Source organism: Phyllostomus discolor, chromosome 10 (genome assembly GCF_004126475.2).
Source record: "Phyllostomus discolor isolate MPI-MPIP mPhyDis1 chromosome 10, mPhyDis1.pri.v3, whole genome shotgun sequence".
NCBI lineage: Eukaryota > Metazoa > Chordata > Mammalia > Chiroptera > Phyllostomidae > Phyllostomus > Phyllostomus discolor.
The window spans coordinates 58,879,706-59,001,601 of record NC_040912.2 but is presented as its reverse complement, the minus strand read 5'-3'; the positions used below and the strand labels follow the sequence as shown (position 1 = coordinate 59,001,601).

Sequence of the window (121,896 nt, the reverse complement as noted above, 5' to 3'; positions counted from 1 at the left end):
CCAGAGGTTAGCTGCAAAGCTGTTGCTATACAAAACAGCTCTCAATGGCCCTGCTCCTTATGTCCCTTCCCCCAACCCACACCTGGGGGAGGTGAGGACATCCTAATACTTCCTGAACACCTTGAGTTCTGGACCCCATTCCAAATTCCTATTTGGGTCCCCCCTCTTGGCTGCACCCTGTTACACCAGTTCCAGGTGCTTCATGGATAGGATCGGTAAGATTCTTAGTGGTCTTCTTGCTCCCTATTTTCTGCTGCTGATTTCAGGTATGTGGAGGCAGGCAAAAGAGGTAACGCTTAGCCCTAGATGGGGAATGCTCGCACAGGGCCAGGCTCACCACAAATCCCCGCAGGGTGAGGAGGTTTTGCAGGAAAGGGGGGGGTGGTCCTTGGGGTGGGGGCGGGGCGGAGGGGCGGGGCGGGGCGGGGCGGAGGGCGGGGCGGGGGAGGCTGAGTGGCGGAAAGGAGGCAGGCTGCTTAGTTTGACCCCCAAGGCGTTCCGTAAGGCGGGTTCTGTTGTGGGAACATGGCGGCTGTCGCGGGCCCGGTTGCGGAGTAAGTTTCGGAAAGAGACTGGCCTGTTCTAGTGTGTGCGCCTGGGGCACTCGACTCTTCCCTCGCTCCCGTTCCATGTCGTAGGCACAGCTTACTGTGTTGCCCTCAGAGATGACTTCGAAGGTTGAGAGAGCTTTGGTGACAGCGGCCGAGTCAGGTAGGGGGTGAGAGGGTGAACAGCTGGGCGGCGAGACCAGGGTACAGACACCTCACAGGGCTCTGCGTAGTGCCGACCCCAAGCACCGCCCAGGCGTCTTCCCAAGGCTGGAGCTGGGGTACCAGCGGGAGAGTACTTGATGGTGGGGTGGGGGACGAGGGGAAGGGGCGGGGTGCAGCATGAAAAGTATAATAGTATCACCCAGCTTTTTCTCACTCATCTGGGCGTCCAGTTGTGGTCACCTTCTCCCAAAGTAGAGCGGTGGTTGAGAACTGCCAGGCTCCTCCGACCTCCCATATCTTGCTAGAAGGAGGTGGAATACAAGAAGAATGACTACTGCTGCCCTGTTGCTGAGGGATGTATATTCGAGGCACCATTCTCTTTTTATGAAGTAGGCCCAGAAAGTTTATAAAGCCCATGAATTTATAGAACCGAAGCACTGGAATTCCCCGACCCTAGCTGCTCAGTATGGTTTTTTAAGTTTTTGACACTTCCCCTAGATGGGGCGGAAATACAGTATCTCGGTTGAAGGACGGTACACGTGTTAGGTGTGTCCAGGACTCTCTAGTGAGCCATTCCCTAGAAGGCAGGGCATGGAAGATAACTTATTGACTGATTTAGACGAATGAATTAAATGAAGGCTGGAGGAAGGCTGGAGTAAGGCAGAAAGAGAAACAATCCAGAAGTTCATGAAATCCCTTAGCTCCTCTAACTAGCTGTGGGATATTAGACAGCTTGTTTATTGTTTTTGTGTATTAATAAGTGTTCAGTAACTAATTGATATTGTTATTAAATATAGTTATTTCTGGATTAGTCTTTATTTCTTCAACAAGTATTTAAATACCTACTTGGTGTCAGACTGCTAGACTCTGGGTATATAGTATTGACAAATTTTCAGAGACATTGTGATCTAGTGGGAAATGGAGACAAGTGATAATCCGTATTTGCCTATTGTAGAGGAAGTACAGGGATCATGTACATGGGTCAGGGATGGTCTTCCTAAGAAAATAATTTAAGACCCAGAGAGTAGGCGTGAGTCAGGTGTGAGGACTGCTGTGGGCCAGGGAGGAGGGGAGTGCACCTGAAGAGGGAATAGCGCTCAAGGAATTGAAAGGTCAGTGTGGCTGAAATACAGACTTCAGGAGGAAGGTGATGAGGCAGGAGAGTTTATTCACGTCCAATGCAGAGAGCCTTATAAGGCATTTGAAGGAGTTTAGACTTTATTACCAAGGGTGATGGGAAGTCTTTGGAGAGTTTTACACAGTAGAGTGATAAGAAAAATTTTAGTTTACAAAAGGACATTTCTTGGAGAGGTCAAGCATGAAATGCCTGTGACCAAAATTGGGATTACGACCTTGGAAAGTAGAAACATTTAAGAGGTGTATAGGAAGAAGAGTGGTCAGTACTTGGTGAAGATTAATCTAGGTGGTGGGGAGGAGAATTATACAGTTTTTAAAAAGCAAATTCTGGCAGTTACTAAGTTTTCCTATGTGCACATTAACTTTTTTGTGCTCCATTTTTATCTGCCTCAAGTAATTTTCCAATGATGGCTGACTGATTGAAAATGATTGTAGTGTTTTGTTGTTTTACTCTCTGATTTAGGCCAATTGTTGTTTGAAGAACGTCATAATGGGTGAAAGACTTTTGTAAATTAGCACCTAAAAGTAATATTCTCCCGTGTTGATTTTGGCTGGTAAGAGTGGCTGCATATATTCCATTATATTGATGTGCTGTACTGTTTTAAATCTGGATTTTTTACTTCTGTTAACAACATAGAACCATGGCAGTGCTTTTATTTCTACCAGGTAGATTAATGTGTATGTATATTTTGGGGGCAGATAATAATTGAAGGCATGGAAATAGATGAGATTGCTTATAGAAAATATATAGTAGAAGAAGAGCCTAAGCTTAGGGTTGAAAGTCCAAAGTTTGTATTGGGAATGAACAGCCTGCAAGGAGACTGAGAAGGAGAAATCAGTAAGTAAGGAAGTAAATCTGGAGACTGCTGTTTGGAAACTAAAGGAAAGACAGGTTTTAGAACGAAAGAGTCAACAATGTCAAAGGTTGTTCAAAGAATGTACAGTATAATGAGTGAAAAGTACCCATTGGATTTAGGAATTTACAGGCCATTTCAGAACTTGGCAGAACATTTATTCTTGTGGGGTGGAAATCACAGTTGTGTGATAAAGGTGTGAAAAGTAAAGCAATCAAATATCAGCTGTTAAAAGTGCAGAAGATTGAACTTGGAAGAGGAGATGGGATGACCGAGATTGTTTTTGTTTTTGTTGTTTCTGGGTTAGTTTTGGGGGGGTGTATTGTTTTTGAAAAGAGCTTTGCACATATTTAAGTTATGGATAAGAGAAGAGTGGGAGTTTGAAGAGAGGAGGGAGTGTTCACTGGAAAAGCAGAGGGGAATGGATTCCTAGTATGTCTGAAAATTTTACCTCCAATGGGAAAGGGACGCTCTTTCCTTGTATCAGGAGAGGTAGGAAGAGGTGGGTTTGTGGTGTTGGAAACTTAAGTGAACTCCCCTTCTGATTATTTTGTTGGAGGCAAAGTCATCTGGTGAGAATGCAGTGGGAAGCGGGTGTCAGAGATTGAGGATAGGGAAGAGAGGTTTGGATGATAATGGAAGAGAGTATTGATCAGGGAAACATAGAAGGATGTCTGTGGTTGAATGGCAACCATTTAGCCTAGTGTATGATTTATTTTTCCTCCAGCAGTGTTCAGCCACTAGAGCCCAGACTGTACCCATTGACTCTTTGAGGATATATATATTTCAACTTATTTGCTGAATGAGTATATAACACACAAAAGTGATATTAAAAAATGCAGTACTCTTTGTTTTATCAGTTTCTCATACTTATTGAAAAAGATAAAGCAAAAATATATCAATGGAGGATATTTTCTGTAGAGGTATTTGGTATCTTAAGAAAGAAATTATTGAATGAAAATATAATTGAGGAGAATCAGTTAAAATACTTAATTAAATAGAATTAGCTATAAAAATATGCTTGCTGAATATGTAGAAGTAGAATTAGTAATAATGCTTGGAACCTTTTAGAAACCCTAAGGTTGTCACCCAGTGACATTCTTCTCCAGTCAAATGGATAGTTACAGGTTTATTCCATAGTAATATATTTTCATTGGGTCTTTCTTTGTAGGGTCCTGCTACTAAGAAAGCATACATAAGGTGATCACAAACTAGTTACTTTTTGGATTTTTATCTGGTTGAGTTCTCCATGGATATTGAGTGAGACCATGAATCATTGCATGGATCACTTCTTCGGAAACAGTATACTAGAAAAATTGAAGAATTACCTAGTAGGTAGTTAAGCCATTTTTGTTTTTGGCAATTGTCATGCTTTCAGTGCAACTTGTGGGGCACTTAAGATTGAAATAATTATCTGCTCCTTTAACAAAGAATTGTTGTGGTAACTTTAAAAAGTAAAATTGTTTAATTTACAATAACTTGGTCAACATTCCCACTTTTCACTTTTGACTAGGAAGGTCAGGAATTGGTTTGCTACATAAGTGGTACCTAGATTTGGAAAGTAGGTTTGATAAAATAATTTTGTAGAGTTAAAGTACATGGAGAATTATGGGTCAACTTTAAAGGACCAAGTAACTTTAATACAGTTAAACTTTGCTTTAGAACATTTATTAGTTAAACAATGTAAAGACTAAGGTTTTATAGCATTTTAGAGTTGCCATGTATGCAGGGGTGTCCAACCTTTTGGCGTCTCTGTGCCACACTGGAAGAAGAGTTGTCTCCGGCTGCATGTTAAATACATTGTCACATGCAGTCACAAAAATGTTTTAAGTAAATTTACAGTCTTGTATTGGGCCACCATCACAGCCATTCTGGGCTGCATGTGGCCCACAGGTTGGAGAACCCCTGATGGGTTTTAGGCAGGTAGTAATGATTGCTATTATTGGATACTGGTGCTTTTCAGAGTAGAGGTAATGATGAAGTCCCTCATTCTACTTAAGATCTGAATAGCATTACATTATGCTAAACCCATCTGCTACGATCTAAGTTGAATATCTCATATTTGCATGTTGTTGAAAAACCAGATATTAGAGTAAGAATGAATTGGGCAAATTCCTTACTACCTCTGGAAAAATAGTTTCATTATTGATCATTTAGTCATATAGTCCTTGCATATGATGAGCAGAAAGCACAGCCTTTTTAGTTTGGATAAACTGAATTTTTAAGCCAGAGACACTTACCATTAAGGAACTTTATTTCTCACTTATTTATTATTATTTTGTATGAAGAAGCTACATGTTAAAGGTAAATTATATAAAATTAACATTGAAATATGTTTTCTTCTTTTTAGATCACTAAACAAAAATTCTACCAAAGAAAATGCTGAAATAGGAGTTACGGATACATGGCATTTGCTGGATGAAATATAAGGAGTTAATTTTTGTAACGTGGGGAGAAAGCCCAAATTGCCAGATTACATGTGTAAATCACTGCGTTATTGCTTTAGTCATTGTCTCTATTTAGCAATGACAAGACTGGAAGAAGTAAACCGAGAAGTGAACATGCATTCTTCAGTGCGTTATCTTGGCTATTTAGCCAGAATCAATTTACTGGTTGCTATATGCTTAGGTCTTTATGTAAGATGGGAAAAAACAGCAAATTCTTTACTTTTGGTCATTTTTATTCTTGGTCTTTTTGTTCTTGGAATTGCCAGTATACTCTATTATTATTTTTCAATGGAAGCAGCAAGTTTAAGTCTCTCCAATCTTTGGTTTGGATTCTTGCTTGGCCTCCTATGCTTTCTTGATAATTCATTCTTTAAAAATGATGTGAAAGAAGAATCAACCAAATATTTGCTTCTAACTTCTATAGTATTAAGGATATTATGTGCTTTGGTGGAGAGAATTTCTGGTTATGTCCGCCATCGACCCATTTTACTAACCACAGTTGAATTTTTGGAACTTGTTGGATTTGCCATTGCCAGCACAACTATGTTGGTGGAGAAGTCGCTCAGTGTCATTTTACTTGTTATAGCTTTGGCCATGCTGATTATTGATCTGAGAATGAAGTCTTTCCTAGCCATTTCGAACTTAGTTATTTTTGTAGTCTTATTATTTTTCTCTTCATTGGAAACTCCCCAAAATCCAGTTGCTTTTGCATGTTTTTTTATTTGCCTGATAACTGATCCTTTCCTTGACATTTATTTTAGTGGACTTTCAGTTACTGAGAGGTGGAAACCTGTTTTGTACCGTGGAAGAATTTGCAGAAGACTTTCAGTCATTTTTACTGGAATGATTGAGCTTACATTTTTTATTCTTTCAGCATTTAAACTTAAAGACACTCATCTCTGGTATTTTGTAATACCAGGCTTTTCCATTTTTGGAATTTTCTGGGTGATTTGCCATATTATATTTCTTTTAACTCTTTGGGGATTCCATACTAAATTAAATGACTGCCATAAGGTGTATTTTACCCACAGGGTAGATAACAACAGCCTCGACAGAATCATGGCATCCAAAGGGATGCGCCATTTTTGCTTAATTTCAGAGCAGTTAGTTTTTTTTAGTCTTCTAGCAACAGCTATTTTGGGAGCAGTTTCCTGGCAGGTAAGCTTATAGTTTATTTATTATATCAGTGCCTGTGCTGTGTGATTAAATGCTTGCTTCAAGTGTTCAGTTATTAGAATTGAAAAGTCAACTTCCTGACTTCAAAAAGAGATTCTTTTTTTCTATGCTTATCTAATTTTGTTCATAAAGTTGAAGTACTGAATAAATGTTGATAGGATAAGTTAGTAGTTAGTTTGACCTTTAGCAAAGAGGTACCAAAATGTTAGGAATACCCAGCATGTGACATGTCTCCCACCTTTTGCTTGTTCATTAATGAAGAAATCTTCATAGATTAAACATTTCTATAATATTGAACATTTGAAGGATGCTTAGTGATTGTACTTTAATTCTTTCATTTTTATACATGAGGAAACTGAAAGCCAGAGAAGGCTTATCTCCAGAATCACTGGTAATATCCAGAATGAGGTTACCTAGGTTCTGTGTAGTCCACTGGTCTACTAGAGCACATTATTTTTTACATAGCCATTTCCCTAAAGATTTTATATAAAAGGTGATTAGATGTATAATAGCATATCAGGTATTTAATTACAGATTAACACTTCTCCTAAGAAAGAAAAAATGGGTTTTATAATATATTTAGTCTACAGAATGGTAAAAAAAAAAAGGATCTTTTGCAGACAAAGGCATTTAAACTCTATGGTTGGAATTTATATAGAGAATATTAATCCAGTCTTCCATTCTTTGAACATTTATTGACTACAATATGTCAGGTACTGTACTGTGTCTGATCTCAAGATGACTAAGACATGCCTCTGTTCTTAAAGAAGGCACCGTCTCTAATGAGGTGGGGAATAGGCAGACATGTAAAGAAACAATTATTACAGTGACAAATGCTGTAATTTGAGTATATCAGGTTGGAATGTAAGGCATAAAGGAAGGTCAGCTCTAGTTGGTGCGATTCTCTGCTTTGCAGTAGTTAGTTCCTGCAGAATGATTTCTGGATGTGACTATTTCAAGGGAGATGTGGAGACTTTCCTGTGTATGGTGCTTTTTAGTCAGTGTGACCTAGGTAGGGAGCCTGTGTGGGTGTAAACCAAATGATGTAAACACTGTGGGTGTAGCCTCAGTGTATATTCCCCACTTTACTTGCCAGTGCTAGGGACTATCAGGATGATGATGACAATGATGGTGATGAAGGAGTTTGGTGTGGGAAACTAATAAGAGTTATCTTTCCTCTTCCTCTCCTCAAAGAGCTTACTACCTGTGTTTTCTTCTAGGAGGTTAATGGTCGCAGGTATTGTATTTAAGTCTATTTTGAGTTTATTTTTGTATATGGTACAATAAAGTGATCCAGCTTTATTTTTTTTTTTGCATTCATCTATACAGTTTTGCCAACACCATTTATTAAAGATTCTGTCTTTTCCCCCACTGTATATTGCTGCCTTTCTTGTTGTAGACTAATTGGCCATGTATGTATGCATTAATTTCTAGGCTATTCTGTTCCATTGTACCAGTATCATACTGTTTTGTAGTAGATCTTGAAATCAAGGAAAGTTGTATCTTCAGTATTCTTCTCTCTCAGGATTACTTTGGGGACTTTGTGGTTTCATATAAATTTTATGATTATTTATGATGATTCTGTAGATTTCTTGGGTAGTATGGATATTTGAATGCTATTTATTCTTCCACTCTGTGAGCCTGGTATGCCCTTTCATTTGTGTTGTCTTCATTTTCTTTCTTCAGTGACTTACAGTTTTCAGAGTATAGGTCTTTTCCTCCTTGGTTAAATTTATTCCAAGGTTGTTTTTTTAAAAATGAAATTGTAAATAGAGTTTTTTCTTAATTTTTGTTTCTGATAATTCATTATTAATGTATAGAAGTGCCACTGATTTCTGTTTGTTAATTTTGTATGCTGCAACTTTACTGAATTCATTTACTGTGATAGTTTTTTGGGGAGGCTTTTGAATTTTTTACATATAGTATCATGTCATCTTGACAGTTTTCCCTGTTCCTTTCCAATTTAGATGCATTTTATTTTCTTTTGTTTTCTGATTGTTGTGGCTAGGACTTTCAGTAATAGCTGTATGTTTAATAAAAGTGGTGAGAGTGGGCATCCTTATCTTATTCCTGATTTTAGGGGAAACATTTTTAGCTTTTCACCATTGAAGTGGTGCTGGCTGTGGGCTTGTCGTTATATGACTTTTATTATGTTTGAGATATGTTCCCTCTATTTCCACTATGTTGAATTTTAATCATTAAATAGATGCTGAATTTTGTCAAATGCTTTTCCTGCATCTACTAAAATGATCACATGATTTTCATCCTTTCTTTTATTAATGTGTTGTATTACATTGATTGATATGCAGATATGGTTGGTATTGCAGATATTGACTCATTTTTGCATTCCTGGAATAAATCCCATTTGGTCATAGTGTATGATCCTTTTACTATGTTGTTGAATTTGATTTGCTAATATTTGAGAATTTTTGCATTTGTGTTCATCAGGGATACTTGCCTGTGATTTTGCTTTTTTGTGGTCTTTGTTTTGATACTAGAGTAATGCTGGCCTCATAGAATGAGTTGGAAATATTTCATCTTCAGTTTTCTGGAATATTTTGAGAAGGATAGTTATTAATTTTTTAAAAAATATTTGGGCCCTGACCAGGTTGGGCTTTGTCCTGAAAAGCAAAAGGTTGCTGGTTCTATTCCCAGTCAGGGCACTAGCCTGGGCCAGGTCCCTGATGGGGCATGTAGAAAAAGAAACTGATCGATGTTTCTCACATCAATGTTTCTCTCCCTTTCTTCCTCCCTCCCCCTGTCTCTAGAAATAAATAAAATATTTTTAAAACATAAAAATGAAAAGAAATATTTGGTATAATTCACCTGTGAAGCCATCTGGTCCTGGACTTTTGTTTGTTAGAAGATTTTGATTGCTGATTAAATTTTGTTACAGTAACCTGGCTGGCATAGCTCAGTGGATTGAGCGTGGGCTGTGAACCAGGCATTGCAGGTTCGATTCCCAGTCAGGGCAAATGCCTAGGTTGCAGGCCACGGCCCCCAGCAATGGCACATTGATGTTTCTCTCCCTCTCCCCCGCTCTCTCTCTCTCTCTCTCTCTTTCTCTCTCTCTCTCTCTCTCTTTCTCTCTCTTTTTCTCCTTCCCTTCCCTCTCTAAAAATAAATAAATAAAATCTTAAAAAAATTTGTTACAGTAATTGGTCTGCTCAGATTGTTGTTTCTTCCTGATTTGGCCTTGGAAAATTGTATGTTTTTAGTAATTTATCTGTATCTTCTAGGTTGTCTAATTTGTTGGTATATAGTTCTTAGTATTCACTTAATGATACTATGTATCTTTGTGATGTTGGTTGTAATTTCTGATTTTACTTATTTTGTTCCTTTTTTGATGAGTTAATAGAAGGTTTACACATTTTTTTATATTTAAAAAGAAGCAGTTCTTAGTGTCATTGATCTTTTAATTTTTACTGTATATCTTCATTTTATTTATTTTCATCCTGATCTTTCCTTAATTTATTTCCTTCTACTAACTTTGAGCTGTCCTTGTTCTTCTTTTTCTAGTTCCTTACTGATGAAAGATAAGATTGTTTATTCAGATATTTCTTGTTTCTTGAGGTAGCCCTGTATTGCTCTGAATTTTCCTCTCAGAACTGCTTTTTCTGTGTTCCATAGACTTCTGGATCATTATATTTTCATTTTCATTTTCATTTATTGGTAGATATTTGTTGATTTCCTCCTTAACCCATTGGTTATTTAGGAACATATTGTTTAGCATACAACTGTTTGGTTTTTTCTAGTTTTTCTATGTAATTGATTTTATATCATTTTGGTTGGATTATACCTTAAAATTTTGTAATTGGGTTTAAATCATTTTGGTTGGATTATACCTTAAAATTTTATTTTAATTTTTCATTATAGTTGACGTACAATAGTATGTTAGTTTTAGGTGTACAACATAGTGATTAGACATTTATATAACTTACAAGGTGATTACCCCAATAAATCTGGTACAAATCTGACACAGTACATAGTTATTACAGTGTTACTGACTGTATATTCTATTCTGTACTTTATATCCCTGTCTGTTCTGTAACTACCAATTTCTGCTTTTTAACCCCTTCACCTTTTTCACCCAGCTCCCTAACCCTCCTCCACTCTGTCAGCCGTCAAATTTATTCTCTATATCTATGTGTCTGTCTGTATTCTGCTTTTTAATTTTGTTTTATAGATTCCACATATAAATGAAATCATGTGACATTTGTCTTTTCTGTCTCACTTACTTAGTATAATACCCTCTAGGTCCATTCACATTGTGGCAGATGGCAAGTTTTCCTTTTTTTTTTTTGTAGGTATTCATTGTATTGTGTGTATGTATCACTTCTTTATCCATTCACCTATAATGGACACTTAGGTTGCTTCCACATCATAGCTATTGTAAATAATGCTGCAGTGAATGCAATGAATGTTAACGTGCATATATTTTTTGATTTTAGTGTTTTGCATTTCTTCAGATAAATATCCAGAAGTAAAATTGCTGGGTCATTCTTCGTCTCTTGTTAGCCTTTGTTTTAAAGTCTGTTTCATTTGGTGTAAGTATTGTTTTTTTTGGTTTCATATTCATGAAATATCTTTTTTATTCCCTTCACTCTGTATGTGTCTTTTGATCTGAAGTGTGTCTGACCTAGGCAGTATATATAAGTGTCTTGTTTTATTTTTTGCTTGGCCACCATATGTCTTTTGAATGGCACATTTAATCCATTTGCATTTAAAGTAATTATTGATAGATAGGTATTCATTGACATTTTGTTCCTATGTTTGATCTTTCTTCTCCTTAAAGAAGATCCTTTAACAGTTCTTATAAGACTGTTTTGGTGGTGATGCCTTTCCTTTTTTCTGTGAGCTCTCGATATCACCTTCAGTTCTAAATGATAGCTTTGCTGCTAGAAAATTCTTGGTTGTAGGTTTTTGCTTTACATCAATTTGAATACTTCTTGACAATCCCTTCTGGCTTGCAAAGTTTCTGTTGAGAAGTCAGCTGACAATGTAATGGGAGCTCCTTCACAGGTAACTAACTCCTTTTCTGTTGCTACTTTAAGATACTCTCTTTGTCTTTAATCTTTGGCATTTTAAGTACAGACTGTCTTGGTGTATACTTCTTTGGGTTCATCTTGTTTGGAAGACTATGCACTTCCTGGTCTTGTATGTCTGTTTCCTTCACCAGGTTAGAAAACTTTTCTGCTAGTATTTAAAAATTTTTTTAAGATTATTTATTTATTTATTTATTTATTTTTAGACAAGGGAAGAGAGGAAGAGGGAGAGAAACATCAGTGTGTGGTTGCCTCTCATGTGCCCCCTACTGGAGACCTGGCCTGCAACACAAGCATGTGCCCTGACTAGGAATTGAACTGGCTACCCTTTGGTTTGCAGGCTGGCATTCAGTCCATTGAGCCACACCAGCGAGGGATCTGTTGATATTTTTTGATGTAGATTTTCAGTTTCTTACTCTCTCTCTTCCTCTTCTGTTAACCCCATGATGTAAATATTGGTATGCTTGAAGTCCCAGAGGCTTCTTATACTATCCTCATTTTAAGGGATTCTTTCTTCATTTTGCTGTTCTTTTTAAGTATTTTTTATTGATTATGCTATTACAGTTTTTCCAATTTTTCCCCCTTTACCCCTGTCCACCTTGCCCCCCAACCCTCTAGCATTCCCTCCCCAATCCCCCAGCATTCCCCCCTTAATTCATGTCCATAGGCTGTACATAAAAGTTCTTTGAGTCCTCTGTTCCTTATACTATTTTTTATCTCTCCCCGTCTATTTTATGCCTACTAATTATGCTTCTTCTTCCCTTTACCTTATCCCCCCTATTCCTCCCCTCTCCCTCCCCACTGAAAACTGTCCATGTGCTGTTCATTCCTTTGATTCTGTTCCTATTCTATTTGTTTGCTTAGTTTTTGTTGTTTTTCTTTTAGGTTCATTTGTTGATACTTGTGAGTTTGTTATTTTATTGTTCATATTTATGATCTTTTTCTTAGATAATAAAGGCTTGGTGATGATAAACTCCTTTAACTTGATCTTATCTGGGAAGCACTTTATCTGCCCTTCCACTCTAAATGATAGCTTTACCAGATAGAGTAATTTTGGATGTAGGTCCTTGCCTTTCATGACTTGGAATACTTCTTTCCAGCTCCTTCTCGCCTATAAGGTTTCTTTTGAGAAATCAGCTGATAGTCTTATGGGCACTCCTTTGTAGGTAATTGTCTCCTTTCCCCTTGCTTCTTTTAGGATTTTCTCTTTGTCTTCAGTCATGGGTAACTTAATGATGATGTGCCTTGGTGTGTTCCTCTTTGGGTCCAACTTCTTTGGGACTCTCTGGGCTTCCTGGGATTCCTGGAAGTCTGCTTCCTTCACCAGATTAGGGAAGTTTTCCTTCATTATTTGTTCAAATAACTTTTCAATTTCTTGCTCTTGTTCTTCTCCTTCTGGCACTCCTATAATTCAGATATTGGAACATTTAAAGTTGTCCCAGAGGTTCCTAAGTCTTTCTTCATTTTTTTTTTTTTTTGATTCTTTTTTCTTCCTTTTCTTCTGGATAGATATTTCTTTCTTTCTTTTGTTCCAAATTGTTGCTTTGAGTCCTGGTTTCCTTCCCGTCACTGCTGGTTTCCTGAATATTTTGCTTTATTTCACTTTGGGTATCCTTCATTGTTTTTTTTTTTTTTTTTTTTTTTTTTCATTTTTCAACCCAGCTCAATCAGATCTGAGAGCATTTTGATTACCAGGGCTTTAAATTCTCTATCAGATAGGCTGGCAATCTCCTCATTGCTTAGTTCTGATGTCATGCTCTGTTCTTTCATTTGGGCCCTATTTCTTTGTCTTGTTGCAGCTGATAGGTTGTAAGGGGTGGGGCCTTAGATATTCACCCAGGCAGGGCAGCCCTCCTTGCAGGGAACCCTCCTTGCTATGCTGAGGTGCTGCCTGTGGGAGAGGGACCAGAGAGGGAACACTGTGGCTGGCCTGCTTGTCTCTGGCGCACTTTTTAACTCTCGTGTGAGGCTGGGAGTGTCTCACCACGGCAACGCCAGCCGTAGCCCACAGTCAGCTCTGAGTCTCAGTTTTCCCTTTAAGTGAGCCCCTCCCGCATAGCCCACCAAACTCAGCACCCAGCCCTGACCCAGAGGTCTGTTTTGTCTCTATGGTTTTTCTGAGTCTATGGCCTTACCTGTCTGGTTGTTCTGGTTGATTTTTTTCTTGAATTCCTTGGTTGTCAGAGTTCCATGCAGTTTGATTTTCTGGTGCTTTTGGTGGTTTATTGATTTTAGATTGGTTGTTATTCTCCTTTTGCTTATATGAGGAAGCCAAGGGTTTCTACGTAGGTTCATGAGATTTCTCTTATAGGTGAGGGAGGTCATATGGTACTTGTCTGTTGTCAACTGTCTTACTACATTTAGCATAACAGTCTCCTTTTCTATCCAGGCTGTTGCAAAAGGTAGGACTTCGTTCTTTCTGCTGCATGGTATTCCACTGTGTAAATGTACCACATTTTCTTAATCCACTTACCTACTGAAGGCCACTTCGGCTAGTTCCATCACTTAGCTATTGTAAATAGCACCGTTGTGAACATCAGTATGCATAAGTTTTCAAATGGTGTTTCAGGATTCTTAGGGCATATTCCCAGCAGTGGAATCACTGGTTCATAAGGCAGTTCCATTTTTAGTTTTCTGAGAAAATTCCAAACTTTTTTCCACAGTGGCTGCACTAGTCTGCATTCCCACCAAATGGCAGTAAGGTTCCCTTTTATCTACCACCTTGCCAGCACATTTTTGTTGCTTTATCAATAATTGCCATTCTGACAGGTGTGAGATATTATTTCATTGCAGTTTTAATTTGGATCTTTCTGATGGCTAGTGATGTTGAGCATCTTTTCATATGTCTGTGGGCCATCTATATGTCCTCCTTGGAGAAGTGCCTGTTCAGGTCCTTTGCCCATTTTTAAATTGGATTGTTTGTCTTCCTGGTATTGAGTCATATGAGTTCTTCATATATTTTGGATATCGAACCTTTGTCTGATATACCATTGGCAAATATGTTTTCCCCTAAGTCAGTTCCCTTTTCATTTTGATGAAGGTTTCTTTAGCCATGCAGAAACTTTTTAATTTGATGTATTCCTATTTGTTTATTTTTCCTTTCCCTAAGAGATATATTGGCTAAAATATGACTATGTGGAATGCCTGAAATTTTACTGCATATGTTTTCTGTTAGGACTTTTATGCTTTCAAGATTTATATTTAAGTCCTTTATCCATTTTGAGTTTATTCTGGTGTGTGGTATAAGTTGGTAGACTAGTTTCATTTTTTCCATGTACCAGTCCAGTCTTCCCAAAACACTGTTTATTGAAGACTGTTTTTACTCTATTGTCTGCTCGTGCGTACCCCCTTTGTCAAACATTAATTGACCGTAGACACATGAATTTATTTCTGGGCTCTGTCTTCTGTTAACATCGATCTCTGCATTTGTTCTTATGCCAGTACCAGACTGTGTTGATTACATTGGCTTTGTAATATTGTTTGATATCAGGTATTGATTCCTTCCAACTTTGTTCTTCTTTATCAGGATTGCTGAGGCTATTCGGGGTCTTTTTGGGTTCCATATAAATGTTTGGAATCTTGGTTCTAGACCTGTGAAATATTCCCATTGGTATTTTACTAGGAATTGCATTGAATTTATAGATTGCTTTGGGTAGTATGGACATTTTAATGATGTGTTGGTAATTCTTCCAATCCATGAACATGATATGCTTTCATTTATTTGTTTCTTTCTTCAGTGTTGTATAGTTTTCCGAGTATAGGTTTTTTACATCTTTAGTTAAATGTATTTCTAAGTACTTTACTTTTTTCATTGCTGTAAGTAAATGGGATTTTTTTCTTAGTTTTCTCTTTCTGATAATTCATTGTTGGTGTACAAGAATGCCATCAATTTCTGAATATTGCTAAATTCACTTACATGGTCTGGCATTTTTTGGTCAAGAATATAGGGTAGTCTCTGTACACCCTCATGTCTGCTGCAAATAATAACAGTTTTACTTCCTCCTTTCCAATTTGGATGCCTTTTATTTCTTTTTCTTTTCTTCTTACTGTGGCTAGAACTTCCAGTAATGTGTTGAATAAGAGTGTGAAAGTGGGCATCTTTGTTTGTTCCTGATCTTAAGGGAGGCTTTCAGCTTTTGCCCATTGAGTATGATATGGTCTCTTGCAGTAGGTCTGCTCAGCAGCAGGTCTCTTGTATATGGCCTTTGTTACATTGAGGTATGCTCCCTCTGTTCCTACTTTGCTGAGTGTTTTTATCAAAAGTTGATACCGGATTTTGTCATATGTTTTTCAGCATCTATTGATATGATACTGTGATTTCTGTCTTTCATTATGTTAATGCAATGAATTACATTTATTGATTGGTGAATGTTATACCATCATTGCATCCTGGGGTAAATCCCACTTAATCATGTTTTATATGATCTGTTTAATTTCTTGCTGGATCTGGATTGCCAATGTTTTGTTGAGGATTTTAGCATGTACATTCAGCAGAGATATTGGCATGTGGTTTTGTTTCTTTATTGTGTTTTTACCTGGTTTTGGAATTAGGATAATACTGTCCTGTGAAAAGAGTTTGGGAGTCTTCCCTCTTTTTCAGTTTTTTTGGAATAGTTTGAGAAGGATAGGTATTCTTTGAATATTTGGTAAAATTCACCTATGAAGCCATCCATTCCAGGGCTTTTGTGTACCAGGAGTTTTTTGATTACTGCTTCAATTTTGCTAGTTGTTATTGATATTCTCAGGCTTTCTACTTCTTCTTGATTCATTTTTGGGAAATTGTATGTTTCCAGAAATTTGTCCATTTTGTCTAGGTCATCCAGTTTCTTGGCATATAGTTGTTCACCATATATTCTTAAAATCCTTTGTTTTTCTGTGATTTTTTTCTCATGTTCTGATTTTATTTATTTGGTTCCTCTCTTTTATTTTCTAGGTGTGTCTGGGTAAAGTTTGTCAATATTGTTTATCTTTTCAAAGAACTAGCTCCTGGATTTATTGATTCTTTGAATTGTATTTTTCGGCTCTTATTTAATTCTGCTCTAATCTTGATTATTTTCTTCCTTCTACTCACTCTGACCTTTGTTTGTTTTTGTTCCTCTAGTTTTTGTAGATGTACGGTTAGGTTGTTTATTTCAGATTTTTCTGTGTTCTTTAGGTAGGCATGTAATGCTATGAACTTCCCTCTCCAGACTGCCTTTGTTGTGTCCCATAGGTTTTGGGTTGTTGTGTGTTCATATTCATTTGTTTCCCACTACTTTTTGATTTCTTCCTTGATCTCATTGTTGACCCATTCATTATTCAATAACATGTTATTCAGTCACCATATATTTGAATATTTTGAGTTTTTTTCCTTGCGGTTCATTTCTAGTTTCAAGCCATTGTAATCTGAGAAGATGCTTGATATGATTTCAGTTTTCTTGAATTTGCTAAGTCTTATTTTGAGTCCTACCTTGTGGTCAATCATTGAAAATGATCCATGTGCATTTGAAAAGGATGGATATTTTGCTTCTTTGTGGTGAAATGTTCTGTAAATACCAATTAAGTTATGCCAACTTGATCCAGAGTATTGTTCAATGCCACAATATCCTTGTTGATTCTTTGTAGGAAGATGTGTCCATTGTTAACAGTGGGGTGTTAAAATCCCCCCTGATGACTATGTTGCTGTTGATCTCCTTAAAGTTCTACAAGATTTTCCTTATGTATGTAAGTGCTCCTGTGTTGGGTACATATATGTTTACAAGGGTTATATCTTCTTGTTGACAAGTCCCTTAAGTATTATGTAGTGACATTCTTTCTCTCTTGTTACAGGCTTTGTTTCAAAGTGTATTTTGTCTGATAGAGGTATTTTTTTCATTCCTATTTGCCTGGAATATGTTTTTTTTCATCACTTCACTTTTAGCCTGTGTAGATCTTTTGTTTTGAGGTGAGTCTCTTGTAAATAGCATTTTTGTGGATTGTGTTTTCTTATCTACTGAGGTACTCTATGGATTTTGTTGGAGCATTTAATCTAGTTACATTTAAGGTTATTATTGACAGGTACTTGTTCATTGCCATTTTTTCCCTTCATACATCTATCCCTCCTCCCTCACCCCTGTCCCTCTCTCTCTCTGTCTCTCTAAATTTCTTCTTCTTAAAGCAGTCCCTTTATCATCTCTTGCATTGCTTGCTTAGTGGAGATGCACTCTTTTAGCTTTCTTTTGTCTGGAAAGCTTAATTTTTGCCTTCCATTTTAAGTGAGAGCCTTGCTGGATAGAGTGGAGTAGTCTTGGTTTTAGGTCCTTCCTTTTCATTATTTGGAATATTTCTTGCCACTCACTCTGACTTGTAGTGTTTCTGTTGAGAAATTAGCTGATAGCCTTATTGGAGCTCCCTCATTTGTTACTAGCTGTTTCTCCCTTGCTGCCTTTAAGATTCGCTCTTTCTCTTTAAATTTTGCCATTTTAATTATGATATGTTTTAGAATTGGCCTCTTAGGGTTCATCTTGATTGGGACCCTCTGCTTCCTGAACTTGTGTGGGTTTTTTTCCCTTACCAGTTTAGAGAAGTTTTCTGTCATTATTTTTTCACACAGGTTTGCTATCCCTTGATCTTTTTCTTCTCTTTCTGGTATTCCTATGATTTGAATGTTCTTATGTTGTATGTGGTCCTGAATCTCCCTTAAACTCTCCTTGTTATTTTTGTGTCTTTTTTTGCTTTGTTGCTCTGTCTGGGTATTTCTACTTGTTTTCCAGCTCCATGATTCAGTCCTCTGCTTCATCTATCCTGCTTTTAATTCTTTCTAGTGTATTCATTTCAGATATTATATTTGTCATTTCCTTCTGGTTCTCATTCATAGTTTCTATGTCCGTTTTCATGCTGCTTTACTTCCCATTATAGTCCTTGTAACTTCCATAGTTCCTTGTAGTTTTCACTGAGTTCCTTGAACATCCTTATAACCATTATTTTGAATTCTGTATCTGAGAAATTGCTTGCTTCAATTTCATTTAGCTGTTTTTGGGATGATTCTTCTATTCCTTTCAATTGGAGTTGTCTCTTTGTCTCCCCATTTAGGTTACTCTTTTTGTTTGCTTCTGCATCTCAGATTGCTCTGCTTTGCTTGCCTGTTTTTGTAGGGTGGCCTTCTCTGGTAGGAGTTCTGTGGGACTCAGTAGTGCAGTCTCTTTGATTGCCTGCTCTAGATGATTAGGAATGGCATTTATTCAGTTTATGTGGGCTGTCTTGTTGTACTTGGGCTTTGATTATTGAAGCTCATTCATTGATGGGTTCTTCCTCTGGCTGATGGATTGAGAGTCACAACCCCTACCATGTTTTGTATGCTGTTGTACAGATGCTGGCAGAACAAAGCAAAACTACCCTGAAAACCTAATCCATGCCAGCAAAAATTACCCCCTACCACATCAGCAGTATGAACAGCAAATGAGCAAAAATTAATAAAGGTGAAAGAGATTAAGAATATTATAAGATAGTAAAAAAGAATATGAGATGACTAAAGGTGAGAAAAATGATTTTAAGAGGGAAGGGTGAGGAGAAATAGTAAGAGTAGGGAATTGAAACAAGGCAAAGAAAGGGAGAAAATAAAATTTACTATGTAAGTAAAAAAGAGAAGGGTGATAGCAAAATGGAGTAAGAAGAACGAATTATATGAGGTTTGAAATAAAATATAAAAAGTAGCGAACCATTGGTAACAAACTTGCAGGAAAACCACAACAGGGTCAATAGCAATGATTGATAAAGGTGGAAAGAAAATAAGATTATTATATGAAAGAAATAATGAGTGTCTACTACACTGCATGTGGTATATGTCTACAGTAAAGTATATAATTTGAGAGAACAGAGGGAGGAGAAATAATTTGAGTAAGGAACAGAATCCAGGCTAAGAAGGGGAACAATGATATTCCATACTCAAGTAACCAAAAACAGGAGGAAGGCAAAATGGAGTAAGACAGGGGGTGAGTAACCTGAGATTTGAAATGAAATAATAGTGAACAAATAGGAATAAAATTGAAGAAAAACAGCAATATCTGCAATATCCATGCCAAACAAGCAATACTCAGTGAAGGTAGAAAGACAGTAAGAATATTATAAGAAAGGGAAAAAGAATGTGAGCTGACCAAAGTAAAGTGATTTTGAGAGGATAGGGAAAAGAGAAATAGTAAATGTAAAGAATATGAACAAGGTGTAAATAGGGAGAAAATAAAATTTAAAATGAAAATAAGAAAGGGCAGGAAGAAGGCATAAGCCAAAGGAGTGGAAGAAGGGAGTAAGCCAAAAGAAGGGTACTAGGTGATTTTTGAAATGAAAATAAGTAATATAAAACTATAAAAGGAATAAAAAATGAAAGACAAAAATAGTAAATTAGTGGGAATACTATTGAATAAAAAGGAGAAATGTTACAAGGCTGTGCAAGACAAAAGAAGAATGCAAATTCTGAAGAATGAGGTAGAATTTGTCTCAGTAAGTTTGTTGTTTATCTTCTGGACCCACCTCTGGCTTTTTATCAGCTCAAGGCCCAGGGATGGGTCACCCAACATCTGGCAGCACTGCATGTACCACCTTCACCTTTCTCCAGAGGGGGCTTCTGTTGTGATTGGGAGAGTAGAACTCCTGGGGCTCCCTTGGGAAATGCTGTTCAGTCTTCTGGGAAAATTGTGGTTGTGTTACCCTGCCCCTCCAACACCCATCTTGGTCTGTCCCAGCCTATTTCCAATAATGTATAGTTTCTTATAGACTAGCTGTCTGCTTCAAGGGTGGGGCCAATGTGTTTAAGAGGGTCAGCTCTTTCCTGTGTGGTGCTGTTCTCAGGCGCTGCTGGACAGAGTCCGCATCATCTGGCGCCCAGGAACAGGGCGGTTCCCAACAGCGGTTGGCAGCTCTTTGTGAGAGCAAAGGCTGGTAGGGCTCTGATTACTCCTTGCTGCATTGCTTTCTGATCTCTGTGCGTTTGTGGGCTTAGTGGAATTGGACCCACAGAACCAGTGTATTTTGTCTCCCTGAGAGAAGTTTAAAATGAGCCCTTTGGGAGTTTCTCTTCCTGTCTTTTCCTACAGATACACACCCTGCAGAGGGTTCTTGAGCTTCTCCTGCCTGTTCTGCCCAGCTTCCCCTTTGGATGCAGTGCTTGCAATCTTGCAGGAGGTCTGTGCTATGTATGTCCTTCCCTTCCCAGAAATTAGAACTCTGCCAGGGAATGTAGTTCTGCCTGGCTGTAAGTAATCTCAGGTGCTCAACTCTTATCTGTCTAATTCCCAGCTCACTGCCCCTGCAGTAGACACAGTCCCAAATTCTCCATTTTGTGTAGCCCCTGGCTTGCCAGCCATGCTGGGTTGGGGCCCAGAAATCCTTTTGCTGTGCAATTTTATGATCTCACTGCCCAGCTGTATTCAGTGGGAGCAAACTGCACTTTTAGTCTTGTCCGTTTGCTGGCAGGGCAGCTGCATACAGGGTCCCAGCCCAACACATTTCAGCTCCCCTTTTAAAAAGTCTCTCTGGTACACCCACTGCAGTATCAAGTCACTGTCCAATTTTCTGCACACACCACCACCTTCAACTTATAAAATATCTTTACTGTCCATTCTGAGGTGTCTTCTGTAGTTCTTGGCTCAAAACTTCATATTGGTTGAGATTCTGTTGATAGTTCAGGTTATTTGTTGGAAGATCAGCCAAGAAATCTGAGTGGGTACAAGAGCAAGTGGACTCAGCTTCTACCTACCTGGCCACCGTCTTCTCCCCTAAGCCATAATTTTTTGCTTTTTGCTGTTCTGATTGTTTTCTGCTTCCTTATCTGCCATATCTTACTTGATCAACTCTGCTTCATCTACTCAACTGTTAATTCTTTGTAATGTATTTTTCATTTTGGTTAATGTATTTTTGACTGGTTCTTTTTACATTTCATATCTCTTTGTTGACATTCTGACTGATATTATTGAGCTTCCTTGTAACCAATGTTTTGAACTCTGCATGTGGTAGATTGCTTTTCTTCATTTTGTTTATTTCTCTTTCTGGGGTCTTGTTCTGTTCATTCATTTGGGATCTGTTTCTTTGTCTCCTCATTTTGGCTACCTCTCTGTATTTGTTTCTGTGAATTAGATAGAGCTGTTACATCTCTAGGGCTTGGTTGAGTAGTAACCTTATGTAGTAGGTGTCATGTAGGGCTCTGTGGTACAGCCCTGTCACCAAGTCTACATTCCAGGTTGACCTCATGTGGGCCCTGTACACCCTCATTTTGTAGTTGAGCCTTGATTGCTGTTGGAATGTCAGTGGAAGGGATTTACCATAAGAGCAGTTGGTCTCAATGACTGGTTGCAACCACAGCAGAGGAGCTCCTGTCAGGGGCTGACTCCACGGAGCATGTCAACAGGTCTCTGGTGCCCACTGAGACTGACCCTTGAGTGTGTTGCTGGTGGAGGTGGTTGGGGGTGCTCCAGTGTGGTCTGAAGCTGGGCACCTTGTTCTCTGACTCTGCAGCTTTCCAAGAAGTGCTGACCAAGATCAGCTGTTGCCTGTGCCATGCCAGGGGCCACCCAGCATGAGCTAAAAAGCGACCTGCAGATGGCTGCTACTTGTGCTAGACTTGGAGGTGTCCAGGAGAGGCCAAGGTATGAAGTGAGGTTGGCTACCACTAGTACCAGGTCTGGGGCCACTTGGCAGGGCACACCAAGTCCAGACGCTACTTCTGTGGGGTTTGTGAACTTCTGAGAGGTTTTAGGAAAGTCAGCAGCATGACCTGTGGGGAGGCTCTACCTGCAGAGCTCCCCTGGACCATCGCCGGTGAGAATAAATCTACCAAGACATGATCTGCTTGGGGAGGAAAGGTGACCAATCTCTCAAAGGAGAAGGGTCCTGAACATTTCCTTTCTTATGTTTTTATTGAGTTCAGGTCACACAGAGATACATAGTATGCACTTAAAGCTCGTCAACCAATGTCCAAAAAGCTACAGTCATGAAAAACTGACATCATTTGTGGATAATAGTTGAAGAAATACAAGGATTGTCTCTGGTCAGGGTGGCTTTAGCTCAAGTGTCTGTGTCATAGCAACAGGGCAGAGCAAGCCTCAAAGGAAACAATGCATATTTTTTCTCTGGCCTGATTTGGCCTGCAGGAGCTGTCTGTTCTAGTACAAGGTCTCAGCTGCCTCTGGCATAGTTCCTAGGCTAAATCAGGCAGGGAGAACAAAGCAGCCAAGAGAGTAGGAGACTTTTACAGAAAGACTAAGGACTCGGGCTATGACAAAGCCAAGGGGTAAGGGTCTTTCTGACCCTTCTCTGAAGATTCCTAAGTCCTTCCCTGGTGGCTCATCACAACTGTGCCTGTCTTAGGTTGTGTTGCCCCTCCCTTGGGGAACTTAATCATCATGTATTGGCTAGCTAGTCATCCACCCAGGCCAAGCAGGGGGGAAAGTGAGGAAGGCAGGGGCTGTACTCCTGCCAGGAGGAAATGTTCTGTCTCCTTAGTGGCTCATGTCCCCAAGGCCTTTTCACTCAGCCCTAGTTGTGGGACATTTTTGTTCATTAATGAGGCTACAGTCCCCAAAACCAGAAAAATGGCTCTCAACAATAAGCCAAGACTGGTTTATGGTAAAGTCACTGGAAATGGCTTGGGTGGCTCAAATTTGGGTGAGGGGCAGGGTCTCAGGGAATCACCAGGGTGAGGCAAACAGTGTTAGCCAGATTGATGGATATTTAGTCATAGTGCCCATCCTCAGACTGTTTTAGGTAGGGCTCGGCAAAGGAACAGTGGATTCTGCCAGCACTCTGTCTGGGAGAAAACTGGCCTGTCATCCCTCATCCTGAAGTCAGACAATTCAGTTCCTTCCCATATGTCCCTGACTTGCCTTTTGAGCTTGCCTTGCCTTTTGAGTGCCGGACCTGAGAGGGAGTCTGAGTATTTCTGTGTAGGCGCCTTAAGAGGGATACCTGGAACTCCAGAGACACCATCTCAGCCACAATCTCCGCTGATTTCCATGGTCAGAAGTTAATGGGGACTCTCTCCTGGCCCTAGAGCCATGGGCTGGGGCCCTGATGTGGGATTGGGATTCTTTGCTCCTTTTGGGGGACCCATGCAGCTGAGATATTTCGCCACAGATTTTTAACTGCTACACATGGGTTTAGGACCAGTCTGTTCCATGTCTCCACCTCTCCTCCCAGTCTTTGTGTGGCTTCTCTATATCTTTAGTTACAGGACTGCTGTTTAGCTATATTTTAGGTGGTTCTCAGAGATGGTTCTTCTGAAGTTTAGTTGTAATTTAATGTGGTTGTGTGAGTTTCCAAGTACTGTGTTTACCTATGACGCTAAAGTTGGCTGGAAATACGAAAAGATACTGTATATGATTTGAATCTTCTTAATTTATTTGGACTTGTTTTGTGGCCTCACACGTGGTCTATCCTATAGAATGCTTTGTGTACACTTGAAAGAATGTATGGTGCTGTTTTAGGTGGGATGTTCTGAAAATATCAGTTAAGTTCATCTGATCTGCATCATTTAAGGCCATTCTTTGTTGATTTTCTGTCTGGATGTTCTATCTATTGATGTAAGCAGGGTTTTAAAGTTCCCTCCTGTTATTGTTATACAGTCAATCTCTTCCATTATACCTGTTAATACTACTTTATGTGTATAGGTGTTCCTGTGTTGGATGTATTGACGCTTATAAGTGTTATATTCCCTTGTGAACTGATGCCTTTTTCATTACATAGTGCCTTTTTTTTGTCTCTTGTTACAGTCTTTGTTTTAATGTTTATTTCGTCTGAGTATTTCTACCCTAGCTTTCCTTCCTTTCAATATAAGCATTTACTATAGTTTACCACTTAGTATTAAGATTTTTAAAAAAGCTTTTTTCAGTTACACTTGACATACAATATATACAATCTAGTGATTAGATATTTATATAACTTTCAAAGTGAACACCCCAATATGTCTAGTAGTCCACCATCACCAATACATAGTTATTACAATATTACCGACTATATTCTCTGTGCTATACATCCCCATAACCTTCTGTTACTTCCAGTTTGTACTTTTTAATCCCTTCATCTTTCTGATCCCCTTAACTCCCCTCCCATCTGCAGCCATCAACATATTCTTTGTATCTGAGCCTGTTTCTGTTTGTTCATTTATTTTGTTTTGTAGAGTCTACATAAGTGAAATCATATGACATTTGTCTTTTTGTGTTTGACTTCCACTCAGCACAATACCTTCTAGGTCCACCCATGTTGTTGTAGGTGGCAAGATTTCATTCTTTGATGGCTGATTAATTTTCCATTGTATATATGCACCACTTCTTTATCCATTCACTTTTTGATGAGCACTTAGGTTACTTCCATATCTTGGCTATTGTAAATAATACTGCAGCATACATGGATGCTTATATTTTTCTGATTTAGTGTTTTGGGTTTCTTTGGATAAATATCCTGAAGTGAAATTGCTGGGTCATTCTTTATTTCTTGTTATATAGCCTTTGTTTAAAAGTCCATTTTTGTCTGGTATAAATATTGAGACTCCAGGTTTTTTGTTTCTTTGTTTGTTTTCATTTCGATTAAATATCTTTTCCAGCCCTTTCCTTTCAGTCCGTGTGTCTTTCAATCTGAAATGTGTCTCTTATATATAGCAAATGTAAGGGTCTTGTTTTCTTTTCTATTTGTCCACTTGTGTCTTTTGATTGGACCAATTAATCCATTTGCATTTAAAGTAATTATTGATAGATATGTATTTATTGCCATTTTATTTTTCATATTTTTAATCTTTTTTTTCCTTTTTAAAGAAGACTAACATTTCTGGTAATACTGATTTGGTGATGATGAACTCTTGTGCATTAATGACTTTCTGTAGTGATGTATTTGAATTCATTTTTAACATATTTTTTTTATTTTTGTGTGCTAGTATAGATTTTTTGTTTCTGTTACTATAGCCCAGATGTCCCTTAAACTATGCTCATTAAAAGTTTTTTTTGTTTTAATTAGCTCATTTCTATGTTCTCTTCCAGATTTGTTCTTTTCCGTAATCTAATCTGCTGTTGATTTTTTCTAGTGTATTATACATTTTGATTACTGTATTCTTCAGTTCTGAATTTTTTCCAGTATTTTTCTATCTTTGTTGAAGTTCTCATTGAGTTCACCTGTTCTTCTCCCATGTTCGTTAACCAGCTTTATAACCATTGCTTTGAACTCTTTAGTTGTTAGATAGCCTGTCTCCATTTTGTTTAGTTTTATGTTTTCTGGGGTTGTCTCCCATTCTTTTGTTTGGAACATATTCCTTTGTCTCCTTATTTTGTCTTGGGGAAGGCTGCATTGTGAGCCAAGTCCAGGTACATTGTGTGGAGCGTGTGGAGCTGTTTCAGAGGGGCTCCAACCTGGGCTGGTGAGTTGAGTGGGGTAGGGTGGGATCTTACTGTAATGAGGAGGGCAGGTGATGGTGTTAGGCCAATGAAGAGTGATAGATTTGGCACCAGGCAGATGGAGAGTACAACAGAAGAAACAATATAGTGGCACCTGCCAGCAGTTCCATCTACAGAGTTCCCATTGATCCTCACTCCTTTAGTACTATCCTTAAAGTAAGTCAGTTTAATTTCTCCACGTGTGACCTAGGCACTTCTCAAACTGCTGCCTCCACGTGGAAGCTTGGACCAAGTGAGCTGTGGTGTGAGCCCTTTAAGAGCAACATCTTAGTCTCCCACAGCCCTTCATTTTCTCAGAATTAATCCCTGCTGCTTTTCAAAGCCAGATATTGTGTTGTCTACTCTTCCCAGCACATGTTCTTTGGGCCAGAAAGCCCAGTGCAGGCCTCAGAATCCTGACTCCTCAGGGGGATCGTGTGGCTAATTTACTTCATGTTTGTGAATTATCACACCATGGGTATGAGACCTGACAAGACCATGACTGTGTCCTTCCTACCTGTCTCAATATGTTTTTTTCCTATATCCTTAGTTATAGGTATTCTGTTTGGCTAGTCTTCAGGTGGTTCTCATTGATGGTTACTCTATATTTGTAATTGGGTGGTATTTGCTGGAGGAGGTGAGCTCCAGATTTTCCTGTTCAGCCATCTTGACTGGAAATCAGTTTGGTGCTAGTTTTAGTGCTCACCTATAGGCTTTTATGAAATCAGCATAATTTATAATTCTGATGAAGATAAAAAGAGAGGGAAGTGTCCAGATGCCCAAGGAAACAACCTCATGGCTTGCTCTTAAGTTTAGAGATTTTTCTCTAATCTATCACATGAGATTTTATATACCTTTCATTACCAACTATTATTATTTGCAGATTGGGGGTTTGCTATAACTTTGTAGACGCCCTTTTTACCAAACCAGAAAAACTATAACCACAGTCAATGTAGGGGAAGCAATGGCAATCATAGGTGTGACAGATGTAACAAGATCAGCCTCACATATAAGGCACAGATATAATCCACACTGTGGCAGTTTTATTTCCAGCAAGAGAGCAGATTCAGCCATATTATTACTTCACTTGGATTGGATATAGGTAGTTTTAAAATCTGCTCAAAACTAGAAATGCATATGTTTTATATTTTTGTTCTATTGTGTTTCTCTTCTAAAATTTAGAGCTGATTTCGTCTATATGTGAGAGAGGACAGTAATTCTTTTTACCTTGAGGGTATACTTTTCCCCCCAGATTTAAAAATTGCTATATATCTAAGATAGGAAAAAGAAAAAAAAAACAAGACAGAATACAAACCAAAAAAGAATCCCCTGATCCTTAATTTGGCAGAGGAAGAAACCTTGTAGTTGTGTAGGAATATTATATCTATTCATTATTGCAAAATAAAATGAGTTTTTTGGAAAAAATAAATTGTTTATAAAGACTTGACAATCCTATTGCTGTTTATTAAAACAGCCTGAATCTTTAGTGTGAAATTTAATTTTAATTTTTTTTCTGTTTTGTTGTTTATTTTGTTCATTAGGTCCCACATATACATGAAATCATATGGTACTTATCCTTCTGTGATTGACTTGTTTCACTTAGCACAATACTTTCCAGGTCTGTCTGTGTTATCACAAGCTGAGATTTTTTTATGGCCAAGTCATATTCCATTGTGCAAATGTACCACAACTTTTTATCAACTCATATACTAATGGACACTTGGGCTGTTTACAGACCTTGGCTATTGTAAATAATGCTGGAATGAACATAGGTGTGTATATATTCTTTCAACTGATTGTTCTGGGTTTCTCATGTTATAGTCCCAGAAGTGGGATCCCTAGGTCATAAGGCAGTTCCATTTTTAATTATCAGAGGTTACTCCATACTGCTTTCGACAGTGGCTACATTATGTGCATTCCCACCAACAGTGTGTGAGGGTTCACTTTTCCCCACGTCCTCACTAATGCTTGTTGTTGATAGATTGATAGTAGCATACTGTTAATTTGATTATTTTTTCTCTTTTTCCGGAACACTGTGAAACAGGGATATATCCTTTGGTTTTTCTAAAACAGCAATACAGTGGCCTGAATATTTTTTAATGTATCTTATTGATCATGCTATTACAGTTGTCCCAATTTTTGCTCCTTTGCCCTCCCTCCACCTGGTATCCCCATTCTCGCCAGCAGTCCTCCCTCTTAGTTTATGTCCGTGGGTCATACATATAAGTTCTTTGGCTACTTCGTTACCTGCACTATTCTAACACCACCCTGTGTATTTTGTACCTACCAATTTGTGCTCCTTAATCCCTGCACTTTTAACCCCATTACCCCCCTTGCTCCTCTCAACTAATAACCCCCCAAATGATCTCCATATGTTGATTCTGTTCCTGTTCTGCTTGTTTGCTTAGTTCATTGTTTGGATTCATTTATTGATAGTTGTGAATTTATTGCCATTTTAATGTTCATCATTTTGATCTTCTTTTTCTTATGTAATTCCTTTTAGTATTTCATATAATAATGGCTTGGTGATTAAGAACTCCTTTAGTTTTACCTTGTTGGGAAATCTCTCTATCTGTCCTTTAATTCTAAATGATAGCTTTGCTGGGTAGAATAATCTAGGTTATAGGTCCTTGCTTTTCATCACTTTGAACTTCTTGCCAGTCCCTTCTTGCCTGCAAAGTTTCTTTTGAGAAATCAGCTGACAGTCTTATGGGAATTCCTTTGTGGATAACTATTAGCTATTAGCTTTTCTTTTGCTGCTTTTAAGATTCTCTATCTTTTACCTTTGGCATTTTAATTATGATGTGTTTTGGTGTGATCCTCTCTGGGTCCATCTTGTTTGGACTCTCTGTGCTTCCTGGACTTCTATGTCTATTTCCTTTGCCAAATTAGGGAAGTTTTGTTCTTTTTTCATTATCTTCTCAAATATATTTTCAGTTTCTTGCTCTTCCTCTTCTCCTTCTGGCACCCCTATGATTCAGATGTTGGTATGTTTAAAGTTGTCCCAGGGGTTTCTAAACCTGTCCTTGTTTTTTTTTTTTTAATTCTTTTTTCTTCTTGCTGTTATGATTGAATGCTTTTACCTTCCTTGTGTTCCAAATTGTAGATTTGATTCTCGGCTTCATCCCCTCTACTGTTGGTTTCCTGTAGATTTTTCTTTATTTCATTTAATGCAACCTTCATTTCTGCCTGGGTCTTATTTATGCTGTGGAAGTACTCATTGAGTTCCTGGAGCATCCTGATAACCATTGTTTCGAATTGTGCATCTGGTAAGTTGCTTATCTCTGTTTCTTTTTGTTCTTTTTCTGGAGTTTTGTTCTGTTCTTTCTTTTGGTCCCTATTTCTTTGTCTTCTCAATTTGGCAGCCTCCCTGTTTGTTTCTGTTTATTAGGCAGAGCTGCTTTGACTGCCTGTTTTATTAGCATGGCCTACTGTAGAAAAGCATACCTGTTAAGTTGTATGGGGTGGATTTTTAGGCATTAGCCAGGGAAGGGCACTTGGTGTCACTGCTCTGTTGCTCTCTGTGTGGGAGGGCTCAGCAAAAGGACAGTGCCACTCCCTGGCCTCTGGAATTTTGCCCATGAGGAAGCTGTTTTCTGGCACTTGCCCTATGCTGGACACTTCACTTTCTCCCCAAAATGCTACTAGTGCCTGTCCAGCTGTTGCCCAGGTGCTGAGTCCCAGAGGGGGTAGGTCTCCTTGAGTCCTACGTCAGTTGTGGGCCCTTTCAAAGGAATTGCTTGAGAGTCCTGCTGTTACTTCAGCCACCCCTAACCACACTGGTTTTTACAGCCACAAGTTATGGGGACTTACCTTCTTGGTGCTGGAACCCTGGGCTGGGTGGTCTGGTCTGGGGCTGGGATCCCTTGCTCCTGAGATACCCCTCTGGAATTTTATCTATCACATGTGGATGTGGGACCACCCATTCCCATCTTCAGCATCTCTGTACTTCTCTGCATCTCTATACCTCTCCGCTTTTTGGTGCATCGCTGAGCCTCCTCCACTCCTGCCCATTTGAATGAATGTAACTTCTTTAAGTTCTTGGTTGTCAGATTTCCACACAGCTCAATTTTTCTGACATGTCTGGGTGATACCTATTTTGTAGTCTAGTTTTAATTTTTGCTATAGTTGTGCATGTAGCAAGGCGTATTTACCTGCACCTCCATCTGACTGGAAGTCCTTCCCATTCTGAATATTGTTTTATTCTTGAAGTAAGACATTTTTTCTTTCCCCGAACTGATTTTTCAACTTTTAATATTCTTTTCTAAATTTTAATGACTGGAATACTCTGGTTTCTCCTAAGATCATAGAAATCTTTCACCTTTTACTAAATTTTAATGACTGGAGATAATTTTTTACACTGTAATAATAAGATTTAACCATTTATTACCTCCTTTATACATGTTATCCACCATCCTCTGCTCTTTATGCTTATTTTTTAATTTTCATGGCACTTTGAGATAGTTACTATTATACTATTTTATATATGAGACATGCTGTGATATTAGGAAACTTGCTCGAGACCACATAGCTAGTAGGAATCCAGGTAATTTGCCTTCACAACCTTTACTCTTAACCACTTAGTGTCATGTGATTATAGAGTTGAAAATGAGCATAGAGGTTATTCAGTGTAACCTGTTTATTTTGCTCATGGGAAAAAGTAAGATAGAGTAGACTGCCTGAGTTTTATTCCATACCAGTTCTGTTTCACTTTTATCTAGATTGTGGTCCCCCCAAATTTCTACTTTTGCTGTCTCTTTTAAGGCTATTAAAAAATTATAATGCATTTGCTATGGTCTTAACTCTACACCAAGATTTCATAAGTAACAAAAATCATTTACACAGGGAAGTAACAGTCATTCTTTTGTTTTGTTCATAGTGATCTCTTTCAACTTAAATGCATTATTGCAGATTACAGCTACCATTTTGTGCCAAACATATTTTATATATTTCTAATGTGTAGAGTAAGCTAATAAAATAAATAGCCCCCCTTTATAAATTTGGACTCAAAAGGTCAATTTGGTCATGTATACACAAGTGAGTAAGTGGTTGAGCTAGGACTGGACCAGCATCTTAACTCTAGAGCTTGAGTCCTTTTCCAGTATGTCCTATTGCATCTCTACAGAAAAATCACTTTAAAACTATAAAGTAGCTTTCCTAATATTCTTAAATTTATTGAACTAACCAGAATTTTGGAAGTTGTTTGTTGTTTCTTAAATAAATATTTCTCACACTGAAAAGCATGGTACTTCCATTAGTATATTGCTTTGTAAAATACATTTATATATTTTGTTTTTTAAGTGAGTTTCATTTTCTTAGGACTTCTGTGTGTAATATTTCCCAAATCTGGCTTACTTGAGGTGACTCACACAAAAAAAATTATAAACAAATAATGATTATATCTCTTATGAAATGCCAGATTTTTAAAAGTGAAATTCTGACATTGGTCTCTGTGTATTGCATAGAGATTTTGTTCCTATTACCTGAGAAATTTTAGGGTATGAAAGTGTTGAATATTTTGATGATGACTTGGAAGCCCAGCTGAAATTACTTTTTTTACAAAGGACATTATTTATAGTTTTTTACTTGTCTGTTATTATGTTTAGTTTATATTTGCATTGAGATTTGAACCATGTTTTAAAATCTGATAGTGAGTGTAGGATGATTTGAGATGCAAAGGAACACTTTGTTATCTACACTTGTTTTGATTAAATAAATTGATCATATTTGTCAAAGGGAATTGTTTAAAATGAAAAGAGTACTCCTAAATCACAAATGACTTTAAAGTTGAAACTATAAAATAAAAATTTGCATGCCAGTAAAATTTAAGCTTTCTGAAAGTGCTGAGTAGATAAAACATCCTAAATTTATTTTGTCTTTCCCTAGACATATTTGCTAGTATGGGGTATACTATCCTAGACTCCCTAGAATGGACATCTGTTGATTTAAGACTGTTGCGCGTGGGTCACCGGCCAGCAGTGACCACGGAACGCTGTGGATGGCTCGCCGAAAAACACGCGAGAAACAAACATACACAGAGACAACCAGGTCCTTTGGGGAAGTAGGGACAGAATGGCCACCCCCCCTAGTGGGGAGGGCCCTGATTTACCATCCATACATGCTTTTATTGGGCTCATTTTGCATAATAATTTAGGTAAAGTACAGTACTCATTAGGGGGAAGTGAGGACATACAGAAAACAAGGAACTCTGCTGGTCTATTGAGTCGGGGTCAAAGAGCTGTAAGACTTTGAGGAACAAACTTCCTCCTTGGACCCCTCTCATTCAACTGAGAGCATTCTAAACAAAGCAGGTTTCACAGCAATTTACATGTTCTTTCTTAGGCCTGATCACCCAGGGAATCTGCCCTTTCAGCACAGAGCTGCACCACCCTGTCATTGTTTCAGGCTTAGTTGGGGACTAAGGCAATAAGGAGATTTTCTCCCAGACAGGAGAACTCAGGCTATGTCAAAGCCGAGGAGTGAGGGTCCGTCACCCTCTTTGGCTGCAGCCCCCCAAGTCCTTCTTTTGGGGGGGCCTCCCAAAGTGATCGTGCCTGCCTTAGGTCGTTACCCGCGTGGGGAATCTTACCTGTCTTTGGCTAACCGACCAAGCTTTTTGGGGTTCAGCAGCAGAAGCAGCATTTCTGCCAGGGAGACAAGCCCTTGCCTCCTTGCTGGTTTACGGTTCCAAGGGCGTTCCCTTAGCCTTAGCCTAGGCGGGGGTTTCAGCTTCTGATACCAGTCAGGGCGGTTCCCAACATAAGACTGCAAATTTTTTGTGTGCTAAACTATTTACTTTCATTTGTATGTTATCTTGATAACATATTGACTATTTCTTTTCCTGTTTTTTTCAAGTTTAATAGAATATTTTATTGAACCCAATATATTAAAAACATTATTTTAATATGTAATCAATGTAAATAATTATTAATGACATATTATTTCACATTCTTCTAAAATACTAAGTCATTTAACCCTACTATGTATTTTACATTTATAGTGCATCTCAGTTTGAATTAGATACATTTCAAGAGCTTAAGAGCCACATGTTTCTAGCATCCACTGTATTTGTGAGTACAGATCCAGGCCATGGGAGCCGTTGAAGGAATTTAAGTGAGGGGTGCCATAATCTGATGTGTGCCCCAGAGTAAGAATTTTGGTGATGATGAAAAGGGTGGATTAGGACACGAGCTACTCAGGATTTTTGTGTATAGTTGTACAGATTGTGTGGTACAATGACATGAATAAGGACTGAAATCCAGCCCATATTTCACCTAGCAAGTCAGGCTCTGAACAGAGAGTCTATTCCTAATTGGTCAGCCCAATGGCAGCGACTGTTTTTTAATTTTCACAAAGATGCCACATTTGCCTGCCCAGGGGACTAGCAGGTCACTGTTGAAGGTTCTCATGGATAAGAAATATCCCATCTCTTTATAAATCTGAGTTAATTCCATTTTGAATTCCCAGTCCCATAAATCCAGAGGGAAACTCAGCCTTACTTATTCTTGGGACACCTCACTCAGTTGTGCCTGAATTCTGATACTTTGTATGCACCAAGGCATGGGGCTTTAGACCTCTAGTCATCTGGTCATGCTAGTTACTGTTGGGCTATCCATTGATGCCTCTGTAGGGTCTTTTAGGTCTGGCAGCATTCTGATGTTTTGTGAAAACATTTTCACGATGACCCCAATTGCTATATTTCTTACCTCACAAACCTCACAACTTTGTTCTGTCACCTTTTGCACACTCTGCCCAGAATCCAGGCCAGGCTCTGCTACTCTGAAATTCACACAGCTGTTTATCTTCTAGTTTATCTTCTTTCCTTATAGTAGGAGAATGTTTCAATTTGTAGAAATCATTTTCCTTTTCTGTTTCTTACTAATTTTATTTCGTTTTTTAAAAATCTTTATTGAATTTATTGGGATGACATTGGTTAATAAAATTATATAGGTTTCAGTTGTAAATTTCTATAATACATAAGCTGTGTATTGTACTGTGTGCTTACCACCCAAAGTCAAGTCTCCTTCCATCACCCTTTATCCGTCTTTTACCTCCCCCACATGCCTTTCCTCTGATAATCCCTTTACTGTGGTCTATGAGGTTTGTTTTTCCTTTTGCTTAATCCATTCATCATATTCTCCCAGCCTCCCAACCCTCTTCCTTATAACATATGCCAGTCTGTTCTCTGTATCTATGAATCTCTATTTTATTAGCTTCTTTTGTTGATTAGATTCCACACATGCATGAAATCACATGCTATTTTCTTTTAGTGACTGGCTTATTTCACTTAGCATAATACTCCCTGGGTCTGTACATGCTGTTGCAAAAGATAAGTATTCCTTCTTTTTTATAGCTCAGGAGTATTCCATTGTGTTAATGTACCACAACTTTTTTATCTACTCATATAGTGATGGGGACTTGGCTTTCTTCCAGATGTTGGCTATTGTAAATAACATTGCAGTGAAGACAGAGGTGCATATATGATGTGGACTCTGTGCAGTGGGGTCTGTGGTGTTGTGGATGAGACGAACAAATTCACACAGATTACAGAAGTCCTGTGGAGTAAAAGGGACAGCATGGCCACTCCCTGAGAGAAAAAGAGAGAGAGAGTGCCTTGACCCTTGCCTGGACAGGCTTTTATTGGTTTCCACTAGCATTACATCAAAGAAGGTTCTCATTCATAATGTTCGTGTTTACTTTTTACAGATAACAAAGGAAAGGATGTTACTGATACTTCCTACAGATTAACAAGGAAAAAAATGTTGCAAATGCAAGAGAACCATAAGAGTGATTGGTCTGGTTATACTCTGGGAGAATTAGCACAGACTTCAGGAAGTTACTTTAAAGATATGCAGTAAACATTTGCTGCTTCAACTCAGGGTGAGGGAGTTTTAGCAAGAGCAAGTCACAAAGCAACCTAGGTATGATGCAGGCCTGGTTTCCCAGGAAAGCCGATCAGTGAGTTTGGCTCCTGTGTGCCAACTTGCGCCTGCTGGTTTTCTGATAGGGCTGGGCTACACTCGCCACACCAATCAGATAGGTTCCCTATACATATATTCTTTCAAATGGTTGCTTCAGGATTCTTAGGACATATTCCAAGAAGTGGAATTGCTGGGCTTTAGTAAGGCAGTTCCATTTTCAAATTTTTGAGGTAACTCCACTGATTTCTAACAGTGTCTGACCAGTCTATTCCCACCAGCAATACATGAGGGTTCCCTTTTTTCTATATCTTGACAATACTTGGTGTTTGTGGATTTATTGATGATAGCCATTCATTCTGACAGGAGTGGTGTGATAACTCATTGTGGTTTTAATTTGCATTTCTCTGATGACAGTGACACTGAGCATTTTTTCACATGTGTATTTGGCCTTCTGTATGTCATCTGTGGAGAAATGTCTTTTCAGGTTTTTTGCCCATTTTTAAATTGGATTTTTTTGATGTTTAGTTTTATTTTTTTTAATTTATTTAATTATTTATTTTCATTAACATCTGTCTACCATAACCTTTTCCACTTCCACCCATCCTCCACCTCCTAATCACCACATTGTTGTCTGTGTCCAGGATTACTTTTTCTTTTTTTCTTAAGCTCAGTTTTGCCACCCCACTATATGACTCCCCTGCAAACTGTCCACCTATTCTCTATCTAAGAGTCCATCTATGTTTTGCTTGTTTGTTCATTAGATTCCACATATGAGGGAAATCATATGGTATTTGTCTTTTTCTCACCGGCTTATTTCACTTAGCATAATGTTCTCCAAGTTCATCCATGTTGTAGCAGAAGTTAAAAGTTTCTTTTTTTTTTTTGTGGCCGAGTCGTATTCCATTGTGTAAATGTGCCATTACTTTTATCCAATGACCTGCTGATGGACATTTGGACTGCTTCCAGATCTTGGCTATTATAAATAACGCTGCAATGAACCTAGGTGTGCATATTCTTTTGAACTAGTGATTAGGGTTTCTTCAGATAAATTATGAGAAGTGGAATTGTTTGGTTATAAGACAGTTCCATTTTTAATTTTTTTTGAGGAATTTTATACTGCTTTCTGTAGTGGTTGCAAAATCTGCATTCCCACCAACAGTATACTACCCTTTTTCCACATCCTTGCCAACACTTGTTTGTTGATTTATTGATGATGATAGCAGATTTGACAGGTGTGAGGTTATATCTCATCATGGTTTTAATTTGCATTTCTCTGATAATTAGTGATGTGAACATCTTTTCATATGTCTATTGGCCATATATATGTTCTCTTTGGAGAAGTGTCTATTCAGGTTCTTTGCCTATTTTTAATTGAATTGTTTGGTTTTTTTCGTGTTGTTTTAAAACTTTTTTAAAAAATAAATTTTGGCTCTTAACCCCTTATCAGATGTATGAGATGTATTTGGTGGTAACAGACTCCTTTAGCTTTTTCTTATTTGGGAAGCTTTTTATTTCTCCTTCAATTTCAAACAGTAGCCCTGCTGGTAATGTAGCTCCTTGCTTTTCATCATTTTGAGTGTTTCATGCCAATCCCTCTTGGCCTGAAGTATTTCATTGAGAAATCAGATGACTGTCTTCTAGGAGCTCCCTTGTAGGTAAGTAACTGTCTTTCTGTTGTGGCTTTTGAGATTTGCTCCTTGTCTTTATACTTTGCCCCTTTAATTATGATGTTTCTTGATGTGGGCCTCTTTGAGTTCATCTTGTGTAGGGCTCTCCGTGCATCCTGGACTTACATGTTTCTTTCCCTCACCAAGTTAGGGAAGTTTTCGATCATTATTTCTTCAAATATCTCTTGCTTGCTCTCTTCTCCATATGGTACACCTATGATGCAAATGTGTTATGATTCATATACCAGTGGTCCATTCAATTATCCTATTTTTTCATTTGTTTTCCTTTTCTTACACTGATTTGATGTTTTTTTTTCTATCTTAACTTCCACATCGCTGATTCTGTCCTCTACTTCATCTAACCTACTGTTTATTCCTTTCAGAGTATTATTTATTTTAGATATTGCATTATTTCTGACTGATCCTGTTTTATGGTTTCTGTGTCACTTTCCGTGCTATCGAGATCTTTATAACCCTTACTTTGAACTCTATATCTGATAAATTGCTTGCCTCCATTTCATTTAGCTCTTCTTTTGGAGAGTTCTCTTGTTCTTTCATTTGTGGCCTGTTTCTTTGTCTCCCATTTTGTCTGCCTTCTGTGTTTGTTGCTGTGTATTAGGTATATATGCAAAGACTCTGGTGCAAACCTATGGTAGATGCTGCCTGTGATGGGCCTTGGCAATTTGTTTTGAATTCTCAACCACAGCTTGTGGTTTCCTCTGCTGGCTTTTACCGGCCCTGGTCCTGGGGACAGGTCAGCAAAATTCTCAAAGGACCAAGAGATCTGCCTCTGCCTACAGGCTGCCTGTTAGAGTGAGTCACTGAAAGAGCTTCTGGCTATACTCCTCAGCAGAGCTTTAGCTCCATGGGGTAGTAAAAGTGGGATTCCTGTGGATAGGACTAATACTTTCCCTTACGCTGATGCCATGTGGATGGAAGTCCTCTGCCAGAGAAATGGCTTCCACAGAATGAGGTGATAACTGAGTGCAGGGATTCTTATGGTTGAACCTTCAGCTTTCTCTGAGAGCCACCAGCCTCAGATTGTCCTCACAATGGCTCTAATCCACTCTGACTTCCCTCCTCTGAAGCCCAGGGTAAGTGGGGAAGCAAACAAAATTTTGTGTATTGGCCCTTTATGAGGGTGACTGCATCTTTAGCCATCTCTTTCTGGTGGACAGAAACCCCACTGCTTTACACAGCCAGATATTATGTGACTGCCTTTTCCAGTTCTGGTGCTCTAGGCTTGGGAGTCCAGTTAGGGGTTTAAACCGCATACTTCTCAGAGGGAACCCTACCCCCTGCAGCCACTGGAACTTCCATCCAATGACCATGGGAGCCCACCAGGCCTCTTGTTCCTCCTAATGTCTTGTCAGTCTTTACATGACTTTTCTGTAAGTCTTTGGTTATAAGCCTTTTCCCCAGCCAGTCTTTAATTGGTTATACAGGATAATTTTTCTATAATTTAGTTGTGATTCCCGTTCCATTCTGGGAGGAGACTAATGTAATAGTTTCCACCCAATCTGCCATCATCTTAGAGCAGATTCTAAAGGGTATCTTTAGGTTTTCTTGGAATCTGGCATATTTATGCCACCTACTTCTCACAGGTCCCAGGAAGAAAAGGTCTAGTTTTATATATTCTTTATAGATTTTGGATATTAACTAACCTATTATCATATGTATCAGTGAATATGTTTTACCATTCATTGTGTTGGGTAGTCTTTTCATTTTGTTGAAGGTTTCCTTTGCTGTGCAAAACATTTTAGTTTGATGTAGCCCCATCCCGAGGATATATATCATAAAAAATATTGTTATGAGAAATGTCCACGATTTTACTGTTTTCATCAAGGGTTTCTATTATTTCGAGTCTAACATTTAAGTTGTTAATTTTTAGTTTATTCTTGTATGGTATAAGAAGGTGGTACAGTTTCAATTTTTTGTACATAGCTGTCCAGTAGTCTCAACATCATTTAATAAATGGGCTCTCTTTACCTCATTGTATGACTTTGCCTTCTTTGTCAAATATTAATTGACTATAAAGGCATGGTTCTATTTCTGGGCTGTTTTCTGTTTAATTTCTTAACATGTCTGTTTTTATGCCAGGACTATGATTGATTACTGTGGTCTTGTTTCTTGAGATAGCTGTGGCTAGTTGAAGTCTCTTGTTCCATATAAATTTTTGGATTATTTGTCCTGGTTCTGTGAAATAATCCATTGATATCTTGACAGGAATTGCTTTGAATTTAGAGATTGCTTTGGGTAGGGTGGACATTTTAAAGATGTTAATTCTTTCTCTCTGAACATGTATATGCTTTCAATTATTTTTATCATCTTCACTTTCTTCAGTGTCTTACACTTTTTTGAGTACAAGTCTTTCACATCCTTTGTTAAATTTATTCCCTAAGTATTGTTTTTGAAGGAGTTGTGAATGGCAGTGTTTTCTTATTTCCCTTTCTGGTAGTTTATTATTGGTGTATAAAAATGCAACTGATTCCTGGAAATGTATTTTGTATCTAGCTACTTTACTTAATTCATTGATCAGTTCTAGTAGTTTTTTGGTGGAATCTTTAGGTTTCTTTGTATATAGTATCATGTCATCTGCAAATAATGTCAGTTTTATTTGTCTCATTGCTGTGTCTAGGACTTCTAGTACCATGATGAATTAAGAGTGGGGAAAATGGACATCCTTGTCTTCTTCCCATTCTTTTTTTTTTTTTAAGATTTTTGTTTATTTATTTATTTTTAGAGAGGGAAGGGAGGGAGGGAGGGGGAGAGAGAGAGAGAGGGAGAAACATTAATGTGCGGTTGCTGGGGGTTCTGGCCTGCAACCCAGGAATGTACCCTGGCTGGGAATCGAACCTGGGACACTTTGGTTCCCAGCCCGCTCTCAATCCACTGAGCTACGCCAGCCAGGGCCCATTCTTAAGGTGAATACTTGTAGTTTTTACATATGGCTATCCAGTTTTTTCAGTACCATTTATTGTAGAGACTTTCCTTTCTCCATTCTGTATTGTTGGTTCTGTTGTAAAATAGTTGTCCATATGTGTTTGGCATTTCTGGGGGCTCTCAGCTTCAGTCTATTGGTCTGTGTGTCTTTTTTTCTGGCAATACCATAATATACACTTGTGTGTGTATGTATATATATATATTTAACTTTATTTTTGTTGTTGACGCTATACATATATCCCTGTTCTTTCCCCTTTGCCCCCCTCCACTCAGCCCTTTATCCCCTTTTCCTCTGGCCATCACCACATGGTTGTCTGTGTCTATGGGTGTTTCAGTTCCTTTAGTTTGGTAGTGTAGTTTCTTTCTTTCTTTTTAATTAAAGATTTTATTCATTTATTTTTTAGAGAGGGGAGAGAGAGACAGAGAGAGAGACATCAATGTGCTGTTGCTGGGGACCGTGGCCTGCAACCCAGGCACGTGCCCTGACTGGGAATCGAACCTGTGATGCTTTGGTTCGCAGCCTGCGCTCAATCAACTGAGCTATGCCAGCCAGGGCGGTAGTATAGTTTCAAATTGGGGAGTGTGATACATTTGGTTTTTGTTTGTTCTTCTCTGGATTGCTTTGGTAGTTCAGGGTCTTTTTTGGTTCTGTACAAAATTGAGGACTTTTTTTGTTCTATTTCTTTGAAAAATGTCCTTCAGATTTTGATAGGTATTACATTAAATCTGTAGCTTAGTTTTTAACATTGTCAGTCCTTCAGGTTGATGATCATGGAATGTCTTTCCATTTCTGTATGTCTCTTCAGTTTCTTTTACCATGCTTAGTAGTTTTCAGTGTATAGGTCCTTTAATTCCTTTAAGTTATTTCTAGGTGTTTTTTTTTGTGATTATACGTGGAATTTTTATTTCTCTTTCTAAAATTTTGTTGTTAGTATATGCAGATGCATCATATTTTTGTATATTGACTTTGTATGCTGTGACATTAATGTACTCATTTATTATTTCTAACAGTTTTCTGGTGGAGTCTTTAATAATTTTTCTCTCTATAAAAAATCATGTTATCTGTAAATAGTGACTGGTTTACTTTTTCTTTCCCAGTTTGGATATATTTTATTTCTCTTTCTTGCCTAGTTGCTTTGGCTAAGATTTCCAGTGCTATGTCAAATAACAGTGTCAAGAGTGGGCATCCTTGTGTTTCTCTTGTTCCTTATCTTAGAGGAAATGCTTCCAGGTTTTTACCATTGAATATGTTGTTAGATGAGTGATTTGTCTTATAAGGCCTTAATTATGTTGAAGTTAATTCTATACTCTTTTTATTCAAAGTAATTATCATGAATGATGTAGCTTGTCAAATACTTTTTTTTTTCTAGTGAGATGATTGTATGATTTGTATTTCTTATTTTGTTAATGTGGTAAGCCATGTTGATTGATTTGCAGATGTTGAACCATATTTGCATCACTGGAATTAATTGTGTTTGATTGTGGTATATGATCCTTTTAATGTATGGTACTATTCCACTTACTAGTAATGTATTGAGGATTTTCATGTGTATTTCAGCATAAATATTGGCCTGTAGTTTTTTGTTTTTGTGATGTCCTTGCCAGGTTCTGGTAGCAACATAATGTTGGCCTTGTAAAATGCATTAGAAAGCATTCACTCCTCTTAAGGTTTTTGGAAGAATTTGAAAAGGGTGGGTATTTAGTGTTTGTTGAACGTTTGGTAGAATTCACCAGTGAAGCCATTTAGTCCTGGGCTTTTGTTTAAGAAGGTTTTTGCTTAGTCTTTTTTCAGTAGTCTTACTAGTAGTAATTCATCTGTTCAAGTTTTCAAATTCTTCATGATTCACTGCAGGAAGTTTCTGAGAATTTGTCCATTTCTTCTGGATTGTCAATTTGATGGCATATAGCCTTTCTTAGTTGTATTAAATAATTCTTTTTATTCTGTGATATCTTTTGTAACTTTTTTTCCCATTTCTCATTTATTTGAATTATTTCTCTGGTACTTAATGAGTCTAGTTAGAAGTTTGTCAATTTTTTTATCTTTTCAAAAACCAGCTCTTTTCAATATTTTTTAAAGTCTTTTTAATAAAATTCTCTCTCTTTTTTTTTTTTTTAAATTCTCTTTATTTTTCTCTCTGATTTTTGTATTCCCCTTCTACTGACTTTGAGCTCATTTGTTTTTCTTTTTTCTTGTTCCTTAAAGTATACTCTTAGACTGTTTATTTGAGATATTTCTTGTTTCTTAAGGTAACCTATGTTACTATAAACATCCCTCTTAGTACTGCTTTTGCTGCATTCCAAAATTGTTGGTATATGTAGTATTTTTATTTTTATTTGTCTCTGCAAAGCTTTTGATTTCTTCTTTTATTTCTTCTTTGACCCAGTAGTTCAGTAGAATGTTTAATCTGCAAATATTTGTGATTTTTCCATCTTTCTTCTTGGGATGATTTCTATTTTCATAGTTATTGGAATAGATGCTGGATATGATTTCAGTCTTCTTAAGTTTATTGAGACTTGTTTTGTATGCCAACATAATTGTTTGCCCTTCAGAATGTTCCATGTACACTTAAAAAGAATGCATATTCTGCTATATGTTAAAAAAGGAAAGTTCTATTTATATCTATTAATGTTATATCATGTGATGTGTCATTTAAGGCCAGCATTTCCCAGGTGACTGTGTCTGGATGATTTTACCCATTAATGTACAATAAGTAGGGTATTAAAGTCCCTTACTGTTATTAAACTGTCAATTTCTCCCTTTACATATGTTTATAATTTCTTTATCTGTTTTGGTGCTCCTAGGTTGAGTATATGTACATTAAAGTGTCATGTCTTCTTGATGGATTATCCCCTTCATCCATTAAAATGTCCATTTTTGTATCTTATTGCCTTTGTGTCTTGAAATCTATTTTATATAAGTATGGCTACACCTATATTTTTATGGTTACCATTTACACAAAGTATTATGTAAATGGTACATAATACCATTTACCCCTTCACTTTGAGGTTGTATTTGTCTTTGGAACTACGATGGTTCTCCTGAAGGCAGCATATAGTCGTCTTTTTTTAAAAAATATATTTTATTGATTATGCTATTACAGTTGTCCCATTAGCCCCCATTCATTCCCCTCCACCCAGCACACTCTCTTCCACCCACATTCCCCTCTTTAGTTGATGCCCATGTGTCCTAAGTTCTTTAGCTTCTACATTTCCCATACTACTCTTGCCCTCCTGCTATTTTCTATCTACAATCTATGCTACTGATTCTCTGTATCTTCTCTCCCTCTTTCCTCCTCCCACTCCCCTATTGCTGACCCTCCATATGATCTCCTTTTATGTGGTTTTGTTCCTGTCCTAGTTGTTTGCTTAGTTTGTTTTTGTTTCAGGTGTGGTGGTTAATAATTGTGAGTTTGCTGTCATTATACTGTTCATAGTTTTCTATTTTCTTCAATTTCTTAGGTAAATCCCTTTAACATATTGTATGCGGGAAACGTATTTATACGTTTTACGTTGACTGGTAGTAGAGCGCGCAATAAAAACTACCCGCAAACAATGTGTTAACATTTCAAATAATAAGAGCTTGGTGATGAACTCCTTTAACTTGACCTTATCTGGGAAGCACTCTATCTGCCCTTCCATTCTAAATGAAAGCTTTGTTGGATAAAGCAATCCTAGATGTAGGTCCTTGCTTTTCATGCTTTGGAATACTTCTTTCCAGCCCCTTCTTACCTGCAAAGTCTCCTTTGAGAAATCAGCTGACAGTCTGATGGGCACTCCTTTGTAGGTAACTGTCTCCTTATCTCTTGCTGCTTCTAGGATTCTCTCCTTCATTTTTGCCTTGGCTAATGTAATTATGATGTGCCTTGGTGTGTTCCTCCTTGGGTCCAACTTCTTTGGGATTCTCTGAGCTTCCTGGACTTCCTGGAAGTCCATTTCTTTTGCCAAATTGGGAAAGTTCTCTTTTATTATTTGTTCAAATAACTTTTCCACTTCCTCTTCTCCTTTGCTCTTCCTCTTCTCCTTCTGGTTCCCCTATAATTCTGACGTTGGAACATTTCAAGATGTCCTGGAGGTTCCTAAGCCTCTCCTCATTTTTTTGAATTCTTGTTTCTTCATTTTTTTTTCTGGTTGGATGTTTGTTTCTTCCTTCTGGCCCACACCACTGGTTTGAGTCCCAGTTTCCTTCCCATCACTATTGGTTCCCTGTACATTTTCCTTTATTTCACTTAGCGTAGCCTTCATTTTTTCATCTAATTTGAGACCAAATTCAGCCAATTCTGTGAGCAGCCTGATCACCAGTGCTTTGAAGTGTGCATCTGATAGGCTGACTATGTCTTGGTTGCCTAGTGGTATTTGCTGTGGAGTTTTGAGCTGTTCTTCCATTTGGGCCATTTTTGGGCGGGGAGGAGGGTCATGTCGGGCCTGTTATGCATGAGGGGCAGAGCCTCAGGTATTCACTAGGGCTGGGCAACGCAGTCACTGGGTTGTGACACTGTATGTGGGGGCAGGGTCCGAGAGGGAACAATGGTGCTTGCTCAGCTCTCTGTAGGACTTCAGTCCCTTCTGCCACTTCCCCCAAGCAAACTGGGCCTTTCTGGTGCTGATTCCCTGTGGGTGGGCTTGTGCACATTCTAGGACCCCATGGGTCTCTCCAACAAACTCTCCTGTGAAGGTGGGAGTCTCTCCCTGAACCTCAACCCCCACAGGCATTTTCAATTGGTGGTTTGAGGCTCTATTTTGTTGCACGTGGGTCACCGGCCAGCAGTGACCACGGAACGCTGTGGATGGCTCTCCGAAAAACACTCGAGAAACAAAACACATATGCACAGAGACAAGACTAGTTTCTTTGGGAAGCAGGGACGAAATGGCCACCCCCCCTAGTGGGGAGGGCCCTGATTTACCGTCCATACATGCTTTTATTGGGCTCATTTTGCATAATAATTCAGGTAAAGTACAGCACTTATCAGGGGGAAGTAAGGAACTATAGAAAACAAGGAACTCTGCTGGTCTATTGAGTCGGGGTCAAAGAGCTGTAAGACTTTGAGGAACAAACTTCCTCCTTGGGCCCCTCTCATTCAGCTGAGAGCATTCTTAAACAAAGAAGGTTTCACAGTAATTTACATGTTCTTTCTTAGGCCTGATCACCCAGGGAATCTGCCCTTTCAGCACAGAGCTATATCACCCTGTCATTGTTTCAGGCTTAGCACGGGAACTGAGGCAACCAAGAGATAAGGAGATTTTCTCCCAGACTATGAGAACTCAGGCTATGTCAAGCCGAGGAGTGGGGGTCCATCACCCCCTTTCGCTGCAGCCCCCCAAATCCTTCTTTTGGGGGGCCTCCCAAAGTGATCGTGCCTGCCTTAGGTCGTTACCCCCGTGGGGAATCTTACCTGTCTTTGGCTAACCGACCAAGCTTTTGGGGGTTCAGTTATGAATAAAGCAGCAGAAGCAGCATTCCTGCCAGGGAGACAAGCCCTTGTCTCCTTGCTGGCTTACGGTTCCAGGTGCGTTCCCTTAGCCTTAGCCTAGGCGGGGGTTTCAGCTTCTGATACCAGTCAGGGCAGTTCCCAACACTATTTCCCGGCACTGGGACCCTGGGTTGTGTGCAGTACCTCACTTAACAATTGCAGCCTTGCTGGGTCTGCTGGTTGCCACCGCTCGCCTGGGGTCTTCCAGCCTCCACCTGCATGCCCAGGGTCCGCCCGCTGCAGTCTTGAGCACTCAGGATGTGTTATGCGCTCGGTGCCACCGCTTTTTGTGCCGTTACCCCTTTCCGCCCCTCCTACTGGTCTGAATGAACGAGTTTATTTTAACTCTTCGGTTGTCCGACTTCCATACAGTTCAATTTTCTGTCAGTTCTGGTTGTTACTCTGTTCCTGAATTGTTGTGCCTATCTTGGTTGTGGGAGGAGGCACAGTATGTCTACCTACGCCTCCATCTGGCAGGAAGTCTTTTTTTTTTTTTTTTTTTTTTTGCCTTCTAAATCCATCTACCTACTGTTTGCCTTTCAGTTGGTGAGGACATTCTCTTTTCATTTAGGGTTGTTATTGATATGTGAGAACTTCAGCCATTTCATCTGTTGTTTTCTGGTTGCTCTGTATCTCCATTGTTTTTCTGTATGTTTATCTCTGCTACTTTAGATTGGTGGTTTTTCTGTTTCCCTGCCTTTTAAAAAATTTGTGTCTCAGCTCTGGATTTTTGTTTTGTGGTTGCTATGAGGTTTATATAAAATGTCTCATAGATAAAGTAGTTTTTTCTTCTGATAGCATCTTCATACACCTATACAAGTTCAGTTTTTTCTTCTTCCCCTTTTATTGTCACAGATTATCCCCTTTTTATGTTGTGTGTTTGTTACTAAATTGTAATAGTTATAGTTATTTTTAATGTTTTTAAAACATTTGTGTTATAATTTTTTAATACCCTATTCTGAAATAGAGTTGCAGTTTTTTGCTTTTGTCTGTCACACCATACTTAAGAGTTTTGTATACTTGTAACCTTTTGTTTCAGGTAGTGGAGCTACTGTCAACATTTCTTGTTAGTTCAGGTCTTGTGTTGGTAAATTTTATCACTTTTGCCTGTCTTGGAAAGCCTTTATTTGTCCTTCATATGTAAAGAATAACTTTGCTGGGTATATTATTCTTGGCTGATGGCTTTCTCTCTTTCCACATTTTAAATGTATCATTTCACTCTCTCCTGGCCCTGTAGGGTTTTCCTGAGAAATCTGATAATAATCTAATTGGGTTTTGTTTTTGCATTGAGATAATAAGGTGTTAGATTCTTATATTCAAATGTCCAGCTTACTTTCTAAGATTGGAATGTTCTCATCAACTATTGCTTTGAATAGACTCCGTTCACTTTTTTTCCTGGGATATCTATTATCCTTAATGTTTCTCTTCTAATGGAGTCAGAAAATTCTGGTAGAGGTTTTTTGTTGTTGTTGTTGTTTATTTATTTATTTTTTACTCTTAGTTCTCTCTCTTCTTCCATCTGAATCATTTCTAGATTTCTATTTTTGAACTCACTAATTCTCTCTTCCATCTTGGTCTGTTCTTTTTTCCAGTGCTTCCTAATACATTCTTCTTGTCATTTATTTGAGTTTTTCAGTACCAGAATTTGTGTTTGGTTCCTTTTTTTATAGATTCACTCTTGATAATCTATTCCTTTTGTTCATTGATTTTATTCCTGAGCTTATTGAACTACCTTTCTGGTTGTTCTTATAGCCCATTGCATTTCTTCATAACTATAGTCTTAAATTCTCTGTCATTTTAATTAGTCTTCCATGACTGAGTTTGGTCTCTGGAAATTGTCATTTATTATGTGTGCATTACCATTTTACCTTGTTTTTTCATGGTATTTAATGCATTGATCCTCTGCCTTTGCATTTGAGTTAGTGAAGTTTTTATTTATTTTTACTTTTTTTTTATTTTTAATCCTCATTGATTTTAGATAACGGGAGAAAAACATTGATGTAAGAAACCTTGATCGATTGCCTCTCGCATGTGCCCCAACTGGGGATCATCCCTTAATGTAGATGTGTAACCTGACCAGGAATTGAACCTGTGACCTTTATTTGTACAGGATGACAATCCAATCAACTAAGCAACACTGGCTAGGAGGAGGTAATGAACTTTTTTGTTGTGAGGATACAATGTTGATCTTAAATCAGCAGTTTTTTTTGTTAGAAGTCTTTCTTTTGTTTTCCAGTAGATGGTGCTATAGCGCAAGTTTTTGTTCTCGCTTACCTCCACAACTTTTGCCTCTGAGGTTCTAGGCGGGGCAAGGGCACAACTGCAGTGATGAAAATTGACACCTGGGTGACCAGGTTGATAGGTGTACCTACTGTGTTCTGGTCCATTAGGTCTTGTGGCATCATAGCTATTGTAGGATTAGGTTGGTGATGGGGAGCAGGGTTCATGAACCCTCAGCACTGCTCCCTTATTTCTTACGGCTGCTGACACAGCTGTGTTGTAGCCTGGGGAATTTACCTACTTCATCGCTGCTCCTACTGGATATCACTCTAATGATGGGGAAGCTCGCCAGATTTCCAGCGCTGATGCTACGTCTGGCTCTTTTACCCTCAGCCTTGTATAATGTGGGTCTGAAGCCAAACTCTCCATCACTGCTTATTAGCTGGTGCCACGGCAGGCATTCTGTCTGTGGACATCATCTGTGTCTTTCCCCTTATTCTGGCTCCTCAACATGTTCCATGATACCTGTCTTCAGATGTACCAATTAGTGAATCACTCAGGTATGTTTGTGTGTTGAACGAAGGAAACTTTGTTGGATTATAGACCTCCAACTTGTAAATTTAAGAGTACATCCAAACACATCATCTCACTTTGCCATTTTGCTGACATAACTCTTTGAAAATATATTTTTAATAACACTTAGGTGGCAAATGATAACATGTAAATATATAAAAATCCATATCCTGTAAATCAATAATCAGAAAATATAACAAAAATTACTTCATTTATAGAAAGCACTTCATTCATAGAATAGAAACACATAATGCCTAGAAATAAGGTTTAAAGAAACTCATGAAATTTTTATAAGTAAAATCCTATATTTTATTATATATAAAACTGTACTTATACATAAAACTCCACTGAAGGTTGTAAAAGAAGACATGAAAGAATGGACAAGTATACTATACTTTCTGGAAGAGAAAAACTCGAGACTGCCTGAAGACATTTTTAATATAGAGGAAACAGTTTTCAAAGCTAAGCTGCACTTTTGGTGCTGTCAAGAGGAGCAAAAACCAAAGTCCAAAGCCATTAGAGGAGGGATCTCTGGTAAATTACCTCTTATATTAAGAAGACACACCAATGGAAAATTGTAGAGCCATATATATTATAGTCCTCTGATGAACTTGCATCCTGACCTTGTGTCAGTTATGATTTAATCTGGATTAAGTGCTTAAACCTGGATTAAGCTATGTAGAGTAGTAATGCCTTCAGCTCCCCGAAACACAAAAGTCCTGTTGGAGAAGGTATCATTATACTAGGCCTACAGTTATTCATGTAATAATTTTTTTTAACATACGGTGTTTAGCTCATAAATATCAATGTAACCAGGTATACATACACACATAGCATCCAGAACAAGAAGCAGCAGAACCAACAGAAAAGAGAGATTAAAAAGTGTTGTGATATTGGAATTATCAAACACAGAGAGAAAACTATTATATTTACTAAGCTGATAAAAATAAAAGCAAAGATAATATATAATGGTAGAAAGTTGAAAACTATAAAAATGTGACAAGGCAGACTTGAAAAAGAACCAAACAGAAGTTTTAGAATCAGAAAAAAAAGTGCCTGAAGTTAATATAGTGTGCAAAGCTTAGTAGATCAGGTAAAGCTGAAGTGAGCATTAGTGATCTGGAAAATATAATTCAAAAGAAGCTATACAAGAAGGAGCACAGAAGAGGAAAGAAATCGGGAAAATACTATACAGAAGAAAAGGGGTAAGACTCAAAGAGGATACACTGAGAAGATCTCATCTGTGTTTTATTGGAATCCTGGGAAAAAGACTAAAGAAATAGCACACACAAATAGACCAGTGGAACAGAAGAAAGTCCAAACCTGACAAAGTAATGTGGAATGGTTGATACTTTTAATAATTGGGAATTGGGTGTCATAAAAAAATAAAATTGGGTCATTATAAAAATCAGTTTCATTTGGGTTATAGATCTAAATGTGAAGAATAAAACTTTAAGTCCTTTAGAGGGTAATGTAAAATAATCCTACTAATCTTTATGTGGAGGGAAATTTCTTTTTTTTAATATATTTTATTGATTATGCTATTACAGTTGTCCCATTTTCCCCCTTTCACTTCCCTCTACCCTATATACCCTCTCCCACCCATATCACCCCCTTTAGTTATGTCCATGTGTCATACATATGATTTCTTTAGCTTCTACATTTCCCATACTATTCTTACCCTCCCCCTATCTATTTTCAACCTACATTCTATGCTACTTATTCTCTGTACCTTTTCCCCCTCTCTCCTCCTCCCACTCCCCTGTTGCTAACCCTCCATGTGATCTCCATTTCTGTGGTTCTGTTCCTGTTTTAGTTGTTTGCTTAGTTTCTTTTGGTTTTGCTTTAGGTGTGGTTGTTAATAATTATGAGTTTGTTGTCCTTTTTCTATACACGTTTTTTCTTTATCTTCTTTTCTTAGATAAGTCCCTTTAACATTTCATAAAATAAGGGCTTGGTGATGATGAAGTCCTTGAACTTGACCTTATCTGAGAAGTACTTTATCTGCCCTTCCATTCTAAATGAGAGCTTTGATGGATAGAGCAATCTGGGATGTAGGTCCTTATCTTTCATGACTTGGAATATTTCTTTCCAGCCCCTTCCTGCCTGTAAGTTCTGTTTTGAGAAATCAGCGGACAGTCTGATGGGAACTCCTTTGTAGGTAACTGTCCCCTTATCTCTTGCTGCTTCTAGGATTCTCTCCTTCATTTTTACCTTGGCTAATGTAATTATGATGTGCCTTGGTATGTTTCTTCTTGGGTCCAACTTCTTTGGGGCCCTCTGAGCTTCCTGGATTTCTTGGAAGTCTATTTCCTTTGCCAGAGTGGGGAAGTTCTCCTTCATTATTTGTTCAGATATGTGCTCAATCTGTTGCTTTTCCCCTTTCCCTTCTGGTACCCCTATAATTTGGATGTTGGAACGTTTAAAGATGTCCTGGAGGTTCCTAAGCTTCTCCTCATTTTTTTGAACTCTTATTTCTTCATTCTTTCCTGCTTGATTGTTTTATTCTTCTTTCTGGTCCACTCTATTGTTTTGAGTCCCAGTTTCCTTCCCTTCACTTTTGGTTCTTCGTGCATCTTCCTTCATCTCTTTTATGGTAACCTGCATTTGTTCATCTAATTTGCACCCCAAATCAACCAGTTCTGTGAGCTTCCTGATCACCAGTGTTTTGAACTGTGCATCTGATAGATTGGCTATTTTTTGGTTGCTCAAAAGGATGAGTCCTGGGGGACTGATCTGTTCTTCTGTTGGACACATGTCTCTTTCTCTCTCTCCTTTTTTTAATATTTTTATTTTTCTTTCCGGGTCTGGTCGCTCCTGTTCCAGTGAGGGGCGGAGCCTTAGGTGTTCCCCTGGGCTGGGCACCCCAGTCGCTAGATTGTGATGTTGTAGGTGGGGGCGGGGGCGGGCGCAGGGGCGGGAGGGAACAATGGTGGTAGTTCTGTTCTCCTGGCATCTCAGTCCCTTCTCTGGGATCCTGGCTTGCGCACTCTCCTCTGGTCCACAATGCTGCCTCACTGGGTCTGCCAGCTGCCGCTTGCGTATTCAGGGTCCACTGCTGCGTCCCAGAAGGCTTACGTGCTCCTGGTTGCCTTATGTGCCCAGTTCTCCCCGATCTCCGAGCACTGTGCCCCGTGCCCGCCTCCTCCTCTCCACCCTTCCTACCGGTCTGGATGAATGGGTCTACTTCAACTTCTTGGCTGTCTGACTTCCATTCAGATAAATTCTCTGTCAGTTCTGGCTGTTATTCTGGGTCTAAATTGTTGTTCTAATCTCGGTTGTGCTGTGGAGGTACAGTGCGTCCTCCTATGCCTCCATCTTGCCAGAAGTCCGGAAATTTCTTTAATAAGACACAAAATACTACATTACATTTAGGAACTTACATTAAGCAAAAACAGCATCACAGGAGTCACAGAGGGGAAAGGTACAGGCAGGCCTACCTTGGAGATACCATAGGTTTACTTCCAGACTACTGCAATGAAATGAGTATCACAGTAAAGTGAGTCACACAAATTTTTTGGTTTCCCAGTGCATATAAAAGTTATGTTTACACTATAATGTAGTCTATTGAGTGTGCAATAGGATTATATCATGAAAAACAATGTATGTCCCTTAGGTAAAAATAATTTATTGCTAAAAATGCTATCATCTGAGCCTTAAGCAAGTTATACATTTTTTGCAGGTGGAGGGTCTTACCTTGATGTTGATGTCTGATCAGAGGGGTGGTTGCTGAAGGTTGGGTGGTGGCTATTTCTTAAAATATGACAATAATTAAGTTTGCCACATTGATTGACTTCCTTTCACAAATGATTTCTTTGTAGCATACAGTGCTCTTTTTATAGCATCTTACCTACAGTGGAACTTCTTTCAAAATTGGAGTCAGCCCTCTGAAATCCTGCCACCTCTTTATAATTAAGTTTATGTAATATTCTAATCTTTTGTTGTTATTTCAACAGTCTTCACTGCATCTTCACCAGTAAGTAGATTCCATATCAAGGAACCACTTTCTTTGTTTATCTGTAAGAGGGAATACCTCATCCATTCAAGTTTATCATGAGATTGCAGCAGTTGAGTCACATTGTTGGGCTCCACTTTTCTTGTTTGGTTCCATAACTTCAGTTACTTCCACCACTGATGTCATTTTTTCTAATTTTATTTTTCAATTACAATTTATATTCAGATTATTTTGTATTAGTTTCAAGTGTACAGCATATTGGTTAGACAATTTAATATTTTTACAAAGCATTCACTGATATTTCAAGTACCTACCTGGCATTAGACATAGTTATTACAATATTATTGTTATTATTTGTATTTTGTCTTTTTCAATTACAGTTTACTTATAATTTTATATTAGTTTCAGGTATATAGCATAGTGATTAGGAATCATATACTTTACAAAATGTTCCCCTCGATATTTCCAGTACCCACCTGGCAATATACACAGCTATCACAACATTATTGATGATGAGATTCCTTATGCTGTACCTTACATCTTTGTGACTATTTTGTAACTGCCAATTTGTTCTTGGTAATTCCTTGACCTCCTTTCCCAATCCCCTAACCTCTCGCCCCTCTGCCAGCCACCCATCCACATTCTGTATCTATGAGTCTATTTTGTTTGTTCATTTATTTTGTTCTTTAGATTCCACAAGTAACTGAAATCATATTGTATTTGTCCTTCTTTGTCCTACTTATTTCACTTAGCATAATACCTTCTAGATCCACCCATGCAGTCACAAATGGAAAGATTTCATTTGTTTTTATGACTGAGTAATACTTCATTGTAACCACCACTTTTTCATCCATTGGTCTATTTGTGGTCATGAGAGTTGCCTCCATATCTTGGGTCTCGTGAATAATGCTTCAGTGAACATAAAAGGTGCATATATACTGTTGAATTAGTGTTTGGAATTTCTTTAGCTATATAACCAGAAGTAGAATCGTTAGGTCATAAGGCTGTTCCATTTTTTTGGGCGGGGGCAGGGGGGGAACCTCCATACTGTTTCCCATAGTGACTGCATCAATTTGCATTCCCACCAACAGTGCATTAGGGTTTCCTTTTCCTTATATCCTCCCAACACTTTGGGTTTGTTGATTTTTTTTGTGTAGCCATTTTGACACCTGTAAGGTGATATATCATTGAGGTTTCAATTTGTATTTCTCTGATTATTAGTGATTTGGGGCATCTTTTCATACGTTTATTGCCCATGTGTATGTTATGTTTTAGAGAAGTATCTGTTAAGGTCCTCTACCCATTTTTCTCTTGTGTCTGTGTGGAGTCATGTGAGGTCTTTATCAATTTTGGAGATTAACCCCTTATTAGATTTCTCACTATCAAATACATTTTTCCTTTCAGTAAGTCATTTTTTTTGTTTTGTTGATGGTTTCCTCTGATGTCCACAACCCTTTTAATTTGGTGTAATCCTATTTGTTTATAGAACATTATATATCCCACTTTGGAAAAAAATATAAACATATATATATTTGTGAACATACATCGTATGAAGCCTGTAAATATTTTAAGAAGGTAGTACCTGTGTGTGGATGATGGTACCTTGCATAATTTGAATGACATATCTTCTTTACTTACTTGTATTTTTTAATGTTTCTAAATTGGTGATGTACTGTATTATTTATGTAGTTGATTACAGAATGTGCCAGATATAGGACCTTAAATCCATTTTTCTATTATGGGAATCCGTTTTCTGTTTTTTTATTAAATTCTAATCAAATAAATCTCCTTATTGTGGCTATAAAATATGTCTTGATGCACATTGGCACATGACTATAATATGTGCAGTAACAACACAGAATATAGGATAGTATCACTATTGCAAAGATATAAATCAGGACTGAATAACTATCATCCTTCTATTTTCTTTACACTGAATGGGTCCTTTTTTTCTGATCCTTTATTGTAGTTACTACCTAATCTTGCCTCCTCTTTTTAATATTTCTAGTGCTTCTTTTTCTCTAATCTGCTTTTGGATGTTTAAGTTTTCTTCCTTTATTTCATATAGTCTTAAAGTATATTTTATTGATTATGCTATTACAGTTTATTGATTATGCTATTACAGTTTTATTGATTATGCTATTACAATTTTTTCACCTTTACCCCCCTTCACCCTGCACCCCCAACCCTCCAGCATTACTCCCCCTTAGTTTATGTCCAGGGGTTATACATGTGAGTTCTCTGTTTCCTATCCTATTTTTGACCTCTTCCTGTCTATTACTGCCTACCCCCCTCCTTGCTGCCTACCAGTTATGCTGCTTCTTCCCTGAACCTTTTCCCCTGTATTCCTCTCCCTCCCCACTGAAAACCCTCTATGTGATACCCATTTCTCTGATTTTGTTTCTGTTCTAGTTGTTTGCTTAGTTTCTGTTTTCATTGTTTTTTTAAATTTTTATTTTAATTATTGTTCAAGTACAATTTTCTATCTTTTACTCCCGTCCCAGCCCACCCACCCAGCCCTCCCCACAACCCTCCTATTTCCACCGCCCACCCCCCCGCAGTTTTTGTCCATGTGCCCTTTATACTTGTTCCTGTAAACCCTTCCCCTTTTCCCCTTAAATTCCCCTGAAATTCCCTCCCCTCTGCCCTCTGGACACTGTCAGCCTGTTCTCTATTTCTGTGTCTTTGGTTATATTTTGCTTGTTTCTTTGTTTTGTTGATTAGGTTCCTGTTAAAGGTGCGATCATATGGTATTTGTCTTTCACCTCCTGGTTTATTTCAATTAGCATAATGTTTTCCAGTTCTATCCATGCTGTCCCAAAGGGTAGGAGCTCCTTTTTTCTTTTTGCTGCATAGAATTCCATTGTATAAATGTACCATAGGTTTTTGATCCGCTCATTTACTGATGGGCACCTAGGTTGCTTCTAACACTTGACTATGGTAAATTGTGCTGCTATGAACTTTGGGGTGCATAGGTTCTTTTGGATTGGTGTTTCAGGGTTCATAGGATATAATCCTAGCAGTGGAATTGCTGGGTCAAAAGGCAGAACCATTTTTAGTTTACTTAGAAAATTCCATACTGTTTTCCATAGTGGTTGTACCAGTCTGCAATCCCACCAACAGTGCAGTAGGGTCCTCTTCTCCACAACCCCTCCAACACTTCCTGCTTGTTGCTTTGTTTATGATGGCCATTTTGACCTGTGCGAAGTGATATCTCATTCTCTCTGTTAAAATTTTCATCTCTCTGATAGCTAGCAATATTGAGCATCTTTTCATGTGTCTCTGGATCCTCTGTATGTCCTCCTTGGAGAAGTGTCTGTTTAAGTCCTTTGCCCATTTTTTTAATTGGGTTGCTTGTCTTCTTAGAGTGGAATCATTTAAGTTCTTTGTATATTTTGGGGATTAAACCCTTGTTTGAGGTGTCATTGGCAAATATGTTTTCCCATACAGTTGATTCTCTTTTTATTTTAATACTGTTTTCTTTAGCTGTGCATAAGCCCTTTATTCTTATGAGATCCCATTTGTTTATTCTTTCCTTTATGTCCCTTGTTCTAGGGGACATGTCAGTAAAGATGTTGCTGCATGAAATATCTGAGATTTTCCTGCCTATGTTCTCCTCTAGGACTTTAATGGTGTCATGGCTTATATTTAAATCTTTTATCCACCATGAATTTATTCTTGAGTATGGTGTAAGTTGCTGCTCGAGTTTCATTTTTTTGCATATAGCTGTCCAGTTCTCCCAACACCATTTGTTGAAGAGGCTATTGTTACTCCATTTTATGTTGCTGCCCCCTTTGTTGAATATTAATTGCCTGTAGATACTTGGGATTATCTCTGGGCTTTCTGTTTTGTTCCATTGGTCTATGTGCCTGTTTTTATGCCAGTACCAAGCTGTTTTGATTACAGTGGCCTTGTAGTATAGTTTAGTATCAGGTATTGTGATCCCTCCTACTTTGCTCTTCTTTCTCAAAATTGCAGCAGTTATTTAGAGTGGTTTACGGTTTCATATAAATTTTTGAAGTGTTTGTTTTATGTCTGTGAATTACGCCATTGATACTTTAATAGGTATTGCATCGAATCTGTAAATTCCTTTGGGTAGTATGGACATTTTTGTGATGTTAATTCTTCCCATCCATGAACACAGTATATGTTTCCATTTGTTTGTGTCTTGATTTCTTTCTTCAGTATTGTGAGTTTTCTGCATACAGGTCTTTTACCTCTTCGGTTAGGTTTATTCCGAGGTATTTTATTTTTCTTTTTGGTATATTGAATGGGATATTTTTTGTTTTGATTTCTGCTTCTGCTGTTTCATTGTTGATATACAAAAATGCCTTTGATTTCTGGATATTGACTTTGTATCCCGCTGTTTTGCCAAATTCATTTATTAGGTCAAGCAGTTTTTTGTTGCAGTCTATAGGATTTTCTCTGTACACTATCATGTCATCTGCAAATAGTGACAGTTTTGTTTCCTCCTTTCTGATTTGGATGCCTTTTATTTCTTTTTCTTGTCTGATTGCTGTGGCTAAAACTTTCAATACTATATTGAATACAAGTGGTGAAAGTGGGCAGCCTTGTGCTCTTCCTGATCTTAGTGGAAGAGATTTTAGGTTTTGCCCATTGAGTATGATGTTGGCTGTAGGTCTCTCATATATGGCCTTTATTATGTTGAGGAATGCTCCCTCTATTCCCACTTTGCTGACTGTTTTCATCATACGTGGGTGCTGTACCTTATCAGATGCTTTTTCTGCATCTATTGATATGACCACGTGATTTTTGTCCTTGTTTTTGTTTATGTGATGTATTACATTTACTGATTTGTAAATATTGAACCATCTTTCCATCCCTGGGATGAATCCAAAATTGTTCATGGTTTCTGATCTTTTTAATGTATTGCTGGATGTGGTTTACCAAAATTTTGTTGAGGATTTTAGCATGTATGTTCATCAGTCATATTGGCTTGAAGTTTTCTTTCTTTGTTGTGTCTTTATCTGGTTTTGGGATTAGGATGCTGCTGGCTTTATAAAAAGAGTTTGGGAGTCTTCCATCATTTTGGATTTTTTGAAATAGTCTGTGAGGGATAGGGGTTAGCTCTTCCTTAAATGCTTTGTAGAATTCTCCTGTGAAACCATCTGTACCTGGGCTTTTGTGTGTTGGGAGTTTTTTGATTACTGCTGCAATTTCATCTGTTGTTATTTGTCTGTTCAGGCTTTCTGTTTCTTCATTGAGTTTTGGAAGATTATATTTTTCTAGAAATTTGTTAATTTCTCCTAGGTTTTCCAATTTCTTGGCATACAATTCTTTGTAGTAATTTCTTACCCTCCTTTGTATTTCTGTGGTATCAGTTGTAATCTCTCCTCTTTCATTTCTGATTGTGTTTATTTGGGTCTTCTCTCTTTTTTTCTTGATGAGCCTTTTTAAAGACTTGTGGATTTTGTTTATCTTTTCAAAGAACCAGCTCCTGGATTCATTGATCCTTAGAATTGTGCTTTTAGTCTCTATGTCATTTAATTCTGCTCTTGATTATTTCCTTCCTTCTACTTGCTCTGGGCTTTGTTGTTGTTCCTCAAGTTCTTGTAGGTATGGGGTTAGTTTGTTTGTTTGAAACATTTCTATTTGTTTTAGGTAGGCCTGTAACTCTATGAACTTCCCTTTCAGGTCTGCTTTCACTGTGTCCCATAAGTTTTGGGTTATTGTGAGTTCATTTTTGTTTGTTTCCAGGAACTTATTGATTTCTTCCCTAATTTCATTCTTGGCCCATTCATTCTTTAGTAGCATGCAGTTCGATCTCCATGATTTTGAGTGTTTTGGGTTTTTTCCCTTGGTGTTGGTTTCTAGTTTCAGTCCCTTGTGGCTGGAGAAAATGTTTGGTATGATTTCAGTGTTCTTGAAGTTGTTGAAGCTTGTTTTGTGTCCTATCATGTGATCTGTCTTTGAAAATGTTCCATGTGCATTTCAAAATAATGTGTATTTAGCTTCTTTGGGATGAAGGACTCTATATATAATCAGTTAAGTTCATTTCATCTAGGGCATTGTTCAGTGCCACAGTGTCTTTGTTGATACTTTGTTTGGAAGATCTTTCCATTTTTGACATCCCCTACTATAATTATATCGCTATCAATATCTTTTCTTGAAGTCCTCTAAGATTTTCTTTATGTACTTGGGTGCCCCTATGTTGGATGCATATATATTTACAATGTTTATGTCTTCTTGATGGATTCTTCCCTTGAGTATTATGAAGTGACCTTCTCGGTCTCTCTTTATGACCCTGTTTTTTTTGTTTTTTTTTTTTAATCTATTTTGTATGATACAAGTATTCTACCCTGGCTTTTTTTTCCTGTCTGATTGCTTGGAATATTTGTTTCCAGCCCTTCACTTTCAGTCTGTGTATGTCTTGTATCCTGAGGTGGGTCTCTTGTAGGCAGCATATATGTGGTCCTACCTTCTTATTCATTAAGCTATTGTATGTGTTTTAATTGGAGTATTTAATCCATTTATGTTTAAGGTTATTTTCGATAGGTACTTAATTCATTTCCATTTTCATACTTGTGTTCCTCCCTCCCTTCCTCCCTCCCTCCCTCCCTCTCTCCCTCCCTCTCTCTCTCCCTCTCTCTCTCTCTCTCTCTCCCTCTCTCTCCCTTTCCCTTACTGTCCTTACTTATTCATTGCCATTTTTCATACCTGTGTTCCTCTCTCTCTCTCTCTCTCTTTTCCTTTGTTTCCTTAAAGCAGACTTGTTAGCATCTCTTGCAGAGCTAGTTTGGTGGAAGTGTATTCTTTTAGACTTCTTTCGTCTGGGAAGCTCCTTATTTGGCCTTTATTCTTTACTGAGAGCCTTGCTGGGTAGAGTAGCCTTGGTTGCAGGCCTCTGGTTCACATTACTTGAAATATTTCTTGCCATTCTCTTCTGGCTTGGAGCGTTTCCATTGAGATGTCAGCTGCTAACCTTATCGGGGTTCCCTAATATGTTACTTCCTGTTTCTCCCTTGCTGCCTTTAAGATTCTCTTTGTCTTGGTATTTTGCGATTTTAATAATGATGTGTCTTGAGGTGGGCCTCCTTGGGTTCCTCTTGATTGGGACTGTCTGCATTTCCTGGATTTATGTGACTTTTTCTCTCATCAAATTAGGGAAGTTTTCCATCATTACTTTTTCAAATAGGTTTTCTATCCCTTGCTTTTCTTCTCCTTCTGGTATTCGTATTATATGGATATTACTACGTTTCATATTGTTCTGCATTTCTCTTAACCCCTCTTTATTCTTTCTGAGCCTCCTTTCCTTTCCTTGCTCTTTCTAGTTTTTTTTCTACTTTGTCCCCCAGCTCACTGATTCAATCTTCTGCTTCATCGATCCTGCTTTTTATTCCTTCTACTGTGTTCTTCAGTTCAGAAATTGTGTTCTTCATTTCCTCTTGGCCCTTGTTGATAGTTTCTATTTCTTTTTTCATGTTGATATAGTTTGCAGTGAGTTCACTGTAGCTTCCCTGTAGTTTCTGGCAATTCTCTGTGAGCTCATTGAGCTTCCTGATAATCATTGCTTTGAACTGAATATCTGATAGTTGAGTTGCCTCTATTTCATTTAGCGTTATTTCTGAGGCTTCCTCCTTTCCTTTCATTTGGGGATTGTTTCTTTGTCTTCCCATTGTTTTTGAGACTCTTTTCGTTAGCCTCAGCTTCTTAAATTGATCTGTTCTGGCTCCCTGTCTTTATGGTGTGAACTTCTGTGGTAGAAAACCTGTGAGATTCAGTGGTGTAGTCTCCTTAATCTCACAAGCTCACTGGTCTTGGGCTGTCATTTCAGTTGGCTCTGTGTTTGTCTTTGGGTTTTGATTGTTGTTGGGTCTCTGATGGGTCCTTCCCACCTGCTGGTTAACTGAGGGTCACTCTGTCCACCATCTCTTGTATTTTGTTGTCCTGGTGAAGGCAGGTTGTGTTGAAGCTGGTTCTTCTGTGTGTACAAGGTTTTTAGCATTCTCTCTTGCTCTTGTTCAGTTGTTTGTACTGGGTATTTTCTCCACTATTTAGTTGTATTTCCAGATAGGTCCTGGATTGAGGTTTGTGTGGTTTCCACTCCCTCCTTCATCTTCTTCTGTTGTTATCTGTTGGTGGTTCCTTTGTTGTTGTTGGGTTTCCTGTTCTAGTGGGTATCGTGGTGTTCACTGCTTCCACCTACTCTTTTGTGATCAGTTAAAGTGGGGAGGCAAAATGGTTTAAGAGAGCAAGAGAGTATTCTATGATATTTACAGTAGTAGTCTGTACAGAAGAGACAGGAGATCCTTTGGCTATGTATAGTGTTAACCATGGTATTCCACCCAACTAGCAGATTTTTAGAAAGGATGGGAGGAAGATACGATTCTTTTTGGGGTGGGAAGGATTGTGAATTGGATCTAGAAAGCAGTGAGTTTGTGAGAGGTCAGATTCTGAGGTAAGGTGAGAGTAAAGGATAGTAAATAGGTGTGTAGTGTATGAGAGAATAGAGTTAACCACTAAAGTAGTATAGTTCAGGAAACGAAGTGGGCTAAGATCTGGGAGGGGTCTTGTGAAGTATTTACAAGTGTATGAAATAGCTATTATTTACAAAAATGTTAGAGCAAGAATCATAGGACAGAATCTATGTGATCTAGATAACAAGAATAGGGAGTATAGGACATTAAGTTGTGTGCTAATGGGACACAAGTGGAGTGAAGGACAGTAAATTAGCAATACACTATGAAAGAGAGATCGGGGAAACCTGTGAAGTGATACAATATAGCCAGCCAAGCAAAACAGAGTATACAGAAGGAAGAGGAATACAAAAATACTATTAAAATAAAAGATGTAAGAATAATGAAAAAATAATAATACAAATATGCAATAACTTGCAGGTTCTCTGTGATAGCAAAGTGAAATTTGTCTCACTGTCTCAGCTGTTAGGAAGCCCCTTCTTTGGGTCCAACTCTGGTCCTTTCACAGTTCCAGGTTTTCATGTGTTTTGGTGCGTTTTTGGGTTTTTTTGTCTCACTTGTAGGCATTTACCAAAAAAAAAGGCAGTAGAAGGAAGGAAGAAGAGATAAAATTGGAAAGAAAGGAAGCAGGAATGAAACAAGAAAGAAGGAAGGAGAGGAAAAAGGAATTGAAAGAAAAAAAAATAATAAAAATTCAAAAATAAAAAATTTAAAAAAAATAAAAATAGAGTAAAATAAAAAACCCCCTTGGTTTCAAAATAGCCAAACTGGTTTTTCTGGTCTTGCTGGTTGCATCAGGTTGAGGGGCAATTGTTATGGCTTTTCTTCCTTCTGGATCTGCACTCAGTCAGCCTCTCAAGTACTCTCCCAGGAGCTATCCTGCCACCTCTCCCCTGTGCCTTGGATATGGGACTGAGGCCTTTCCCTGCGGTTACCGCTGTGGACTGGGGTGTGGGCATGCGCAGGATTGGCCAGGCTACCTCGGTCCCTCAGTTGCACACCCTTCCCAGTGCTGTGGGGGTGCTCAAGGTCTTCCCCAACAACATTCTGTCCAACCTCAGGATTGCTGCCCAGCTGGGTGGTGGGGAGGCTGGAGCTATTCCTACAGGAGTATTCCCCAAACAGTGTCTGTCTTTTCACTTTTTCTTTTTGAGAAATTCCTCCTACCCAAGCCTGCCATTTCATACAGTGGCCTGGCCTCTGCCACAGCCCAATTCTCCAGCCAGACAGGTTACTATCATGGTCAGAGCCCATCACTGCATGACTCTCAACTCTGCCGACCTCCAAAACTCCGCGCACAGGTGCTCACAGCCCCTCTATATTTGCTACTTAGTCCTTATTCCCCTCTCTGCAACTTTAAGCAACCAGGTTTCTCTCGCTGCTGCTCAGACCTTGTTTGGCTGGGGAGGGAACAGTTGCTCCGGCTTTCTCCCAAGGACTCTAAGGCAGACCTGGCATGCTGGGCCTGGGGCTGTAGCCACCCTGGACCCCGTGTGTGTCCCTGGTACCTTATTGTCCTGAGGCACTCACCTTACTGTCTGGTTTTCGGTTCTGTTACAATTTTTGGTCTCTTATTTTCATTTATGCTGTGGTACTGTTGGCTGTTTGCTCTTTTACTCTGTTGATCGGCTAGGATTTTTTCCCATGTGCAGGGGGAAGTTGAATCTGCTCCCTCCTACCCTGACGCCATCTTCCTCTCTCCTCATCATTGTTTTTTTTTTTTAGATTCAGTTATTGATAGTTATGAGTTTGTTGTCATTTGACTGCTCATAGTTTTTTATTTTCTTCAGTTTCTTAGATAAGTCCCTTTAATATTTTATATAATAAGGGCTTGGTGATGATGAACTCCTTTAACTTGACCTTATCTGGGAAGCACTCTATCTGCCCTTCCATTCTAAATGAAAGCTTTGCTGTATAGAGTAATCTTGAATGTAGATGCTTGCCTTTCATGAATTTGAATACTTCTTTCCAGCCCCTTCTTGCCTATAAGATTTCTTTTGTGAAATCAGCTGATAGCCTTATGGGCACTCCTTTGTAGGTAACTCTCGTTCATTCTTGCTGCTTTTAAGATTCTATCTTTGTCTTTCTTTAACCATGCATAACTTAATGATGATATGCCTTAGTGTGTTCCTCTTTGGGTACAACCTTTTTGGGACTTTCTGAGCTTCCTAGAAGTTTCTTTCCTTTGCCAAATTGGGGTAGTTTTCCTTCATTATTTCTTCAAATATGTTTTCAGTTTTTTGCTTTGTTCTTCACCTTCTGGCACCCCTACAATTTGTATATTTTGATGTTTAAAGTTGTTCCAAATAAGGACTTCCGGCCAAGATGGAGGCATAGGTAGACACAGTGTGCCTCCTTGCACAACCAAAAGAAGGGCAACAACAATTTAAAAAACAAAAACCCCCCAGAATTGACAGAAAATCGAAATGCATGGAAGTCTATCAAACAAGGTGTTAAAGAAGACACACTCATCCACACCAGTAGGCGGTATGGAGACAGGCAGTGGGGTGGAGAAGACTCGGGGCAAGGCAGCTGCTGGTGGACCCAGAAAGGCAGCAGACTGTGGAGTGGGGTGCACAAGGCAGCAGCTGGCCACCAAGGTGGCAGCTGGTGGAGTGGGCATTCCCACATTTGTGTGCAGATAAACTGGGAAAAACAACTGGGGAGCGGGATGGACTGTACAGCCCAGGCCTCCAGCTCTGGGAAATAGAGCCTCAAACCACCGATTGAAAACACCTGTGGGGGTTGAGGTTCGGGGAGAGACTCCCACCTTCACAGGAGAGTTTGTTGGAGAGACCCATGGGGTCCTAGAATGTGCACAAGCCCACCCACAGGGAATCAGCACCAGAAAGGCCCAGTTTGCTTGGGGGAAGTGGCAGAAGGGACTGAAGTCCTACAGAGAGCTGAGCAAGCACCATTGTTCCCTCTCGGACCCTGCCCCCACATACAGTGTCACAACCCAGTGACTGCGTTGCCCAGCCCTAGTGAATACCTGAGGCTCTGCCCCTCATGCATAACAGGCCCGACATGACCCTCCTCCCCGCCCAAAAATGGCCCAAATGGAAGAACAGCTCAAAACTCCACAGCAAATACCACTAGGCAACCAAGACATAGTCAGCCTATCAGATGCACACTTCAAAGCACTGGTGATCAGGCTGCTCACAGAATTGGCTGAATTTGGTCTCAAATTAGATGAAAAAATGAAGGCTACGCTAAGTGAAATAAAGGAAAATGTACAGGGAACCAATAGTGATGGGAAGGAAACTGGGACTCAAACCAGTGGTGTGGGCCAGAAGGAAGAAACAAACATCCAACCAGAAAAAAAAATGAAGAAACAAGAATTCAAAAAAATGAGGAGAGGCTTAGGAACCTCCAGGACATCTTGAAATGTTCCAACGTCAGAATTATAGGGGAACCAGAAGGAGAAGAGGAAGAGCAAAGGAGAAGAGGAAGTGGAAAAGTTATTTGAACAAATAATAAAAGAGAACTTTCCCAATTTGGCAAAAGAAATGGACTTCCAGGAAGTCCAGGAAGCTCAGAGAATCCCAAAGAAGTTGGACCCAAGGAGGAACACACCAAGGCACATCATAATTACATTAGCCAAGGCAAAAATGAAGGAGAGAATCCTAGAAGCAGCAAGAGATAAGGAGACAGTTACCTACAAAGGAGTGCCCATCAGACTGTCAGCTGATTTCTCAAAGGAGACTTTGCAGGTAAGAAGGGGCTGGAAAGAAGTATTCCAAAGCATGAAAAGCAAGGACCTACATCCAGGATTGCTTTATCCAACAAAGCTTTCATTTAGAATGGAAGGGCAGATAGAGTGCTTCCCAGATAAGGTCAAGTTAAAGGAGTTCATCACCAAGCTCTTATTATTTGAAATGTTAACACATTGTTTGCGGGTAGTTTTTATTGCGCGCTCTACTACCAGTCAACGTAAAACGTATAAATACGTTTCCCGCATACAATATGTTAAAGGGATTTACCTAAGAAATTGAAGAGAATAGAAAACTATGAACAGTATAATGACAGCAAACTCACAATTATTAACCACCACACCTAAAACACAAACAAAAGCAAACTAAGGAAACAACTAGACCAGGAACAGAACCACAGAAATGGAGATCACATGGAAGGTTATCAATAGGTGAGTGGGAGGGAGAGAGAGGGGGAAAAGTTACAGAGAATAAGTAGCATAGATGGTAGACAGGGGAAGGGTAAGAATAGTATAGGAAATGTAGAACTCAAAGAACTTTTAAGTAGGATCCATGGACATGAACCGAAGAGGGGGAAGGTGGGTGGGAGGGGGAGTATAGGGCAGAGGGAAGTGAAGGGGGGAAAATGGGACCACTGTGATAGCATAATCAATAAAATGTATTTTAAAAAATTAAAGAAAAAAAGTTGTTCCATTGGTTCCTAAGCTTCTCTTCATTTTTTTTTTTTTTTTTTTTAATTCTTGTTTCTTCATTCTGTTCTGGTCAGATGATTATTTCTTCCTTTTGTTTCAAATCATTGCTTTGAGTCCTGGTTTCCTTCCTGTCACTGGGTTCCCTGAATATTTTGCTTTATTTCATTTTGGGTATCTTTCATTCGTTCTTTCATGTTTGACCAAGCTCATTCAGATCTGTGAGCATTTTGATTACCAGGGCTTTAAACTCTCCCATCAGTTAGGTTGGCTACATCCTCTTCTCTTAGCTCTCTTTCTGAGTTTTTGCTCTGTTCTTTCATTTTGGCCCTATTTCTTTGCTTCAGGCTTCTGTTAAGTTGTAAGGGGGTGGGGCCTTCGATATTCACCTAGGCAGAGCAACCCTCCTTGCTGCAATGCAGCAGTGCTGTGGGGAGGGGCCAGAGAGGAAACAATGCAGCTCACCTGCTTAGCTCTAGCCCCACTTTTCAATGAACCCTTGTTTGAGTGTGGGAGTTTCTTTCACTGTGCCAACCGCTGTACTCCACAGAGAGCTCCGAGTCTCAGTTTCCTGTTCAGGCAGCCCTGTGCTCACAGTCTGCCCCCTTGCCAGGAGTTCTCTCAGCCAGGCCCCCGCCTAGCCCCACATGGCTTGCTGTGGGTTCTTTCCGTCCATGCATCTTACTGGTCTAGTTGGTCTGGTTGACTATTTATTTAATTCCTTGGTTGTCAGAGTTCCATGCAGTTTGAATTTCTGGCACTTCTGGTTGTTTATTGATTTTAGATTGACTGTTATCCTCCTTTTGGTTGTGTGAGGAAGCAAAGGGTTTCTACCTATGCCTCCATCTTGCCCAGAACCAGTTTTTTGTTTTATATTTTTGCAATTTTAAATTTAGTCTATACAGAGTCTAAAGCTTTTCAAAGGAAAACTATTTATAAGTTCAATTAAATATAAGAATGGAATTCATTTTGATAGTTTTAGGATCTTTAGTTTCTTTAAGATTTTATTCTCTTAATTTGTGGACTTTTCAGAGGATTAAAAAAGATCACTCTCTAAAGTATCTTTTCTGATAAAGTGAATAAGTGTGTGATTTGAAAAATGATTTAGAGCATGTGGGTTTTAACAGGAAAGATTTGTTTTCTGGCTTTTACTCAGTTAAGTAGCTATGTTTTTGTTTTGTATTTCTTTTTACTTTGAGTGAGATGTTTCTTAGAAATTAGAGAAATATGTGCCGTATTTGTTTTGTCCCAACTTCTAAGGACCTGAGAAATAAATTTAGGGTTCATTGCCCATGCATATATTCTTGTCTGATTCAACACACAATTGTTTTTAGATCATTAATTGTCCTTTTTATTCTTTCTGGGAGTAGTAGCCAAAAATGTAGGGTAAATATTCATGTACGTACATCTATATATGTATGCACACGTAAACCAGACACACTATGTAAACATGATTTTTCAAATTTCTTTTAGCCAGCAAATGGAATCTTCTTGAGCATGTTTTTAATTGTTTTGCCATTGGAATCCATGGCTCATGGGCTCTTCCATGAATTGGGTAATTGTTTAGGAGGAACATCTGTTGGATATGCTATTGTGATTCCTACCAACTTCTGCAGGTACAGTATTCTAGAATGTAGTAATTAGTAATAACTACTTGACTCTTAACATTTTCTTAATATGATAAATACAAATTATAGATGAGTTTTTCAAAACTATAATATTTTTAAAATACAATACTATTGCATTTTTTTACTTATCCCAAGTTTAAAAAGCATTTACTCTCAGTAAGAATATAATCTTCAGGGTTCAATTTAATTGTCTTTTGGATAAATGTGATTAGCTTATATTTTGCTAGAAATGAGGAAATATTAATGGATTTTCTAAGTAAACATCCTACCCTTTCTTTAGAAAGGGATAATCTTGTTGGGAAAATGTCCTGTGAAACAATATGGTAAAATGTAATACAATGTACGCTGGACTTGAGAGTCCTAAGTCCAGATTCTGTGTTACCTTAGGCAAATCATAACTTCTTTGAACTTCATTGTCTTTATTTAAAATATAAATTATGGCACCTATTCTTCCCATCTCAGAAGAATATTATGAAGAGCTAATGAGAATATGAGTATAAAAATACCCTGCCCCCTGAATAATGTCATACAGATACCAGGAATTCAGAAAATTGGAAATAAGTATGTGTGTATAGTGTGTGTCTGTGTATGTAAATATTGTTTGTGTATGTGCATAAACATATATTTGACTTCAGTTTCACTTCAGAATGATTTTTGATTATGTGGTATATCTCTCTGAACCTATAATTGTTGACAAATTTTAATTATTTTTTTAACATTGTTAAGTACCTTTGAAATAGGAAAAAATGAGTTCTTTGCCATTAATTAATTCTGATGGGCAAGTATTCATCATACTTTCCTTGGGGTGAGGGGAACTTGAAACCAAAAGTTTTTATCTGATTTTTAAGTATGTGACATAAAAACCTCAGATAGACTGGTTTGTATTATTTTTCTCCATGTTAAAGCTTCATAAAAATTTGAAGATTCTCATGAAAAATAAAATATAGATTTAGAAGGGTTCCATAAAGAAATATGTAATAACTCTGCAGGAAGAATATGTGGAAAAAGTAATTTGCATTTTAGTTTTATATTCTTAAAATTTTTATTTATACAGTCCTTTTTTGTGATTATTAAATGAGTATGGAACAAAATGTTGTATTGTTGTAATGAAAGCTAAAGTCTTATGTGAATGTAGTTTTTTAAATTCCTGGTAGAAATTACTTGGCTAGATAGGATTGATGAGTCTCCCCTTCCAGCTCAATATCGATAGTGTTTTGATTTTAATTACTTTATTGTTGTTCAGTTACAGTTGTCTGCATTTTCTCCCCACCACTCCCCACCCACCCCAGCCAAACCCACCTCTCTCCCTTGATTCCACCCTCCCCCTTAGTTTTGTCCATGTGTCCTTTATAGTTTTTCCTGAAAACTCTTCTCCCCACTGTCTCCTCCCCCTCCCCTCTGGCTGTTGTTAGATTGTTCTTAATTTCAATGTCTCTGGTTATACCTTGTTTGCTTTTTTCTTTTGTTGATTACTAGAGTATCACTTCACAGTTGTTTGAGGAGTAGACGTAGGTCTTCAATTAGTGTTCAGTAAGATATGGCAGTTGGATGTAAATTTTAATAATTTATTAAAATGCCATTTACTAATAGGTAATATCTCATAATTTATGTACCTTTGGTTAGTAAAACTTGAGCACAACTTTATAAAGACTCCTTTTCAATATAGAAATTAAATAAATATACAATTTAAAATATTGCTTTCATACTTTATTAATTTTTTTCTCAAGAAAGAAAAGTTTTCATGATGGTCCCCACCCTTGTTCTCAAAATACATTGGGGGTAGAGTTAGTATAATTTTGTTTTTAAAATGCCTAATACCAATCATTTGGTGAAAAGATAGGAAGAAAGGACAAAGAACAGTAGTACTGTCTACATTTGGAGATCTTTTTATCCTAACTTTCAGTTTGGTTATTGCTTTATCGATAAGAAATATATATATATTTATTATAAGAAATATAATTTTTAGAAACTAGAGTTCCACTTTTAACACTTAATCTTAGCACTAGGAATTTTAGAAAGGATATTTTTTAAAATCCTGCCATTTAGTTAGTAACTATTATGATTCTTAGATAATTAATTATAAATGAAGGATAAAAATATGGTACAGAAGGAATACTCCTTAAACACCAAAATAACCTTTTTTTTTCTTTCTTCAGTCCTGATGGACAACCAACACTTCTTCCACCCGAACATGTACAGGAGTTAAATTTGAGATCTACTGGCATGCTCAATGCTATTCAAAGATTTTTTGCATATCATATGATTGAAACCTATGGATGTGACTATTCTACAAGTGGACTGTCTTTTGATACTCTACATTCCAACTGAAAGCTTTTCTTGAACTTCGGACTGTGGATGGACCTAGACACGATACATATGTTTTGTATTACAGTGGGCACACTCATGGTACAGGAGAGTGGGCTCTTGCAGGTAAAGTCACCTTTGGCAATTTCACTTTTGTGAAAATATACCAATTGTGGAAATCTATCCTTTACACTGAAACATTAAATTTTCAGAATTCTCATTTTTTTCGCTTTACAGTTTACCAAGTATAACATATGACTGTTTTTTCTTTCTCTAGCATAACTATATAGCATAATTTTAGCAATCTCCAAAGGTTTTGAAAATTATGGCTTATATTTGTGGGAAGAAAAAATCTGTTTGATTTTCGACTTACAGTCACTTTCCCTTCAAAGTATTTTCAGAATTATTAAATATAGTAACACTTTTCAGAAGATGATTAACTAATTTGATTAGTGCTTTTAAGTCTCTAAATGTTATAGATGCTGACTCTAATAGTCTTTCACATGCATGGTTTTATTTATGTTAGAAAGCTCACAAAATTTTAAACAGCAGGCAATGTGTGGTAATGGGAAAAGCACTAAGGTTAGGAGACCTTGATTTTGGTGCTAATTTGCCACAGTAGTGTTATTTTAGGGAAGTTGCTTAACTTCTGTTAGCTTCACTTCTCTCATCTATAAAATAAAAGGGGTAGTTTAGAAATGAGATCTCTCTATATTATATGTAAATTTGTTTTGTTGCTCTCACCAACTAGAATAGTCACCCTGTAGGTTTTGTGAATCATTTGCCTAGCACCTAGAATATAGCCTGGCATGTAGTTGGGGATCCTTAAATAATTGGTAGATGGATAAAATCATTGAATGAATTGTGAAAAAGAACAATTTTTTTATTTTAAATTAGAATAGTTCTTTTAGGGATAATTATATCCTTTTTTCATAAATATTTACATTATACCAAGAACATATACAAAAAACTATCATAAAATGTAAGTAGAAATAGATACTCAGATCAAAGAAAATATAAACAAAATATTATAGAAGGGGCAGAGGCAGAACTGCCAATACATGAACTCCAGAAGTAAGGAAATAAACTTGATGTTAAAGTAGAGATGACTTTAAACATCATGGTCTCAATAATTTCATGCCAGACTTGTAACCAGGGCTTTATCATAAAGAAAATTATTTTTGTAATTTTTTGTGTCTGTAAATAAATATTGACCACTTGATGGCTGTCTAGGAGTAATAACAAACATTTATTGGGCACATTTGAAGCACAGCTCCTATGGTTTGTACTTTGTACACATTAGATTAATCCTCACTTGACATCCTTCAGGTAAATAGTAACACCTCTATCATTTACATTTTTCAAACATGAAATGAAAGGTAAAAGTGGTTATATAACATATATTGCTTATACTACTAATAAGTGAAGAACCCTGATTCAATCTCAGATCTGCCTGGCTCCTAAAGTATATTTTTCCCTATTGTACCAAGTTCCTGCCAAAGGCAAAAAACATGAAGATAGAGAAATGGCATATTCTGGTAAGTAGATGTTTTTGTTAGCATGGTTCAACTATTAAAACTACTTGAATATAGCCCTGGCTGGTGTGGCTCAGTGGATTGAGCACTGGCCTGCAAACCAAAGGGTTGTTTGTTCGATTCCCAGTCAGGGCACATGCCTGGGTAGCAGACCAGGTCCCCAGTGAGGGGCGCATGAGAAGCAACCACACATTGATGTTTCCCTCTCTTATCCCTCCCTTCCCCTCTGTCTAAAAATAAATAAAAATAAAATCTTTTAAAAACTACTTGAATATAATTTATAAGATTACTTTCTTGACCTGAACTTTTTAATAACTTAAAATAGAAAACAACTCTTTAACCTTTATTACTTTATTCTAGGTAAGTGTAGCATTCCATGTACTTCAGAACACAAGAAAAATGTTGTAGTAACATTTTTAATGTTACTTTAAAAATCTTTAGAGAAAGTAGAATTTCAGATCTAAAAACAGCATTGTTTTGTTGAAAATTTACCGTAATACTTATGATAATAAACTTTTCAAATGAAATAGAAAATAAAGGCATAATTTTAGTGGTCATGCGCATATCCTTAGTTATTTTTAAGTGTTATACAAAAGTAATCTTATTTTTTTCCTTTAATTTTATTTTTATTTTCATTGATTTTAGAAAGAGAGAAGGGAGAGAGAGAGCAACATTGATTTGTTGTTCCACCCATTCATGCATTCATTGGTTGGCTCTTGCATGTGCCCTCACCATGTATCAAACTTTCAACCTTGTCATATGTGACCATGCTCTCACCAACTGAGCTACCCCGCCAGGGCCATAAGAAAGTCTTCTTACTTTAAAAGTAGCTTATTGTATTTTTTAGGAAAAGGGTTTATTAATATAAGTTTTCAAAAGTATGCATTTTTCTTAAATATTACAATTTATTTCAAGTATTTTTAAAAAATGGCTTTGGAGTAAATTCTAGATGGACAGTTTACTAATATTTGTGTCAGCTTTTTCTTTCTTAGGAATAATAGACACCAGGATAGTGTGTGTGTATGTGTGTGTGTGTGTGTGTGTGTGTGTATATAAATCTTGTTAAATTTTATTCACTATCAATTAGGAGTAATTTGTGAAGACTCAAAAACTCTAAAGTAATGGTGTATTTAGGTAAATGTTATATTGTGGAATATTTATATTTTTTGAAGTCTTTCACCAATACGTTGACCATCATGGAATTCCTCTATTAGCCATGAAGATTTGTTCTTATTTGTGTAACTTTCTATGTCACAGACTTTATAGTTTGAAAGTAGAGGGGGAGAAAAAACGAGGAACAGATTTTTGTTCAGTAAATCAGTATCTATATACTCTCACAGCCTTAGGCATCTGGCTTACTTGGTAACTAGGTTGAACTAGGCAGAGAGGCTAAGCTGTCTTTTCAGTCAGTTTCTGCCCTAGCCTTCCCCAGACAGCCCTCAAAGTCTGATTCTGCTTCAGAAGTAGTGTTAAACCAAGTGACAAAGAGCTCTGAGCTCTGAAATTTTTAATAGTTAGCTTTCTAAAAACTTTTAAAACAGGAAACATCATAACTGGATTTTACTTGAATTAGCAAGTTAAGAGCAGGTCCATAACCAAATGTCATTATGAGAAGAAAAATATATTTGCCCTTTATCCCATACCTTTACTCATAGTACTTTTTAGAATATGTAGTCTTCTTTGCGGTGGGTGCTCCGCCTGTAGTTCCCCCCCCACCCCCTGCCGGCCACCACAGATGAGAATAAGTCTACCAAGACATGATCTGCCTGGGGAGGAAAGGTGGCCAATCTCTCAAAGGAGAAGGGCCAGAAGCCTGTTCCTCAATGGGGTTTATTGGGTTCCTTTACACAGAAATTCAGGTAAAGCTCATTAATCATTGCCAGGCAGTAAGGATCAAACAATAGATAACAAAGAACTCTGGGGGCCTATTTTGAGTCAGGGTCAGATAGTAAAGAGCTGTAAAACCTTGAGAAACAAACTTACTTCTTGCTTGGGTTATCATTTAATTGAGAGCGTTCTAAACAAAGCAGGTTTCACAGGATTTTACGTATTCTTTCTTAGGCCTGATCACCCAGGGAACCCGCCCTTTTCAACACAGGGCTGTACCACCCTCTGTCATTGTTTCAGGCTTAAGTCAGGGCAGGGGAAGTAAGGCAGTCAAGAGATGAGGAGATTTCTTGCAGACAATGAGGACTCAGGCTTTGTCAAAACGGAGGGGTGAGGGTATATCACCCCCTTCTGCTGTAGCCCCCAGAGTCCTTCCTTGGGGGCCTCCCATGAGATCTTGCCTGTCTTAGGTCGTTCCTCCCCTTGGGGAATCTTACCCGTCATCAGCTAACCGACCAAGCATTAGGAGCCAGTTATAGATGAAGTAAAAGGAGCGGAAGCGGCACTCCTGCCAGGGAGATAAACTTTTGTCTCCTTGGTGGCTTACAGTCCAAGATCACTCCCTCAGCCTTAGCCTTGGCTGGGGGTTACAGCCTCTGAAACCAGGCAGGGTGGTTCCCAACACTTCTTACTTATGGATTTTCATAATTTGTAACCTACTATTTTTGCCTCTTTGCTTGAGGGTAAAAAAAAACGATGGTAATGATCAATAGAAATACAGGATGGGGCAAAAGTAGGTTTATAAACGTGAGTACGTGAAACACAGAATTTCTATTCTTATTTATTATTATATTATTTTCCATAGTAAGAACTATAAAACCTACTTTTGCCTTACCTTGTAAATGAAAAAATATGTAGATAATCTGTAAGTACTTTATCAAAGATAAACAGAGCCTTAAAAATGCAATCTTAGTTACTTGAACTGCATTCGATTGCTGTTATCTAGGATAAATGTAAGTGCTTTTGTATCTGGGCCAAAAGCCAAATGAATTTTCTTCAGTTCATAGGAGAAAGCAGACAAAACACGAAAAGATAGTTTAAAGAGGTTGTATATAAGAATTAGTGTAGAATGTGCTGAATAATATTTATTGATGTAGTTGTAGAAGGCAAGTTAGATAGTGATGTTTTGTGGCAGATGGAATTTGTATAATGGCTCCTGTAATCTGTCATTCTGTGATCTCTAGAGAAATTTAATAAAATTGACAACAATGAAAAGTTAACATTTCACCATTTTGCAAAGGTATTTTCAGGAAGTATTTGTGAAGCAATCCATTAGTAATATGTAGAGACGATGCGTTGAAATAGTGCCTCTGAGATAGATGCATGTGTTTTTCATTTACAGAGCTAAAGAATAAGAGAAATTTAATTATTCATGAAGAATGTGGTACCTTGATTCAGAGGTTATATTACTAATATAATACAAATTATAAAGGATTCTATCTCATTCTGGTATTAACATTTTGATAGTTTAGGAAGGAGGATGGTTGCTCTTGGTTAGAACTATGTATTCTAAAGTTAGGTTTAGGATCTTGTGCAAGTAGACTACAACATGTTAAAACTCTTTCCTAATTACAAAAACAACATATTCAATGTAAAAACTTTGGGAACACATAGAAAAATATAACAAAAACCACCTGAAATTCAAATACCCAACAATAACCACTGCTTTTTTGTAGATACATTTCTCTGTCATATGTTTTTTTCCTAATTTTATAGCTGATTTTCTCATTAAAATTTCTTTATAAATATTATTTTACTATAAACTTCCCTCATGAGTTGCTACTATAGTTTATTTCCATTCTCCTGGATGTTTTAGATTTTACACTATCTCAGATAGCAGAGGGAAGAAGATCTCTTTATATGTAATAATTTGTCTTAATCTCTGCTCTTTCCTTAAGATAAATAACTAGAATTGGGATGATTGTATCAGTATACCACTGACAGCCAGGACTAGGGTGAGGTGAGGATAGCAGTGGCCATGAAATTTAAGAGGACTCCAGAAACAAATAACATAATACTTTAATGTAACATTTAAAAATCAAAATTAATGGCGGGGGGGGGGGGGCTATCCACAATGAACCGCATAGAAAGCCTACTATGCTGTAAGACAGGTTTCTAGGTCAGATTTATTTACTTTAGATTTTTCTGAGTAAACTTTTAATTCTTTGTTTTTCAGGTACAAAATTGATTTTAAAATAAGTTCATTCTAAACTTACTTTCTTTTTCATTCAGTAGCTATATAGATAATGAGGATAGGTAACCTTATTTTATCGGTGGTGTACAACAGCATTAGTAAACTTTTCTGTAAAGGGCCAGATATTCTATAAAGGGCTTTGTGATCCATAAGGTCTCTGTTGCAACTACTCAGCTCTGGCACTGTAGTTGAAAAGCAGACATAGTCAGGAATACAAATTAGTGTTGTTAATGGAAACAATTACATTAAATGTATATGTCCTATAATTTTCCCATATCACAAGTACTATTTGTTTTTTTAAAAAAAGATGTTTCAAATATGTAAAAATATAAAATTAATTCTCAGCTCTGAGTCTATATCAAAACAGGTAATGGGCTGGATTGGACAACAAGCTATATTTGCTGCTTTGGATGTAGAATATAAGCATTCCTTTGTAATTATATATTTTCACCAAAGTTAACTTTATAAAAATTTTTCTTAGTATATTGTAGCATATCCTATTTTTTATGCAAGTAACAAGGATAGCTGTTTTTTAACCTGAAGTTGAAAGTTTGTTTTTAAAATCTTCTGAAAAGATACTTTGAAATGAAGTCTCTATATTTTTACTCACATATTTAATTTTACAAATTTAAAGAAAATACACTTAAGCAAAAGGGAATTCTTATTAAGAGGCTTCAGAAATTACTATTCTATTGAATTTTCTTTTGTTTATAGGTGGAGACATACTGCGCCTTGACACACTTTTAGAATGGTGGAGAGAAAAGAATGGTTCCTTCTGTTCCCGACTTATTATTGTATTAGACAGTGAGAATTCAACCCCCTGGGTGAAAGAAGTAAGAAAAATCAATGACCAGTATGTTGCAGTGCAAGGAGCTGAGATGATAAAGACAATAGATATTGAAGAAGCTGACCCACCACAGCTGGGTGACTTTACAAAAGACTGGGTAGAATATAACTGCAACTCCAATAATAACATCTGCTGGACTGAAAAGGGACGCACGGTGAAAGCAGTGTATGGTGTGTCAAAACAGTGGAGTGACTATACTTTGCATTTGCCAACAGGAAGTGATGTGGCCAAGCACTGGATGTTACACTTTCCTCGTATTACATATCCACTAGTACATTTGGCAATTGGTTGTGTGGTCTGAACCTTTTTGGATTTGCCAAAGTTGCTTTAGGTGCTTGAAAAGATTAAAAATGAGTTGGTTTCTTCCTACTGTGCTGGACACAGGACAAGGCTTCAAACTTGTCAAATCTTAATTTGGAAGCCAAAGTAGAATATTAGTATATCGAGAGTTCATACTACCATTTATCATTAATTTGCCATTTTTTGTACATTATATTCTTATTTTTGAAAAATATCCTGTTACTTCTGTAGCTTGCTTTTACTTCTCTCAATTATGGTATGTACGATGTTTGGAATAACCATTCTTTCATATTAAAAATATGTGGAGATTAAAAAATTCTGACTGTAAATGCATAAAAGATGTTAAAATAGCAGTGCACTTTGAGAAATGTTTGCATTAGAAATAAAACACTTGCTCATAGATTAGAGGTTGTAGACCAAACAATTTGTTTACTATTATAAGAAAATTATGAATGTGCTTACAGAAGATTATTTTTGTGAACAGTAGGTTTGAGTCCAAGACCACTTGAAGAATTACAAATTCTTTCTTTGGAAAGAAAAAGAAGTTTACCTGGCATGCATGCAAAATTTGCTTATAGTCCATCTATTCAGATGTCTAGGTGTAACTTGTTACCAGTGTAGCAGGTAAGCACAAATCACTGTTTAGTTCAAAACATTTTTTATGTTGGTAGTAGTAAGAGGCTAGAGCCAAAAGTTGCTCCTTCATGAATTGTTGGGGGCCTCTGAAAGTACTGAAAATTTTAAGTGTCTTTCTCAGGGCAACTTTTTTCTTTGTCTGTTTTTTTAATGAGCAGTGTTTTCAGCTACAAATTCCTTCCAAAAAAATTATCTTCCTTTTCAAAAAGTAATCCTTAAATTTAGCAATTTCTTATTGATTTAGTCTATTTTCAGTATTCAGAAGTTATTTTGATCTCTATAAATTTAAAGTTCTGAAGTTCTAGCACGAACATTATTTTAAAATCTTCGTGATAATTTTTTTAGTTAAGGTAAAAAGATTGACAACAGGTATATACATGTAATGTATTATGTAAAAGTGTATTCATATTAACAATTTTAGATAAGCGCAATGGTGTGGTTGTAATTGTTAAAACCTAATTCAGTGTTTGGACTGATTAAAGCAAGCATTAATCAGATCAGGACATCTTCAAAGAGCTAATTTACCTCCTATTCCTTCTAATAATCCTTACATTCTAAATTTTTATCTCTGGGAAATAGCAAGAAGGGAATATAATTACATTGGGGAAAATCTAATCTTTGCTGTTTAAATGGTGTCCCTTCTCACTCAAAGCCATTTCTCCAGTCTCAGAGACACAAAATAATGCTTCTACCATTTTATGACTGGTGACTTTAAAACTGAAGTTTTAGTTAGGAAGAAGTCACTAAGTGTCAGGGAACTTGTATTCCACTATCTATGCAGCATTGTTATAGTCTGATTATTTCTGTGTTTTGAATATGATTTTCCTAATGCTTTGAATAAAATTTTTTTAAAAATTAATTTTCCATGTAATGTGTAAGTAACAGTTATTGCATATTTTAGTATATTACAAGTGATGGTAAAAAAAAAAAAATGTCCATGCATTAGAGTTCATGGTTGGTAGTAGGTTGATTTGAAAGTTTCTTGGTTAAGTATCTATATCAGTATCATCCAAATGAAATATTATGGTGTTTTTATTATACTATTCTGAAAAAGTATAGCAGGAAAGCCAAATGTTAAAATTATGAACTTATAACTACAAAAAAAGTTAATGTTAAGTAAATCCCCCTTTAAATTTCTGAGCCAATGCTGAGCAAATTAGCTTTTATTAAAGTATATGTCTTTACTCTGAGAAAGTCAAATATAGAGGTAGATGAGAGAGAGAAACCCCCAAAAAGTAGGATTTGTTTATAAAAATTGTATATTCTTACATGTTTAAACTTCAGCCACTTTCAGAGTATTCTCCATTTGATGTGCAATACACCTATCAAGACATTTTCTCCACTGCTCAAACAGTTTTTGAACTAATGATTTTGATGTCTTCTAGTGTTTCTGCCATTTTTTTGTTTGTTTCCCCTCTTCCACATCAGCAAAGCGTTTTCCTTTGAGGACTTTTTTATCCAGGGAAACAAAAAAAAGTTGCTAGGGGCATGATCAGTCAAATAGGTAGAGAGACTCACAGGGGTCATGCAGTTTTTGGTCAAAAACTGCTGAGCAGTCAGCGCAGTTGGTGTGGGCAATTGCACTCATAAATTACCCATCATAAAATGAGCAAACACGTTGAAAGAATCTTCAACAAAAAAACCACTGAAGCCAAAAGCAGTGTTTCACAACAACAGCAGCTGGTACACTGATACTGATGGATTCCTAGAATGCTCACCAAATGGGGAAAGCTTATACTACAAGGGGCCTGCCCTCTGGAAGATAATTCCGTGTTATTTTTGGGGGAGGTGTCCCTCTCATATTCTGCATTCTTTATGAAGTATTAAGAGTAATAGAAATCATATCAAAGGTAACAGACATTTTTACAGCCCAGAAACTGATTGTTTTGACATACTTATATAAAAGTACAACAAAAAAAGTTCTGGGCTAGAAATGTGATAAGCTAATTATTAAAAACTTTGGAATGTCTAGTTTTGATGAATTCTCCTACCCAAAGAAACAACTATAAATGACTCTTAGGAGATGGCTCCTAAGTTAAAACTGCCAGTTTTTTAAAACAGTAACTGATAGTATAAAGAGGGGATTATATGGGAGGAATTAAGAAATAGATAGGTAATTTTTATGGCTTTCATTTTATATATCATGTTTAGGAAGGAATTACTTAAAATGATAAGAATTATTTTAGGGCAAAATTCTGTTCCACTAAAGAGAAATAACGTGGAGTTATTTCTCAATGTAATGTTGACCTATTTTGTTACATAACATTTTGGTAAAACCATGAAGCACCACCCTCTAAAAACATCTTTTTAAAAAATGGACACTTGTATGTGATAAATTAAGAAGCTAAGTTCTTTTTCCATAACTTTTCAGTTATGCTATTACTTGCGTTGGTTTACTCTGACTCAATTCTTCCTCCCTGGGATACTTGGACTTACCTTTGCATACTTTCTATCTTGCTCTTCTTAATAAATACAAAAGTGTACAGAAAAGAGCCTTTTCAGACCAGTGTTTTTATAAGCTCTATGATTTAAAAAAATTACATTGTTAATTAAAATGCATTTATATTTAGTGCACTAGGAGGCAGATTTTGAGTAAAATATTAGAATCTATATGTAGTTGTATATTTGTAAATCGTGGCTTAAATATATTTGCTCTTTTGGATACTGCCTTTTTATATTTCACATTTGGTGCTTAGTTTCTTTTAAAGTAATGTTCCACATTACCTTTCCATAGGTGATGTGATAGTTAATACTTTATGTGTGCCAGAAGAAAAATTGTTTAATTTTAAGAATGTGATTAGGTATATTTTATAGAAAATGTTTAAAGGAATTACATCAATATTTGAGCATCTCTATTGGAAACTGCTGGAATATCATCTCTTTTTCAGGCAGATGCTTACACATCTTGGTATTTCTGGTACACAGTTACCCAGAAGAGTGCCTTCCCCATAATAGGGGATATTTAAAGATATTTTTGGCTGAGTGAATAGATTTAGAATCCTAAGCAGAAATTGTAATAACTTGGTTGTAAATTACATTTTCTTTAAAATTTTAAGTAGATACAATTTCAAGATTCTCATTAAGTTAATAATTACTAATGGATGTTAATGGAGTCAGTAAGATTTAAAAAAGAAGTCACATTTATAATTAGTAATTAGTGTCAGGAGTAGGGAGGAAAAACTGAGGCAGGTTTGAATGAAAAACATAGCTGATGTCAAAAAAAAAATGACTATTTGTGGGTTGAGTCCATTTTCATCATGACTCCAAAACAATTAAGATTGAATCTTTTATTGATTTATCCATTAGAAACAGACAAGTTGAAGACTATTACAAATGAAAATTAATTATCGGAAGTCTGGTAACTTGAGGCCAAGATGGAGGTGTAGGTAGACATGCTTTACCTCCTTGTGCAGCCATAGAAAGAATTACAACCAGACCTCAAAAACAACACCCAGAACAATCAGAAAATCCAGCTATACTGAAGTTCAATGACCAAGAATTTAATGAAGCCACATTCGTCCAGATGAGCAGGAGGGGCAGTGTGGTGAGGAGAGGTGGCAGTGGCAAAAACTGCAAGGGATACCTTGGGAGTGAGCGATTCCAGCCCCAGGCCACACTGCACAGCCCAGGGTTCCAGCACTGGAAAGATACCTCTGCATGTAAAAATCAGGGGAGTTCAGGTGGCTGAAGAAACTCCCAGATTTTCACACCTTAAAGATCCCACACAGACTTAGAGTGTATGCAACCCACCCACTTTGGGTTTCACCACCAGGGTAGTAGCTGGAAGGGCACCAGTTGCATATGGGAAGTGCATGAAGTGACCAAACATCATGAGGGCAGGGCACACCTCCTGAAGCTAGGCAGTGGCATTGTCTCCTCTCTAATTCTTCCCTACACACACAGCCACAAAGTGGTAAAGTGGGTCACCCCACCCTGACAAATGCCTAAGGTCTGTCCCGTACAACTTAACAGGTGTGTTAAGTCAGGGAGGCACACAGCTCTACCTAATACACAGAAACAAACAGGGAGGCTGCCAGACTGAGAGAAATATAGCCCAAATGAAAGAACAAAACCAAACCACAGAAAAAGAACTTAACAAAACAGAGATAACCAATCTATCAGATGTGGAGTTCAAAACACTGGTGATCAGGATGTTCAGAGAACTCAGAGTACAGCAGAAACATAAAGGAAGAAATGAAGATTACACTAATTGAAAAGTCCACAGGGGATCAACAGTGAAGGGAAGGAAACAGATTCAAATGAATGATTTGGAACATAAGGAAAAAATAAACATTCAACCAGAACAGAAAGAAGGAATAAGAATTCAAAAAACAAAACAACAAAAAAAATGAGGCTAGACTTAGGAACCTCTAGGACAACTTTAAACTACCAACATCCCAATCATAGGGGTGCCAGAAGGAGAAGAGGAAGAGCAAGAAATTAAGAAATTTGAAAAAATAATGAAAAAATAACTTGAAAAAATAATTAAAGAAAACTTCCCTAATTTGACAAAGGAAATAGACATACAAGGCCAGGAAGCTTCCATCTCTGTGCTTCCTGGACTTGGGTCCAAACAAGATGGACCCAAAGAGGACCTCACAAAGACACATCATAATTAAAATGCCAAAGGTTAAAGATACAGAATCTTAAAGCAGTGTTACATACAAAGGAGTCGCCATAAGAATATCAGCTGATTTCTCAAACTTGCAAGCAAGAAGGGATTGAAAAGAAGTATTCAATGTGGTGAAAAGCAAGGACCTATAACCTAGATTATTCTATCCAGCAAAGCTATCATTGAGAATGGAAGGACAGATAAAGGGCTTGCCATACAAGGTAAAACTAAAGGAGTTCATCATCATCAAGTCATTATTCCATTAAATGTTAAAGGGACTTGTTTGAGAAGAAAAAGACCAAAACAATGAACGTTAAAAAGGCAACAAATTCACAACTATCTAAAATTGAATCTAAAAAAAAAAAAAAAAAAAAAAGCAAAAAACCAGAACAGGAACAGAATAAGTGTGGAGATCATTTGGAGGGTTATCAGCTGGGAAGGGGAAAGGGGAGGGTGAGGGAAATTAAGCATAATGGGAAATTATGTCTAATTATGGATTAAGCATAATTTGTAGGTGCAAAATAGATGGGGATGTTAAGAATAGCATAGGAAATGGAGCTGCCAAAGAACTTACACCACCCATGGACAGGAACTGGTGGCGTAAGGGGTGGGAGTTGCTTGAGGGAAGGGAGGTACTGGGCAGAGGGAAGCAAATGGGGGAAAATGTGGGTAACTGTCATAGCATAATCAATAAAATATACTTAAAGTCTGATAAGGAATTTGGCTATGAGTAGGGACAACTAGATTGTAAAGTCAGAAAAAATTGGCCTATAAACAAGCAAGTTTAGGACAAATAGGGAAACTACAAATATTTCTCTTTTTTTTCAGTATTTCCCTATTCACTGGTTGCAATATATAGCTATAAAGTATGAAACAATGAAATTTTTTAAGTAGTGATTGTTTTGAGCAACTTCTTAGTTTATGACGCAGGCTCCAGCCCACAGTGTCCTCAGAGTTATTGGTGAGACAAGATACATTCACATGGACTACCAAGTCCTGTGTAGGAAAAGGAATGGCACGGCTACTCTCTCAAGGGGAGAGCACCCCAACCCTTGCCTTGACAGGTTTTTATTGGCTTTCTATTTGCACAGGAATGCAGGTAAAGCTCATTAATCATTGTCAAGAAGTAAGGATCAAACAATGGATAGCATACAAAGAACTATGAGGGTTTATTCTGAGTCAGGGTCTGTTAGCTAATGGGCTATAAAACTTTGGGAAACAAACTCATTTCCTGCTCAGACCCTTACCATTAAATGAGAGCATTCTTAGCAAAAGCAGGTTTCACAAGATTTTACATCTTTCTCAGGCCTGAACCCCCAGGAACCTGCCCTTTCCAGCACAGGGCTGCACCACCCTCTGTCATTGTTTCAGGCTTAAGTCAGGCAGGGGAAGTAAGGCAGCCAAGAGATTAGGAGACTTCTCGCAGACAGAATGAGGACTCAGACTATGTCAAAGCCGAGGGGTGAGGGTCCATCACCCCCTTTTGCTATAGAACCCCAAGTCCTTCCCTGAGGCCTCCCAATGATTGTGCCTGTCTTAGGTTGTCCCCTACCCTTGGGGAATGTTACTCATCATTGACTAACTGATCAAGCATTGGGGGCCAGTTATGGAAAAAGGAGCAGAAGTGGCGCTCCTGCCAGGGAGATAGCTTTGTCTCCTTTGTGGCTTATGGTCTGATGGTCACTCACTCAGCCTTATCCATGGGGGGGGGGGGGGGGGTACAGCTTCTGAAACCAGGCAAGGCGGTTCCCACAAGTTTATAAAGTAATTTACATTTATGTTTGTTAGGAAATACTATTACTTAGACCAAAGCTGATACACAATTGAAACTATAGTCTAAACACTAGTTTTTTTTAATGTTATACATTTTTTTTGATAATTGAAAAGCAAAGTTGACCAGGCAATAATTTTGTGTGATGACCTCACAATATTTTATAAGTATTAAAATAATTAAGTGATAATTATAGTAAGCATTTGTTGTTGCAGTTTGGTCTAGATGAGAAAATATTGGTGTATCTTAAAGATATTTAGCAGTGTGCCAGAGATAAAAGAGGAACATGGCATATTTAAACCAAACAATGTTTATTCCATTTATCCCATATGAAATAAAAATACTATATATTAAAACATACCAAGGTATTGATGAGCAAGATATACATTAGTATTTAGTGTAAGTCACAAAATTTGAAAGCAGTTTTAATGTTGCAGTGAGGCATTTGTTCTATTCTCACCCCACTGAAGTACACTGAAGAATCTTTAGATACAATATTAGATGTTAATCAAACTCTATACAGAATATTTTATTTTTTTATATCATTCTTTCCATGGTATTTTGTATTGGTCTCAAGTGCATAGTTTAGTGATTAGACAATCATGTACTTTACATAGTATTTCCCTCAATATTTCCAGTACTTTAACTGGCACCATACATCTTTATCACATTATTATTGACTGTTTTTGCTATGCTTTATGTGCATTCCCATGACTATTTTGTTAACTACCAATTCGTATTTTATTCCATTCACCTTTTCACCCAATGCCCCAAACCACCTCAGTCAATCACCAGTTCTCTCTGTGTGTCTATGAGTCTGTTTCCATTTTGTTTGATCACTTAATTTTATTCTTTAGATTCCACATATAAGTGAAATTAAATGGTATTTCGCTTTACCTGATTTATTTCACTGAGCATAATACCCTTGTAGTTCATCCACATCCATGCAGTTACAAATGGTAAGATCGTATTCTTTTTATGGCCAACTAATATTCCATTGTATATATTTACCACAGTTTCTTTTATCCACTCATCTATTGATGAGCACTTACGTTGCTTCCATAGTTTGACTAATGTAAACAATGCTGCAATGAACAGGGTGCATGCATTCTTTGAATTAGTGTTTTGGATTTCTTTGGATATATACCCCAAAGTGGAATCACTGGGTCATGAGGCAGTTTCACTTTTATTTTTTGAGGAAACTCTATACTGTTTTCTATAGTGTCTATACCAATCTGCATTCCTACCAACAGTGCACCAGGGTTACCTTTCCTTTATATCTTTACTAATATTTGTCATTTGTGGATTTATTGGTGATAGCCATTTTGACAGATGCAAGGTGATATGGCACTGTGGTTTAATTTTCATTTCTCTGATTAGTAGTGACATTGAGCATTTTTTTCAGATGTCTATTGGCCATCTGTATGTCCTCTTTGGAGAAGTGTTAATTCAGGTCCTCTGCCTATTTTTTAATTGAATGGTTTGGGGTTCTTTTGATGTTGAGTAGTATGAGTCCTTTTTTTAAATTAAGTTTATTGGGGGTGACATTGATTAATAAGAATATGTAGGTTTTAAGTATACATTTCTATAATACATCATTTATATATTGCATTGTGTGCTCACAACCTAAAGTCAAATCATCTTCCATTGCCATATAGAATGCTTTCACCATATGTTGGAACCCTTTACCCTTTACTACCTATCCCTTCCCTTTGGTGACCACCATACTGTTGTCTATGAGTTTCAGTTTTACAAGGGGGTACCACCAAAAAAACCAGCAATTATCTTTTGGAGAGTGGGCCCCTTGTAGTACTGGTTTCCCCTCCTGGATGAATGTTCTGGGAACCCATCTTTATCAGTGTACCAGCTGGCATTGTGAGAGGCTGGTTTTGGCTTGAGTGAATTTTTAAAGACTCATTCAATGTATCTGCCCATTTCATGCTGGGTGACTTATGAGTGCGCCTGCCCACATCACACTGAGTGTTCAGCAGTTTTTGATCAAAAACTGAATGACCCTCCTGCCCCACCCTCCCTATTCACCCAATATCTCCCTGGACAAACCTTATTTTTTAAATGTGTTGTTTCCACAGATGGAAAAAGTCCTCAAAGGGAAATACTTTGCTGATGTGGAAGAGGTGAAACAAACAAACAAACAAACAAAAACAGCAGAAGCACTAAAAGGCATCAAAATCAAAGAGTTCAAAAAGTGTGTTGAGCCCTGGCTGGCGTAGCTCAGTGGATTGAGCACGGGCTGCGAACCAAAGCGTCGCAGGTTCGATTCCCAGTCAGGGCACATGCCTGGGTTGCAGGCCACGGCCCCCAGCAACCGCACATTGATGTTTCTCTCTCTCTCTGTCTCCCTCCCTTCCCTCTCTAAAAATAAATAAATAAAATCTTTAAAAAAACAAGTGTGTTGAGCAGTGGAGAAAACATCTGGATAAGTGTAATGCATCAAATGGAGGGTTTGAAGGTGACCAAAGTTTAAATATGCATGAATAAATAAACAATTTTGTATGCATAAATTCTGGTTTTATAAATTCCCCATATATCCCACATATGAGTGAAATCATATGATTCCTAACGTTTTCTAATTTATTTCGCTTAACATGATATTCTCAAGGTCCATCCATGTTGTTGCAAATGTATGTCTGAGTCATGTTCCATTGTATATATGTACCACATCATCTTTATCAAATCATCTATCCAAGTACCCTTTTGTTGTTTCCATGTCCTGACCATGAATAATGCAGCAATAAATATAGAGGTGCATGTATTTTTGTGAATAAATGTTTTCAAATTTGTTGAGGTTATGGTAACTATATTCTTAATTTTTTGAGGAAACTCCATACTGTTTTCCATAGTGGCTACACCAGTTAACATTCCAACCAGCAGTGAATGTGAGTTCCTTTTTCTCCACTATCTCTCCAACATTTATTACTTGTGTTTTCAATAATAGCCATTCTAACAGGTTTGAGGTGGTATCTCACAATAGTTTTGAAATGCTTTTGCTAGTGAAGTCGAGCATTTTTTCATATATCTGTTGGCCATTTGAATGTCTTGTGAGAAGTTTCTTTTCAGGGCCTCTGCCCATTTTTTAAATTGGATTGGTTGGTTGGTTGGTGTTGAGCTGTGTATATTCTTCATATATTTTGGAAAATAACCCCTTTATGGAGCTGTTGTTTGCAAATATTCTCCCATTTGGTTAAGTGCCTTTTGTTTCCTTGAGCATTTCTTTTGCTGTGCAGAAACTTTTTAGTTTGCTATAGTCCCAATCATTATTTTTTGCTTTTACTTCCCTTGCCTTTGGGGTCAAATTCATAAAATGTTCTCCATGACCAAGATATATAACTTTAATATCTATGTTTTTTTCTCTGTGATGTATTGTTTCAGATGTTATGTTTAGGTCTTTGATCCATTTTGAATTAGTTTTTGTACATGCAGACTAACTGGTCTAGTTTCATTCTTTTGAAAGTGGCTTTTCAATTTTACTATCACCATTTATCAAAGAGGCTTTCTTTATTTACTCCATTATATATTTTTGTCTCCTTTGCCAAAAATTATTTGCCTATATACATGTGGTTTTATTTCTGTGCTTTCAGTTTTGTCCCATTGGTTTGAGTATCTGATTTTCTGCCAATACTATGGTGTTTTGATTATTGTTGCTCTGTAGTATAGTTTGAAGTCAGGTAGTGTGAAACCTCAGCTTATGTTTCTTTCTTTTCTCTTTCCTTCTCTTCTCTTTCCTTCTCTTCCCTTCCTTTCCCTTCCCTTCCCTGCCCTCTCTTCTTTTTTGTTTTATTCCCCCCTACCTTCCCTCGCTTCCTCCCTGCCTGCCTGCCTGCCTTCCTGCCTTCCTTTTCTTTCCTTCTCTCTTCTTTCAGGATTGCTTTGGCTATTCGGGGTCTTTTGTGGTTCCAAACAAATCTCGTGATTTTTCCCTTTATTTCTTTAAAAAATGTAATTGGGATTTTATGTGGATTGCATTAAATCTGTGTATTTGCTGGGAGTAATATGGACACTTTAACTATTTTTATTCTTTCAATCCATGAGCACAGAATATCTTTCCATTTCATCGTGTTTTTTAAATCTCTTTTAATGATACTTTGTAGTTTTCACAATTAACACAATTGTTTTCACAATTTTTGTTAAGTCTGTTACTAAGTATTTTATTCATTTGTTGCAATTGCAGATGGAATTTATTTCCTTTTTTGAAATTTTATTGTTAGTATATAGGACAGCAGTGGATTTTTGTACATTGATATTTCTGTGTCTTTCAACTTTACAGTATTTTTTTAGTAATTCTAAGTTTTCGGTTGAGTCTTTAGGTTTTTTTAAATATAAAGGATCATGTCATCTGTAAACAGTGACACATTTCTTCATTCTTAATTTGCATGCCTTTTATTTCTTTCTCTTGCCTGATTGCTCTGGATAGGAGTTCCACATTTTTCTTGAATAAGAGTGGTGAGACTGGACATCCTTGTCTTGTTCCTGATCTTAGAGGAAAAGCTTTTAGTTTTTCACCATTGAGTGTGATATTAGCTGAGGGCTTGTTATGTATGCCTTCATTATCTTGAGGAACTTGCCTTTTATACCATTTTTTAGTGTTTTAAAATCATAAATCAATGTTGATTTTATGACATTCTTTTTCCCATGTATTAATAAAATTATGATTTTTATCTTTTGTTAACATAGTATATTATGTTGATCAATTTGCATATGTCAAATCACACTTGTGAATCTTGAATGAAACCCCTTTATCATGATCTTCAAATTTTTTGATGTATTTGATTTGCTAGTATTTGATTTAGGAGTTTTGCATCTGTATTCATCAGAGATATTGGTTTATAGTTTTCTTTTGTGTGTTATCCTTGCCATACTTGGGTGTCAGGGTTATGTTGGCCTCATGAAATGAGTTAGGAAGTATTGCCCCTTACTCAGTGTTTTAAAAGAGTTTGGGATAGGAATCAAATCTTCTTTGTATGTTTGGTAGAATTCACTAGCAAAGACTTTGGCTTTTCATCCTGACCTTTTTTTGTTGTTTGTTTTGTTTTTTGGTTTTGATAAAACCAAAGGCTTTTGCTTTTGAAAGGTCCTGGACTTTTACTTTTGGGGAGGTTTTTGATGGTTGTTCCAGTTTCCTCACTGTTCATTGGTCAATTTAGACTCCCATTTATGATTCAGTTGAGTAACGTTAGATATTTCTAGGAACTTAATTTACTTCTTCTAGGTTACTGAATTTGGTGGCATATCGTTTTTCAATATATTCTAGTATGATCCTTTTGTATTTCTATGATGTTTTTGTTATTTCTCTTTTATTTATCACTTTGTTTATTTGAGTCTTTTTTTCTGAATGAGTCTTGTCAGAGGTTTGTCAATTTTATTAATTTTTTTCAAAGAATCGGGTGCTTGTTGCATTAACTTTTGTATAGTCTTTTTGTTCCCTATTTTGTTCAATTATGCTCTAATTTTTATTATTTCCTTTATTCTGTTGACTTTGGGCTGCTTTTTTCTTCTTTTTCTAGCTTTTTAAGATGTAATGCTAAGAGTTTACTTGAGGTTTTTCTGGTTTCTCTATAGAGGCCAAATTATGTTATGAGTGTGTTGGTGATCCTACTCATATTTTTGTGACTTTTTGTTCTTTGTTTCAGGTAGGATATCTCCATTGAGTGTTTCCTGAAGTTAAGGTCTTCTGGTAGTTAATTTCATCCATGTCTTTATGTCTGAAAAAATTATTACTTCTCCTTTATATCTAAAACTTTGTTGAATATAAACAGTCAAATCTTGGTTCTTGAACATCTCTCATCTACAATAATTCAGTTCTTGACCAAGTTGGTCATAGAAAAAAAAATGGCGTGGTTATTGAACAAAACTTGGTCTTCAACCCAACAAAACTTTCATGCTGATACCTGTATTATCAGTCATCTGTATGATTCATTTTTTGAAAAGAATCACTTCTCAAACAGCATTCCGAGACAAATTAAGTTTGAGAACCAAGGTTTCATTGTATTCTTGGCTGGTAATTTCTGTTTATCTATCTATCTATCTATCATCTATCTATCTATTTTTTATTGTTGTTCAAGTATAGTTTTCTCCATTTCACCTCAGCACACACCCCTGCCCCATCTATCCCCTCCTCCCGCCTTTGAACCTAACCCCTTTGGCTTTGTGCATGTGTCCTTTATACGTGTTCCTTGATGGCCTTTTCCCTGTTTACCCCCACTATCCCTCTCCCCCCTTCCCTCTGGCTACTGTCAGTTTGTTCTTTATTTCAATGTCTCTGGTTATATTTTGCTTGCTTGTTTGTTTTGTTCATTAGGTTCCACTTATAGATGAGGTCATATGGTATTTGTCTTTCACTTCCTGGCTTATTTCACTTAGCATAATGCTCTCCAGTTCCATCCATGCTGTCAAGAAGGGTAGGAGCTCTTGGCTGCTAATTTCTTTACCTAATTTGAATATTTGGTTCCACTCTCTTCTAGCTTGTAGAGTTTCTGCTGAGAAATCTGATGTTAACCTAATGAGCTTTCCTTTATAGGTTACTTTCTTATTTTTTCTGACTGCCTTGAGAATATTTTCTTTGTCATTAATTTTTGACAGTTTTAATATAATATGCCTTGGAGAATGTCTATATGGATTGAGGTGGTAGATGTTCTGTTTCTGCCTTGCATTCAAGGATCTAACTCTTTCCATAGATTTGTTAATGTCTTGCAATTATGTGTTTGAAATAGTCCTCCATTCCCTTCTCCCTCTCTTCTTCTTCAGGTATGCATATTATTATTTTCCTTTTTTATTGTTGTTCAGTTACAATTGTCCCAACTTTTTCCCAATTGCTCACCCCTACCCTGTTAATCGCCCCCATTCTCTATGCCCATGAATCCTCTATTCATGTTTCTTTGCTTGCCCCTTCCCCTTCTCTCCTCCATTATCCCCAGTCCCCTCCCCTCTGGTCACTATCAGTTTATTCTTTATTTCTAAGTCTCTGGTTCTGTTTTACTCATTTGTTTGTTTTGTTGGTTAGGTTCTCCTTATAGGTGAGATCATATGGTATTTACCTTTCACCACCTGGCTTACTTCACTTATCATAATGCTCTCCAGTTCGATCCATGCTGTCATGAAGGGTAGGAGGTCTGTCTTTCTGCTGCGAACTGTTCCATTCTATAAATGTACCACAGTTTTTTTTTATCCATTCATGTACTGATGGGCACTTAGGCTGTTTCAAGCACTTGGCTGTTGTAAATAACACTGCTATGAACATTGGGATGCATAGGTTCTTTTGAATTGGTGATTCAGGATTCTTAGGGTATAGTCCCTGCAGTAGCATCACTGGGTTGAAAGGAGGTTCCATCTTTAGTTTTCTGAGGAAATTACATACTGTTTACACAGTGGCTGCACTAGTCTGTATTCCCACCAACAGTATATTAGGGTTCCCTTTTCTCCACAACCTTGCCAGCGCTTGTTATTTGTTAATTTGTTAATGATGGCCATTCTGACAAGTGTGAAGTAGTATCTCATTGTGGTTTTACTTTGCATCTCTTTGATGGCTAGTGATGTTGAGCATTTTGTCATGTGTCTATGGGCATTCTGTATATCCTCCTTGGAGAAGTGTATCTTCAGGTGCTTTGCCCATTTTTAATTGGATTTTTTGTCTTTCTGGTATGGTGTTGTGTGAGTTTTTTATATATTTGGAGATGAACCCCTTGTCTGAATTATCATTGGCAAATATTTTTTCTCATACAGTTAGTTCCCTTTTCATTTTGTTGGTTTTTTCTTTAACTGAGAAGTTATTTGATTTGATTTAGTCCCATTTGCTTATTCTTTCCTTTATATCCCTTGCTCTAGGGATGTATCAGTGAAAACACTGCTGCATGGGATATCTGAAATTTTCCTACCTAGGGTCTCCTTTAGGACTTTTATGGTGTCACAACTTATATTTAAGCTTTTTATCCATCTTTAGTTTTTTTTGTGTGTATGGTGTAAGTTGGTGGTGTAGTGTCATTTTTTTTTTTTTTGCATGTGCTTGTCAAGATATCCCACCAACATTTGTTGAAGAGGCTATTTTTACTCCATTTTATGTTCTTGCACTTTGTCAAATATTAACTGACTGCATTGACATCGGTTTATTTCTGGGCTCTCTATTATGTTCCATTGGTTTATGTGTATTCTTATGCCAATACCATACTTTTTTTTATTACGGTGACCTTGTAGTGGGCTTGTTAATTTTGTTTATCTTTTCAATGAACAAAATGAATTTATTGATCCTTTGGATTGTTCTTTTAGTCTCTATGCCATTTAATTCTGCTCTGATCTTGGTTATACCCTTCCCTCTACTCACTCTGGGATTTGTTGTTATCCTGTTTCTGATTCTTGAAGATGTATGGTTAGATCGTTCATTTGAAATTTTTCTGTCTTTTTTAGGTAGGCCTGTATTGCTATGAACTTCCCACTCAGTATTGTCTTTGCTATGTCCTGTACATTTTGGGTTGTTACGTGTTCATTTTCATTCGTTTCCAGAATTTTTTTATTTCTTCCTTTATCTCAGTGTTTACTCATTGGTTGTGTCATAACATGTTATTCAGTCTCCATGGATTTGATTGTTTTTGAGTTTTTCCTTGAGGTTTGTTTCTTGTTCCAAGCCACTGTGATTCAAGAAAATGCTTGTTATGATTTCAATTTTCTGGAGTTTGTTGAGACTTATTTTGTGCCTTATCACATGGCTTGCCTTTGATAATGTCTAAGTGCATTTGAAAAGAATGTATATTTTGCTTCTTTGGGGTGACAGGTTCTGTATAAATCATTAAGTCCATTTGACCTAGCATGTTGATCAGTGCCACAGTATGTTTGTTGATTCTTTGTTTAGAATCCTTTCTTGAAGTCTTCCAAGATTTTCCTTATATATTTGGTTGTTCCTATGTTGGGTGCATATATGTTTACAATGTTTATATCTTTTTGGTGGATTCTTCCTTTAGGTATTTTGAAGTGACCTTCTCTGTCTCTTTTTATGGCTTTTGTTTTGAAACTATTCTGTCTGCTGTAAGTATTGCTACCTTGGTTTTTTTTTCCCTGTTCATTTGCTTAGATAATTTTTTTTCCCAACCCTTTACTTTCAGCCTGTGTAGGTCTTTTGTTCTTAAGTGGGTCCTTTGTAGACAGCATATATGCAGATTGTGTTTTCTTATACATTCAGCTACCCTATATCTTCTGAATGGAGCATAATCCATTTACATTTCAGGTTGATATTGATAGGTACTTTTCATTGCCATTTTTTTTTTGTTTGTAGCTATGGTCCTCTCTCTTTCTGTACCTTCATTTCTTAAAGCAGTGCCTTTAGCATGTCTTCCAATGCTGGTTTGAGGTGTATTCTTTTAGCTTTCTTTAGTCTGGAAACTCCTTGTTTCATCTTCCATTTTAATTGAGCTGGATAGAGTAGTCTTGATTGTAGGTCTTTGCTTTTCATTACTTGGAATATTTCTTGCCATTTCCTTCTGGCTTGATATGTTTCTCTTGAGAAAAGAGCTGCTAGCCTTATTGGAGCTCTATCTGTTTCTCTCTTGCTGCCTTTAAGATTCTCTCATTGTCTTTAAAATTTGTCATTTTAATTATGGTGTGTCTTAGAGCAGGCTTCTTTGGGTTCATCTTGATTGGGACTCTCTGTGCTCCCTGAACTTGCATGGTTTTTCCTCTCACCAAGTTATGGAAATTTTCTGTCATTTTTTCATACAGGTTTTCTATCCCTTGCTCCTTTTTTCTCCTCTGGCATTTCTCTGATTCAAATATTCTTCCATTTCATGTTGTCTGAAGTTCCCTTAAACTATCCTCATAACTTTTGAGTCTTTTTTCATTGCTGTACCGCATTATTTTTTCTACCTTGTCTTTCAGCTTTCTGATTTGATCCTCTGCTTCATCAAGCCTGCTTGTAATTTGTTCTAGTGTATTTTTTAAATTTCAGATATTGTATTCTTCATTTCTTACTGGTTCTTGTTTATAGTTTCTATTTCCTTTTTCATGGTGTTGTATTTCCCACTTTGTTCCTTGTACTTGTCACTGAATTACTTGAGCCTCCTTATAACCAATTTTTTCCTAATAATGTGTCTGATAGATTGCTTGCCTCAATTTCATTTAGCTCTTTTTCTGGGGATTCCTCCATTCCTTTCAATTGGGGGTCTTCCCCATTTTAGGTAACTCTTTTTGTTGTTTCTGTGTCTCAGGATATTCTGCTTTGACTGCATGTCTTTGTGGGGTGGACTTCTGTTGTAGGAGTCTGTGGGACTCAGTGGTGCGATCTCTCTCATCTCCTTGTCTGGATGTTCTAGGGTTGCCCTTTCTTCCATTTGTGTGGGCTCTCTTGTTGTACTTGGGCTTTGCTTGTTGGTGGCTTCTCCCCTCCAGCTGGCTTATTGGTGGTCAAAACTCCCACAATGTCTTATATGCTTTTGTACAGGTATTGGTTAACAAGGGAGTATTACCAGGTAATGAAATCTATGCCAGCAAAAGGAACCCCTCTACTGCATCAACAGTATCTACTCCTATTGAGCAAAGATTAATAAAGATAAAGAGTATTATAAGATAGATCAAATGGAATAAGAGATGAGTAAGAGAGGACAATGTTTTTGAGTGAGAAGAGGAGGGAGAATTGATAAGAGCAGAGATAGAACTGAGGCAAAGAACGGGAGAGAAACAAAATTTAAAATGTAAGTAAAACAGAATGGTATGGGAAAAATGGAGTAAGAATAGGGAAGAGTATACTATGAAGTTTGAAGTTAAACTAGAAAGTTATTGGACCAACAGGTGCAAAATTGCAGAATCTACAACAGAGTCAATAGCAGCAACAGCTGAATGAAAGTTAATAAAGGTGGAAAGGGAATAAGAATATAATACAAAAGAGAAAAATGAATATAAGATATCTATAGTAAAGTAAAATTATTATGAGAAGACTGGGGAGGCAGACTAGTAAGATTAGGCAGTGAAGCCCACATCAAGAGAGGGGAAAGAAATTAAAATTCCTCATCCACTGATCAGGGGCACGGGAAAGACAATATGGAATATGACAGGGGAAGAGTACCCTATGGGATTTACAGTACAAATAAATAGTGAACAGACAGGAGTTCTGTTGGAGAAGTACAGCAATAACCATAGTATTTTGCCCAGCTAGCCACAGTGTATAAAGGTGGAAAGGAAATAGGAGTATTATAAAAGGGGGAAAAGAATGTGAGCTGACTAAGAAGAGTGCTTATGGGAGGTTACATGGAGGAAAGTAGAGTACGGTATAGGAAAATGGCATAGTGTGAGAGAAAATAAAGTTTACAATAACAGTAAGAAAGGTCAGGAAGTTGGCAAATGGAGTAAGAACTAGGGAAGGTGTTGTGTGGGATTTGAATAAAAATAATATGAAAAAATATATAATCTGTATAAAAAGAATAAAACAGACCAAGAATAGTGTTAGTTGGAATATGAGTGAAGCAAATGAAGAAATATTAAAATGTTATATGAAAGGAAGCTAGCAAAAGAAGAGAGAAAAGACACACAAGTTTCTGAGGAAGAGCAAGGTGAAACTTGTCTCAGCTATTGTTCGTCTTCTGACTCCTTTCTGTATCTGTCTCTGATTTTTCTATCAGCTCAAGGTTCCCAGGTGGGTCATTCAACTTTTGGCAATACCACCTGTATCTCCTTCTCCTGCTTCTAGAGGGAACTTCTGTTGTAATCAAGAGGGTGAGGTCTCTGTGTCTCCCCTGAGAAACACAGTTCAGTCTTCTGGAGAAAATTGTGGATATGTTTCCCCTGCCCCTGTACCTCCTGTCTTAGTCTGTCCCAGTTTACTTCCATAATGTATAGTTTATAATTAAATAGCTGTCAATTCTGCATGGTCCAGGGGGCAATCTGTGTAAGAATGTCAGCTCATTCCTGCTTGGTGTAGTCTGCAGCTCTGGGAGCTAAGTCTAAGTGTGAGCCAAGTCTGTGCAGTGCCCTCAATCCTCCTTGTTGTACCCTTTCTTAACTTCCTATTTTGATGGCCTCATGAAATACAGTCCTGGAACCTAGTGGGGAGTTCAAAATGGGCCTTTTGAGATGTTAATCTTGCTGTCCTACTCTTTCAGAAAAGCCCCCTTGCAGGTTGTTAACCCTGCAGGTTGTTAAGCCTGCCAGTCAGTTTTGCATATCTTCCCAGCTTTTGTCTGAGTTGGGGGGCTGGGTTCAGTCTTCCTTTCCCAGGGGTTCTGCCAAGGTAGGGGGACCAGGCTGGCTTCACTTAACCTCAGGTACACAGTCCTCAGCCCACTGCTCTCACAGTACACTGCAGTCTGCACCCTCCACTCTGTGACACTGCGCTGGTCTGGGGCTAAGAAACCAACTCACTTTGAACCCTTTTGATCACACTGCCTAGGTGTACAGGTTGGGAGCAGACCATGCCCACAAACCTCCCTCTTTGTTGGCTGGGCAGCTACATGTACATGGGATCCTTGCCCAGCACACTTTAGCTCCCCCTTTGAAAAAAGTATCTCTAAGCACTTCTGTTGTAGCTCCAAACCACTGCTTGACTTTCCATACACTCCAGCTCTCTGGCCAGTCAAGAGTCCATCTTAGTTATGGCCAGTTGTGGCCCTCCTCTTCCCCATGCTCCATCCAGTTGGAGCCAAAGTTCTCAATCTCTGGCACTGTCTGTCTGGCAACTGCCTCCATAGTTAGGGTACAATGCCAGCTGTGTGCATGTGTACAGCCTGTTTCTCCCTGGTGACTCTGTGCGTTAAAGTCACTCTCAGCACAGGTCTGTGGATTCCCCACCCTGGGAATGGAGGGAACCACTAAGCTGCTATTCCTGATTGGACTCTCCTCAGATATTGTCCCCACAGGCAGCTGTAGTTTCTGGCATCATGTCCAGGGACTTTCCCTGTCTACATATAAAACCTACTTACCTCCCATTTTGAAGCATCCTCTACACACTTTGGCTTCCAGTCTTCATATCATCTTAGATTCCGTTGACTGTTCACCTTGTTTTTGGAAGGTCCACTAAGTGTCCTAGTTGGATGCACAAGTGAGTGGGCTCAGCTCCCACCTATTTCACCATCATCTTCCACCTCCACAGTTAAGGTTATTGTTTATAAGTACTTATTCATGGCCAGTCCCCCTCCTCTGTGCATGTGTTCCTTTCTCTATTTCTTCTTCTTTTAAAACATATTTATTTATTTTTAGGGAGGAAGGGAGGGAGAAATAGAAGGGAGAGAAATAGCAATGTGCCGTTGCCTCTCGCACACCCCCAACTGGGGACCTGGCCCACAACCCAGGCATGTGCCCTGACTGGGAATGCAACCGGTTTCATTTGCAGGCCAGCACTCAATCCACTGAGCTACACCAGCCAGGGCTATTTTTTCTTCTTCTTAAAGCAGTCCTTTTAGCATCTCTTTCAATGCTGGTTTGATGGAAATTTAGTCCTTTAACCTGTTGGGGTTTTTTTTTTTTTTTCCTGGGAAGCTCTTTGTTTCACCTGCAGTTTTTAATGGAAGTCTTGCTGGATAGAGTATTCTTGGTTGCAGTTTCTTGCTTTTTATTATTTTGAATACTTCATGCCACTCCCTTCTGGCCTGTAGTGTTTCTGTTGAGAAATCAGCTGACAGCCTTATTGGAGCACACTTCTAGGTAACTGTTTCTCTCTTGCTGCCTATAAGATTCTCTTTTTGTCTTTAAACTTTGCTGTTTTGATTATGATGTGTCTTGGTGTGAGTCTCTTTGGGTTCACCTTGATAGGGACTCTCTTTCCTTCCAACTTGTATGACATTTTCCTTCGCCAGGTTAGGGAATTTTTCTGTCATTATTTCTTTAAACAGTTTTCTATCCCTTGCTCACTTTCTTCTTCTTCTTGTGTTCCTATTGTGTGAATATTATTGTGTTTCTTGTTGTCCAAAAGCTCTCTGAAGCTATCCTCATTCTTTTTAAGTCTTTCTGTCTTTTTGTTGCTCTGACTAGGTGTTTTTTCTATCTTGTCTCGCAAATTGCTGACTCGACCCCCACTTTATCTAGCCTGCTTTTCATTTTTTTAGTGTGTTTGTCATTTCAGATATTGTATTCTTCATTTCCAGTTGGTTCTTATTCATAGTTTCTGTGTCCTTTTTTATGTTGATGTAGTTCCAAGTTTCTTGTAGTTCTCACTAAGTTTTCTGAGCATCCTTATAACCATTACTTTAAACTTTATGTCTGATAAATTACTTGCCTCAATTTAATTTGGTTCTTTTCTGGGGATTTTCTTTTATTGGGAGGTTGTTTTTCTTGTCTCCCCATTTTAGCTGTCTTTTTTGTGTATTTCTATGGATTTGTGCTTCACACTGCTTTGATTTCCATGAGGTGGCCTTAGGTGGCAGGATTTTTGTGGGACTCAGTGGTGTAGTCTCCTTGATCTCCTGAGCTGGATGCTTTAGGTATAGCCCTTGTATGGTTTGTTTGGTCTCTCCTGTTGTATTTGGGTCTTGATTGTTGTCCTGTTCATTGGCAGGATCATCCCTCTGCCTGGCTGACTGAGAGGCTCAGCTCCACCATGTTTTAAATGCTGTTGTGCAGGTACTCACAGAACAAAACAAAACAACGCACACAAAAAAACAAAGACAAAACAAGCAGACCATTCCACAGCAACAGCAAAATCCATAACAAAAGAGCAAAGAAGAATAAAAGTGGCAAGAGAAATAGAATAATAAAAAAATTAAATATGAGAAGACCAAAAGAAAGAAAAATGATTATGAGAAGACAAAAGGAAGAGAAATAATAAGAGTAAAGAATATAAAGAGTGAAATGGAAAAAGAACAAAGGAAAAGAAACTAAAACAAAAACAAAAGAAAATGAATTAAAAATAAATAAGAGATATGAAAGAAAAAGAAATATAGAAGTGAAAGAAAAAATAATAAGACTATGATTAAAAAATAATGCAAATAATGAAAAAGACCAAATGGAATTCGTTTCTGCAGAGTTTACTCCCTAAGTGCTGGGTTTTCCTTAGGCTACAGCTCTGATGTTGTCTGACATTGGTGTAAGCCAATGTCCAGTGTGCCCTGCAGTATAGTTTTTAATAGTCTAGCCCTTGGCAACCTGTTTGAAGCTACAAGCAATGCAGTTTATGGCTGTCTCCTCTGGGTTTGGCTGCACACAGGATGGGTTAAGCTATACATTTAAAGGCTGACTTTTATCAGCACTGGGCCCACAGGTGGGTCAGCAAATGTCCTGATGCACTGCAAGATCTGCCTCTGCCTGCTGACTTGCTGTCAGTCTTAAACTAATTGCTGACTCTACTGTTTATGAGAGGGCTTCTGGCAGAATCAGAGGGGTTGGACTCCTGATTTCCCATGGAGGTACATTCAGACTTCAGGGAAAATGGTGGGTGTGTTCCCTGACCACTGAACCACATGTCTGAGTCTGTCCTAGATTATTTCCCTGAACTTGTCAGGGCAGAGCCCCTAGTAGGCAATGGGTGGAGCCTTCAGATCCCAGAATTTCAGTCTTCCAAAAACCAGGACAATGTTTCTATATCTCTCCCATAAGGGTGAAGCACCAGTCTGGTACCCAGGAAAGTGCATATAATGGCTGTACACTAAAGCCAGTCTCTGAAACCCCCTGAGTCTGTGTATGTTTCTGCCTGCTCAGCAGTGGTTAAGGTGCAGGATGGGGGAAAAGAAAAAAAAATGATGCAGGATGAGCCAAGCAGGATTTCAGAGAGTGGATTGAGTGAGATTCCAGAGGTTTGGGTGAACAGTATCCCACAGGGTGGGGTACTGTTTTTCCCCTGGGAGGGGCTTGCTTTTCTCAAGTAAGTTGCCTGCAATATGTCCAGGCACAGAAATCCTTGCAGCCACTCCCCCACATCTCTCACGAGTGCCTCCCACTCCAGTCTCTGCTTGGGAAACTCCAGTCCATGCTGCCCTTTTTTTTCTGGAGCCCCAGTTCAGTTGCTGCAAGAAAAACACCTGTGCTTTGTTCTTTTTAAGAAAAAAGGACTGATTTTGTGTTGCCCCCAGCAGGCTCCATTATTCCCTGGTATACAAAAGTCCCATGGCCTTTCTTTCACCACTGGATGCTATGTTGGTGACTGATCCAACCACTGGCACTCAATTTGGGAGCCTGGTCTGGGGTCCAGAATTCACTTCTCTCCATGGGGAGCTCCCACAAAAATGCTATTACCTTGGCCCACTACCCATGTGAGTGGGCCATCTGCTTTCATATCCCCACCTTTTCTACCAGTCTTGAGGGTGTTTCTACCCATCCTTGGACAAAAGTTTTTTTTTTTTCAGATAGTGTTCAGTTGTTCATTTTTGGGTGCATGTTCCTCTTTTTATTTTTATTTCCAGTTTGGTTCTGGGAGAGGTTCAAGAAAGTTCCTCCTATTCCATTGCCATCTTGTGACCTTCCCCTTAATTCCAAAACTCAGTTTTGAGCCTGATTTTATGTTGTAAGAACCCCCATATTCCAGGAAAATATGGCTTTACTTGAGTATAATTGCCTACTTCTGCTTTAGACAACTGTTTTGAGTACTGTCAAGGACTAAATACCTACCAACAACCATATAAGCATAGAGGAGAGGGACAATTAGACAAAATAAAGACCTGTAATTATTAACTGTACTAATATTATCCCCACTTTTGAGCCCCTCACTTAATTTCTAGGCAGTCTCTACTATCAGAGCCTTTCTTGGTTTGTCCTGAACTTGTCAGATTCTTCCTCATCAGAATTTTCTATTAGACTGCTAAGATACAGCTTGCTCTTCTCTGCCTCTTCAAATTATACTCTATTTTGTCTTCTGGATATATACTAAAGAGAGATGAGTTTTTCATAAGTAAACAAAGACTGTAGCTTCTATAGCTGGGGTAAATTCCTGTGAGTGTTAAATTAGAATTTAGGTGGCATAGACCAGGAAATATTACAGAACAGAGGAAATCAACTAAACTTTTGAAAACATTCTGAGATTGGTCTGCAAGGATATTAAGTGCCTGATCAAACAATTCTTTGCCCCATTCCCTTGAATTTTATTAAGAAAGTGGCAATGTAGGAAGGTCTAGTAAGTAAAGATAACTCATGAAACTTAGGACATCACACTTAATTGTGAGTTGGAACCAAACTTGGATTCAAATTAAAACTGAGACCAATCTCTTATTCCAGGTAAAATATTTTTTTAAAAAAACATCAAATGCTCAGTCTCTTGGGAGGTGAAGAATGGGAGGTTAGGGATTGTGCTAACTGAAGGTGAATTCGGTCTGAATAAGGCTGCATCCTGCAACAGCTCAGTTCATCTTGTGAGGGATTTGGAAGGTAAGTCCCTTACCCTAAACATCACAGAATGAACACACACAAAATTATGCTTCACTCTCCACTGTTCTTTTTTGTACAATGCAAAGTACATTTTTAAAAATCACAAGACACATGAAGAGAGAAGGAGTTGGATCCATTATCAAGAATGAGCAGTCAATGGAGACTTGTAAATTAGTGGCAGAGAAGAACATTTAAAAGTGTGTCAAAATATGTACAGGAATGATGGATAACAGGCAAAGGGGACATTTCAGAAGCAAACAGAGGTTTGAGGGGTAATGAATACATCAGAAATAGGAATGTTACTAAATGGCATTTGTGTGTTTGTATGTATGTAGAAGAGGAAGCCTTTAGCTTTTTGGGTGCCAGAGCATATATGGCTGAAACCACAGAGGAGTGACCTGGCATAGGCTAAGGAAGGGTATCCACATGAGGGATGGGAGAAATGATGAAAGATTGGTTACATAGCTGGGATTTATCAAGTATGAATATATACTAAAGCCAACGGGAATGGATTTTTCTGTTGAAGAAAGGTTTGCAAATATGGAAATGAAAATTAAAACATTCCCTAAGGTGATGTATTGAAAAAGGAAATATTAGATAGATGTGGAAATTAATATAAAAGAAAGAAATTAATATAGATGTAAGCACAAGCATTTGTATGTGTGTTTTTATACAAATAATCACTAGCTTCCTCTACTATAAGGACCTGAATTTATCAGTGCTCCAACAGCAATGAACACCTAGATTCCACATCATAGCTTCTGAATATTATCCTCCACTAAAAGGAACCAAGGACCTTTAGAGAGACAAGTGATTAATTCTGATTACTTTTGCTAGAGGAGGAAAGCAAATAACATAAGCCTGAAAACTCTGTGAGTTGCAGGAAGCAAACAGTGCTCAAAGAATAATAAGTTCAGATAAATAAGGCAAGAAAATCAGCCTGAAGCAGCTCCTATGGCCGTAGCTGGGATAATTTGAGCATAAAAGAAACAATTATATTGATAGACAATAACCCATTGAGTAAAACAGAAAACTATAAGCCCATATTGATTAAATAAATAAATAGTTACATAAATATCTGATGAACAGAATAGTTACATTAAAACAAAGAGGCATGATGAAATTACAGGAGAGAGAATATTTAAAAAGTACTTGAGACTTCCTACCAAGATGGAGGCATATGTATATATACTTTGCCTCCTTGCACAACCAAAAAAAGGACAACAACAAATTTTTAAAAAATAAGCAGAACTGCCAGAAAAATCAAACTGCACGGAAATCCGACAATCGGAGTTAAAGAACAAACATTCATTCACACTGGTAGGAGGCATGGAGATAGGCAGGTGGGGTAGAGAGGATGTGTGACAAAGAGGTGGCTGGAGGACCAGGCTGGTGAAGTGGTGGCTGGTGGACTGGAGCAAGCAAGTCAGTGCTTGGTGGGTTGAGCAGTCCCACATTTGCATGCAGGTAAACTGGGAGGAACACCTGGGGAGCGAAACAGACTATGCAACTGAGAGTTCAAGTGAGGGAAAAGAAAGCCTCAAAACTCTGGCTGGAAAAACCTGTGGGGGTCACAACAGCAGGAAAAACTCCCAGCCTCACAGGAGAGTTTGTTGGAGAGACCCACAGGGTTAGAATGTACACAAACCCACCCACCCAGGAATCAGCACCAGAAGGGCCCGCTTTGCTTTTGGGTAGCAGAGAAAGTGACTTGAAAGCCAGCCAAGAGCCAGCAAGTAGCATTGTTCCCTCTTTGACCCATCCCCTACACACAATGTCATAATTCAGCAAAGTGGGTAGCCCTGCCCTGGCAAATACCTAAGGCTCCACCCCTTACCACATAACAGGCCCACTGAAATTTAAAAAAAAAAAATGTGGAACTGCCCAATCTACCAAACACTGCCTTGCCTGCCCCAGTCCACCAGCCACCACTTCACCAGCCTGGCCCTCAAGCCACCTCTTTGCCACATGTCCTCTCCACCCCACCTTTCTATCTCCACCCCTTCTACCAGTCTGAATGAATGTTTATTCCATCTGCTCCAAATCAGTGATTTGAGTTCTGGTTTCCTTCCCTTTACTATTGGTTTCCTATGTATTTTTCTTTATGTCACTTTTCATAGCCTTCACTTTTTCTTCTATTTTTTGATGATACTCAACCATTTCTGTGCATATACTGTGAGGAGAGGCTTGGGAACCTCTGGGAAAACTTTAGACATTCCAACATCTGAATCACAGGGATGCCAGAAGGAGAAGAGGAAGAGCAAGAAATTGAAAACTTATTTGAAAAAATAATGAAGGAGAACTTCCCCAATCTAGTAAGAGAAATAAACAAGCAAGTCCAGAAAGCTGAGAGACTCCCAAACTTGGAGCCAAGGAAGAACACACCAAGACACAACATACTTAAATTACCCAAGAATAAAGGACAGAATCTTAAAGCAACAAGGGAAGGAGAGAGTTCCCTGTGAAGGAGTTCCCATAAGACCTTCAGCTGACTTCTCAAAAGAAAACTTACAGGCAAGAAGGGGTTGGAAAAAAATACCCAAAATCATGAAAGGCAAGGACCCACATCCAAGATTACTCAGTCCAAAAAGCTATCATTGAGAATGGAAGGGCAGATAAAGTGCTTCCCAGATAAGGTCAAGTTAAATGTACCATCACCAAGACCTTATTATATGAAATGTTAAAGGGACTTATCTAAGAAAAAAAGAAGATAAAAAATAAGAACAGTAAAATGACAACAAATTCATAACTATCAAAACTGAACCTGAAAAAGAAAAACAAACTAAGCAAACAACTAAAACAAGAACAGAATCATAGAAATGAGATCACATGGAGGGTTGTCAGTGGGGAAGTGGAGGTGGAAGAATAGGGGAAAATGTACAGTGAATAAGAAGCATAATTGGTAGTTACAAAATAGACAGGGGGAGGTTAAGAATAGTATAGGAAATGGAGAAGCCCAAGAACTTACATATATAAGAGAATATATATATATATGAGATCTATGGACATGAACTGAGGGAGGAGCGATGCTGGAGGAAATGGTGGTATCAGGAGGATGGGGATAAAGTGGAGAAAAAAATGGGATAACTGTAATAGAATAATCAATAAAAATATACTTAAAAAAGAAAATGCACATGGAACATTTTCAAAGATAGATGACACAATAGGACACAGAAACCTCAACAAACTCAAGAAAATTGAAATAAGATCAAGCATATTCTCAGATCACAATGGATTGAAACTAGAACCAACTTCAAGTAAAAACTCAAAGACAAATATCTAATGGCACTGAATACCATGTTATTAAACAATGAATGGGTTAAGAATGAGATTAAGGAAGAAAAAAAAGTTTCTGGAAACAAATGACAATGAACACACAACATCCCAGAAACTATGAGACACGCTAAAGATAGTCCTGAGGGGAAAGTTCACAAAAATACAGGCCTATCTAAAATAATACAAAGTTTCAAATAAACAACCTACCCCTACATCTCCAAGAACTAGAACAACAACAACAAAGCCCAGAGTGACTTGAAGGAAAGAAATAAGATCAGAGCAGAGTTAAATAACATGGAGACTGAAAGAACAATTCAAAGGATCAATAAATCCAAATGTTCTTTGAAAAGTTAAACTAAATTAACAAACCTTTAATCAGACTCATCAAAAAAAAAGAGGACTTAAATAAATAAAATCAGAAACAAAGAGGAGAAACTACAGCTGACACCACAGAAATAAAAGGATTTTAAGAAATTACTACAAACAACTATTTTCCAAGAAATTTGAAAACCAGAATGAAATGTAAAAATTTCTAAAACCATATCATCCTTCAAAACCAAGTCAAGAATAAGCAGACAGACTGAAGAGGCTGATAACAGGTGGTGAAATTGAAGCAGTAGTCAAAATCTTGCAGAACAGAAAACGCTGGACTGCAGGCTTCACAGGAGAATTTTACCAAACATTTAAGGAGGAGATAACCCTGATCCTTCTCAAACTTTTCCAGAAAGTCCAAGAAGAGGGAAGACTGCCAAACTTTTTTTATGAGGCCAATGTTACCCATTTCCAAAACCAGATAAACAATAAAGAAAGAAAGCTACAAGCCAATATTGCTGATGAACATATATGCTAAAATCCTTAACAAAATATTGGCAAACTGGATCCAGCAATACATTAAAAAGATCATGCACCATGATCAATTTGGATTCATCCCAGGGATGCAAGGATGGTAAGTATACACAAACCAATAATGTAATATATCAATAAATACATTAAGCACAAAAAATCACATGATTATATCAATAGATGATGAAAAAGCATTTGATATGGTACAACAGCCTTATGATAAAAACACTCAGCAAAGTGGGAATAGAAAGAGCATTCCTCAACATAATAAAGGTCATCTTCCTGGCACTGGGATCCTGGGCTGTGGGGCCTGCTATATGCCTGGGACTGCTTGCTCCTGAGATATCCCTCCCAATTTTTATCCACTACATGTGGATGTGGGCCAGCCCATTGTGCATCTCCAGATGTCTATCCCTTCTTTGGGTGGATGTGATTTCTTTCTTAATTCCATGGTTTCATCCTTAATTCCGTGGCTGCAGAACCTCCATTCAATTCAATTTCTGCCAGTTCTGATAGTTTAGTTGTAATTTTGATGTGGTTGTGAGGAGGCAAGCCATTTTACCTAAGCCACCATCTTGGAGATCTAGCTCTTATATCATTCTTTACTAAGTTCACTTTAGAGAAATTTCACACTATGGCAGTAGCATCCAAGCTTCCATAGCTAGAAGGTTGTGATGCTAAGTTTCAAACCTCTGTCTGCAGTCCACTTTCAGAGTCAGGCAGTTAGAAATGAGCAGAGCAAAGGCGATAGCCAGATACTGAAGATGAACAGGATACAAAGCCCCAGGTACCCAACAACGGGAAATACTGGGAGAACAAGGACCTCACCTCCAGGGTAACCTTTCCTTCCTTAGAAAATCCATTGGTCATGCATTTCTGAACTTCTCCTGCATACATTGAAGAGACCCAGGAAAAGGGAGTTACTCTCAAAAGAATGAAATCTTACAACTTGTGACAACATGGATGAATTTAAGATTATTAAGCAGAGCAAACAAGGTCAGAGGGAGAGAGGCAAATACCAAGTGATTACACTTATATGTGAAATATAAAAAACAGCTAAACAAAACACAAGAAAAACTTACAGATCTGAGAATATTTGGACATTTGCCAGACATGAGGGTGGTTTGGGAATGGGCTGAATTTCATTGGCAAAATGATAAAATTCACTGGGAAAGAGCTTATAATATAATAATATATTTTACCAAAATACTTATTTTTACAGTTTCCAAGTTCTTAGAAAAAAAATGTTCTTAGTCACCATCAACAAACTATTCATTAATCAATAGCATCATGAAGAGCCCAGAGTATAAATTGGTTTACACTGAATACTTAAGAAACTTAATGTTAAACCTATTTTTTAAAAGATTTTATTTATTAGCCCTGGCTGGCATAGCTCAGTGGATTGGGAGCAGGCTGTGAACCAAAGTGTTGCAGGTTTGATTCCCAGTCAGGGCACATGCCTGGGTTGCAGGCCACAGACCCCAGCAACCACACATTGATGTTTCTCTCTCTCTCTTTCTCCCTCCCTTCCCTCTCTAAAAATAAATAAATAAAATCTTTAAAAAAATTTAAAAAAATTATTTATTTATTTTTAGAGAGAGGGGAAAGGAGGGAGGGAGGGATGGAGAGAAACATCAATGTGTGGTTGTCTCTGGTGCACCCTGTACTGGGGACATGGCTGCCAACCCAGTCATGTGCCCTGACTGGGAATGGAACCATTCTGGACACTTTGGTTCACAGGCCCATGCTCAATCCACTGAGCTACAACAGCCAGGGCTTAATGTTAAACCTATTTGAAATTCAACCTGTTCAATAGTTTCAATTCTCTCTACTTCTGCAAAGGACCTATAAAACTAAGTTCAGAACAAACATTAATGAAAACCATAATCATTTTCTAAGCACTACTCCTTTTTCTAATCATAATATTTACTTAAATTGACTGTCCATTCAAAATGAATGGGGATGAGGTTTAACTGCCAGGATGAACTCACAAAAATCAATAACACCAACAGATACATACATGTTAGTTCCTTCTTTTCTTTTTTTTCACATTAGTTACTTCTATAGGTCTGTCTCAATCTTCTACTTAAAGCTAACTGTATCTCAAGCTTTGTCAGTCCATAGCACTTCCCAGTTTAATAATAAACAGAATTTGGACTTCACCTCACTCTATAATCTAATGTAAAGTAAACCATAAATTCAAAGACGGAAACCTAAACATACCAAGAAATCTATTGTGTTTTACAGGGATACAAGCAAATTTCCCTGAAATCTCCAGTTTCAAGACGAGTGACGTCAAATTTAATCACTATGTAAGAGAAGATTGTGAATTTGGGATTGTATGATTCGCTAAGGAGAGACTGAAACAACAGACTTCAAAGGAATGAATCTCCAGAAGGTACTAACTTCACTCTAGGATACCTGTCATTAAAACAGAATGAAAACTAAATGTAGACTTTTGGATGCATAGTTATATCTCTTAATTTTCAGAAGTTTTAAATAGCACACCATTTAGGAGACTTCATGGACTTTATGTGCTTTTTAATATGTTTATCCATTTGATAAAATTCATTGATAAAGGGCTTGTATATTATGAGTAAACATTATCAAAAACTTCTTTTACAATTCCCAAGTTCTAAGAAAGGTAGTGTGTGAATAGCATCAACAATCTCTTCATTACTCTCTTGCATCAAGAATAACATAAAACTTATCTTGGTTTACACTGAATACTTAAGAAACTTACTGGAAAATCTATTAGAAAGTCAAACCAAGTGCTCACTTCAATTCTGTCTACTTCTGCAACACAAAATGAACTTAAAATGGAATTGCAAACACAGATTAAATCAGTCATTTCCTAAGCTCTCCTCCTTTTTCTGAGCATAATATTAATTGAAATTGAACTTCAATTCACACTGCAGCACGAATATGTAGGTATAATTGCCATTTAAACACATAACAAGCAATAACACTCAAGAAGTAGTTATACATTACTGAATTGTGTAGGTCTCTCTCATGCTTCTCTCATGCTTTTACCTAATGCTAAAGCTGTCTTACACTCTGCCTATGAACCTTCCCATGTTTCAACCTGACAGGAATTTTGAACTCAAGTAATTTTTCTAATATAACCCAAATTAATCCTAAATATCTATGTCCTAAACCTAGACATACCAGAAATTATATCATGTTTTGCAAAGCTGCTAACAAATATCTCTTAAAACTACATGTTTGAATACATTTCAGGTCAAGGTTACTCATTAATGAAAGAAAAGATTTATAATTTATGGAGTATATTTCTGCTAGGAAGAGATTGTAAAAATCCCGCTTGCTATTAATTAAACTTTAGTGGGCATTAACCTATCATGTAAGATTGCCAAGATAAAACCAGATTGAAGTTTAAAGCGAGCTGTTTTAGCCTGGTATGTTTTAGAGACTTTAGTACCCTGTACTATATCATTCAGTACCCTGTACATGCATTTCTTATTTTGAATAGGTTTCTTCATTTGATAGAATACATTGGCAAGGAGCTGGGGTTATTGTAAAAATCTTATTTCACGCTTTTCAAGTTCTAACAAAGGCAGTTTGTTAGTTGCTCTACAACCAGGTCTTCATTACTCACTCTCATTTCAGAACAGAGTTTATGTTGGCTTACAATGAATAATGAAGATAGTAAATGTGAAATCCTATGTAACTTTTAACCAAGCACTAGTTTCAACAGTGTACACTTGTGTGACACGAAATGAACCACAACACAGAATTTGAACCAAACAGCAGGGTAAAACATGTTTATTACCAAGGTGCTAGCTCATTCTCTGATCATAATATATATCCAAACTGAACCTCGATACAAACTGAACCAGGATTGTCAGTGAACCTGTAGTTCAAAACTGAAAGCAAACAAGGACACCCACAAGTTTGTACACAGACATTTATTTGGTAGGTGTGTTTCAGGCTTCCATCCTAAGGCTCATTAAATCTCAAACAAAGTATGTCCAGAAAACTTGCAGAACTTGAACCTCAGCAAACTTCCATAATCTAAACTAAAGTTAACCCTCCAAATCGAAGTCTGAAACCTAGACTGACCAGAAAATGTATCATGTTTTACAAAGATACTACCCCATTTCCCAAGAATCTCAGCTTTGAAAATGAACCATATCCAGTGCATTCCTTACCAAAGAGAAAATGTTGAATTTAGGGATTTTGTTATGGGCTAAGGAGAGATGGAAACAACAAGCTTCTAAGAAAAGGATCTCCACGGGTCACTAACACTTCCCTCTAGGTTTCCCATCATGAAACTGATCAAATCCTCAAAGTGCACTGTTGTATGCATAATTTTCTCTTCTTTTGTAGAAGCTTGAGATTGTACATGATTCAGTAGACTCTCTCTGTGTGATGGTCTTTGAGTTACTTAAGATTTCAGTGAATATTATGGTATGAATAAGCAGTTGCACCTGGATATTGATTACCTTTTGCAATAATGATGTCTTAGAGTTGCATGTATTAGTGAAGTATGGAGTGCCTTTGTGAGGAGAACAGATATGAGTGTTTAGATGTTAAAACAGGTTCACTGTTTATTTTCCTTGGTATGTACTGGCAAAGCAATATTAACGGTGTTCTTTAAAGGGTGTAGTTTAGGAATGAATACATTCCTAAAGAGCTACTAAAATTTCTATTATGAGTGTAAAACACTCAAAGAATTCATACAACTATGTCAGTTTTGAAATAGAATAAGCTACTTGCACACAGATTTCTGTCATGTATTTTTCCAAGAAGAAAGCTTACCCTACCTAGGACATGCATGTATAGCGTGCTATGTGGCTTGGATTCTACATGTTTGTGAATATCAAAGTAAATATGAACATAAGTGCCCATTTTGTCATTCTGCAAGTGCATTTCATTCTGAGAAAACTGTATAGAAGTGTTTGAACACCTCAAAACCACTTTGGACTAATATTTCAGATGAAATAGTTTTTTTGCAAACACTTCTGCAGTGTTTTTTGGGCCATATAGACATAAGCATTTCAGCATATGATGAATGCAAGTGGTATCTGAGATAATAAGTAGTGTTCTGTGTAAAGATCTTTTGAGTATATTGTGAAATATGATCACTTCATTGGTAACTTTCAGTTTAAGATTTGGCATTTGAGATTAACTTAATGTTGGGATAAACAACATTTTGAAGAAAAATTTCAAATAGTTCTTATACAAAGGAATATTTTCAGAAAAATATTGTAGACAGTGTAAGTTTTTGTTTTAAACTTTAGGTTTCACAGGAGAATTAAATAACAGTTACACTTAGTCCAGTGTTATTGCTTGTATTAATGCTATAGTCAGAGAATGCTTAGCTGTCCAACTCATTTTGAAGTCTAGTTAATATTTCAATGAATATTATGGTATGAATAAGCAGTTGCACATGGATATTGATTACCCATTGCTCTAATGATGGTCTAGTGTGACATGTATTTTCCAAGCTTGGGGTACCTTCATGAGAATAGATATGAGTGTTTGTTTAGAAGTTAAAACAGATTCACCGTTTATTTTCCTGACTAGGCATTGGCAAACTAATGTTAATGGTGTTCTTCAAAGGGTGAGGGTCACAAATGAATACATTCCTAAAGAGCTTCTGAAATCACTGTTATGTGTATAAACAGTAAAAGATTCATACAACTATGTCAGTTTTGGTATAGGAGTAGCATCTTGCACACAGTTTTCTGTGATGTATTCTTCCAAGCCAAAAAATGAACCCTACCTAGGGCATGCATGTAAAATGTGCTTCATGACTTGGACTTCACAGATTGGTGAATGTCACAGTGAGTATGAACATAGAGTCCACTTGTCATCCTCCAAGTACATTTCATTCTGATAAAACAGTAGTGAAGCACTCAAAACCACTTTGGACTAAGATTATTTTCTATGAAATGGATTTTTTGCAAATATTTCTGCAGCATTTACAGGTCATGTTGATGTAACCATTTCAGCATGTAAGGAATGCTAGTGGTGTCGGAGATAGTAAGTACTGTTCTGTGTAAAGATCTTTTGAATATAGTTGTGAAATATAATAACTTCAGTGGTAAGTTGCAGTTTAAGACTTGCCATTTGAGTTTAACTTAATGTTGGAATATACTACAGACTTCAAGACAAAATTCATGTGAGTTCTTAGACATGAGAACTTTTGGTCAGACATGTTAGAGATAATATTAGTCTTGGTTTCAAGTTTTAGGTTACACAAGAGAATTAACTAACAGTTTTGCCTTGTCCAGCATTATTACCTGAATTATGTTAGAAAGCAGGTTATCCTTAGCTATATGGTTCAGTTTTAAGTCTAATTAAGATTTCAGTAAATATTATGTTATGAATAAGCAATTGAATGTGGATATTGATTGCTCTTTGAAATAGTGAATGCTTAGCATGTATTAGCAAAGTTCTGGGTGTCTTAGTGAGGAGAATAGATATGTGTTTGTTTAGAAGTTAAAACAGATTCACCATTTATTTTCCTGAGTAGGTATATGGCAAAGCAATGTTAATGGTGATTGTCAAGGGATGCTGGCCAGGAATGGATAAATTCCTAAAGAGCTAGTAAAATCACTGTTATATATGGAAAGCAGTCAAAGGATTCATATAACTGTCAGTTTTGTTATAGAATAAGCTTCTTCCACACAGTTTTCTGTAATGTAATCTTCCAAGCAGAAAAGCATACTCTACCTAAGACATGCATGTACAGCATGCTACATGACTTGGACTCTACAGATTTGTGAATATCAAAGTGTATATGAACATTAGAGTCTAATGTCATCCTTTAAGTGAATTAAATCTGGGAAAACAGTAGTGAAGTGTTTGAACACCTCAAAACTACTTCAGAATAAGAAAATTTCCCACCAAGTGGGTTTTTGTGCAAACACTTCTGCAGCATTTATATGCCAAGTACATGGACTCAATTCAGTATGTAATGAATGCTACTGTTGTCTGAAATAAAAAGAACTGTTCTGTGAAGATCTGATGTAGTATCTTTTGAAACATGACCAGTTATTTCATAAGTTTGAATGCAAAAGAGCTATTAAAATCACTGTTCACTGGGATGGGGGTAAAGGGCAGAAAACTGTACTTGAACAACAATTTAAAAAAACAAAACCCAGAAGCAATAACAGTATTGCTGCATTTTACTACATTGAAAAAACTTGAATATGGAAAAAAAATTAAAACCCTAAGAAAATAAAGTTAAAAAAATCACTGTTCAATGTACAAAACAATCTCTGGATTCATAGGACTATGGCAGCTTGGAAGTACAATAAGCTTCTGGATGACAGTTTTCTGTGATGTATTCTCCCAAGCAGAAATACAAACCCCACCTAAGATATGCATTTACAATCCACTACATGACTGAGATTCACAAGTTAGTGAATATCAAAGTGAACATGAATATAACAGGCCACTTGTCATCCTCCAAGTGTATTTCACTCTGGCCAAAGAACACTTAGGAAAGTGGAAAATTTTTCAGTTTCTGCCCATTGAGTATGATGTTGCTGTAGGTCTCTCATATATGTCTCCTTTATTATGTTAAGAAATGATCTCTGTTCTCACTTTGCTAAGTGTTCAGTGATATTGATCTGAAGTTTTCTTTCTTTGTTATGTCTTTATCTGGTTTTGAAATTAGGAGATGATGCTGACTTCGTAAAAAGAGTTGGGAGTCTTCCATCTTCTTGGATATTTTAGAATGGTCTGAAGGATAGGGGTTAGCTCTTGCTTAAGTGCTTGTAGAATTCTCCTGTGAAATGGTCTGGTCCAGGGCTTTTGTGTTTTGGGAGTTTTTAGATTAGTAATTCAATTTTGTCCGCTGTTATTGGTCTGTTCTGGCTTTGTACTTCTTCTTCATTAATTTTTTGGAAGATTATATATTTCTAGAAATTTGTCCATTTCACCTAGGTTTTCAAATTTCTTGGCTTATAGTTCTTCATAGTAATTTCTTACAATCCTTTGTATTTCTGTGGTATCAGTTGTAATCTCCCCTCTTTGATTTCTGATTGTGTTTATTTGGGTCCCCTGTCTTTTTTCCTGATGAGCCTGCTTAAAGGCTTGTTGATTTTGTTTATCTTTTCAAAGAAACAGCTTCTGGATTATTGATCCTTAGAATTCTGCTGTTAGGCTCTATGTCATTTAATTCTGCTCTGATCTTGCTTATTTACTTCCTTCTACTTTCTCTGGTTTGTGTTTGTTGTTGTTCCTTGAGTTCTTGTTGATTTAGGATTAGGTTGTGTATTTGAAATGTTTTTTTTTCTTTTTTAGGTAGGCATTATCACTATGAACTTGCTCTCAGGACTGCCTTGCTGTGTCTCATATGTTTTGGGTTGTTATGAATTCATTTTCATTTGTTTCCAGGAACTTTTTGATTTCTACCTTGATCTCATTCTTGACCCATTCATTGTTTAATAGCATGGTATTCAATCTCCATGAGTTTGAATGTTTTTTGATTTTTTTTCTTGAGGTGGGTTTCTAGTTTCAGTCCCTTGTGGTCAGAGAAAATGTTTGACATGATTTTAATTTTCTTGAATTTGTTGCGGTTTGTCATAGGTTGTATCATGTGGTCTACCTTTAAAAATGTTCATGTGCATTGAAAAGAATGTGTATTTTGCTTGTTTTTGATGAAAATATCTCTATATATATCAGTTAAGTCCACTTGATCTAGAACATTGTTCAGTGCTTGCAAAATCTTTGTTGATATTTGTTTGGAAAATCTATTTTTGACAGTGGGGTTATTAAAATATCCTTCTATATTTATGTTGCTGTCTGTATCTTTCTTGAAGTCCTCCAAGATTTTCCTAATGTATTTGGGGGCTCCTATGTTGTGTGCATGTTAGTTTACAATAGTTTTGTCTTCTTAATGTATTCTTCCTTGAATATTATGAAGTATCCTTCTGGGTCTCATTTTATAGCCCTTGTTTTGAAGTGTATTTGTTTGATATGAGTGTTTCTCCTTCGGCTTTTCTTTCCTGTCCATTATCTTGGAATATATTTTCCAACCCTTCACTTTCAGTCTGTGTAGGTCTTTTGTTCTGAGGTTGGTCTGTTTAGGCAACATATGTGTGTGTCATGATTTCTTATCTGATACGGACCCTGGCTCATGGGGTCTGTGACATGTGGATGAGATATGAAAAATTCACATGGACTATTGAGTCCTGTGGAGGAAAAGGGATGGCATGGCTTCTCTCTCAAGAGGAGAAAAAGCCTCAGAGTGCCTCGGCCACTCTTTCAAGGGGATGAGCACCCTGACCCTTGCCTTGACAAGCTTTTATTGCTTTTTTTGGCACATTACATGATGGTCCTCATTTACTATGCACAGGTTCACTTAGGTGGTTTACCTTTTACAGAAAACAAAGGAAAGGATGCTGCTAAATCACATCACAGAAGAAGGATTATTTGCAAATGCAAATGGAAAAGTGGTTGAAACTGGTTACACTCTTCCTTGGAAAGTTTAGCACAGACTTTAGGAAAGTTACAGTAAGCACTTGCTGCCTCAATTTGGGTGACTGAAGTTTTAGCAAAAGAAAGTCTCATAGCAGTCTAAATACAATGCAGGCCTGATTCCCCATGGGAGAACCTATCCATGGGCATGGGTCCTGTGCATCTCTAAGTGGGAGCTGGGGCCCACACCACACAGATCAGTCTCCTATACTTATCCATTCAGCTATTCTATGTGTTTTGTTTGGAACATTTAGTCCATTAATGTTTAAGGTTATTATTGATAGGTATCTGTTCATGTCTCCCCTTTGTACCTGTGTTCCTCTCTTTCACTCCTTTCTTCTCTTCTTGTAGTAGTCCCTTTAGTAAATCTTGTAGGGCTGGTTGGTGGAGATGTATTCTTTCAGCCTTTTTTTGTCTGTGAAAAATCCTTATTTCACCTTCCATTTAGTTGAGAAGCCTCACTGAGTAGAGTAATCTTGTGTGCAGGGGAAGTCTTTGTTTTTATCACTACTTGATATATCTCTTAGCCTTCTCTTGTGGATTGGAGTGTTTCTGTGAGAAATCAGCTGGTAGCCTTATTGGAGCTCCTTTGTATGTTACTTTCTTGTTTCTCTCCTTGCTGCTTTTAAGATTCTCTCTTTGTCTTTAATACTTTGGCCAATTTAATTTTGATATGCCTTGTAGTTGGCCTCTTTGGGTTCATCTTAATTAGACTCTGTGTGCTTCTGAATTTGCATGTCTTTTTCCTTCTCTTGGGTCAAAAATTTTTGTCATTATTTTTCAAACAGGGTTTCTATCCTTGTTCTTTTTCTTTTCCTTCTGGTATTCCTATGACTCAAATGTTGTTGTGGTTCATGTTATCTTGGAGTTCCCGTAACCTATCTTCATATTTTTGTAGTCTTTTTTCATGCTGCTCTACCTGGGTGTTTCTTTCCATCTTGTCTTCCAGCTCACTGATTTGGTGCTCTGCTTCATCCAGCCTGCTTGTAATAGCTTCTAGTGAGTTTTATTTCCAAGATTTTGTGTTCATTTCTTCCTGGTTTTTGTTTATAGTTTCTATTTCCTTTTTCATGTTGATGTAGTTTCTCATTCAGTTCCTTGAAGATGTCTGTGAGGTTTCTTGACGATTTTTATAACCGTTCTTTTGAGCTCTATATATGATAGTTTGGTTTCCTCCATTTCATTTAGCTCTTTTAGTGGGGAGGTCTTCCATTCTTTTTGATTGCATGTTCCTTTTTGTCTCCCCATTTTAGGTTACTCTTTTTGTTTCTGCACTTCCTGATGTTTCACTTTGTTAGCTGTCTTTGTAGGGTGAACTTCTGTGGTAGGAATTCTATGGGGTTCAGTGTGTAGTCTCTTTGATCTCCTTGTCAGGATGCTCTGGATTTGCCCTTTTTTTCTGCTTGTGTGGGCTCTCCTGTTGTACTTGAGTTTTTATTTACCTTTTGGTGGTTCCTTTGTTAGTGTGTGTCTCTCCTCCAGCACGTACTGATGTTCACAGTTCCCACATATTCTTGTATGTGATCAGTGTCAGGGGGTAGGTAAAAGTGTATTAAGACGAAAGGAGAGTATTCTATGGGATTTAAAGTCCATCAAGTAGAGAAGAGATAGGAGGGGACCCTTTGGATAATGATAGCATTACCTGTGATATTTCACCCACACTGACCACTTTTTTAACAGGTGGATGAGAGATAAGAGTCTTGTTAGAGGGGAGGAGGATGTGTGCTGAATCCAGAAAACAGAGCACTTGTGCATGGTTAGATGATGGAGATATAGTGAGAGTAAAGGATAGAAAGTAGGTGCAGTGTGTGAGAGAATAGAGTTAACATAAAATAATAAATAAAAATAATAAAGCTCAGGAATAAAGGAAATGGGCTAATCAGGCATTTCCTGATTAGCCCATTTCAGGGGTGCTATGTTAGTATTTACATTGTTTGGAACAACAATGGTTTACAACAGTACTGGAACAACAATAATATGACAAGAAAATATATAATTTTGGATAACAAGAATAGAAAGTACACTATCTAGAATAGTGTGTTATTAGAACACAAGTGAAGTGAAAGAAGGAAACTTAAATACAATGTAAAGAGAGAATAAGGAAATCCAGTCAATGCAATTAAACAGAGAAATAAAATGAAAAGAAGAAGAAAACTAAACAGAAGAAGAGAATAAATATACTAATAAAAGTGGTTAAAAAATAAGAAAAATAATATAAATAAACAATAAAATTCCAAGTTCTATGAGATAGCACAGTGAAATTTGTCTCAGTTTATCAGTTTTGGGGGTTAGCCTTGAACTCCTCCTTTGGATCTGTTTCTGGACCTTTCACAACATCCAGCGTCTTATTGTTTCACTTGGGGGAACAAAAAAAAAGAAAGAGGAAAGAAAAAATAAGCATCTGATGACTTTAAAATCTGCTAAGTGAGTTCTGCTGGTCTTCCTGGATTCCACGGAAGAGTGGGCCTGGGCTTCACTCTTCTCCCTCCCTATGGTTTTGTGAGGATGGGTTGCCAGGTCTGGGCTGCAATATTCACATTGCCCAGCCTCCAGCCCAGGTCTTCCATGAGCTGCCGGGCCTACGCCTTTAATCCAACAGTTGCACTGAGGTCATGCAGTGTTGCCTCCTCACTTGCTGTTTGTGAGCCCAGGATGACTGGAGCCCACTGCCTGGCAAGCAGTGCCAGTCAGCCTGTGGACACACGATGCCACTCAGCCTCTGGAGTGAGAAGCAGAGTCAAGCTTGGGCAAACATGGCTCAAATCAGCCTCTGGATGAGTGGCTATGAGCAGCTAGATTCAGACGCAGGGCAAGCAGCACCAGTAAGCCTCCTGGGGAGTGGTGTGACTCTGCTGCAGGGCTAGGGTCCAAAGTCCAGCCCAGGCCAGTGGCTCAAATCAGCCTCATGGAGAATGGGGCAAAGGGCAGTGGCTCAGATCTGCCTGTTGGGCAAGCAGACCAAGCCAAGCACTGGTGGCGCAGGTCAAATCACCCTCTGGGCAAGCCAGGTCACTGCATGAGAGTTTCTAACAAAGTGGCTGTGAGCACCCCCCTTTTTTTTCCTTGAGTAAAAGCCTCTTTCTAAAGCCCCCCCATTTTAACAAGCACCTGGTTTTTCACACAGCCCCAACTTCTAACCAGAATGGCAGACTCTCTGGGTCAGGGTCCAGTATGGCCCAACTCTTTCCCTTCTCCAGGTGTCTCCTGGCTCCCCAATTTCTCTGGTAATGACCTAGCTGGTATCCACCATGCCAGTGAGTATACACCACCTCTGTGTGTCTCCCATTTCATCTCTATTTCCCCCAGCAACTTCAAACATCCAGGCTCCTTCTGGTGCCAGGCTGCTCTCCCTGCTCTGGTAGCGGGGCGGGGGGTGGGGAGGGAGTTGATGATCTAAACTCTCCTCCAAGTATCCTGTGGCAGGCATCGGTGCAGGAGGGGGATACACAGCAGCCTAGGTCCCTGCGCAGATCCTAGGGACCTTAGTGTTCCAATGCAATCCCCTCAATGTCTGTTTTCAATGTTCCTACAATTTTTGGCCTCCAAATTTTATATAAGCTGTGATTCCATTGGCTGTTTACTCTGTTCCTCAGAAGATAGGCTAGGTGTTCCAGCTGGGCACAGGGAGAACTGGGCTTCTGCTCCCACCTACATCACCACCAGCTCTGTACTTGTTTAATATGTGATGAGTGGAAGTGGTGTCAGAGATAATAAGTACTGTCCCATGAATATCTTATGAAAGTATCATTGTGAAATATAATTACTTTAGTGGTAAGTTAGATTGTGAAATAGCTACTAAATTCACTGTTTCCATGGGCAAAACAACTCAATGGATTCATACACTATGTCACTTTTGAAGAATATACTTCAGACCCACAGTTTACTGCAATGTATTCTTCCAAGCAAAAAAGTGTAACCCACTTACTTGCAAGTATACTACATGCAAATAGACTTGCATGTACAGTCTGCTACATGATTTGGACTATGCAGGTTAGTGAATATGAACAAACAGTCCACATGTTGTGTTTTCAGTGCATTTCAGTCTGATAATGAAGTAGTGAAGTGTTTGAACACCTCAAGCCACTTAGGAGTAAGAATATTTCATAACCAGTCAGTTTTTATATAAACAATTCTGCAGTGTTTATACTGCATGTACATGTACTCAATTCACTGTTAAGTCTGTGGGCTGAAATCTCTTGAAGTCACTGTTCTATGTGTAAAAGAGTCAATGGATTCATACAACTATGAGTTTTGAAGTAGAATAATATTTTGGCCCATATTTTTTTGTACTGTACTCTTCCAATATAAAAGTGTACCCCACTTAGGACTTGCATGTACAGTCTACTAGTTGAGTAGAAGAATACAGGTCTGTGAATATCAAAGGAAATATGAATGTAAGTCCACTTGTCATAGTTCAAGAGCACTTCACTCTGATAAAACTGTAGCAAAATGTTTCAAAACCTTAAAGTTTGGGAATAATAATATTTCTTATGAAGTGGGTGTTAGTGCGGACACTTTGAAGCATTCATATGTCATGTGAATGTACTCATTTCAGTATATGAGGAATTCTAGCTATGTCTGTGATAAGTACTGTTCTGTGAAAATCTATTGAAGTATCTTTATGAAATATGATCACTTCAGTGGTAAGTTTGATGGCAGTATGCAAAATAGTCAATGGATTCATGTGACTATGTCAGTTTTGAAAAGAACAAGCTTCAGGCCCACAGAATTCTACAATGTATTCGTCCAAGCAGAAAAGCATACTCCATCTACAACATGCATGTAGAGTCTACTACATTACTGGAAGTATACAGGTGTGTGAATATCAAAGTGAATATGAACATAATGGTCCACTTGTCATCCTCCAAGTGCATGTCACTCTTATAAAACTGTAGTGAAGTATTTGAACACATCTGAACACGTCAGAATAAAAATATGTCATAATAAACCAGTTCTCATGTAAACATTTCTGCAGTGTTTCTATGTCATGTACATATGTTTATTTCATGATGTGATGCATGCTAGTGGTCTGAGGTAATTCACACTATACCATGTTGATTTGGTGAAGTATTTTGTGAAATATAATCACTTGAGTCATAAAGTTGATGAATATAGAGCTATTAATATCACTGTTCCATGTGAAATCAGTCAATGGATTCATACAACTATCAATTTTGAAGTAATCTTTTTTTGTGTGGGGTGGCTTTATTTATCTATTTTTACCAATTTAAGATAAGAACATAAGGAACTGTTTATACCCCTATTATATAATATTACCATTTCTCCCTTTAAAGAGTAAAGTGAATTAAAAGCCTAGAACAAGAGTCAACAACCTTCAACACCTGTGCTAATAGTTTATGTAGGTCACAGCATTTGGCCCACTAGAGGCAGCCACCATCCTTGATTTCGGGTACTCCAGCTTGTGTTGGCTTGCTTGTGCCACCACAACAGAAGTACAGCCATCAGCAGTATTTGCTGTAGGAAAAAAAAGGTTTTTTATCCAGGAAATGTTCAAATAATCAGTCCACTGGAAAGCAATTTCTACACACAAGAATGAGGTATTTGAGTAACAACAGATCTCTAATTTAGAGCTATTTTCAATGCTTAAGGATTCATCAGAGCTGACAAGTGTGGTATGGTATGAAGTCTTACCACCAGGTGAAGAGGAGCAGGGTAACCCAGAAGGATGCACACTGTCATATACACAAAAATCCAAAGAACCTTTATAAGTAGCAACTGAGCATCTTGAGCATTTTTACAAAGGATTTGGGGACATAATTAGACTCCATTTATATATGTTATTTCATCTTGAAGTTGCAATGAAGATTCAAAGTTTGGCAAATTTTTCTTCTCCTCCCATCTCCCTTCATGGAGATGTTGTATTTTATAAAATGAAGGCAATATGTAGGTGTGATAATTTTTTGAATTTCACTCAAAGAAATGAGAAATTTGGAAGTAATAATTGTATTATTTAAAAAAATTATTTTAGTGATAATGCTATTACAGTTTTTCCCAATTTTCCCCCATTATCCCTCCTCCACCCTGCACATCCCAACCCTCCAGCATCCCCCCATTAGTTCATGTCCATGGGTTGTACATATAAGTTCTTTGAGTTCTCTGTTTCCAATACCATTTTTGACCTCTTCCTGTCTGTTTAATGCCTACCAATTATGCTGCTTCTTCCCTGTACTTTTCCCCCTCTATTCCTCCCCTCCCTCTCCCCACTGAAACCCCTTCATGGGATGTCCATTCTCTGATTCTGTCCCTTTTCTAGTTGTTTGCTTAGTTTTTATTTTCATTGTTTCTCTTTCTTTTATTTTTTTAGGTTTATTTGTTGATAGTTGTGAGATTATTGTCATTTTGCTGTTCATATTTTGATCTTCTATTTCATAGATAAGTCCTTTTAACGTTTCATGTAATAATGGCTTGGTGATGATGAACTCCTTTAACTTGATGTTATCTGGGAAGCATTTTATCTGCCCTTCCATCCTAAAGGATAGTTTTGCTAGATACAGTATTCTTGGATGTAGGTCCTTGCCTTTCATGACTTCAAATACTTCTTTCCAGCCCCTTCTTGCCTGTAAGGTTTCTTTTGAGAAATCAGCTGATAGGCTTATGAGCATTCCTTTGTAGGTAACTCCTTTCCTCTTGCTGCTTTTAAGATTGTCTCTTTGTGTTTAATTTTGGGTAACTTAATAATGATGTGTTTTGGTGTGTTCCTCTTTGGGCCCAATTCTTTGGGACTCTCTGGGCTTCCTGGGATTCCTGGAAGTCTATTTCCTTCACCAGATTGGGGAAGTTTTCCTTCATTATTTGTTCAAATAAGTTTTCAATTTCTTGCTCTTGTTCTTCTCCTTTTGGCACCCCTATAAGTTGGATATTGGAACATTTCAGGTTGTCCCTGAAATTCCTCAGCCTCTCTTAATTTTTATTTTTGATTCTTATTTCTTCATTCTGTTCCAGTTGGATGTTTATTTCTTCCTTTTGTTCCAAATCATTGCTTTGAGTTCTGGTTTCCTTCCTGTCACTGGGTTCCCTGAATATTTTGCTTTATTTCATTTTGGGCATCTTTCATTTGTTCTTTCATGTTTTAACCAATCTCAATCAGTTTTGTGAGCATTTTGATTACTAGGGCTTTAAATTCTTCATCAGGTAGGTTGTCTACATCCTCCTCTCTTAGCTCTCTTTCTGAGGTTTTGCTCTGTTCTTTTATTTTGGCCCTATTTCTTTGCTCAGGGCCTCTGATAAGTTGTCAGGGGGCAGGGCCTTTGGTATTCACCCAGGCAGTGAAACCTCCTTGCTGTGCTGCAGCACTGCCTGTGGGGAGGGGCCAGAGAGGGAACAATGCAGCTCACCTGCTTGTCTCTAGGGTACTTTTCGACAAAACCTCGTATGAGACTAGGAGTTTCTCCCACCATGGCAACTGCTGTAGTCCAGAGCTACCTCTGAGTCTCAGTTTCCCCTTGAGTCAGCTCTTCCTACACAGCCTACTGCCTCACTACAGCCAGCCCTGCTGACGTGGTCTGCTGCCTCACAGCAGTTACCTCCATCCACCCCCTTACTGGTCTGGTTGTTCTGTTTGACTCTTTCTTCAATTCTGTGGTTGTTGAAGTTCCATGAAGTTTGATTTTCTGGCACTTCTGGTTGTTTATTGATTTTAGATTGGTTGTTTTTCTCCTTTTGGTTGTGTGAGGAAGTGAAGGGTCTCTACCTATGCTTCCATCTTGGCTGGAACTGGAAGTAATCTTGAAGTAATCTTCTGACCACAATTTTCTGTAATGTATTCTTTACATTAGCCAAGCTGAAAGCATGCCTCACCTAGGACATACATGTACAATGTACTACATGGTTAGGAGTACATAAGTTTGTGAATATCAAAATAAATATGAACATAATATTTACTTGAGTTTCCAAGTGCATTTCATCCTGATAATACTGTAGTGAAATGTTTGAATACCTCAAACCCAATTGTGAATAAGTATAGTTCATACCAAGTGGGTTTCATGCAAACACTCCTTCAGCATTTACATGCCATGTACATGTACTCATTTCAGCATGTGATGAATGCTAGTGGTCTCTGAGATAGTAGTATTGTTCTGTGAAGGTCTGGTTAGTATCTCTGTGAAATATGATCATTTCAATAGTAAGTATGATGCTAAATAGCTAAGAAGTTAATGTTCCATAGTGTAAATGGCCAATGGAGTCATATGAGTATATCAGTTTTTGAAATAGAATAATCAGGCCCACAAATTTCTGTAATATATTCTTCCAAGAGGAAAATCATACCCCACCTAGGACATGCACATACAGTCTACTACGTGACTTGGGCTATATAGGTTAGTGAATATGAATGTGAATATGAACATAACAGTTCACTTGCTGTTCTCCAAGTGCATTTCATTTGCCCCACCTAGGACATACATGGACAAGCCACTACATTGGGAGTATGAAGGTTTGTGAATATCAAAGTAAATATGAATATAATAGTCAACTTTTCATCTTCCAAGTGCATTTAATCCTGATAATACCATAGTGAAATGTTTTGACACCTCTAAATCACTGGGCAAGAAGAAATTTCATATGAAGTGGAATTTTGGGAAAACCCATTTGCACCATTTATAATGTCATGTACATGTACTCATTTCAGTATGAGATGAATTCTGGTGGTTTCTGAGATGATAAGTGCTCTTTTCAGCAGATCTGGTGAAGAAACTTTGTAAAATATGATCAATTCAGTGGTAAGTTTGATAGTGAAAGAACTGCTATAATCATTGTTCCATGAGTCAAAGAGTGAATGGATGCATTGGACTCTGCAAGTATTGAAGTAAAATAACCTTCTGGATCACAGTTTTTCTGCAATGTATTCTTCCACGCAGAAAAGCATACCCCAACTAGGATGTGAATGTACAGTCTATTATATGACTTGGACTCTACAGTTTTGTGAATGTCAAAGTGAATATGAACGAAACAGCCCACTAAACATGCTCCAAGTGCATTTCACTATGATA

At 37.7% G+C, this 121,896-nt stretch overlaps 1 protein-coding gene across 1 annotated transcript; it reads left to right on the top strand.

The window, feature by feature from the left end:
- Positions 1-511: 511 nt before the first annotated feature.
- Positions 512-76,515, top strand: TMEM168 (transmembrane protein 168). The gene is given in 8 exon segments (XM_028525320.2): positions 512-711; positions 5,055-6,309; positions 65,799-65,941; positions 68,110-68,273; positions 68,276-68,383; positions 74,588-74,998; positions 75,001-75,021; positions 75,024-76,515. Coding segments are annotated over 7 exon segments (2,085 nt in total). The 5' UTR covers positions 512-711; positions 5,055-5,181; the 3' UTR covers positions 75,134-76,515.
- Positions 76,516-121,896: the final 45,381 nt, after the last annotated feature.